The following is a 144,179-nucleotide window of genomic DNA, read 5'->3' as shown; positions in this document are numbered from 1 at the left end:
CTTATACTCCTAAACGGATGCTATATGTGTATTTGCCTCCGAGACCTCCTACGGGAAGGATGGGGCTTCCGCAGCGTAGGTAAACGCTAGGTAAATATAAGCAAAGAAGGCTGTGAAAATTAATCTGCATTGTTAATCCTTTTGATCTTTTATTTACTTTCATTAGATAAAAAATTAAAATGGGGAGAAATATCACTATGAAATAATTTTTTTCTCTAATACACATTGGCCACAATTAATGGCACCCTTTTATTCAATACTTTTTGAAACCGTAATTTGACAGTTTAATAGATCTTCTTAATGTTCTCCTATAATGCCTGATGAGGTTAGAGAACACCTGACAAGAGATCAGAGACCATTCCTTCATCCAGAATCACTCCAGACACTTTAGATTCCCAGCTCCATGTTGGTGCTTCTCCTCTTTAGTTCACCCCACTCATTTACTGTTCAGGTCAGAGAACTGGAATGGCCATAGCAGAAGCTTGGTTTTTTGCCCAGTGACCCATTTTTGTATTGTTTTTGAGGTCAGGATTATTGTATGGTTGGAAGATCTAGACATAAGATTTCTAACAGAGTGAGTCACTTTTTTAATTTTTATCTGTTGGTATTTGATAGAATCAAAGATGCCATTTGTCTGAACAAGACGTTCAAGACCTCCAGTAGAAATATAGGCCCACGACATAAAAAATACAGCTCTATATTTAATTGAACACATGGGGTACTTTTTATCCCTGTGTTCATCAAACCTATCTTGAGTGTTTTCTGCTAAAAAGTTTATTTTTAGTTTCATCTGACCATAGAAACCAGTCCCATTTGAAGTTCCAGTCATGTCTGATAACTGAATATGCTGGAGTTTGTGTTTGGACGAGCTAGAAGAATTTTTCTTGAAATCGTCCCAAACAACATGTGGTGATGTAGGTTCTTTTTGACCATTTTTTTAAGGTTCTCTGACCTCAAGACTTAACTATTTTCTACAGATCTTCAGCTGTGGTCTTTGAGAGTCTTTAGCCACTCAAACTGACCTCCTCGCCATGCATTAGGACGATATAGACATACATCATCTTCCAGGCAGTTTCGTAACATTTTCTGTTGATTGGAAATTCTTAATTATTATCCTGATGGTGGAAATGCAAATGTTCACTGCTGTAACTCTTTTCTTAAAGCCACTTCACTAATTTGTGAAGTTCAATTATATTTTGCTGCACATCAGAAATATATACTTTGGTTTTTCTCATTGTGATTAAGGGAATTTGGCCTTTGTTTTCCCTCCTATTTATATTTCTTTGAAACAGGAAGCCATGGCTGGATAATTTCATGTTCATAATCACCCTGGAGTGCTCAAAATTGTGAGTATGTATGGGAATTTCCTTCAGAAATATTTTACTCAAAAGAATTTCTAGTGGTGTCAATAATTGTGTCAAACGTGTATTTGAGAAAAACATTCATTTCATAATGATATTTCCCCCCATTTTAAATTCTTAATATAATAAAAAATATATATATATATATATCAAAAGGATTATCAGTGCGGATTAACTGAGTCAGAAGCGCCAGACTGTCCTTGCGAAGAGTGAGGAATGGCCTGAGTGAGAGGCAGCCAGTGGCTACAGTGAGGAACTGCTGGCGGATTCGACAAAGGAGCAGCTGGGGGCTTGTGGCAACCACATGTTACAACCCCTGGCTGGACTCCACTTTGTCCACGGTGAAAGCTGATCAGGTGATCCACATCATGAAGTTGATGTATTTCCTCAGCAAACAGCACAGATCAGCTCTAAGCATGATGAAGCAGATATTGTCCTTTTTTTGGAAAGCCAAACCAAGTAATTTTGCTTGCATAATGAAATAAACAGCACCTCCACAACATGGTGGCCACAGCAATATTATACAGCAAGAATAAAGGGAATGCATTATTTCTTTGCGTGGACATTTGGGTGGTGTTATGCAAAGCGTTTGGCGTTTTGGGAGGACATGGACAAGTCCAAACTTTTATAAAGAATATCTCTTTGGATTTGAGACTTAAGTCTTTGCAACTTTACAGATCTTCTTCATGCACCAAGAGCTTGTAACACTACAAAAAGAAAGGAAAAATTTTAATTGCACAATATGACCCCTTTAATGCATAAATGTAGACATGAATTCATACATCTGCTCAACATCTAGGGTGCCGTTCTTTATCCATGTACGTGCTGGTGAAAGTTCCAACATTTATAGTAGAGGAACAATTAATTTTTGGAGAAGATGGTCAGTTGTCCATCTGTGATGAGTCAGAGCAGATTTGAGGCGGCGCCTGCAGTGCAGAGCCCAGTGCTGCCTCTCCCATCAGGCAGAAAAGGGAAGCGAAAAGGGCTGACGGCTGCTGCAGGCCTCTTTTCAGTCTTCCTGTTGGGTTTAATTTAAGGACAAGAGAGAGAATGTCTGTCCTTCTCTCCTCATCTCCAATCTCTCCATCCATCCACATATATCACATGGTCCTAATGCCTCAGCCACTCCGTGACCAACTTCTGTTTTTTTTTTTTTTTTTTTTTTTTTACATTTTGTATGTGTGCACATGTGTTTGTTTCTGTGTGCAGGCAAATACAGGGTTTTGGCTTCCATTTAGCTCAGCATATTTAGGAAAGGAAAAGGTTACTAAGAAAACCTGTTAGACTTTCTCATGCACTAGTTTTATGGTGTAGTTTTACTTCATGTCACTGAAATAAAAAATGGTCCTATTATAGTTACATAGAACAATTATAAATATTTGTAGTGAAATTTGGAAAATAAAGGTGAATTAGCCTTTTTAATGTAAATTTTATTATGATATATTTGATGTAATGCAAAATTTACTTTCAGCCCATGGCCCTCAATCAAGTTCAGTAAACTATAGGTCACTTGATTTTTGGCCCTCCATACTAACTAAGTTTGGATATAGATATGTAATATAATTCAGTGTACCAGAATGATTCTATGAACCCGTTTAAGAGGAATTATGCATCTCCACATTTTTGCTTCCTCAGCAGAAATGTGCTTCTATCTTTAAAACTCAGGATGAACTTCTTTGCAAACATATACCACAGGTTTGTAGAAAACAAACAAACAAACAAACAAACAAAAAACCTATCAGCTCTGCTTTTTATATCTGCTGGGGTACATCGAGATGCAGAATTCCTCAAAAATGGCTTCATAGAATCATTCTTGTACACTTATTCTGGTGTACTACATTCTGAAATCTGACAGCTTCTCTCCCTATGGGAGTTTTGTGCATGTGTAGATGCATGTTTACAAAAATAACATGTGTTTTGATGAGCATTTCTCTGGCAAAATGTCTTCACATGTTGAATCCAGGTCGGCATAAACCTCTTGCAGGACTCATAGGCAATTTTACTGATTGTTTTGGTATTCTTAGTGATGATGAAAGTCATGTCAAAACTTTCTTTCAGTATTTCGTAAGCAAAATTGTGTAGAAACTGAAACATAGTTTGTGTTCATATGATATTACTTTTGCTTTCAGTTAGCATTACAGTAGCCTGAGGAGTCAACTGAGCTGAACCTCTAGAATCTTTGTGAAGTTAGATGTCTGAAACTTTTCACAATTTTGACTCTATGAGTCTATGATTGTGTTCAGACTGGGCAAGCTTAAATGTATTCTCTACAGCAGGCTATTCAGTTAGTTTCATTCCAGGGCCAGATTATCGAATTGAAAATTTGAAGGGGGCCCAATCTCTTTATGAGTGCTCTATAAAATAAGAAATTAAAATTAAATTGCATATTCAGCAGTAAAAATAATTATTATTACCAACAGCAACGTCTATGAAAGGTTAACATTTGTGTTCTGTCAGTCCAAAAAATTACAAATAAATAATCACACATTTTCTGTAATTAGTAGTGACTAATTGATTATAAATCTATTGTCAAAATTTCACATTGTACCTCCAAATGAATGAAGAAACCACATAAAGATTGTATATTTTAAATATGTTTAATTCCATCTTTTTTACCAGGTCTCTTTATTATTAACACATTTTTGATAATACTGCTGATGATGTCTCTATTAAATGCATCTTTCTCTCAATTTTATTAATTATAGCCATTCAACATTACATTATAATTGAAAAGTATTATTTGTAACATTTATCTAGGTTCTGAAAAATATAAAAACTTTTAATTTAAGTGAATGTAAAACAATCTTCACATAAACTATAAATTGTACTGTATATGCATAAACTATATTGATAAATCTTTATTCAAGCTACAAGTTAATCAGCGACTAACTGGAGCGCTGTCTCTTTAAAATCTGACGTGCATGATGCATATCTGACAAAATCTCAGATTTTCTCACAACTTTTCTCCACTCATTTAAGGCCGTGTTTACAAGAAAACTCAGAACCGTGCATTTTTACATAATTGTGTGTGTTTTTGTCATTTGAAGTGCTACTGGTGCACTAGCTAAGCCTGCATGTACATTTAGCAGAATGCACAGATTTTCTAATTATCACCTTCGTCCAGTCTACACTATTTCTTGCCAGACGTTATGACCGATAACACTGTCTTTATACTTATTTAAACTATAGTTGTGGATATCTAAAAACTCCCTCACACAACCGATATTGATGTTGTGGTCTCCGAGAGAGGTTCTGAGAGAACTGAGGATCCAGGAGTGGCATCAAGGTCAAGGCTATAGAGCCTGAAGGTGGACCATCAGGTGGACCATCCCGCAGCATTGGAAAAATTTGCTAATCTGATGAGAAGGCCTTGGAGGCAGCCATACCTCTAGTGGAATGAGCCCTCACCCCCAGTGGTGAGGGAGACGAGAAAAACTCGTATGAAGTAGTGATAGTATCCACTATCTACCTGCTGAGGATCTACTTGTTCACAGGAAGACCCTTCTTATAAGGATCATAGCAGACAAATAATGTAGATTTTCTCCACAGGGCAGCTGTGTGGATGTATGCTTTTTTTCTGGCCAAAGTCATGAAAGGGAGAAGGACAGAATGTCTGTATAATAACTGGACATGGAACAATATAGGGTACCTTTGGGACATACACTGGCCTGGGCTAGAGAAAAGCTCTCACCATACCAGGTGATACATGATTGGGCTACTGAGAAGGCCTGCAGGTCACCAACTCTCTTCAAGGAAGATATGGCTAATAGAAATGCTTAACTGTAAGAAATATTAAAGAAACCTCTTCCTGGGGTTCAAATGGTGCTTTCGAAAGGGCTTCTAAAACCACAGCCAAATCCTAAGAAAGCATACTTGTGTGCAGCTGGAGGCCTCAGCCTCTTGGTACCCTGGAGGAAACGTGTCATTAATGGGTTCCTCCTCAGAGACCGCTTGCCTACATGAGCGTGATGAGCAGCAATAGCAGCCATGTAGACATTCAAAGTGGAGGGAGATATCCACAACTGGAGAGCATGTTGAATATTCTGCCCAAAATGTTGTTTTGTGGTTGTGATTTTACATCATTACATCACTTCCTGTTTGTTGCTGCTGTGTGTTATGAGTTTGAGCTCCATCAAGTTAATTCTTTATTGTCTATTTTTTTATCTTAAAATACATTTTATACACCCTCATTTTAGTTTCTATAACGTGTAAATATATCCTCTATCGTATTCTACAACAAAAGCAATCAGAGTGTCTTGTTATCACAAGTTTTATTTTGATTCCCCGAGTCCTTTATTATCTTATAATCCATTAGCATCACAAGAGTGGTTGCCGCTAATCTTGTGTACATTGCTAATACTCTATTCAGACACATCACAGTTCGTCTTGTGCCATAGAGACAGTTACTGACTTGCTGCTCTATATTATGGTCTTGCTCTGTTACTGTGTTGTAGTTTTTGCTCTTGATTTTCTAGTTTCTGATTTGGGTTTAGTTTTTTAGTAATCTTGTTTATATTTAATTGTAATATCATATTTAGTTATTCATCATCTTGTTTCTACTCCTGAACTATTTTCATTTTATACTTTAGATGACTTTCAGTCTAAACTTGGATATATGTATTTCTTTTTCCCACTTTTTACATAAAGTTGTTTCTCTGTGTGTTGCACTGAGTAGTGTTGTGTGGTCTTGAGTGGTGCCTTGTGTATTTGTTTGTGCTGTGTGTTCCCTCCAGTCCTGCTCTATCAGCCTGAGACTCCTTGCCTATTGCTTCCCCAAGGCGGCCTGCCAACCAAGGCTGATGCTGAGAACCATATTTCTGAAACTGCCTGCTTTGAGCTCTTTCCTACTTGCATGCTCTGCTGTTCTCTGCTCTGGTTTTCTACCCATCCTTCCGCCCAGATTTGATCAACGATTTAGACTGTACTCCAGACTGTCCACCTCTCAGGGCATTTATCTCTCCCTGCTGGTTGGAGCTGTCCCAAGATTGTCCACCCATGTGCTGTGAACTTGTGTGTTTTCAATAAATCTTGTTTCACTCACTCTGCATTAGGGTCCCTTCCTGTTGTCCATAACAGAACGAACCAGCCAAGTTAGGACCCAAGTGAGTCTCAAGATCCTGCACCCTGCAGATGCTCAGGAGAGACTGACCCACCAGCAAGCCCTGGTTGCACTTCGTCAGCAGGGGCGGGAGGTGAGGACTTTTTTGGACTATGTCCAGGGGCCTTGGGTACCAGGATGCAACCTCTCAAAGATGTCTTCATCCTCTGTCTGGACAATCCGCTGCCTCAGTGGGAGATGGAGCAATTGAGGATCTTGGACTTTTGGAACTTTTCCAATTATTTGCAACAGCACAAGGATTGGCAGCCCCTTTCACCTACTGAATCTGTCTGTAGCCACCAACCTGCCCACCCTCCCTCATCGAGTCAAGTCCCTGATCTTCTTCCGACTCCTTGAAACGTAGGTTAAGAAGGAGGAGGGTGGCGCAGAACGTTGCACCTCCAGGTCAGCACCAGTAAACCTAGAGTCAGCGGAGACTGTCCTATTCATCCCAAAACTAGTCAAGATGTGTGAAACTGCCACTGTCTCCACCGCACATGCTTTAATACTTCTTGGTTGCTCCATCCCCACCAGTGATGTCATCCGGTATTCCCCAGGATGGATGTGGATGGGAACACAAGGACATTGCCAAAGTGTTCTCCAATGCAGTGCGAGTTCCTAAAGGGGAACAAAGTATATGTGAAGTGATATGTGAGTCCCTATTGGAATTAAAATAGAGTGATAAGGGGGTTCAAATGGAAATGCAGCAGTATGAATATACATATTAAATTTACTGCATTTTAATATGAATGAATGTAAGAGTTCAAAAGGTTTTCTTTTTTTTGAGCCTGCCTTGTGGATACAGCTTCAGCTATATCTCTCAGTATTGCCTCCTTTATTATTTTTTTATTTTTTTATTTATTCTCAAAATCCTTGGGTTTAATTAAAGATATTTTTTAACATCTTAATTGAGAAAGTTCAAAACAACCCCCTTAAAGGGATAATTCACCCAAAATTGAAAATTCTGTCATTAATTACCCACCTTCATGTCGTTTCAAACCCGTATGACCTTTGTTCATCTTCAGAGCAACAATTTGTCTCTTCCGCATCACCCTGGTGCCATTTTGGAGAATATATGCTGGAACTATTGCTTTTCTATGACACGTGACTCAGCTGATAGAGGAGACAAATTTTTTAATAAAGTTTTTTTTTTTTTCTTTTGCACACAAAAAGTATCCTCGTAGCTTTCTATAATTGCGGATGAACCACTGATGTCACATGAATTCATTCAAAGATCTCCTTGCTATGTTTTTGGACTTTTTTTAACATTTCAGTTGTGTTGCTCTATATGCAGAGTCAGAAAGCTCTCAGTTTCCATCAAAAATATCTTAATTTGTGTTCTGAAGAGGTCTTACAGGTTTGAAACGACATGAGGGTGAGTAATTATTGAAATAATTTACATTTTGGGGTGAACTAACCCTTTAATATTAACAGGAAGGTGAAATGAGCACTTTTACATTTCAAATGAGAATTACCAATCTCAAATAAAGAGTTGCAACAAATGTAAGAAAAATAAAATACATGCAAAAAGAGAACTTCATCTAAAGAAACGGATAAAAGGAACATAATACATAAAAAATAACAGAAAAACAATACTAAAATAATTATGAAAAATTAAAGCAGCATGCATTCATCAGTGCTTCACATATTGTGAATGCATTTATATTTTTAACATTTTAGAAAGATTTTACCAGCATGGTTTTATTTAGCATCCTATTCATAAAAAGGGGAACATGCATGTACTATGGCCCAGACAAGAATACTTTGCTGTAGAATTGTTTGTGCATTATGTATGTGTGCTTATGTGAATAATTGAGGGGAAGGTTTGTAACCTGCTCGGTTATGTTAGATATGTAGCTACTTCACATATGGACTCTCTCTGCCTTTAAGATGTCCTCCTTTCTCACAAACAGCAACATATTCCAGTACCTGTGGAAGAACAAACAGATACTGAATCATGAATTAAACATGAAACTGTGAACACAGATCTGGCTATATACTTCTGGGCCTCATCCATCTATATTGGTGACTTTTCACCTTCTGAGGCTCCTTGTGTAAACTTCAGGGAAAATGCCCTCTCTTTACAACTCTCTTCATTATGAACTTTGGACTGGGTGAGTACTGCAGGTTAGGAGTTGTGTGCTTATGAATGTGTGTGTGTATTTGTATGTGTTTAAGTATACATGTGAAGTGTATTTTTGTCTATACTATTCTTATTAATATAGTGAAACTTGTTGGAGACCAGCTAGTGAGCTGGACCACATTAGTTAAAAAAGTATTACAAATCGACCAAGTCATATTTCCATTTAAAGGTTTTTGCCCAGGTTTATGTGAACATTAGTTTATGGGCTAGGTTAAGACAGAAAATTTCATTAACCTGATTTAAAAACAATCAAAGTCTATGAGATGTCCTCATTATAGTGCAACAAACACTGTATGTGTGTGTGTGTGTGTGTGTGTGTGTGTGAGTGTTTGTTTTGGCAGGTTGTTTAAAACCTAATAAAAACATATCTTCCATCTCTATTTGACCCTCTAACTTCTAGCACTCACTATTCTAATTCTATTCTTTAAAAAAAGAAATCTAACTACCTTTCTAATCTTTTTGTATTCTATTTTCTTTTCATTTATTATACAATAAAAAAGACCTCTAACACTAGCTTGCTCTATTCTTTTTCTATTCTATCTGTTTTCTTTTTATTTAATATATTATTTAAAAGCCCTTGCTACGTGTACTGCATTTAAGCTAACTGAGACTTGTTATAGCACTCATGTATCGTTGCTTTTTTTTTTTTTTTTTTTTTTATTGCTTCCAATGTCCTCATTTGTAAGTTACTTTGGATAAAAATGTCTGCTATATGACTAAATGTAAATGTAAAATGTTTATCTATATATATATATACTGTATATATACGGTCACATACAGGTATACACATACACACACATACTGTATATTGACAAGTATGATGTGCGTGTGTGTGTGTGTGTGTGTGAGAGAGACAGAGAGAAAGAAAGAGAGAGATTGTAGAGCTCACTTTATAATTTGGAAAATTACATAATTATTAACCTGTGTTGGTGATGTCCTTGCGTTGGTGTGAGTCACTGTGTGTGTGTGTGTGTTTGAATGAGATAGTGTGCGAGTGCTCACTATAAATACATACATGCATTGAGTAAGTCAGTGTGTGAGTGTCCATGTGTGTCTTTATGAGTGCAATGCTTTCATGCTGCAGTTCAAATATTCTGGTTTATGGGACATATCTGAAGTAATCAACATTGTAAAGTTGCTTCTTTAGTATTGCTACATTGTAGAAGTATCTTTAATGTCTTTACTCATGAGTGAAATCAGCTCATATGCATCTGCATACTTTTCTATAAGACAAATATAAGCAGTAAAAGAATTTATCAGCAACATGATACCATTTTAACAGTTTCATCTTACCGTAAGAGCGTATTTTGAGCAAACTGACCTGCTGTTTCTATAAATATTGATGGTGACAATAAATATTTTCTGCTTATGACACCAGTGGAGGTTTTGATGATAGCATGAACCTAAATAAATAAGTAAATAATGATCATATATAAAAGAATACAATAAAAGAACATACACAAAACAGAAGTCCTTAATTACTTTTAAACTGTCCGAAAAGTTGAGGCTCAGTGGTGACTCACACCCAGCTCAGTTATGATTTTATGGTTAACTTAATTAAGAAAATGTGTGTAATTATGTAAGTGTTATTTTCCTCCGTCTGTTTATACAGTATAGGGTGAGGTTCATGTCATGTGACTGTAACAGCAGGCCCATTTAGACCTAACCTGGTGCTTAGCCACTCTCTCAGAGAACTTTCTCTGCCCAGCTTTCAGACTGGTGACAGATCAGAACACAAACGACACCCAGTATTAAGTTGCTCAGGCAATGAATACATTTGAAGCGTTTTTCATGAAAAGAAAGAAAAAAGAAGACCAGCTCAACGTTCAGGTTGGCTGAATTATTTTCACTAATGATTTACCAAACTGACTCACCCTGTTCACTAAAAGTAAAAAATGGAAAATACGAGTCTTGACCTTTTCATAGAGGTCACTTCACAAGCGCAGGAGCAAAGGTTAAACTTTGAGTAGCACAAAGAAGCCACCCGTCTTATGGTGAGTTTAAAAGATGACGGATATGACAGGACAGATTAGAGAGAGAGAACTAGAGCAGGGTGGGGATGGGTGGGGGAGAGAGAGTGTGAGTAGACAAAGAAAAGGGGAAAGAGAGACATATGCATTATCACTCAAAGAATTCAGCAAAGATCTTAGCATTATTTGGCAACTGACAGCATGCCAAAAAAACATAAAACACGGAATGCAAGACAGTTCTTATTATATTTAATTGAGTCTTTCATATTGCACACCTGCAGAAAAACATTCAGCGTTATCATCATATCTGTTTTGCACCGTAATGTAGCATATGTTGTTCTATTTACTGATTCTGAAAAAGTAGATAACGTTAGGACCCGTTATTTGTTATTGTGTTGAGTGGGATTGTTGACACACTGTGTTTCTGTAGGTTTGGGAGTGTTCTGCTATCTCATGCTCGGTCATGTTTGTGTGAGAGCTTCTTTCCCTCAGAGATCTGATAGATTAAACTCGTCATTGCCGCAGGCTGCCGTCCTCTGGCTTGAAATTCACTGTCATAACATTTTTAAAGAGATTCTGCAATTAAATGTGCCTCTAATTTACATCTTGGGCACATCAGTTAACTCATATTAGTGAGAATTATGTCAGTTTGTATAATCTAGAATCTGAAATACTGTTTAAGTATATGTTACCTTCTGTTTGTCTTTGTATCATTTCTTGCTACATGTTAATGCTATTTGAACCATGTTATGATATGTGTTTGTTCGGTTGCTTTCAAAAATGTCCATTTTAGTTTGATTTTAAATAAGAATGATGCAATACTGGTAGAGTATTTGTTTCCATTCCTTAAAGGGATATTTCACCCAAAAATGAATATTCTGTCATCATTTACTCATCCTCCTGTTGTTAAAAAAAAAAACCTCTTTGACTTTCTTTCTTCTATGGATATTTAAAAATGTGTTTGTCCATGCAATGAAATTAACTTGAAAGTCAAACATACTTTTACTATATGAAAAAAGTTTTTCAAAATATCTTTGTGTGTGAAAAAATGGCTGAATGGCAGAATTCATATTTAAGGTGAATAATCCCTTAAATTTTTCTAGGTCAAAATGTTTGTATACATTGGTTAAATGTTGTATAAGTTCTTATAGTCTAGCCTCAATAATTAAACTGGCCTGACTGAGTCACCTGTGTGTACTGATGTAATTATTTCAGTATAAGCTAAACAGTTCACAAGCTAACCCTACCTGTTAATTATTGAAGCCTGTGTGTGTGTGTGTGAGTGTGAGTGTGACCTTACCAATCAATATGGGTCTTTATGTGTATGACCCGACTTATCAAAGTGTGTGTGTGCTCTGGGCTTATCAAAATGCCCTCTGTCTGCCAAATAGTATCTCATCTGCATGTTAAGAGCAGGTCTTATCTTACTAAGCTCTACCTTTGCACCTAGTGTCACTGCGTCCTGTTTGTTGAAGCCCATATCTGCCTTCACAGTCATCTCTCTCTCTCTCTCTCTCTCTCCACACACAAACACACTCGCTATCTCTCTCTGTCTTTCTCGATTCTGGATTGAAGTGATACTGGCAGCTTGCTATTGATCTGGAGCTTATTTTTGAATTGATTATGTGGATTGTGAATTGGTTAGTGCACATGCAAGTAAAAAAAAAAAATCAATCTAGAGAATTGCATGTGTTTATTTTTATGTAATTTGTAAAGAATCGCAGATGTATGATTGGCTACCTTGTTGCATTGTTTGCTGCTTACTACAGGGAATTTATACAATGTTATTTATTGACATCATTTTCTTTAAAAATGCAGACTTTAAATGCACAAATATATAGAGCCATTGAGGTGTGCCAGCATTGTGCTTTAGGGGGAGCAAAAGGTCCAATGTGTGGATGTCTGGAACACAGTGATTTCTTTCTAAAAAAGCCTGAGTGTCTGTTGGTATGGGCATGACATAAACACACTGTATTTATGAAAAAGCAGGTTAAAAAACATGGTAGAGAGAATAAAGCTAATAGTGTGTAAACTAAAATAAATGAATAAATAAATAAAATGTTAAAATGTAAAAATTACTTTAAACTTGACAGATTTGTTTATTAGCCATGATCTCCTTTTTCATAAAAAATCATTTAATTAACCAACAAATTATGTGATATTTTAATGCAAACTATATGGCTGGATCACATCTGTTCAAAATGAACATTTATGCACTTATGCTTTGTAAATATGTGTGAGTCTGAGGTGGTGGGCTTTTCCAGCAGTCTCGGTTCCTCAAAGTTCTTCCTTATCTACATCCTCACGTTTTTCCTTGCTACTGTCACATGAAAGAAAAACGCATTGTAAAGCTCTATTCTTGTCTATTGGACTAATATGAATTGAAAGTGCAATATGTATATATATATATATGATTAGGAATATTTTTGGGACTGGATAATCCAAACAGTTTAAATACGGCTCATATTCCGTTCATTTAAAACAGGATATTGCACGAATCTGTTTACATTATAAATACTTGATAATATTGTGTGTTTAGATACAGGGTCATTATAGACTTGAAACTGAATTGTTAAATTTGTCTTTAAGAGGGAATGCTATGTGTTGTTCATTTTGCTGTGAGGAAGACAGAGAGATGTGCAGTACACAGCACCCTGCCAACACCAATATTTAATCTCCCTCTCTCCTCTGTCTTTACCTGTCAGCACAGATCTTTCAGATCTATCTTTAATTTCACACACACACTCAATTCTATCAGTTAAATGTCTAATTTACGTGTAGTATAGCCAGCTGAGCCAACAACCTTCTCCAGGTTTTATTCTGTTTCCACCTGTGGAGACATGCTCAGAATTTAGGACTAGATATCTTTATCATTCGGTTGTAGCAGAGAATGTACTGTTTGATTTTAGTCATTGTATGCTTTGGCAAAATATGATTACAAATATTGAAATATTGGACGAATAAGCATGAAACCTCAAAATGGTAGTTTTATCACTCTATTTTCATTGTGAATAAAATAATAGACCTATACATAACTTACCATCAGTTGTTAAAGAGGGGTACTTTAATTCTTCAATGATAGATTCAAATAATAAAAAATGAGAGTAAAGATATTAATAATGTCACAAAAGATAAATAAATACTGTTATTTAAACATTATGTTAATCCGATAATCCTGACAAAAACGGTTTCCACAAAACTAATAAGCCTTTATAATAATAAGAAAAGTTTCTTTAGCATATTAGATGATTTCTGACACTGTGATCATGTGATACTAAAGAATGAGTAATGGCTGCTGAAAATTTTTATTTTTTCCCCCTAATATTACTCTTTTTAGTTTTTACTGTAATTTTGATCAAACAAAATCTGAGAATAAGAGACTAATAATAAATAAATAAATAAATAAAAATTACAGACCCCAATTTTTGAAACGGTAGTGTATATACTGTTTGTGTATTTTAGTGGTTTTAGTCCATGAACAGTCATTTGCAGCCTAGCAAAACAACTACTTTCAACTGTAACCATTTCTCTTTTTAATGCATTTTTCAGTCTTAAAAACACTTTCCCCTGTTTATTCTTGTGGTAAAGGAGAGCAACAGCTGATTCCAAGACAAATGTTCCTTGAGGAATGTAATGGATAAAATTACACAAGCAGAGATTTTTTTAACATCGTTAAAAAAATACTGTTATTGAGTTTTTTATTTTTTATTTTTAGAAGGATTTATGGAATTTAATGAGTCAGATGATGGATTTAAGTGTGTGATCAGTGATGTAAACTGGTGTGGATGAGTGTGTGGTTTCGTCTGGGAAGTGTTTATCAACTGTGAGTAGAGAGGGTTCAGTGGAACACTAATGGATTATACTAGAGAGGCTATGTAATAGGACAAACAAGTCAGAGCAGCTTTTTTTTTTTTTTTCTTGAAGTCAGAATGGTGAAATAGGAGCCATTACTCTCCTCACTGTTATTCTCCCACCAAAGTGATGACATGAAAACTGAACACCCTCATACACCCCAAACATCTGCCAACCTCCTACATCAATTCATGCTCTTTTCATTCTTAACCAGTCTAACAGGTCTGATGACATCAAACGATGTTGCTAAAAAGAACATTATTTTGTGTATTTGGTGTAATGAAATGTGTTTATGCAGTTTAAGGTTGAAAAAACACATTATTTTCCACATACTGTACATTATTGTTTCTCCTCTATGCCCTGCCTTCTGAAAAGCATCGATTTTTACAAATTTCATCGGTCTGAAAAGCGAGGTGTGCTCTGATTGGTCAGCTATCCAGTGTGTTGTGATTGGCTGAATGCCTCAAGCATGTGATGGAAATGTTATGCCCCTAACATATTACTGTGATGCTGTCTCCCAGCAGCACGAGACTCGGTCCAGCTGCTCTGATCGTGCACATCCCATCATCGTTTTTTTTTTAGCAAATCAGTCAATGTACTGTTAGGAGTAACTGAATAACTCAGGATATTGGTTTATTTCATGTCAGAGGGAGTGTCAGGCACGTTTATAAACCAAATAACTTAAGTAATTTGTGGATAAGTGCATACTGGAGACGCGTACCATTTCAAACAATTCAGTTCGATTTGGTGAACTGGTTCGACCGGTTCATTAAGAAGACCCGGATAAATAGAATGATTCGTTCGCGATTTGGACACCACTAGACGAGACAAAACCAATAAACCCATTTCAAACATTTGTTGCATCCAGTAGGGACATCATTTCTGATTACAATGACTTACTGTCTTTTTATGCATTGCATTGCATATCGCGTCACGTAAACATAAAACCATTTCTGCATTTGTGATTGGAGAAACAACAAACTGCTCAAAACTAGTGTTTGAATCGACAGTGGAAGATTCTTTAAATATATATAAAAAAAACATACTTTAGACTGTGAGTCAGAAGCGTCAGACTGTCCTTAAAGAGCCACACAGATGGGAAATCAAAAATTACCTGTATTACAGTGTATGATGTAGCTGTCCATCTGTGTAAACAATGTGCAAATAATTAAACCAAAAAGTACACGATTTATAAAGTTATTGGCTTCTTAAGTAAGGAGTCGACTCTGAATTGCTGAAACGAGTCGTTATAGATTTCAACTCTTTTGCCCATCTCTATGTACGTCACTAGGAACACTTTGCATAATAATCTCCGCCTACCGTCTTGTGAGAAACGGAACTCTGACCTGCCCCACTCCCACACACAGACGCTCTGTTTGGTGTGAGAGCATCATGTCGAGGAGACCGTTTGTTTTATTTTCACTGCCAAAGAATGAAGATCAGAAGAACCAATGGCTAAAATTCATTTTTACCACAATACCAGAGCAGTACAACAAATCCCTTTTGTTGTGTTCACAACATTTCAGTGATGACTGCTTTTCTAATCTCGTTGAGTACAGCGGGATTTTCAAAGCGTTTGGCCATAAAAGAGGGTTCATTACCAACTTTATTTAGAACAATGAGCATCTCCGAATCACAACGCGAAGTATGATTATGAAGTTATGTGTCTGTTTTCTCCCGAGTGTCTTATCAGTATGTGTGCTGTCTGCAGCCTTTGTTTGTGCTGATCGTCATGTACAAACACGTAATTAAAATGAAGTGTAACTCCGTGAATACTCAACGAAGAGACACGAGAGAGATATCTATAGAAAGCTTGACATGTCTACTTTAATACTAAACAAGTGCTGCCGAAAACAGATATTCTGTGATAAAGTAATCCATATGAAAACAACGCTTTATCTGTTTTTCATGTCTCCCTTCGTGACCACGCCTCCGCGCTGAACGCGCTATTCAGATTCAAACTGAAGCGCGTGGCTTGAATACACACACACAGAAGAAAAAGCAGCGAGACTGTTCAAGTTTTTTATTTTACTGTTTGCTTCGCGATGAGAGGAATAAGACATAATTCACCCCAAACAGATGCTAACGCATAGTTTACCGTGGAGGTGTGTGTGGAACAACCAATCAAACCTGACTATGTTAGTTGACCAATCAGAACACAGTATGCTACCGAAAGGTGGGGTTTAAGGAAACTGAATCTTTTGAACAGCTTCGCGCGAACCGTTTGGGGATCTCTGAGAATTGAGGTAATTTTAAAATGATATTTTGACAAAATGACAATGTTTTTTAACCCTGGATGGATTTAAACCTAATGTACAGGACTTATAAACAGTGATAGGAAGCTTAGAATTTTCATCTTACTGGCTCTTTAAAAAGTTGAAACTGCCTCACTTTACAGAAACAGCCTTTGTGCCACAGATGCATTGTAGGCTACTCTCCCTGGAAACAGTCCTCATCCTCCTGTTCTGGAACAGTGTTTTAAATACAACTTAACCACTGATTTCTAGTTGTGTCCTCTTTTGAAAGACCAAACGAAGTTGTTTTAATTTCACAATGAAACAAAGTGTCTTCACAACATGGCACTGGCAGCAACAGAAGATTAAAAGGTACCCCTTCTTTCTTTGCGTGAACATTTGGCCGGTGTTAAGCAGATTTTCCCGCATAGTGATGTAGACATGTGGGGGCGTGTTTAAACAAGGCGTTTTAGGGGCGTGGACAAGTCTTGACTTTTATAAAGAATATCTCTTTGGATTTGAGAGTTTAGTCTTTGCAACTTTACAGATCTCTTTTATTTACCAAGAGCTTGTAACACTCCAAAGGAAAGGATACATTTTAATTGCCTCATATGACCCCTTTAAAATACAGCATAAACCTAATAAGAAATATTTGAAATAAATTTCAGTTCAGTTCAATTCAATTTAATTTGAGTTCTTTGTTTATTTATTTTTTTACTTTTCACAATAAATGTTTCAGTAGTTGTACGGAATATATGTATGTATGTTTGAATGTATTTATTTTGGCAGTGTATGATAGCTAGATTTAATACAGTAACACAGCTTTAATCTATATTTAAAATTGAAATGGTAAACTTAACTGTATGAGGAGAAGTTTCTAGAAGCCAGCATGTCATACCACATGTGGCAGTGACCCTTTAACAAACTTAGCAATTGATAGCACAGCTTCGCAACTCAAATGCGCGAGTCTTAAAGGTACAGAAGTCAAAAAGCTTGTTTTATTCTAATGGTGTGAAAATTTGTTAAAAAAAACTAATGACTGATGAAAAAAAAATTAAGTAGATGATGATAATAATAATAATAAACATCATTTTCCTCAAGGGGAACTGTGCTTTAGTCTCTATTGCCACAAATTCAGGCCTTTTCACATTTAATCCAACTTATTCCGGCATAAACCTTAACCATAATTGTAACTTATTCATTTTGTCCAAATATGCACATCTATTTTAATCAGACTGGCCTGTTTTTCATATAAAATATTATTTAGTATACAGTATTCTGCATATAGTGGAGATTTCACAAATATTTTTTGTAAGCCCTAAACAAATATACACAGTCCCCGAAGAAAGCTAAACATATGTGTGCATACACACACACACACACTCACACACACACACTCACACACACACACACACACACACACACACGTACACATATACATGGGTCCAGTACTGAACTCACTCAATAAATCTTCTGAAAGAGTCCAGAGAGAAAAGAATGAACTTTTTGCACTATACATCACTGACAGCTGTGAAATCTCTTAATGGGTTGCACTAATTTGATTGCTACCAGCGCATTCCCCAGAGGCACATGGGGAACAGAATAGTCCCTGTGTGATTTGTTGCTTTTCTGCATTCTGGAGCTCAGATAATAATTCTGTCCAAAAAATCATAACTCAAAACTATAAGTTGGGAGGGGGCAGAAAGAGGTAAAGAGAAAGAGGGAGAAAAAGATAGAAGTGGAGTGAAAAATATGTACATAGAGAGAAACAGAAGTGGGGATGTGGATGAGTGTGTTAACCAAAGGGAGTTTTCTTTCAACACTGTTTCTTAATGTTGAGTTTTGAAGAGTTTGAGTTGTCAACAATGAACTTCATTCGGCCCCCAGCAATTCTCTACCAGCACTTTTTTTATTGCACTGTCTTTTAGAAAGCAATAAAACTGAATTCAACATAATTTATTTCATTAATGTCCATAGTTTAGAACCATGAGCACTTTATACATTAGATAACGTAATTTGTATTAGCAAGGCAGAAACTGCATAAAGACTCAAATTATAACTGATTAATTTTTTTTTCTCAAAGATTTTTTAATTTAAAATGGTTATTTAATTATTTGGTTATAGTCACTTTTTCATGTTGTCATTTTGCTTGTCAAGACCATAGTTTGATCAATATTTTAATCAGCTTTAATGTAGAATTAATGAAGAACTTGAAATGGAATGGAAGTGTTCAGTGCAGTTTCACAATCTGTTTATGCTATCATGAGGTGATTTCAATCAGAATTGATTATTTGTGCTTGTAGTTTTAATTGCAACAGCAGATTCTCCAGTTCTTCTTATTCTCTGTGCACTTCAGTCTGCCAATAGCAGCACCTGTCCATTGGTATTCTGGAACCAAGTGACTGCAGGTTCAGCAGATTGCTACATGAGTAATTATTCTTTTGGAGTGACAACATAATTCAATCATCCAAATGATTCAGTATGGCAACAAATTTAGCACATTTGACTTGGGGGATTCAGTTTTCATCCGGTGTACCAATATGTTTATTTGAATAGGCTAAACTGTTTTTGTTTGCACTGAAACAAAGAGTTTAATTTCATGAAACTGTACTTGCAACACAATTTCAATTGTTGTTGTATTGAGAAACAGGGGGTTTGGCACCTGCGAATCCCTCTTGATTTTTAGTCACTGAATTGCCCAACTGAGTTTAAAGATTTAAAGAGTTCCGATCATTTATCAGACCTGTGTCCGAATTTCATTTTATGATGGTCTCTCAAAAGAAAAACTTTAATAACACAATATATGTGTATGTCATACTGCAGAACAGTATGATACAAAAAAAGTTCACAAGCACTGGAGATTTTTTCCCTTTTTTGGACAATTTTAAATGTCATGTCATTTTGAGAAACATTTTTTCCATTTAGTAGAGATATTATCTGTATTATCTCACTTTGAACCATTCATTGTATTGAATGTAAAGTTAGTTTGGAGAATTTGTGTGTGTCACTCTTACTTTCTATGAAAGTAATGAGAAGTAATTTCCTGTTCTGCTGAAATACACTCGTTCTGATCATTTAGCTATAGGGTTAGGGTTAGGGTTAGGGTTAACTATTACACTAATTCAGGCTGAACTCAAGAAGTAATTTTTTGATCAGTTAAGTATTAATTCATCTATTAAAGTGTTCATTCATTTCTATATTGAAATTTAGCAGGCGCAGCTAAACAAAAAGGAGTTTTCATCATTTAAAGTTTTATTGTGCTGACATCATTGCTTTTAGAGCGTTAACACAGTGCATCACAGAGTGACACATCCAGCTGTTTTTTATTGTGTGTAATTTTATAAACATATTGTCTCATAATCAGGGCAGTATGTGGGGGGGTGTTAGAGTAAGCAGTGTGTTCTACTCTGTGTCTGAGATGTAACTGTGTGTGCGTGTGTTCTGATGCCTGCTGTGAGCATGGACAGGCTTTATGTGTTGGGCAATGTTTGTGTACTGTGTGTTGATGCTGAACACTATGAGTGTTTGTAGATTTGTAAGGAATGATTTAGAGCTGTAATCATTGGCTGACATTGCAGGATGTCAGTGAAATGCTGTGAGGAAGGTTGGCATTGAGTATAAAAGCTTTCCATAGTGGTAGTGCATTTGTGTTTAGACACTTTCCTCGACACTATTGTCATACACACACACACACACACACAAACAAATAGTCAAAATTAACCAGCACTTCGCTTTAATCACACCAGCTGTAATTCCACTAGGGCCATTTTCTCTGAGGAGAGGAAGGAAACAAGTCCTCCTTTTAAAAATTGGATGAAAAAATGATCAACAGTGCAAAATACTGCAAAACTAATATTCGGAAATATGAGATTGTATGCTAACCACTAATTTTTCCAAATTAACACTGTCCAGCTGTGGATAGAGGTTCAGAAGGACACTAATGTTTTTCTTGAATGTGAGCTCATTATGTTCTCATTGAGCTTCTAAATTGTGGAGAAAATGTATCTGGCCAACATAGCACTTTATAGATGATACTGTGCAAACAATTCGGTCCTTTAATCCAGGAACTGTGTAAATGTCAAATACAACTGGAATTTACTAGACTGAAATAAACCTCCAGAGTACAGCCTTAGCTTCCTCATTTCAGAGGGCCACTTGTAGACCCCTTATTCATCTGCACGCTGTAAACTAAAGGATATTCCAGCATCTTGTGGAAACCATTTACAGTGCAATCACATTCATCAAGTGATGTCATGTTTTAGAAAATGGGGGCTTCCAATCTGGAGTCCCGAGTGAGTCTGATACCCGAGTTGGGACATGCTGTGTCACACTGGAAACAAACAAAGGATTCACGGCGTGTGGGTATGACCAAACACCATATGGCTAATATGAAGTCATCTGATACCAAAATATCCTCTGACACAGATACTCATGTGGTCATCACACCCCCTCTTCCTTACAGTGTTTGCCCGTAATACAGATGTCAGAGTGAATATGTAGATTCTTAATGTTTGACAGCTCTGGAATTGATTTGGGATCTGGGATTTCACAGCATCGGTGTGATTTCATTATGCTTCAAATATTCAGAAACAAGCTGAAGACAAAATCTCAAAATTCAGTAATGGACATTTCTTCAATTATGCACCTTTGAAAGTAAGACCTTTCACACTTTCACTAGTTCTGTTTCTCCACTAATAGTGTCCATCAGTATATATACCTCCATCACTGATGAATCTTATAGTCATTTTTACAACACCACCAATTTCAGTATGTGTTTTAATAGCATTCTAATGGGAAATAATGTTTAATATTTTTCTATGAAAAATGGCTGACACATTCGTCTTCATGAAGGTGATTAATAGCTAAAATTTATGGACAAAAACATTTAATTTTTCATTTCTTTACACATCACGCATCTCACACAAAGCCCACATTATTATTGTTGAAATTATGTCAAAACTAATTAATAATAACAACAACAACAATAATAATAATATTTATTATTATTATTATTATTATTATTATTATCTATTTATTTTTATTATTATAAATACAAAGGAAATATTAAAAGTTTTTTTTTTTTATTAGGATTTTTATTCATTTAATATATTTAATCACACACTGGGCAACCTATATCCAATTTTATGAATGGATGTACATACAGTAAGTGTTAAGGCTTCAGGTAAGTGTATATTTTTTATTCTAGCCTGAGGATTAGGTTCAGCATAGGATGAGCATATAACACATATGATGACCCCACAATATAATAATAAAATATTGAACTTGAGTATGTGAACAGTGGAGCTTTGGTGAGGAGTGACCTGCTGATGTCATCAGTACAGAATGTGTCATGGTCATGAGGCTGTCATCAACAGCAGAGTTTGTTTTATAGCTGCTTGACTGATGCTTGTTCTACAAATGAACTGTAACTCTTCTTTAATCACTTAATCACATTCTGAGTGAACAAACCTAATCCCCAGCCTTATACATCTTATTTTTCTGTTTCTCTCTGATGAATGTTGCTGGTTAAGATATAGATATCTCTAAACTCCTTCCTTATGGTTCTGGACTTCCTCTTCCATGAAAACATTACAAAGAAAAGAGAGTTATTTACAGCTATTATTAGATAAAGTAGAGAGGAACGATGAAACATGTTTGCAAACACAAAAACATATATTTAGACATATCATAACTTTGTAAAAGAGACACAGGAAAGGAGTAGCAAGAACAGGAGGTCATCGATGGTTGTTTGTTGGACCTGTGAGACATCTAAGAGGAAATCTCGGCGTGAGATCAGCAGTCTTGCACTGCTCAGACTGAATCAGAAACACACACAGGAGCATGGATGGACACCTCTGGCCTACGCACGTGACACAGGCACACAGAGAACGGGCAGAAAACAAAGCATTTATGATTCTAGATTCATATAGAAACACAACGTGCTAAAATATCTATATCTGTGTTCCACAAGAAATAAAGTCTTTTTAAAGGATTTTTTTTTTTAACTATCCCTGTACTTGTTTATGGAACCCTCTGGGGTCTGCACTAAGAAGTATGCACTGTGTGTTTTTGTGTGTCAGCATTTCTGATGAACTGCTCTATAATCAAGTGCTTGTCTGTACAGATGCCACTGCTTTCTAACAAGGACAAAGAAAGCGCTGAAGTGTTTTCTCTGGATATGCTGGCTCAATCATTTTTTTAGTGCTCATTATATGTGCTTCACTTTATTTGAATTAAAGAGTTAATCAAAGTTAGACAAAGGCATGTTAACAATCTGCCTTAATCACGTCTGCATTACTATACACACACACACGCACACACACTTTAGTGGATATATGACTACTATAAAATTAATGGCAGCCGTTTGCTGCCAAGTTTGCCATTGTATCAGCCTGTCAGAACACATTCTCTTTTTCTCATGTCATTTGTCCTCAAGGAAAGCTTGTGAACTTCATTCCATGACAGCGGCTTTTGATCACTGCAAACAATTGGATTTGGATTGCTCTGGATTTTTCCATCGGTTGAGGAGAAAGGGAGGGGAAGGGCAAAGTTCTTTCTTCGGCTGCGCCTCGACCCGCTTACAAGTAAGTGCCGATCCAATCCAGTGCCAGGCATTCCTGTGCCTGCGCATGGCACAAAGTAGGTGTTGTACAGTGGGTACGCACAGATGCTAAGAGTCTTATGGACTTGGTGATACTCTGATGAAGATTTGAAGGGCAGCTCGGTGCACTACAACACTGTGACATAACACACCCTAGTTCACTGGATAGTCTAATTGAACACAATTTGCCATTTGTTCAGGGTTTGAAGTGTACTGGTGTTAGTTGAGACTTTGTTTGAGATATATTTTTAAACAATTTCAACATGGAAAAAAGGCAAGTGTTGGAAGAAAATAAACTTTTTTTTTTTTTATAAAAAGTTACAATTCCAGCTGGTTGCTGGTTTAATTTAGTTAATCTTGAGTTTTAACTAAAATAACAAACTACAACTGAAAGAAGAATTAATCAAAAACTTTCAAATTAAAATGAAAACTGAAATTATTTAAACAAAAACTATAGTATCTTTATGATACAGTAATAACACTGGTTCCTGTTGGTGTTTATGATTTTTGTAAATGATAAATGCCCTAAAACTAATATCGATAATTTAATGACAGTTTCTTCGCTTTCAAAATCACTTTTCACAGGCTGAGTGACAACATGCCAATGTTTCAAAACCCAAGACAGTTGTATATGTTCCTGGACTTAATGTTGCAAGGCGTTATTGCTTAGGTTTGGCAGTTAACCAAGATAATTGCTAACATATATTCCATGCATTTATCACTTTAGAAGAGATCATATTTTTAAGTCAATGAAAGAGTGAATTAAAGTGTAACATAAGGTCCAAAAAAGTTCAGGAAACCATTCAAATACACCTTAAAATAAAAAAATCAAAATACAAAAATCTGAACTTCGTGTGGAATCAAAATAATCCACTTAATTACTTTTAATCGGAAAGCATGTTATGTGCCTGTGTTTTTTGTTCATCTGTCCATAAAAACACAAGCATATGACAACATGCCTAGTGATGCCACAGTTTCTGTAAGAAGGGTTTGCTTTCGTGTAAAGGGTGCATAAACTTTGATACCTCAGTCTGCGTACTCAGACCAAGCTTTTAATTAATACAGCAATGCATCACCCATTAACTACCAATCATCCTTATGTCTTGACAGCGTAATAAGAGGACATGGCCTTTGTGTCTAACATCAGTGTGCCAGAAGTTTCTTTATAAGTGTGGTAGAACATACTCTATGTTCTTATTTTATTGATTATGTCACTCCAAAAGAGATTAAACATTTTGATTGGAGCACTGAGGCGCGCTCTGGAGTTATTTGTTTTCAAACAGACTCAAACAGATAATTATGGTTCGACCAAAGTATTTTTGTTATGCACATCATGTAAACCGAGAGATTATTACAAACCAAACCACAGATCTGTAATGTGATCTGATGGTTTATCCACTGTAACATGTATAGCAGTAGGAAAACATGTTCGCAATGATGTGTGAAGAAAAGACACCAGAGGAATGTTAGGCCTCTATTGACAGCCTTCATATACATTTCAAAGCAAAACCTTTAACATATTTGGGAAGCTGTAATTATTGTCAAAGAGTTACAGCAACAGCTTTTGACGCATGCATACTGTATGCTTCAGGTTGTGAGCACTTTGGGGATTTTACTGTATTTCATGTCAGTCTCACAGCAGAATTGATGCAAAGTACAACACTGGACTCCATCAGGGCCAAGTTGGTGAAATGGTGCTATCAGCTTTTAAACTCATGGGAATACACACAAACTCACTGCCATCCATTAAACTTCTTATCAGAGGTTGAAAACCAGAGGCTAGTCATGATGGCTAACACTAGAAGATTTCACACTGGTTTTGCAATACTGTAAATATCGTCTTTAGCTCGTTTACACCTTGTCGAAAAGTAACACAAGAATTTGCTTGTCGTTTTCGATGTAAAAACAAAACAGTAGAAGCATGAGCTGTACTGCATCAAATCGAGTCATTTCCACACTGTAAGCATCACTAAAGCAAAGTTTCCAGAAGATTCTCTCTGTCTGCCATTGGTTGACAAAATTGTTAATCCTGCCCCCAAACTCAAACCCTTGGTTGACCCAATTCCTGTTTTCAAAATTAAAACAAGCATGTAAAGCATTCATTTACTGTTGGTGACATCTGCCTCTTTATTTAAAGTCATCTTAAAATTACAGTTCACCCTATTTATTTTTTATTTTTTCTAAATATACGTTGTAAGTTTTATTATGAAAGATAATAAGCCCCGCTTCTGCAAGCTTGTGTCCATCTCCACTTTTGAATGCAATGCTCACATTTCAACATCCAATCAACAATCAAAGTCACACATTTTATTATTTTAATTATATTTATATTTATATATTTATATAATTATATATATATATATTTATTATAATTATTTTTTTTTTATTTTTTTTTTTTCACTTATATGTAACTTTGTAATTATGATGACATAATGATAACTGTCCAGTCAAATCAAATCAGTATTATCATTCTGGGAAGACAATTATACTACCTTTTATTTAATGGGAGCAGTACAGGACCTGGATATACAGTATAGGGAGGCGGAGAACTTCTGTTGTACACTAACATATATTATTCACAGTGTTTGTTTTTTTTGTTTGTTTGTTTTTTTAAACGCTTTGTTTTTTTATTTGAATAATTTGGATGTGTCGTCACAGTTTGTGGATGGAAAGTTTTTGGTTGCTTAGTGGACTCGTGAATCAGCACAACCCTGCATGCTACACTGGGAAGTGGTCTGCACTTCCTCTTTCAGTCAGAGAAAGACAGGAGAGAACGAAAGAGACAGACAGCACAGCTAGTCTCATGATTCGGGGGTAGGGGGACTGTCTCCATTATTGTACAGACATACACATAAACACAAGACTTATTCCACACGCCACTGAACATTATGTGGATGTGTTTATTCGTCTTTACAGGAAGTAGATCCTCTTATGGAGCATGTGCTCCTGCATCATCACAGCGGTGTGTGCACCATTTGGTGCTGATCTTATTACAGTCACAGTTATATAAACCCTGAGAGAACAGCTCCATATAGCCTAATCACTTCTTTGGTCTGAGTGTGGCATTTCTGCTGATTCTGTCTGGGTGCATGGGGCAGCTGCTCATCAGGGTGAAAGGTGACATGAGAAACATTAAGAATGCTGTGCAAAGGTTAGCTCACTCATATTTATAAACCACTGTAGACTTGATTCAAAACTGCTTTAAATGGCTTTCAGTTCTCTGAGACAAAATAATCCTTACTGCATTTTACAGCTGGTACAAGACGATTAAAACATTTTACTGTTAATGCAAGTGTTCAAAAGCCTGATTTTCAATGACATATTCATTTTACATTCAAATTTACGAATGGAAACATTCAAATGTAATTTCCAAAATGCACATATAAATATTTGTTTTGACATTAGATACTTATTTTTTTGCATATATTATTTCTGCATTAATTTTTTTATTGTTATTATATATTTAAATGTAATTATATACATATGATTTTAAAATGTAAAAATAATTACTAATATAGCATTTTATTACAAATGATATTTTATATAATTTTTTTTATTTATAAATATGTTTATATTAGTTAAAACTTTAATTACAAATTCATCCCATTTATCCCAAATCCACTCCATCCCATTCCTCAGCAGGCAGCTGTGACCGCTGCTACTACCACAGCAATGAAAGGAGGATGCCATATCCCTGACCCCTCTTCACAGTCCTGCATCGGAGAAGAGATAAGATCCATTAGGGACTTATGATGGGATCCTCCTACAATAGCGAGCTCTGTGTGGGACGTGCAGAATGGCCTTATGAACCAGAGCATGTGAGAACCAGGCTCTGCTTTTGACAGGGGACGTTAACACACAGAGCGCTGATTCAGCGAACATGCCATGCACTCAAGCTCATTACATATAGCTGCACGCATTTATTGATAATAAGTACATTCTGGACTGGACCCTTACTGATCTACAGGAAGCTCTGTTCTACTTGATTTATTTGAGTAACCTTTATGATCAGCTCTGTGAACAACAGAGAATTTTTTGGATTTGTGACATTCTTTTTTGTGTTTTAAATTTTGGAATGACGATGTCATCGACTTGTTTATCCCCTCAGAATACTAAAACCAGAGCTTGAAATGTTTTGTATCTGTTCAGTGTTAAGTTTTTTTTTGTCGATTTAAAAAAGGAGAAAATAATTATTGATGAAAGTACTTCAAAAGTCTCTGGCCATGATGTTGGTTTATCTCCTCACCACATATCCAAAATAGCCATCAGGGCCAATACGGGTCATCTGGCTTTGTTTGCTCATGTTAATATTTATCCTTTGAAGTTCATTGAAGGATCAGTCCAGAGAACATCAGTAATTATTGTAATGAATTCCCTACATCCCCACTTTAAAGAACAAAAAGACAAATGAATTGTAACAACATCCTTCAAAATAATAATTAATGACAAATGGATATGTTTAATAACAATGTGTTCTCACAAGACTTTCCATGAGATGTTAGCACTAATGCTAGTAACCTGATTTTGCCCTCCAGAAGACGTGAAGATTTTTGCCTTAATTCAGCAGGGGTCAGTGAACTCTCATGTTTCTTTGCTGCAGTAAGAGGAAATAAATCAGTGTCATCTGCAGACTGATTTTGGATAGCAGCGTTTGGAATATTCCGCTAACAACCCAAACTGGCGCTCAGAAAACAAAGGGGCCTGTAAAAATGTCTCCCTCTGAATTACTGCGTGTTTTAGTTGTTCAAGAGAGTGAAGCATTGAGGGTTTAGGAATCCTAATAAAAATCATTGAGACCATAATGTGTATAGATGCAGACTTTTATAAGTGATAATATTTAGAATGATGCTTTGAATACTGCCAATAGCTTAAGCTGTAAGAAACTGGACGCGGTCAGAAAGTGCTTTAATGAATATATGATGAAATCTGATTCAGATCAGATCTGGTCCAAAGTACTGTACTCTGTTGGCACTAACTAAGGAAAAATGTGCTTCATGTGGTAACATTTAAATGAACTGATTTAATTCAAATCCAAAATATTCTATTAGCATCACTGAATTCTGAACCTGAATAGGCTTTTCCCAAACAAAAGTAAATTTAGAATTTGGATCAGGTAGAAATAGCATCCTAGGGATACAGAGTGTCATTTACAGTGCATTTATTCATATCCCACCAAGGATTTACATTATAAGGACCAACAGCTATAACATTGTGCTCAGGTCTAAGTCCTGTGCACCAACTCTGAGAGTTTAAAGTCCAGCTGAGCTTCTGCCAGAGAATGTCAAGCCCACACCCTCTGGACCAAACACTGGAGAACCGCCCGGAGAGCTCACATGATAGGCTAGATGACTGCCGCCCTTTCAGCCAATCATTACACTTGTGAGGCTGACACCCCACCCTCTCTTAACCCCCCACTCACTGGGCACCCGGGAAGAGATCAGGAGGTCTCTGGGTTGCAAGGTCTAGCTGCTGTGGCATTGACGTTCACTCTGACACATCATTGTTCTGCATCGGGGAAAGTGATTAATAGTAGGACATAGATGTATCTTTTGGGAGTTAAATATGGGACAACACTTTTTGCCCTGGTGGGATTAATGCCTCATGTTACAGCCTTTCACCCAATCAGTTTCAACTCTCTATGTGCAGGAGTATTCATTAACATGGGCCTACTCATAACCCAAAAAAAATACAGAGACCAAAATGCGATATTCCACATACTTGTGTGCAAATACAGTATCTTGGATGTGACATCAAAGGCACAGTGTGGGTAATTCACGGCACATAAATATTCGCTAGGGTGCCACTGACTGAAATTCAATACACTGATTTGATTTCAGTCATGTTACACTTCCGCTCATTATTCATAATTATGACTATAATCGGAGGAAAATGTATGGTAGTGAATACAAAAACATATCATTCGTAAGCAACATGATTTCCGTGTGAAGTCATTGGAGTAGTTATTGTCATAGTTCAAGCTGGCAGAACCCGAGAGCAACATGAACAAGACATTGCATTAAATATGTTGCCATTCTCAGGTGTGGGTTCAACAGGTTCATTGGGTGGTACAAGAACAAATAGTTTTCCCCTTTTTTCTCTTCATATATATATATATATATATATATATATATATATATATATATATATATATATATATATATATATATATATATATATATATATATATATATATATGAAGAGTTCAGATGCAAAAGCCATCTAAAATTTTCATGTAAAATTAGGATTTTTATCAAGCTTCTATGCTTAAGTTGAGTCATTTTACTTTAATTGCAATGAGCAGGTCCTTTTCCAGGCTATTAAAGTGCAATAACTGAACATAAATATAGGAGCCTGATAAAAATCCTAATTTTAGATGAAAATGTCAGATGGCACTTAGAGGCTTTTGCATCTGAACTCTTCATATATATATATATCAATATATATTTTCTACACATAACTTTATTGCACATCATTAAATGATAATTCTTGATATAATATTAAGCATAAGCAATAAGAAGCCCAGCAGCACAATTGTCATTATAGAGGGATTAGCACTTCCTAGTGATCATTCTACTGACTGATCCCAGGATTTGGTACAAAGCCAGCATTATGTGTCTGTCATCAGAGTGTTACTGTTGGAGCAGCATGCAAGTGTTTCATATCTCATGCTCACTGAAGCATATGCTCTCAGACCGTGACTCACTACACCTCTGCTGCAAGTTATATTAAAGATTTGTTTTGATTCTAAAGCTGCAAGAACGTAAATACATTTTAGATGCTGTCAAGTCCTTGTTGTAAGTTTCAGCTTCCAGTATCGTTAGAAAATATGTATATTTGAACACACAACGAGATGAGTTTTGAGTCTGTTATAGTGGTCATGTGGGCTTAATGGTGAAGATGTCAGAACATTAAGCAGTTCAAAGTTATGAATGTAAGAAATATGGTTGCATGAAATCAGCTGAACTAGTTTTAGCCAGCTGAAATGTGTCAACTGGACTCAGACCACAGAAAAAGACGTCAGGATTAGCTAACCAGAAACTGAGTTCCATGTTCTCTTGATTCAATGACTTAAAACTTTCTCAGCGATGCATACAAACGTGAAATTACTGCAGTCACTAAACTTCCCTTTCTCAGACACACTGCACTGCACGCTGTTGTACATCTTTGTAAACTATTGGGTGTAGGTCAAAAGTGTAACAGATTTCAAAAGGCTACGGCATACTACACATACAAACACAAATTCATTGTGAATTTACATAACACCATTCCTTAGGGGCTTATCATGCTCTCCACATGTGAAATTACTTTATGAAGCTGCCTGTAATGTACAGGTCTCACTCTTAGTGCTAATGCTAACACCTTTGGCACATTTAGGACTTTAGGTTTTTTTAAATCGCCTTACAATGAAAAACACAGCTAATGCTAATCTGGTTGAAGGTGTTGCTATCATGTGGCCAGAGTCAGAAATCCTCTCAATCATGCACTGACGGGTTCAGTAATGTCTTCTCACAGAGACACATAGAGACCAATCCTTGATAAAAGTTCTTGATAGCAATGCTACATGTTTATATTCATTACAATTAAATTTAGTTATATATATATATATGTTAAGGTTCATGCAGCATTACTATCAGGCCTCTGATACAAGCACAGACACTTCTCAAGAATCATTTGTGTCCAGATGTGTCACACAGCTGTAGGTGTTTTGCTAATGGCTGGAATCTAGTTGAATAACAATGTATTTACACTCAAGCACTTCATTTACGTAAATAATGGAGAACTGGGTGTTTACATAAAGGCAAAGTACCTTACAATTAGGAGAGGTTTTTATTAACTCTATCTGGGAAATATTGTTTCCTTCTAGTAATACTCTATTTTACAATTAGTTCAGCAAAATGATTCACTTAATCATGCCGAGATTTTATTGGCTCCTTTTATTGAATGCTTTTTCTCTGGAAAGCCACATATGAATCAAGGCAGTCATTTTCCGTAAACCACGAGTTGACCTGTCTGATCAAGTTGTTCTTGCATGCATGAGTGATCCACATTTTAGCATGACATCACAGTTCCCTCCTACACTGAGGGCCATGATCAGGCCTGATTCAGAGAGAAGAGAGGTGAAGAAAAGTATTTGGACCCGCTGCCTCTGTCCAGATTTGTGCTGTAGTTATTCTTCTCTCATTGTTTCTGCAGCTGGAGTGTGTGTGTGTTTTTTGCTTTGCTTATGAGGTCAGATTGAAGCCTTCAGGGCAACAGATGGATAAAGATCACACGAAAAATTATAACAATTAAACCTCATCTGCTCATATGGACGCTCTTTCTCCTTCTCATTATTCCCTGGAAAATAAATGCACTTATTCTCTTTTACATGCGTTTGCTAAATGAGTTTGTCTGTAGTAAGAAAATGGTTGGTGTTCCTGTTGTTCCTCAGTCTCACCCAGCGGAGAAGGGCTGCGGGGGGCAGATACTGTAATTAAATTTCATTATGTGGTTTTCCTGACATCAGGGCCAAATTCACCCACTTATTTTGACCTAAAGAGCTTCCTTCCCCCATTTTACATAACGCCAGTCACTTCATTCATCCTTCTGCCTTTCTCATTCTCTATCTTGGATCGAAATGCTCTATTGTAGCTCTTTATGGCAGCATGGGACTAATTCTGTGTTCTGACTCTGTTTGAGAGCTTATGTGGGTGAAGATGTGGCTTTAGAGAGGTTACTGTCTCAAGGCCGTGAGCTGATAAGTTTGTCATGAGGTATAAACATGCAGACACGTCCAGAAGAGAACTCAGAACAGAGGCATTGAGGATAGATAAATATTTAAACAAACCATGAATACATAATAATAAAAAGCGAAACATGGCAGTAAAAATATGAAAATTATAAACATATGATTCGGATGATCTTGTATACAGAAAGCAAAGAGATTTTCTTGGATATATTGAACTGAATTACTGAACTGCTATATACTGAACTGAAATCAGTTGAAAGGGACTCCTTGACCAGAACCAGTAAACAAGAAATCACATGAAGTCAAGAGTTTTTTATAGGGTTCCTCACTTCGTTTTGCTCTGTGAGATTGTGAACATCCGTTAGAAAAAGCAGAAATAATCTTCTGCTGTCTTGTGTTTGCTATTCTCACATGGTGAGGATGTGTAGATACCATCTAACACAACAACAAACAAAGCTCTGCGATAGATTCAGATGTCTTCTGGCATTCATATTCTGAAATTAAAATAAATGTAAAAACGTTTGCAATGCTTGAATCTAACATTAAAGAGTGAGTTTAACTTCCTGCTGAAATGGCTTGTGTTTTAAGGCTGGGTGAACAATGGTAAACCATATAACAATGTGTGCTTGCTGAAGGAATGTGTGTTCTATTTGTTTTACTCTAAAGAAAAACTATGCTAATAGATCATTCACTTCAAAATGGCAATGCCTACAGCCTCTCACTACGGTCCAGCTCTCCTCTGGCCCAGGCGCTGATGGATATTTCACCCAGCAGATGTATTTCATCATTATGCTGCACTGTTTATTCAAACAAACATGATGTGAAAAAGTGTGAAATTGCTGTGGAGAGATTTGAGACGAGGCTGGCGTAGAAACATAGAACAACACTTCCATCTAGAGGTGGAGCCCAGGAGCTTGCGTCCATCTGGATCTTCTTTGAGGAGTTCCTGAGGTTCTTCAGCACTGCAATGAGACTGAGTGTGAATGTATGGTCTGTGTTTTGGTCGAATAAAAGAAATATATTTTGGTTGAATAATTAAAAAAAAGCATTTTAGAACATATAAAACCTTTGGATGTGTATGTGTGGTAGATAAAGAGTTTATGAGTTCCTTAGTTCTTTGTAGATAGGAGCCGCTATCTGTGAAATGATACAAGGACAGCAGATGCTGTGCTAGAGGAAAACTGTTGGAACAGGAATTAACCTTTACACATTTGATTCATTGTAATTGTAGACAGAAAGATAAATGTGTGTGTGTGTTTTTTTTTTTTTTACTTGTACTTGTTTCAGGCCCATAATGTTGAAATCCTCTCTGATCTGCTAGCTGTGTGTGATTTTGAAACATGCTGAATTGGGATGAATTATGTGCTCTCGGGACAGTTGTTGGGGAGGGTTGCCACGCGCTGACTTGCAGTAGGGATTTGGAAAGGAAGACCCAGGGTCTCTAGCTTTCATTCGACACATGCACTGCACAGGGTTAGGGCAGGTCAAAGAAGCTCAACAGCCAAACGCTTACTCTATTGAGAAAGAAAGAAAGAAAGAAAGAAAGAAAGAAAGAAAGAAAGAAAGAAAGAAAGAAAGAAAGTGTTCAAACTGACAGCTTCTAAAGGCTTTTAAAAATGTCTGTACAGATTCATTTTCTATTTTTCTTAACCTAAACTACTTTGCTAACACTACAGTTATAAAGTATTAGGTCCTTCGGTTTTATCTCAGATAAAATGAATAACCTTTTATGCAGTGTGTAACACAGCTCTATGTGAATGAAAACACCCTGCAAAGTTTTAAATCAGAAAGTGCACCGTGTATAAAGTTATTGCCTCACAATATAAAGAGTCGAGTCTGAATCATTGAAACGAGTCGTTTTTAAAACGAATCCCAAGCCGTTTCATGTTGACGTCAAGATGAAACATTAGCATATTGCCCGCCCACTTGTGGGTCTTGTTCTGAATGAAAATGCAAACTCATTCTTTGTCACTAGGTGCCGCTTCTGGAGCGGTAAAATTGCTGTTTCCCCGGTAACTCTCATTGCGCTGCTGGCAAAATGGGTGCCCTAAGCAGGATTGTATTGATGTGCACCCATCCCTCAAATATAATAATAATAATAATAATAATAATAATATAATGTAATAATAATAATAATAATAATAATAATAATAATAATAATAATAATAATAATAATAATAATATAGGGGTGAAATAGAACTAAAGGAAATTAATGAATAAATTGTATTATTTACAAATTCCAAATGTAGCTGTCGACATTTACCTAAGGCTATAACTTTATTATGACTCAAATTTATTTTATAGTTTCAAGCATTCAGAAATCTTGAAAAAGAAAATTAAGTCGTTTTACTATGATGCTTTATTTTTGTAAGGGTTGTGATAGGCCTATATACATGTTTTTTTTTTTTTTTTTTTTTTTTTTTTTTTGTGTATGTTTTTTTGTTGTTGTTGTTGTTTTTTGTTGAAGAAATTATAAAGGCTGTGTCATTTATAACAGAAAGCTGGCCAATAATGCAAGATTAAGTGAATATTTTAATTAAATATTTGGCCAATAACCTAAACAAGGATTTGATACTCCTGTACGTGTTACAGCAACAATTACCAGGCCTTTGGCTCCTTTTGCAGGCATTTGTAATAACATTTTATGTACATAAATTGTTTATTTTGTATTAGCCTATGTATTTTAACAGTGTTAATAACCAATCATTATTGGCTCATTTTTTATGTAATGAATTTTAAGTCATTTTAAAGGCTATTGATGGCTTAGGTCTGTTCTTATCGCAACAATGACAACTATGACAACAAATATTACAGTATATTAAAACTTCTTTGTAAATTATTATTTGAATTAACAAAACCATGGTTAATTTGCAATTACCATGGCTACAAGAACGATTCTTTTTGGTGTTGTTGTTAAAACCATGGCTAATTTTCGTAAAGGAACCTGGAAAGTCAGAGAAAATATTAGATGCGTTGGTGGTGGTGAAATATTTCTGACATTAAATCTCATTATTAACATTAGCGAAAAAAAAAAAGAAAAAAAAGATTGCACAGGATTGTCTGAAAGTGATACACAGACCTCGTTTTTACCAAAATGTTTTACAATTTATTTGAATGAATATAAAAAATTTATAAGGTGTGCATTGTAGTGGACATCTAAATGAAAACATTACAGTTGTTTGTTATGACTGTAAGTCTTTCTCCTCAAATGCTACTGAGCTTCAAATTTGCGTTTGAGCCCATTCGGTTGTGAAAAAGTAGCATAATGTACATATGATTTACAGTTTATTTGAATAAATATAAAAAATCTAAAAGGTGTACATTAGTTGACACCTATATGAACAATTTACAGGTGTTTGTATAACTGTAAAAAAAAAAGAGAAGAAACACATTGAGTGTTACTGATGTTTTAAAGTATTGCTGCTGGTCTTCTTCACCATGCACGTGCCAACATCTGAATCACAATAATGTGCATGCACCTACCTCCAAACCAAGCCAATTTGCATTCGCAAATCTAGTAAACAATTTAAGCCAAGTTGGTCCAACAATTTTTAAACCAATTTATTTGCAATAGTTAAGTGAGCTTTTTAATGTTTGACTGTCCAGTTGACAAACAATTACAGGGTGATTAATTAAATGGCCTCTATTTTAGGTTCTGCATAGGCAGTAAATGAGAAAATGATGCCAAAAAAAAAAAGATGAAACCCCCTCCTCCATTCCCAGGATCCCGAGAGAAGATGCAGAAGAGGGAGTACAGACTGATCTCAAACACCATATGGGAAGATTCACTCTTAATACTATTAAAGATTAGACATGGGCTCCCCTGAAGGAGTTTATCTGTAACAAGATCAAATACGCTTGGTTTTGATTTATGGCTTATTTTATGGTGGAACTTCAGATAGAGAAAACAGATGACTGGATGCTGACCATTTGGCATCCCATATCTCCCGTGCAGAGTAATGGGATTTCTATCAGACCAGCTTTTCAAATGCAGTGCGTTTTTGGACCCACAGGGTGGCACCATAGACAGTCAAAGAAACTCCCATCTTTTCGACGGCACTTTAATCACGGCTGTCTGTTACGCTTTACGGCAGTGGCTAAGACATCCACATGGTCGCTCTTGTTGTGAGTCTACTGGAGTTTTAAAACAGCTCGGAATTGGTATTTAACTTCAAGTGCAGTCCAAACACATTAAAACATGGGAAAGACTAAAAACAACAAGTTCAAACGGCCATCGTTTTCTCCCGATGGTCTTTCAGCTACCCCTGTTAAACAGACTGTTGAAGAATCAGAAGATGAAGACTCTCCGGCGGCGGAGCTGCTCGAGAAAGTAAGCGCCCCTTTCTCTGACAACTCCGTGGACTTGTAGTAAATTTTCTTTATGAACCTGAGTATCTGAAAATACTGACATAAAACCGATATTTGCGAAACCGCTAGATATGTAGTGTGGAAAACCTGTGTCAGCCCTTTCACTGATGGCGTGTTGAATAAATGAAGCGAGGCAGCAGCAGACCTTTACGGCTGAACAGACTGGTGCAGCTGTCAAGCAAGTGGGATTCGGAAGAACAAGCCAGTTTTCAAATTTTCAAATCCATGTCCATTAACACTTGACTCTCTCTCTCTCTCTCTCTCTTTCTCTTTCTCTCTCTCTCTGTGTGTGTGTGTGTGTGTGTGTGTGTGTGTGTGTGTGTGTTTAGCTGCAGAGTCCCTCAGCTGATGTGCGCGAGTATGCGTGTGCCAGTATCTCTCGTGTTGTGCAGCAGACTCAGACGATCCCAGGATTCCTCCAGAGAGATGCAGTCAGGAAAATAGGACCTTTACTGCTGGACCGCAGCCTGGCCGTGAGAGAGACTGCTGCTGGAGCACTCAGGTACACACACACACACACACACACACACACACACACACACTTCCAGGTGAGTCTGACATGGTAAACCTGAGCTGTAGTAGATATCCAGCTAACTTACCAAGGCAATGACAGACACACAAAAACTCTGTCACACAGACTTCGCATTTATTCCATAGATAAGACAAGCAGTAATTCTATATATTTCAGTTTCATTATTTCCCTCTGGAGTAGTTTGGCTTTTTAACAGCTTAATGTTTTACATTATTGCTGTCATTATTTTGCTGACACAGCTCTCTGATATAACACTCCTCTGCTTTGGGGTTTGTTTGGTAAAATTACCCTTCATTTTGATCTCTGTGTGTGCTACAGGAATCTTAGTGCCTGTGGAGGTCCTGAAGTGTGTGAGGACATGGTGAGAGAGGATGTGCTGACGCCTCTGTCTGCTCTCCTGAGGGAGGTACGGATGCTGGATCAGTTCATTTAAAAAGCTTTATTACCATGAATGTCTTTAACTAGATTTTTCAACATGATGTTTAAAATGTTTAAAGGGGAGGTCACGCTAGACATTGATTGAACACAACATTTCTTGTCATGTTCTTGTCATTTTTTTGAAACATAAATTCAACTTATAACTAGTTATAATAAATCCAAAATGTACAAATATACAATCCACTTTTCTGTAACGCTGCAAACCTGTTGCTTTAAAGTTTGTGTTTTTAATTTCATCTCGTGCTGTGATGCATCAATCTTTTATTGGTCTTAATTGGTATTCATTGATATGAATTTGCAGGGTAGAGTTCTGTTTGGAATGAAGTGAAATGTGAAACAGTTTGCACCTCTGGACTCCTCCAGTACTTAAATGCATATTAATGGAAGTCAGTGGAATGAGTGTAGTGTGACCACCCTTTACAACAGATATTATTGCATTGATGGAGATTTTAGCCAGTCCAATTAAATGATGATGGTTGTACTTCTTCTCATTCACTTTCAAAGAGTCTTAAAAAAACAAAAGGAACAGGATTGTGTATCATGATCCTGCCTGGAAAAAAAAATCCTATGTGATCTGGTATTTTTGCCATATCGCCCACCCAAGTCTCTTGTGTGTTTTTGTGGAGAGCAGTGCTGTGCTGGTTTTGACGTGAGCTCCTCTTCTACTGTGAAAGGACATAAACACACGGTGGAAGACGTCGCTAATGAGGCTGTGAACTTGCTTTGGAACCTCTGGTAAGATTGAACTCAAACTGACTTCATGGTCACTGGGAAAACCGATTATCGTAGCCAAATTGATCAAATTAACACATTTACGTTTAGGGGTGGTTAATCTGTCTGATTTCCCGATTCAATTCGATTACGATTATTGAAGTCCCGATTCGATTACAGTCGATTTTCGATTATTAACTATTCTCGATTAGCGATTATTGATTTTCCATTTCACAACAGTAAACGAAAATACACTACAAAGTGATTGCAGTATTTTAAAAAAAAAGTCAGCTACTGAATTACTTTACTCTTTTATTGAGTAACAACAACTCAAAGCAATTTCTGTGTAATGTAGTTATAACTTCAGAATTATTTGTATGCAGCTTATGTTCTGTAGAACACAAAAATGAATACATTACTATTCCACCTTGTTGGAGTATCTGTCTTAAGTTTGTGTTTAAGCAGTTCTGGTAAAATTAAAAAAAGAAGAAAAGCTAATTACTAGTAGCCTATATAAGGAATTATATTTTTAAATAACCTACTAGTAATTTAGAAACTGATAAAAAGCTTGCTATGAATGCAATCGTTAAAATAGATTCACTTCTATTACAAAGGTAAATATTTTAAATTAATTTTAAATTGCTAGTGGTACTCTCCACCTTGCCTCCTAACTGTCGTATGAATACTTCCACCTTGTCTAACATACCCTGAGGCATTAGACAAAGTCTCCACTACTGTCCCCGCGATTGCGTAGAGGTGCGGTCAGAAGACAATATACATGTCTAGCGCGGAAAAAAATCTCCCGCCTCGTCCCCGCAACAATAACACGCCTGCTAATTTCGCAATGAACACTCCGACGCAAGCAAACATTGTTCACACCTCTGACATTTGGCAAAGGACCATTTACAATGGGCAAAGGATTCCTCGTTTGTGCTTGGTGTAGGGCTATACTTTCACTTTCAGTATCACCGTCATCTTCTGAATACAGATATTCCCCTTCAGAATCAGTGTCCGCGAATAGAAGTCCCAACACTTCATTGCGGGTTTATTGAAGCTTTATTGATTCCATTAGATAATAATAATAATAATGATGATAATCATAATAATAATGACAATACTTGCTGACGTTGACAATATTGGTCAGATAAAATGGCTCACTCTCACACTAGCTCTGCTTTTTTTCGCACTGATTCAATGCGCTCTAGCTCGAAGATTTTGTGTAGGAGCATGACGTTTTTTTGAGTCAGAGATGAACTATTACATGTCTGCTATCTGGTGCAGGGGAGGTCGCGTGAAATTTGACACCCTATTTGACAAAATCTGCCGTTTTATTCAGTGCCGCATCTTGTCGAGTAAACTCGACCATGGCGCCAAGAGGGTTAGAGCTCCTGCCATGAAAACCAAAATGAATCCACATGCTTGCTTTGAGCCCAGATGGAACTGGGTGGATCGGTTGGTTGCTCGTTCCTGGTTTTTCCATTTTACACACCTGCTCTGGCTGCTTGCTAACTGGAACTGGGCGCGTTCGTGACGTTCAACTCCCGGTGTAAATTTTTTTACAAAATAAAATGCAAAAAAAAAATATATATATATCTATTTTTGAACATTTAATAATCGATTCATACTCGTCCATAACATACTCGCGATTAATCAATAATCGATTTTTTCACCACCCCTATTTACGTTTACACTTAAGTGTATTTACAAATGTCCCAAATGCCTGTAAGTGTCTTAAGTGTTTCCCGTGAAGCCTTGATAGCACATCATCATGCTTTATATATAGTCACCAGTTTGCAGGCTGAAGTTTAGGCCAAAATATGAGACTAATCTCATTAAAAGTCATTAAGCACAACATTTAGTGATGCAATTTTTAAATACCACATGTAATATACTTACAATTTACATTTATGCATTTAGAAGATCTATCCAATGCGACTTACAGTGCATTCAGGCTATAATTTTATTTATTTTTTTACCAGTATGTGTGTTCCCTGGGAATCGAACCCACAACCTTTTTGCGCTGCTAACACAATGCTCTAAAAATAAGGGTTGAAGAGTTGCGTCTTAAACAGTCAAAATGTGTTGAATCAGATGAAACAGTTGTTTGTCGTGTATGATCTGTTTTTCTGTGGTTGTGTAGTGAGAGCAGCAGCAGAGCTGTGTCAGTGTTTAACAAGACTGGACTTCTAGATGTTCTTCTACACTGTCTGCAGAGACACTCTCAGAACATGGAGCTGGCAATATCAGCAGGTGCCACGCGTTCTAGATCAACACACACACACACACACACACACACACACACACACACACACACACACACACATATATATATATATATATATATATATATATATATATATATATATATATATATATATATACACACACAAACACACACACACACACACACACATGAAGACATTCGCACATTTGTAATGTTACAAAAGTTTCTGTTTGAAATAAATATTATTTGAACGTTCCATTCATCAAAGTATCCTTGATCATATTATAACTGTTTTCAACATCAACAATAATCAGAAATGTTTCAGAAATCAGAAACGCACCAAGAAGTGACTCTGAAGACTGGAGTAATGATGCTGAAAATTCAGCTTTATCTTCACTGGAATAAATTGCATTTGAAGTTTTTTTTATTTTTTTTTTATTGTTATGATATTTTGCATCATTATTTTTTTTTTAATCCAATAAATGAATGTAAAAGAATGCAAGAGTATACTTGCTTCAAAAACTAAAAAAAAAAAAACACATTATATTCCCAAGCTTTCAAAGAGTAGTGTGTATACTGTATATACACTACTTTTTTTTTTTATTCCTCCGAAATAGACACATGGATATTTCTTTACAGATTTCCATACTCCATATTTTTTATTCGCACACTCCTTTATTTGGGTAATTGTTGTTGTTTTCTGTGTAGCCCACTGCTTGCACACAGTAACAGAAGAGAATGCAGAGCTCATGCGCAGTGTGAATGCAGCGGTGTTTGGGGTCTTGGAAAACATTCTGTTCTCCACACACACCAGTCTGGAATACACTCTCCTGCGAACGCTGGCTGCAGGTAAAAGAACGCATGACACTGATCATGTAGTAAAAACATTGACTAAAGGCCCTGGTAAAAAAAACATCATGATCATAAATCAACATATTGGAATGATTTCTGAAGGATTATGTGACACTGAAGACTGGCGGAAAGGGTGATGAAAAATAAAATGTATATATACTCACACATACATTACATAAATCTTATCTATATATCTAAATAAAAATAGACTATAGATATACAGTATGTGATCCAAAGCAACTAGTAACTAACTACTTGAGTACTTTTTCTTTTTTTATTTTTACTATTCAGAGTATTACTTTTAGTTTTACTTGAGTAAATATTACTATAAGTACTTTTACTTGAGTACAGTTTTTGGGTACTCTACCCACCTCTGTTTATGATATTGCTGTCATTGCTGGTGTGATATGCTTATCATATGATAAAAATAAAAGACAAAAATGTCTTTTGCCCCAGTGTCTTGAATTTTAGGGCATTACTGCATTTATAGAGTGGTTGCAATGCATCATATTTGTCAACAGTCAACTGTATGAATTGTAAGAGGGCATTACTGCATTTATAGAGTTGTTGCAATGCATCATATTTGTCAACAGTCAACTGTATGAATTGTAAGAAGGCATTACTGCATTTATAGAGTTGTTGCAATGCATCATATTTGTTAACAGTCAACTGTATGAATTGTAAGAGGGCATTACTGCATTTATAGAGTTGTTGCAATGCATCATATTTGTCAACAGTCAACTGTATGAATTGTAAGAGGACATACATGTTTGGGGGCAGGGCCAGTGTGTTAACTGAATTAACATATTTTAATTGCGTTATTGTGTGTAACTGACAGTCCTAACTTATATATTTATATATGTGTGTGTGTTTCGTCATATGTGTTTGGTTTTCCTCCATCTTTCAGGCTCTTTATGGAATCTGAAGAGCAGTCTGTCTCCAGCCCAGCAGTCTCAGACGTTGACCGCGCTGGCCACCACTCTCTCACACAGCCTCAGTCTGGACGCGGGACAGCTCATCCCAGAGCTGTGGCGTGCAGAGTCTGCCCATCTGACCAAAGAGACCACATCTGCAGCAGAGTCCGGTCGTACAGACGAACGGCTCGCAGGTCCCGAGGTCGAAGAGATGGAGGAGGATGTGAGAGATGAGAAGATGAATGGAAGAAAGCCTAATGGACGAATATCAAAAACAAGAAATGACATCTCCGATCTGTTGCCTGTAAGTTTAAAGCTATTGTTTTAAGTGGAATTTTTTTTTTAAACATTTAGTGAAAATTAGTTTTAAAACTGAATATTCTGTGACCATTTACTCACTCTTGTGTGATTCCAGAACAAAGTGATGGTGATTAAACTTTTTTTTGGGTGCTTTATCTAAAAACATTAACAACTAAACAAATGAGCCACTTATATTATTATGATAGGTTAGTGTGTGTGTGAATGGAGATCACAGATGCATCTTAAAGACTGTCTCCACTATGCTACTTGATGTGAAGGCTATTCCCCTTCAACCCATGTCCACACAAGTGATGGCACATCTGTCCCTCAGAGCCTCCCTCTAAACACAGAGTGACTCCCCACTTACACTTGAGTGTAAAGCCCCTGTCCAACCAACCCATAGGGTGTCCTGAACATTGTCCTCTTTGAGAGTTCAGGGTCAAATTTGATCCAGAGCCTCAGATTTGTGGCCCAGTTAACATCTGGAACCAAAGCAAACCATGTTTCAAATCTGTGTTGTGAATGCTCTTAATTATTTCAATGTTTCCTATTCAAGTCTGTTATTGGTACTCAGTTAAAGTATCAGTTTAACCATCACTTTATGTGCACAAATGACCCAAACAATTACTTCTGTGGTTTTGCTGTGTGTCTCTGGGTTTTAAGAGAGACAGACTGGAGTTGAGAGAGGCCAAAGCACTACTGTCAGCACAGCAGACATCGCTGGAAATCATCGTCAACATGTACTGTTCTGATGGTCAGTGTGTGTGTGTGTGTGTTTATAGGCCAGCAGGGAAGACGAGACTGGTTTTCCTTCTAATGTGCGAAATTAGAGGAATGATTTCTGTGTTTGTGTCAGAGAAGACAAGACAGAGGTAATGTGACAAGATATCGACTGTGTGTGTGTTTGTCTGTAGAGCCCTCAGATGATGAGTGGGAGGAGATGTCCAGCAGCGATGAGAGCGAGATGTGTGCTGATGGGAGGTCAGACACTAATTCCAGTTTGTTCTCTCCTCTCTGTCTGTCTGCTGAACTTCACACAATCCTGCTCAACCACAACATACCTCAACAGGTAACACACATTATTACACTGTCAGCAAAACATACAGTGCCACAGATATTCATTTTATTCTCTTCTGGTTCACTGGGGAGAACACAATTCTCACATGCTGTACTTCAGGTCATGTAGGGATCTGGGTAAAACCGTCTAAAATGAGAGTGTTCTGGGCATATTTTGGCAGTTAAACGAGGACACTGGCTAGGCCTTGTGAAGGATTTGTCTCGTGTTTGCAGATTGAGAGCGGGCACTGAAGTAGTCCATGACAAAAATGTGCTTGCTGATGTAATAATCTTGAGTTAGTAGACTACCGTTCTGGATTCTGGGGTCAGTTTTTTCCTAAAGGATCTCATACTTTCATTTAGCAAGGGCACATCAGATTCATCAAAAGTGACAGTCAAAATGTAAAAATGTTCCAGTTACGTTGATAGAGTTTACGTTATAAAATATTCTTATTTCAAATAAATGTTGTTGTTTTGAACTTTTGATTAATCAAAGAATTCTGCAAATTGTGCAGAAGTGCATCATGGTTTCCACAAAAATATTAACCTGCACAAGTGTGTGTGTGTTTTAAAAGCATGATTTTACCAAAGGAAAGCACATGTGTTGTGATATAATGACAGCGTTAACATGATCAAGGAATCAAGTGGATTATTATGAAATGGTCATAAATAATGGTGGAGTCTTTAGAATAAGTAGGAAAAACAGGCAATTTAGTTCTTAGAGTAAAAGACAAGATGAAAAATTGTCATACACGACTGAATTACATTATGAATGCTTTCGCTGAAAAAGATAGTGGACCTCTGAGAAACTTCTTAAGAAATGTATCCTATGACCCCTTGAAATTCACAAATTTGTGTCAAAGGCACACTATTGGCATGATATACTATATATTTGTAATAGATACTTTACACCTGTGTCATAGTGAAGTGTGTGTACTGAATTCACTTCACTGATTGATTTCTTACAGGTCTTGAAGAAGGCAGAGTTCCCCAGCGCTGCTGCCCTTGAGATCTGTAGCAAGGACCTTACCTGGAAATACCTCTTGAAAAAGTATTCATGACCTTCGTAGTGTTTCTACAGAGCAGTGAAAACCCAAATCTTATAGTCTTTGATTCTTCTAGGATGCAGCGGGTGCAGTGTCGGGCATTGACGTGTCTCCATAATATCCTTTCCTCTATGGATACAGAATTTCTTGGTGGTGCTTCAGGGCTGCAGGCAGTTGCTCAGCACCTCTCTTCATTGGTCTTTAGTTCAGCAGGTAGATGTTTTGCTATTGCATAGGGCTGAATGATTTAATAGAATTTATTTTCACTTAAGATAATCAAGATAAATTGCTTATTGTGCCAGTTTCATTTTTGCTGTGATACTTCCACTTCATTTTCTCTCTTTCTTATATCAGCAGGCATTTTCCCATGTTAATTAAATATAGAAAAATATTACCACAATAAACTAAATACCAATATAAAAAATTAATACCAAAATAAGCTAGATCAAATATGTTGTAGTGCACTGTGAAAGAGCAATACTATATAATTGATCTTAATTATTTTAATTTATATATTTCTTCTGTGTATGTATATATTAGGGCTGGGCAAGTTAACGCATTATTATCCCATTAACACATTAATTGATATATACACACACGCACACCAAATGTTGATTTAATTAAGTTAATTCATAAAATGGCATTATTTTTGACTGCTTCCTCACTTTACAGCATTTTTACACAAGTGCCTAAAACTTTGCACAGTGCTGTAGCTTTGCAGGTTTCTTGAAGCATTTTGGAGACGTTGCCACAGTTCTTCTGGATTGAGTCTGTCTCAGTTTGTTATCTATCTTCGTGTTATTCCAGACAGACTGATGATGATGAGATCAGATCTCTGTGTGGCGCACTGGCTGTTATCAGACTCCTTGTGCATACAGTACAAAAGCTCACTGGATTATTACAATGGCAAAAATAACGTTTGGAAATGTAAATTGATATTTCCTACTGACACACTACAGCAAGATTGTCATAACTGACTTAAAACCATTTTATATATATTTTTCGTTTCAAATAAAATTACATTTAAGTAAATCCATTGATTAAAAAAAAAACATTTCTTTATCTTTGATTTGTTTTTTCATCTTTAAAGACAGTGAGTAATGTTTTTTTTTTTTTTTTTTTTTTTATGTTAGGTACATCTTGTATTTTTTTTGTGGTTTTTCCACTTCCATTGTGTCAAAAATGTAATCTCTTCTATGATTGTTCATTAATTTCTAGAGGCATTAAAGGATGAGGAGTTCCTGGAGGCTGTGACCAGCGCTCTTCGTTCTTTACTACAGATCATGGCTAGCAAAAACATCCCTCAGGTAAGAACCACATTCATTCATTGTTTTTATGCTTTAGCGTCACATTATTTCAAGCTCTACTTGGTATTTTTAACTGTATGTGTTTTATGGGTTTTATCCTGCAGTGTATGACTCCACACCAGCTTATGAGTTTTTGTGAGACTGCCTCCAGCTGTGAGCTGCTCAGTGTGAGAGTTAATGCTCTGGCCATTCTCGGTATCACAGGAAGCTCTCTTGCCAAAGAGAAAAACACTACAGACTCTCTACAAGTAATACTGACTGTGGCACAATTGTTAGAATAATGTTCATAGTGCCTTTTCTTTATGCCCACAAAAAATATAACATTCAAAAATTACTGTATTTTGTTATAGAAAAGGGATAAAAAAAATATTTGATGTTATGTTAGACCCTATTAAATCTTTCTATTCTTAAGAATTATTAGATTATTCTTAGAATATATCTTTATTTTACTTAATTATAAGTGGCAATATTTATATTTATCAAATGCTGTAGTATTTTATGACTTAGTACTTTAAAACAAATATTTGGATTTACAAATTAATTGTATAATAAATAATATATTTACTTTTATTATTAGCTTTGTTTTTACGGTATATTTGTCATTGCATAGCTTTGGTCAGTTGTTCAGCTAACTTTATTCTCTTTTTGCAGTTGATTGGAAATGCATTACTGAATATCGCAATGAAGGACTCAAACCTGGTAGTGTGCGGGGAAGTGCTGGATGCCCTCTTCGATGTGTTTGCAGATGGCGATGAAGCAGAGAGCGCTGGAAAACATATTAACCTGCTTTCGTCTCTTAAAGCACTTCAGCCAGGGTTTAGGGCTAAGGTTTGTTTAAATCCAACAAGAGAGATCACCACAGATACAAACACACTCATGCATCACATTCACACACCCGAACAGTAATATTACATTAGACACTCAAATGCAACATCTCACACCTCCAAATGCATGTTCAGGCTTGAGCTCAAGGTTCAAGCAAAAAAAAAAAAGTTGACTTCTGAGACTGAGATCTGTTGCTTAAGGCTGGTTCACACGGCAGGATAATTGGGCCGATTTTAGCCCCGATTCAGCCCTTCCGACAATCTTAGGATGCTCCGATTATCGTAAAATAATCTGATCAAATATTCCTGCCGTGTGTGGTGTGTTAAGACTAATCTCCTCTGCTCGGAAGAATGTCGGGACCGCTCCGATCTCAAATCGGGGATATCCAACATGTTGGATTTATTTTGCCCGATTTCTTCTCGTGTGTGGTGTCCCCCGAGGACAAACAATCACGCAGCCTGTGGACTGTGGCGTGTAGCCAATCAGAAAGCGAGGTGACGAGGCAGTGATAGTACCGGGAAACAAAATCAAAACAGCCGGCGTATATAATATGACAAATACAAATAAAGTCGATGGGCATAACTACATCCACAACTGCAGTCCACCAGAGTACATGGAAACTAATATATGAACGTTTATTTCAACGGTTATTAATCTGTGTAGTACGTAACAACATTTCTATGAGATAAAACAACAACTTATCTCCATATCATGATATAGCAAGTATAGTCCATGCTCGCGTCGTCTCCACCTCTTTGACCATCGCCTTTTCTTATTTTTCTTATGTTTTTTTCCCCGTTAAAAACAAAGCACAAACAATGGCCACTGCATCCTCTTTGTCCGCCATGATTGTTTACTCTAAAGTCACGTTTGATCTCGAGGGATTTTGCGAGATTTCCCGTCTGACCTGGGAATGCTCGGGAGTCAAATCGGTTCGTGTGTGATGTGTTGATATTGCCGTGTGGCTGCACACCACACACGGAGCGACCAAAACTGTTAGACCCGTGATTTTTTATCGCCGTGTGTGGGGTCTCTCAGGTTTGGAAAATCTGCCGACAATTTTAAAATCGTCCCGTGTGAACCAGGCCTTAAGCACCGTCTCAGTCTCGCACAAAGACCGTCTACAGAAAAGCACCCTCAAATCCAGCTGAACAGATCTGTCCTGGCTGATCTAAAATGTTCCACTTTAAAACTGTGAAGTACTTTTTCAACTGCTTTTATAAGTTCACAGTCTGAACATTCGCAGCACAGCCATTGCCAGATCTCTGTATTCTAGTATGTTCCTAGGCCTTTAGATGGCAGGCTTTTCACAGTTTGGCCTTTTGTTCCCTCACAGCTGCGAAAAGAAGGCAAAGGAAAATACAGCCCTGATCAGCTTTGTGTTCTGGACAACATGAGGATCAACCTGAAGAGATTCATCAGCTACTTGGAAAACCTGCAGAGAAAATGAGATTTCAGAGATCAGTAGCACATGTTCTTTTTAAACATCTCCCCTTGTTTTGTTTAGCATTTTCTATCCATACTCCACTCTGGTTTTATGGTTTTATTGTAATGTGAGAGTGTGGAAATTAAGATTTAAAAAAAAGTTTGTTAAACCAAACATTATATAAGTGCTTTAATTAAAGCATAAACTATCGTAATGGTCTCTTGTTGTTGTTAAGTATTAGGATAATCAGTAGTGTCTGTGTTTTTATGTATCCATCAGAGTGAAACAATATCATCCAGTCTCATAACAGATTGCCCTTTACCCCTCTGAATATTCTGTTCTTTGGGTTTCTGGTAAGAATCGTCCTTGTCCTCAGTGAGATCATCTGTAAAATGATGATGGATCAGTGCACAGGGATTACTTAATAAACACTGTTATGTTGCTATGTTTTCCCTCTCATCCAGTCCATAATAATGCAACAACAACAAAACCCTTTTATGGCCCACAGCAACAGTAGATTATCAGATGTGTATGAGTTGCATTAGATCCTTCATAAACCTGTCTTGTAGATCTTACATTATCTTTAACTTTTTGATAACTTAATGTCATAGGCATTTTTAGATTAAAATTTTCCCCAACTGAATAAAAGAAAAAGCATATAAGATTAAATATATCTTGAGGATTAGATCAAATTAACCTAAAAGAGCTGTTCACCATAAAATAATACAAATCATTTAGTCATCACTTACCAATAATCACATCGTTAGATTTTTTGTGGAACACTATAGAATACATTTTCAGTCACCATTCACATGCATTGTAATAAATAAAGATACAAAGAAAATGAATAGTGAATGAGGCTGTCAGTTGCTAATATATATACATATTTTTTTTTAATATTAGGATATTTTTAATCTTATTCCTAACATCTTTTGAGTTTCATTAAAGAAAAAAGTAATTCAGATTTGAAATGGCATAAATTATGACAATTGTAATTTATTTTCTCTTTTAAGTGGTAAAAAAGAAATCGAAATTTAGTTTTTTTTAAAAAGACGTTTCTTTCATCAAGGCTGAAAAAATTAAACAATTGATCAAAAATAAATATGGCATTTTGTGAAATATTATTGCAATTTAAAATAATTTAAAATATTCCTGTGAAACAAAGCTGAATTTTCAGCATTATTTGTCCTGTCTTCCTTCAGAAATCAATCTAATATGCTGATTTATAATCAGTGTTGGAAACATTTTTGCTTCTTCATATTATATTTTATTTTTTGGGACCTATGGTACTTTTTCAGCGTTCAGTGAAATAAAAAGTGTTTCATCTAAACCATTAGATGGCACAAAAACGTGGCCTAGCACTTTCCAAAACATTCGCTTATCAAGATGCACGTGTATATTTATCTGATCGCGCACAGTAGTGCAAAGATGCCTTTTGCCCCGTGTGTAAAGTAAAAGGCCCCCCCTTGCCACGTCATATAAGTTTTTTAAAACAAAATAAACAACTTGAATGAGTTATTTTCACACAAAATCTGTTGCTCCATTAATGTTCATTACAACGTATATATTTTTTTCTGCAATTATACATTTTAGGAGCAGTGGATAGCACATTTTCCTTTAAGGTGGGCCTTTAGCCAAGTTGTACTATTTTGAATAAATGCTATTATTTTAATCCTTTTATTCATCAAAGAATAAAAAGAAGAATTATCAAAGCCCCCCCCCCCCCCCCCCCCCCCAAAAAAAAAAAAAACAGAATAATTTCTGAAGGAGCACGTGACACTGAAGACTGGAGTAATGATGCTGCGCCACAGAAATTAATTATATTTACTATATTAAAATAGGAAACCAATATTTAACATTAAAAAAGCTTTGATACTGGATCGCTGAATTATATAACTCAGCAATGAGGAAGTAACTAATCTCACAGCTTCATTTTTGTAGAAAGAGAACAAATGCAACTTTCATCTCTCTTTCTCCCTCTCTCTCAAAATTGCCATATTTCTAATGTGAAAAAAAAACGTAAAAAGTTGACTCATATTAAATGATTCTTTTACTTGTCCCCCTCAATGTCTATGGTGGTCGCGGCCCTGACTGTCTCACATTAATAATACTGTTGTTTATATTCTATTCGCGGACTCCTGCTCTCGGTAATCTAATTTTTGTCGCTACATTACAAAATAATTAGAAGATAACACTGAGACCCCATAAACTAGATATACGACTCATTGGATTAGCGCCACCATTTACAGGGTATGTCTGAAACATAACAAACGAGAGAGGTTCATATTACTACAATGTTTCAAACACACTGTTGTTGTTACGTAACGGTCACTGTAACGTGCGCTCTTGCGTAACACTCGCGCATGCGCAGTCGCGCTGTGCTATGTCCGCCATTGAGTAACACGATCTCGGATAGAAACGGGTCAGAGGCAGTGACACAGACGACTCTCATGTTTCTCCATTCCTCGTGCTCTGAAGTTTGACGGTTACCGTTTTTTAACAACGTATTTTTACAGTCCGTTTACACTGCTGTTTTCTTTTTTTGTCCCGAGATACGTTTGATGGACTCGCACGGGATATTTTAGCAGCGTTTAGTGTTCCCGTTAGCGGGTTAAGCGAACCGAGCCTGGCTCTGCTTTGGGGGCAAGTGCGCCTGCAGCAGCTCAGCGGTTGATGGATCCTAGAATTGCCTGGTTTCAGCCAGAACAGCGGGGACCTGCCAACAACCTGTGGATGCACATCTGGGATACGACGCAGACGCTGGGAAACCTCTACTTCAACAGCAACTGCAACACAGCCAGCGCCAAACTGACGAGCGGCGGAGGCGACGGTGCGTCGAGCAACGCTGTCGCCAGCAGCGGAAAGCCCAGAGACCACCAAGGGATGTCTAGATCCAAACCTGACAGTGAAGTCTCCGAACAGCTAGACTTCATCCCTCTGGAAGCCAATAACAACAATAACAGCAGCAGGACAGGCAGGGGTGTCGGCGGAGGAGGGCAGGTGGGTGGCAGCAGGGTCGCGGGAGTGGGAACCGAGTTGCCAAGCAAGAGGAAAAGAGACAACAAGGCGAGCACCTTTGGCTTTAACAGGAGTCTGCTGCTGACGGATGGGGCGGAGGACATTTACACGGGCACACCGTGGAAAAGCAGAAACTACTCGGAAGGCGTTGTGGGGTGAGTGCAGAGACCAAGTCTGTATGTGTGGGTGTATGATGATAACCTCGGCGCAGGGCCCGGTGTGTTTGCTCGGATTCAGGAGCTGGCCTACGCGTAGACACTAAACTAAGGGTGCTTCAGTACATATTAAACATGTCGTGACCTGAATAGGCAGCACGGTGTTGGACCTGCGACCGTCCATTCACTAAAATAACTATTAGGTTCTCGAGGTGTAACATTCTAGACGTTTCTTCACCATATTTGGCATGTCTACAGGATCCGCGCAATCCTTCCATTTAAATGACCTGTCAGCTGTTCCCCTGACATCTCTAGTTCAAGAATCCTTCAGATCACAAGTAACAAGAACTCTCTCGAAGTCCGTTTAGTCTTAAAGGGATAGCTCACGCCAAAATGAAATTCCGTCTTCATTTACTGAAGCCTCTTGTCGTTTCAAACCTGTGCAGCGTTCTTCTTCTTTGGAACTGGTAATAAATTATTCTGAAGAATGTTGGTTACTTTTGACTTTGTGTGGACGTAAAGTAACTTTTGCTTTTTTGTTCTGTAAAAGAAAGTAATACAGGTTTGAAATGACATGAGGAATAGTAAATTATGACAATTTTAATTTGAGGTAAGTTATCTTTAGATGCTGCTACTATTGCAAAATAATGGATGGTTTCTGTCATAATGCCATACAGTGGTTAGTACTACAAGACTTCTTCTGGGATGAAATGTTGTTACTCTGTATCAGTTTAACACACAGTTTGATAAAGAGCTTCTGCTTAGTTATGTTTTACAGTAGAAACTGACTGAACAGTTGGGGGGAAATTGAACACTTCGAAATGATTAATTAATAATCTAAAAGTTGAAGGTTTATTAATTGCCCATTATGATTACATATCTCAGTGGATCTTTTCCCTTGTGTGCATTGATTTATTCAATGAGACCAATCCCAGATACTACTGTATGAATTACTGTAAGGGTAATGCATAACACGGAGTTGCTCTACTGTAGTTACCGCCTCTATTAATCATTATCTTCCATCCAGTCAGTAATCTACACCTTGCACTTCAAACTCAGGTTACTTAATGATCATAAGTCATGATGACATTGAATTCTTTCCTGACTTTCAGTTTTATTGCTATTCTGATCTGAATAAATCTGCTTGAAAGTGATTGTTCACTCAGAAATGAAAGTTGTCATCATTTACTTACCCCAAAGTCGCTCTGAAGTTATAAGACTGAGTGGATTTTTGTTCTAAAGCTCGACAAAATTAACTGACAGAAATCTCTTTATTTGCTGATCTCTTTCGGTGTGTAATGTGTGAAATGAAAACAAAGCAGCAACTTACTTTCAAAGTCAAACCACAAATTTCCTTTACCAAGAAAGGTTCAATTAGATTTTAATGGCTGTACTTTATTAAGGGCATTAAATGTCTATAAGCACATCTTTCAGTGTGGAACAGAGGTCGATTGTGAAAGTAGTGCTGGATTTGTGTAGTGGGGTGATTTTAGAATTAGGTGTAATTGTTGTGGTGGTGGTTGTGTGTTAGGTTTGTGAAGGTTCAGATTGCTCTACTTTGTGCAGCAGCTTGTGGAGCCCAGAGCAAAGTACAGCTAGCAAGCCTTGTCCTCATTTTGTAGTAATGTTAGCAGAGGGTTTGCATAAGAGCATTCCTCTAGTCCTCACCTTACTGACCTTCTTACCTGACCACCCTTTCTGTTTGTCCTGTTTGTGGAACGAATGACTCCTGTCAGCTTCATCTTGTAGACATATGGCGAAATGAATATAGATTAAGCGCAGACTGGCTCACCTTTAGCTTTGAATTCAGAGCACATGTCTGAGATGCCTTAGAGATTTTAATCTGGTTCTGGGATCATTTGCTGTGGATTTTAGTCTTTGTCATGCCTGCAAGCCTAAAACCAGGATGTGAAATGTGCTGGCTTCCCACAGAACTAAATATTTCCAACCTACATTACAGAAATGTTTTGTGGATTTGTTAGTTGGCGGCTAATTTCACTCTATAATCATTTTTGCTATTCTGTTTGGAGGCGTGAGAAAAGGTACAGATGGTTTTATGTGTTTGCCTGAGTGTGTAGAGATTTTTCTGTTTATATTCTCCGTGTGTTGAGTAAGTTTCTTCCCTGTTCTACCCAAAACAAATGCTTCCCTTCCAAGCTGACATACGATCCATGTCTCTCTGATGTCACGGTGCTTCCAGCCAATCAGAGTGAGTTTAGATCCTTTCGTCTCCCCTGACAACTATGCTGCAGTGAGAGGAGAGGGGAAATCCTCTCCACGCTTTGTTTACTGCTCTTGAATTTTTTATGTTAGGTCTTCTCAATGTTTTTTTAAGTGTAGGATGAGATGAGTTCAGTGCACTCGTCCTCTTTTTGAAAATGCACTGAATCGATTCGAAGGCTATATTTTTGGGCACAAGGAAGCTTTCATTCATTTGTATTCAGAAATCATTGCTGAACAGATGGTGTCCTGAGTTAATGTCTTTGAATAGTCTGTGGTCTTGCTGAAATTTTAAAGAATTGTAAATTAGTGTGTCTTCACCTAAAGATGATCAACGCATGCAGCTCTTTGTTATAGTAGTTTTATATTATTACAAAACATTAAGCAAGGTTCCTTGTGGCTGCTGTTTTTCCCATTATAGCTCTGCTTTCTGCAATTGAGTTCAGCTTATATTCATCAATCACTGACATTAGGTTAACAAGTTGCTATGAGACATGAGGGAGGCATTGCAAGTTGGTGGAAAGGGTTTAATTCTAATAGAAAAGCAGCCTTCGGTGCAAGCACATGGGGTTTCCCTGAGAGGCTCCCAGAAGCTACAAGAGAAATGGGGTTTCAAATTGAATTTTACTGATTCTGTCACTAGCAGCAGGATTTGGAGATGTGAGAGTATGCTCTGAGACACGTATGAGAGCTCTGGGTCTGTCTCAGACACCCCCATGCACATTACAGCACTCAGCAAGAGCTCATTCTCATCACATGGACACTTTCCCAGGGTGGTCGCGATGAACAGGATGATGTCAGAATGTGTTACTCATGTTGCTCTTGTTTTTAGACCAGTGGCAGAATGTTTGTGATCTGCATTGACGTTTGAAACCAAGAAACGGTTGGCTGTTGGTGGACGGTTATTTATTTTAATTATGTTAGATCAAATGCTGTCATGCTTCAGTGGTCTTAAAGGGACAGTTCACCTAACAATGAAATGTTTGTTGTCATATACTTCGCCTTATTTTTTCTTATTTAGATATTTAAAGAGAAGTGTTTTCTGTCCATGCAAATGAAACCAAAACTGTTTGGTCGCCAGCATTTGTCATACAATCATCTTCTGTGTTCTGCAGAAGAAAAAAATTGATGCGAGTTGTGAATGCATGATGACAGAATTTATATTTATGAATAACTAAACTTCTGCTGCGTGGCAAGACATGATCAATGAATATGTCAGTTTGTACACAACAAATAATTTACAAGCCATTGACTAACATAAATTATGTAAAATTTTGTTAGAAACCGAAGAACAGCTACAATGAAATGTGCCTTACAGCGCTCAGTATCTTTAAATCTGTAATAAAAAATAAAAAAATGGATTGTACTAGGCAAACTTTCTGTTCTGGCCTAATTTGATTTAATATGGCAGCACATATAGAACACATAACTCTGAGTTTAAAGCAGATACAAGGTTTTTATGGAAGGTTGTAGAAACCATGTTCATAATAAAAGCTGTCCACGCCACATGTTCATACTTCTGCATCTTTCCCTTATAAGAAAGCTGTTATACACCGTTATAAAGCCATTATATTGTACATGGCATTTTTTTTGCTGGAAAGTGGCCTTTGTGTTTAATGCTGTAGTCTAAAAGATTCCACTTTATCTCTTTCACAATATTTATGTGTACTAATTTGTTAAAACCTTTTGTCACTGAGTGAAGACTCTAATCAACATTGTCTCCTTTTGATTACATATGTGGTCTGTTTATACCAGATGTAGACCAGGAGAATGTGAGATGGACTGAGCTATTAGCACATATCAAATGACTGATTGTGTTTAGCCGGTGTGATAGGATAGTTTGAATGTGGTTTGTCATGGTCTTTTGAGTATTGAGGCTGAAAAGCAACAGACTGACTCCACATGCTCAGCTGACAGCAGATCATGCTGTGCCTAGCAACATGAAATGGTCATTTGTTTATGCTTTGCCTCATTGAATGTACCATGGAGCTTTTGGTCAGACTTGACTGAGTCAGAGTTGGGTGGGTGCACTTTGAACTTATGTAATAGCTTGAATGTTAGTGATTCATCACAGAAGATTGTCCAATATACATATAGATGAGAGTTCAACATGGACCTTCAGTCAACACAAGAGAATGTTTTGGCATATGCACCATTAGAAAACCCATTGCCCATCTGTAAGTTTCGTACACAAGTCAGCACTGTTTGTTTGGCTCTTAAATCCAAATCGTTCAAGTTAACATGGCATTGACATGAAATGTGAAATAACTTATTTTTGTGAGGTGTTTTCCAGTGTAATACTAATGCACGATATTGACTTGTGGGGTTATTTCAGGGCCATACGAACAGTCTGGAATGGAGAGAAGACTTTATAAATCTCATTAGCTTCTCTTTATAAGCTTGAGTTTGTAATGCCTAGGCCTATAGCTAGCATTGAAATACTTATGGGATGCTTTGCTCTCAGTGGCTCAGTTCACAAACTCTGCCATTGATATTAATTATGTAAAGTAATTTTGGCCCTGAATGATTGACATTTGGTAGGTGAGCACAGCTGGCTGCTTCAACGTTTGTTTAGTGACAAAGCTCTCGTTGGCAAAGGATTCTACTTGCTATTACATGACAAGTACAATTTTCCGTCGTAGAACAATACAGCAAAATAAAACTGTTCAAAGGTTAATTTAAATGGTGGGTGAATTCAGTCATTTCTAAAAGTAGCTCAGGTATGTCATGAGTGCTACCTTAAACGTTTGCTGAACTTCTGTTAAAGACGGACTGCTAAATGAAAAATAAACTTGTTGGTAAAAATATCTCCTTGGTTCAAAATAATGAGCAGGTCTTTTGGTCTAGTTTGCAAAATGTACAGTAGTCTGTATTTAACCACTAAGGGTTCAAATTGTGTCTATTCTGTTAAAGCTAGAATGCTTTCTTAAGGGTCACAAACATGGGAAGTTGCTTATTAGCACCGATTGGACTGACACGTGGATTTGTGCAGCTTGTCAGTTAACAATGGCTCCGTGTCGTGTAGTAACCGTTGCCCTGTTAAATCACGCACCTGATGGTATTTACTGCTGATTAGAGAACCGGCTTTACTGACAAGATGCACATTAATCATCGGCCTATATATATTATGCACCCCTAGTTTAAATATTTCTTTTTTTGTGTATATTCGAACAAATTATAAATGTATAATCTATTATGGTTAAATTGTACAATTAATCTGCGGATCAGATGCGTGCCGAACCCTACGGCTTGGTCCGTATGTATCAAGGATCAACTAAAATCCATTTAACCACTAAAATTTTCTGTCTTCTGTCAGTTTTGATCAATTTAATGCTAAATAAGGGTTAAACTGCTTTCCCAATCTTTTGAACCGTAATATATCTGAAAACCTGTGCCCTTAACTAGGCTATCTGATTAAGTAATTGTAAAATGTCAGTTTTGTGATAGTTTTTGCTAAAAGTAATAGTATTGCATCTGATTGTCATCCATAAATGTGCATTTGTATCTTGAGTACTACCACCCACCCTAAAGGAGGAATTCCCCCTATTATCAGACTTCAATTTCAGGCCCTATGAGCTGCTGCTGTATGTGACGTCTAAAAAGGAAAGACTAGTAACAGCAGTCCTGATCTCAGCCAACAGATGACCAAACTAGTGATTACACTCATAACCAACATGATACTGACAAGTCATACTAATGTAGCACAGAGGCTCATTGTCAGAGAGGCTTACAGGTACAACTTCCTGTCCCACTGAAATATGTGTGAATTAACACTGTGCATTGTTTAAGTCACAATGAAACGGAAGTAGAGACAGATTTTCTCTTAAGGGATGAAGATCAGTATTGTAACATATCAGTGTGTAACGTATTAATGGAAAATGGTATAGAATGGGGACTTGATTCTATATATCAGTTGATGGTTAGATGTTGAGATGTGAGGGATGTACCCAAAACTGCAGGCAGATGAACGTGAGGTTTAAATCAATTGTTCATAATAAAAGATCTATAGCATTCATTTAGAAAATAGATGCCTTTCATGTCAACTTTAAACCGATGTAATTAAAAACAACAAAGTGGGCTTTATACATCTAAATCAGGATGATTGTGTGATGTCAGTGTTAAGGGTAACTCTGTGTGTGCGCGGGGGGTGGGGGTTTTTGGTTGAGTCAGTCATTCCACAGCAGTAGCAGTGAAAATTGTGTTGGCCCTCATGGTGAAGGGTTTCCTAGCAACATAGTCTGCTCTCTGATTGGCTGACACTGGGAGTAAACTGCACGCTGCTCCTGCTTGATTGGAGGACACAACAGGCTGTTCTGGAGAATTGAAACTGATCTCAATGGCTTATTCTGTGAAACGAAACTCAGCCTCTCTGTGTGTAATCATTTTCCCACAGCCAGGCTGGACACAACTGGGGAAATGTGCTCTTCAAACTGTGAGCTAGCCTGCTGGGATTGAATTAACTCTAGTTAGATTAAGTGTATTATTAAGGGTTGATAATAATCTCAGAAAATATCCCTGTTTCACAGTTTTCACGATAAATCAAAACTTTTTTATAAGTAACAATGACGACAATGAACAAATCCTTTATTACAACAAACTTAACCATTTCAATGAAAGTATTGAAAGTCTCCCTTCTGGAAAAAAATAAGTAAACAAGTAAAAATAAATAAATAAAACTTTACATTTTATGTATTTATATCACACTTTAACATTTTTAACATGTTTAACTTTTAACATTTTAATTTTTAAATGTTATCAAATTTTGCTTAAATTTTATTTTGCTTTGTAGGTATAATATCTGCTAGAATATTTAAACAAATGTTCAGTGTTAAGTAAATATTTTAAAATTGTAGTTTTGTATTTGTTTTTTTATTTATTAAATTTTTTATTTGAAAAGCAGAACAAAACGGTAAAAAGCACATTAAATTATAATTAATCATAATCTATGACAAAAAAATACTATTATAAACTAGGTTAGTAGATAATTCAGCAGCAAAAGATACTCTAGATTTTAAAAAAATCACGGGTGCACAATAATTGTATGAAATCTAGTGAAATAGATTTTAAATCTAGTGAAATCCAATACACTGGTATTGGTACCGAATACTGAACACTGTCATATCGGTATATTGTTACTTATTATTATTATTATTATTATTATTTTATTTTTTTGTGTGTGTGTTTGTTCATTTCTTGTTTTAGATTTGATTAGTCTAGTTTGTCTGCTTCTGCTCTCTCTTGTCCATTTGCATGTTTCGTGACAGTGTTCCTAAAGCAGATATGGAGAGATCAAGAGGCCATTCAGGCTTTGTGTTTCCACTTTTGCTCTCTTTCAGTTCCGTTTCTTGGACTAAACTTACTTTCTTAGGTTCCCAGAAGTGAAACACACACTTCTATGTAATCTTGATGAAACGCCACACACCTTGCAAATACACACCCAAATGCAAACATACTTTGAATAAACCTTTGAATAAACCTTGTACCTGTTTAATAGAAAAATCTATTTTTTTCTATCAAACATATTAAAAGTATATTTATATATTTGGGCCAATAAAAAAACAATATTTACTGCCAATACTTTAGTTCCATAGGACATTGTCAGTATTGGCAGAGGTGCTCCATAAATAAGTTATGTTTTGGTTGCATAAAAAATGATTTAACTGGCTTGTTGGTGTGTATTGATGATTTGTGTCTTGGTAATGTGAAACATCCTCTGTCCCTGAACACACAAACCCAGTGACCTGTGTCTGTGGAATCGGGAGCATGCATCTGCAGTAGGTGTGTTCACGTTGCAGTGGTGGTCAGCTCTGATGAATGCTGTCAGACTGCCTCTACAGAACACCATGCCCAATTGCCCATGGCAGAAATTTCTCCCATTCTATATAATTTTATCAACCGACAAATAAATGTTCTTAGACATTGATCAGATCCCCAGAAGAGATTTGTGCATTCGTGTGTCTGTGTTGGTATTTATGCTCAGAGCTTTGCATGACTTGTTTGTTTGTTGAACCTGAGTGACCGGCGGTACTGAGACCTTCCTTGAAATAGAAAATATGAGTTTCCATTCAGAGTTTCCACTCGGATAACCAAATGCCAGTTAAGTGGACCTTGAACTTTATGTAACCAATTCTTTCTCACTGCATTAAGGTGGATAAGGTGGATTTTAAATAATTCTGAGCATTTTTAGGAAGTGAGTCTCATTCTTAAGTAATAAGATGCTTAGAATTCCCAGAGTGCAAATTGTTCTTCAGGGTGTGATTGTTACTCACCTGTCCAAAATTACTAAAATGTCTCTACAGGTGATGTAGGAAACCGTTTTATTTCTCACACTCTTATTTTTACTTTTAGGTTAGTTGAAGTTAAAATGAGAACTTCAGTTTGTCTGTTCTGGTCAGATGCTGGGAGGGAACACGTTGTTCTGCACAAGTTAAAGATCCACTTGCTGTCAAATGTGGAGGAGGGACCAGATTGTGAAAGAACAGTAAATTTTATGTTAGGCCGCTCTAGCAATTTGCAAATATAGAAATAACTAAAGAAGAATGTTCATTTGGTGTAGGCGTAATTGCAGTGTCCATGCAGATTTTGTGTTCAACCTCAGGACAAAAGAGCAAGCCAATCCACTCTGAGATCTTAACGGTCTTGTTGGTTAACTCCTACATGCTACTTTTTGTTAAAATCTGGTAAACACCAAAATCTACAAAATCACCTTTCCTACTAGCATATCAAATCAGCAGTTAAATCTGACAATATGTGGCATCATAAATAAATTGAATCATCATGAAAATGTATTTTGTTCAGACTGGTTCAGCTAATGTGCATGTACGTTTTAGACTAAGAAAGGTGATTGTCTCTTTTAATTGGAAGTTGAGATTATCTGAAATTCATAACATTGAGATTTTCGTTGTTCCAAAACGGGTTTAAATGGTCACAGTGTTCCATTTTTTACAACATTGTTTAGTGAATCTTTTATTGTGGAGTTGATTTAAGCATGATTGCCGAGTTTACTTTAAGGGATAAAATGCACCAGGTTCAAAAAACAAATGCTCCAATATATATATATTTTGCCACACTTTTATCCAAAGCACCTTACATTGCATTTATTGTGTACGTTATATTAGTTCTTGCAATCAATCAAACCCATGACCTTGCCATTGTTAATGCCATGTTTGAGCTACAGGAAATCTATTGGAGTCATTACCTAAGTCATGGGCCAACTCAGCACAATTACAGAATGATGGAACCACCTGCAGCAGCAGCTATATGTGCATGAGTAATGACGGCGGCCAGTTTGGCAGGCATGTGCGGATACAACCCTAGACATGGGATTGGCACCTGGCACCAGAATACTAGTGTTAGTAAAAGCTGGAAGAGAATGGGAGGTGATACTAGGTCCCCTGTCATAGTCGTCTACTGAACATACTGAACTTTCATGACACTAAGAGATTATTTCAATAAATTAATTCCTCTCTAAGCAGCTTGCATGTATAGTATTTCTGCAGGTTTGCCCCATGCAGTGTTTGATACTGCTACCATTGCTTGAACTTAGTGTTCAGGTAACAGGTTGGAATAGACTGCTGGGTCGGGTTGGGTTGGGTTGAGTTAAATGGTGTGCTGCTTTCTAGGGTCAAATTATTAGAGATGTGTAATAATGAGGTGTCACCTAGCTGCACTTTCCCTATCCTGACTCAGACGCATCTCTAGCTCTCCCAGCTGTAGTAACCTGCCTTTTGAATGGTTACTTTCCTGTAAGTAGGGTGTGAATTTGTTTCTTTTTTCTTCTCTTACCCTGAGTCATGTTAATCAGTGTTCACATCACCTACATGTAGTGTTGTTTTTGGCAGCCTGTTTTACTTTTAGTTTTAGTCTAGTCTTTGCATGAAGACATTTTAGTTTTTATTAGTTTGTCACATTCATACTCTTTTAAGTCTAGTCTAGTTTTAGTCGAAGAAAACTGATGACATTTAGTCATGAAAATGGTATTTTAGTCTTTTTAGCAAAGCCATTCTATTTAATCTTGTCAATATAGTACAAGTACCTAGTAGTATAGATGAAACCAAAATTTTATTTTAGCCAAACCCATTTCAAACAAGGTTATATTATTGTTACCCTATAGACTCAAGAATACATCCATTCCAGACACAAAGACTCTCTGATAAGGGCTGTGATGGTGGCAGATATTTACTACCACGTATGAAAAAAAATTGTGTGTGTGTATACCATTATTACAAACACAAATAATAATCAATGAGGCTCAATCATCTATTAAGAACCATGCGTTTATTTTAGCACATCCTGCAAAACACTAATAAATATCAAATAAATAATGGTTAAACAAGAAAGTAGACTAAATAAGAAGGTTAAATACACCATTTCTCCAGGACACGAGTCGCACGGAGCAACAATGGGCGCAACATTGCAAAATACTATAGAATTCATTATAATCAATTGGTGATGCTACACTGGATGCAGCATGACAAATCTCTGACAGTAAACTGCCTCGTCCTATTTATGAGGTACTGAGGCAGTGTTCAAATGTCCTGGGTAGACACTAGACAACCCTGTTGCAACGTGGTGTCGTGTCCAGTGTAGACACAGGAAAAAAGCCTTGTCCGTTTGGGAAGGTCTTCACTCACCCAGTTTGAAATAGGAATCATTGCCACATTTATTGTCAACATCTTTCATTTTATCACCGTCTCGTTTGTATTTGACCAGTTTGGAGAAACTATGCCTCACCAAACCTGACCAACCAAGACAATTGTACAAACGTGGATGGGTGACATAAATGGAGAATGGAGATGGCACCAGATCGGCGATGTAGTATTTGGATTCCAAACAAGGTCCATTGCCCAACACAAAATCTATTTGCTGAATACATAAACTGTATTTTCCTACACTCAAACCTGCCAATCTAAAGGAAATGCTGTGTATGGCGTTTGAGGTAATTTGTAAATTACTATAGACTTAAAGTCTAAATAAAGCAATTTGCAACTGTTATTAAATTACTTTTAAATTACTGTTATTTCACTTGTATACAAAACAAGTGTGCATAGAGTGCATGACGTCACGTGCACTACTGCCAGCGGCAGTAGACCAATGGTTCCTAGCCTCGCTCCTGGAGGCCCCCCAACACTGCACACTTTGCATCTGTCCTTTGTCTGACTCACCCATTTCAGGTCTTGGAGTCTCTAATAATGAGCTGATGATCTGAATCAGGTGTGTTTCATTAAGTAGACATGGAAAACCTGTCATGTTGGGGGGCCTCCAGGAACGTGTTTGAGAACCACTGCTGAGTAGACAACCGCGGACTCTTTTTTTGTCCCAAAGGCGAACCCCGGCTGGCCGGCTATTGGGCCCCTTACATCCACAAGTTCACTTGGGTGAGCGTGGAAAATATGTCGCATTGCGTCAAGTATAAAAGCCCTATCCGTTTGGGAAGGTGTGCTCGCAGTGAGCTGAAGCTCACGAAGCAGAGCCAGGCCAAAGTATAAATCCCGCTTTGTTTGTTATCATCTGCGCAGTGCGACCTGATGCCAACCCTGAAGTGAGACACAGGAAACAGAAATACTACAAAATAATAATAACTTGACAAAATAATGTTATAATATTTAGTTTGGTATTTTTTTGGTCAACAAAAATGAAGAGACGTTTTAGCATAGTTTTTATTTTGTAAACCACATTTAGTCTTGTTTTTATTCATCAACAGAATTGCATTATACATTAAATTATAGTCGTCATCACACGACTAGCATTTAAAGTTGCATCTCATCTCGTTTTCTTCACGTAATAAAGGTTTGTTGACAACGATATTTTATCTTAATTTTCGTTGACAAAAGCAACACTACTTACATGACAGCAATGTCATTCAATAGTTTGGTTTAGATTTTTTTAAAAGAAATGTATATTTTTATTTCCTAGGGGAGTATTGAATTAATAAAAAGTGGTTCTCCCTTAAAGTCCCGATGACTTTAGCTTTTAGTATTAATATGTTATGCCTTTAATATGTAACACCATATGCCTTAAGATTATGAATAAGCTGATGTGTTCCAAAACAATGCAAAAATTCTTATTTAAATAAAAAAAAATTAATGTATGCATTTAGCAGACGCTTTTATCCAAAGCGACTTAAAGTGCATTCAGGCTATCAATTTTTACCAATGATGTGTTCCCGGGGATTTAGGAGATATAAGCATTCAAAACTTAGTCCCTCACTTCCACTAAAATGGATCATGGATTTTCATGACATCACATCACACTTCATCTTCTCATCAAATCTTCTGTCCAATCAAATGCTCTCTAGAATCCAAAGTGCCTGCTCTCTTCACTATAAATAGATGTAATCGGTCACTTGTTTACATGATTAATATTTTCTGTGTGGTGAATGGCACGTAATGCGCTATATAGGGGACAGGGAACGATTCAGACTGTGTAAATATGCTTTCCATTGAAGAAAAAGAAGTCAGGTTTCGCACTGTGTCACGCTAACCACTGCAACGCACACACTAAGCTCCAGTCAAGAGACACGATAGCACATAGCAGATTACATGCGCCTGTCGGCGCAGACAACAAAACGTATCGGACCTATTTGAATTCTACAAAGAATGCTATATTTTACACTATGGATGTGATTATGGCTGACACACCCTGCCAAATGCGGCTTTACGGAGCTCAACGGCTCTGAACTTTCAAGCCAAGCTGAGGTAAAAATTAACACTATTGGCTATTAAAAAAAGGGGAGGGGCTGCATGATATGTGCCGTCCTGTCTTTCCATTTCAGTTAAAATGATATTAACACACAGAATAACACTGCGTGTTTCAAAGCATTTCAGGGGACCTTTAAGGATCGGTGGCACTGTGCCACCATATCACTTTGTAGTATTTGTGTTAAATATTAAGGAGCTTTATTACCAATAATGTGGCCACTCTTTGATTATGTATTACTTAATTTTTCTCTGTTTCTCTATCCAGCCTGCATGAGGAGATAAAGGACTTTTATGAGTATATTTCTCCTCGTCCAGAGGAGGAGCAGATGAGGCTAGAGGTGGTGGCCAGGATCCAAGGAGTCATCAAGGACTTGTGGCCCAATGCCAAGGTTAGATACTCACACACACCATTTCAATTAAATTGATTGTTTTCTTGAGGTTTATGTCATTTTGTATTCTTGAATATTTGGATGATCGGGAACAATCAATAAGGTACCTGCCAAAGATGAATAAATGCAGACATGCATTGGTCTAAATACAGAGCCCTGAGGAACCCCATTTCTAAGTTGTCACTGGAACCCATTAGAAATGAAATAAACACTCTTCTCAATTCACCTTTACATCTAAAAGGATATGTTTATTGATTTAAAAATTAACTTAATATTTATTTATTTATTCAGTTTGCATTGCTCAGTCCAGCTATTTTGTAATTGTTAATCTAGGGTTGGGTTGATAGACATCACGATGTTGGGCCTTTTTTGAATGCACATTTGCTTTTTATTTTTTCTATCACTTTTGAGATTCGCAATCAAACATACTCTGTTTTTACTATGGAGCGGCAGTACTTACCACACATTTACAAGATTATATGTTTGTCAATGGTACTGAGGATCACCAAATCATTTGCCATCATCCTCAGTAATCTCTCCTTACACATTGACTACTAGTGCTGGTCTGAATACCATTTTTTGAGCTTAGAAGCTTGTAGTAGTAGTATGTAGTTAGTAGATATTTATGATATACTAACACAAATTTCAAATGCTTTTCAACGGTGTCGCGTCCAGTGTAGACAGAATTTGGCTGTTGCTAGGCATACTGCTTACAGAACTCTCACTTGCTCACAACTTTTCAAACTTGATGTGGTGTTGTGGTAGGCCGTTTCAAATCGCATATTTGGCACACTGCCTTTGTCTTGTCCTCACTCAAATTAAAGTGCTCCCACACAGCTGAGGTCTTTGGCATTTTTGTCTTCTCTTCCAGATGAGCTGAATCATGACGTTCACTCATGGGCAATTCATATTCAAGGACAAATGAGAACTGTTTCATGGGAGATACCAGGTGTATGAAAAAATGAATAAATAGAAAGGAATATTTGAATCTCAAAATTGAAAATTTAATGGCAACCCACCGATATTTGAATAATCGAATATTCTCGTCCAGCCCTAGTGTATACACCAGACGGGACAGTTGTCGTGTCGCTGAAGACTGTCTACACTGGATGCCACAAAGAGACCTTTGAAAATCATTAGAAATATGTGTCAGCTCATCATAAATAGAACGCGGCAGCGGTTTACTGTCAGGGATTAGTGATGTGCCACGTCACATCCAGTGTAGACAGCATCACGGATTATACCGAGTTCTGTCGACTGATCTATATGTAATGAATCTTTATTATAGATCAGTGGTTCTATAGTATTTTGTCGCGCTGCTCACATCCGATGTAGACACGTGTTCGGAATCGTTAGTTGTTTTCCCTTATATGGATTTTACGCTTCGGGGCACACCTCCCCCAATACCAGACTGAGTATGTAACTGTGCAAAGAGAGGCTTTACTCTACTGTTTAGGAATTTAGAATGAATACTTCCTGTATACTACTTGTTTTGAATTATTTATATATGCTTAGCTCAGATGTATATTTATTTTTTATTTAAATTTATTTTGCACTTTTTAAATGATGGAGTACATTGCCCCATAAGCTTGCATAGCATGTAAAAATCACCATATGTTATGTTAGATGTGATATTATGTGATGTTGGGGTGTTGTATTATTTTGCGTGTTAACTGACAGAGTAATATACTTTAATTTACAGCTCTGTTTCCAGAAATGTTCATGTGTCTTATGAGGTCACATCTTTCTCACCAGTTTCAGTCCAAGTGTGTTTTTGCAAGTAATTACACTCATGTACTCAAACATCAGAGTGGCTCGTGGGAATACCTGTGTCTGATTTGCATGTTACAGATCTTTCCTGTTTTAAATATGAACACAGGATGGGAGTTTGGACTAATGGTTTCATGGGTAGATTCTTATAAGGGCAGATTTAATGTTTTTCTGTTTTCTGTTTCAGGTTGAAGTGTTTGGCAGCTTTAGCACAGGCTTGTATTTACCTACAAGGTAATATGTTTTTGATTTTTATTTTTCTTGCTGCATTTTCTCCATTCAGCACAAAATTCATATGTTCTACAATGGTCTTTTTGTAATTGTGTAATGAAAGTATTATGACATGTAGACGTGTTTGTGTGTGTATGTGTACTTTTTGTGTGCTTGCAAAGAGGGGATTAAGATTTGTAATTTTAGCTCTTTAGCGTATCCTGTGATCCCGAGTGTGTGCTATTTATTTATTTATTATTTATTTTTTTTACTCCAGTCTCACGTCACTCACACCAGTCGTACTGTGTGTATACACCACCTGGATTACTGAAGTGTGGCTTAGTGGAATACATCTGTCTGTGCCAGTACACAACTATGCCAGTTGTTGAAACAGTTTAGTTTAATACTCCATATATTAAGTAACGTCCATAAATTAATGTGTCCCATACTCTTTCATAATTTTTTGGTTTATTCAAAGTCATCAAACTTGTTCCAAAACATAATACACATTCAGTGTATTGCTCATTCATTAAAGGGTTAGTTCACCCAAAAATGAAAATTGTCATCATTTATTCACCCCCAAGACATTCCAAACCTGTATGAGTTTCTCTCTTATGTTGAACATAAAAGAAGTTATTTTGAAGATTGCTGGTAATCAAACAGTTGGTGGTTGCCATTGACTTCCATAGTATTTATTTTACTACTATGGAAGTCAATGGCAACCACCAACTGTGTTGTTTGCTTACATTTACCACTTTCTCTTCTCCCTCTTTATTTCAGTGATATAGACTTGGTGGTATTTGGTCACTGGGAGACTTTACCTCTCTGGACTCTGGAAGAGGCGCTGCGCAAGAGAAAAATTGCAGATGAGAACTCTGTCAAAGTCCTGGACAAAGCAACGGTACGAGTAGTGCTGTGTCATAAACATGCGTTGGCTGTTTTTGTTGTCTGCCAGACATCCCTGCTTGTGCATTAACACGCTGTGTGTTTGTAGGTTCCCATCATTAAACTGACAGACTTGCACACAGAGGTAAAAGTGGACATCAGCTTTAACGTACAGAATGGTGTTAAAGCCGCGAAACTTATCAGGGACTTCAAACAGGTGAGTGTGGAGGTTTTCCTTCAAGTCCTCTTTTTAACTCCAGCGATAAATTAAGAGGGAAATAGATATGCTGATGTCAGATGAAGCTGTTTAGGTTTTAGAAACTCATTTGAACTTGATTTTCAACATGAAAAGCACCTCAGCATATAAAATGAATTTGTGTGAGAAAGTTTTCCAGGAATGTAGGTTTTAAGTCTTGTTGCAGATTTATTTTCTGACTTGTGTGTTTCAGCAATTTCCTGTATTACCGTACCTGGTGCTGGTTTTGAAGCAGTTTTTACTGCAGAGAGACCTGAATGAGGTGTTTACGGGAGGAATCGGATCATACAGTCTGTTCCTCATGGTTGTCAGCTTCTTACAGGTAACACACTTCTTTCTACACATTCCATCGAATCCACACACTGTCTCACAGTACCCAAAGATAAATCCTACTGAAAACTGGTGACAGTAAAGAGTTTTACATTGTTACAAAAGATTTCTATTTCAATAGCTTTAATTTCTACTCATCATAGATTAGGATTACAGTTCATATTCAATTATTAATCTGCACAGCTGCACAACATTGACAATAATAAATGGTTTTTGAGCACCAAATCAGCATATTTGAATGATTTCTGTTGGTGATGTGACACTGTACTGTAAGCCTCGATTTGACTAGATCTGCCTCAAGAGTGAAAATCACCCATTTAATGATAATTGCTCAAAGGATTTTTATTAATACAACAGTTTAATTACAATTATAATTGCGGTTTTATTTCCCAGCTGCACTATAGAGAAGACGCGTGTAGTTCAAACCCAAACCTGGGTGTACTGTTGATTGAGTTTTTCGAGCTATACGGACGGCATTTTAACTACCTGAAGACGGGGATCAGGATCAAAGATGGTGGCTCATACTTGGCCAAGGATGAAGTGCAGAAAGGCATGCTGGATGGGTACAGACCCTCTATGCTTTACATTGAGGATCCTTTGCAGCCAGGTACAAACACAAACCCTAATGCACACACTGACACTTTTTAAACCGCTCAACTGACCCAAACATGTCACCAAAGATGGTATGGAAGATGTTTTGTTTTTGTCATTTGTTTTTGTCCTAGGAAATGATGTAGGGCGAAGTTCATATGGGGCGATGCAGGTGAAAGAGGCTTTTGATTATGCTTACGTTGTCTTAAATCACGCTGTGTCCCCAATTGCCAAGCACTACCCCAACAACAAGTCAGAGAGGTGAGACAAAGACAACTGTAATAGACACGTGTGTTTTCAATTTTCAGAATTGTAATTTCTTAAGTAAAAAATAAAAACCCTGCAAACTGACAGACAAGTCAGCTGAAAGAAGTCAAAAGTGAAAAAAATCAGTAAATACCGATTGAACTCTAGACCTACTCAGGATGGGATTCATGATAGGTGTTATCTTTTCCCCACAGTATTCTCGGTCGAATAATCCGTGTCACACAGGAAGTAGCAGAGTACCGTGACTGGATCAGTGTGCAGTGGGGCCAGCGGAGCAACAATGAGCCGATCCTCAGTTGTAATGGTAAGACATTATCCCTGAGCTAATTTTGATATGTCTTCAACTTTAGATGAAAATGAAAATGAATTAGCTGAAAATCCCTTGTTTTATTTCTCCATAGTAAATGATGTCACGCGGAGAGTTGAGTCTGAGGAGCTTGATGAGTGTAATAATAACTTCCCAGAAGATAGTGCAGTGCTTCCTGCTGTTCCCCGGAGCAAAGTGTCATCAAACTCTTCCTCTCCTTCCCCCTCTTCCCCTTCATCGCCATCATTATCATCGCCATCTTCAGCAGCCTCTAGCTCAAGTGAAGCGGTAAGTTTATATATATAAATTGGTTTTTACCATGAACATTTTCTTACACTAAAAATAGCATTAGAGGTTGTTTTAGCATAAACTGAATACATTTTATATACATTTGGTAAAATATTATTTTCATTTCAAAAATTAAAAAATAGATATTTTTGTATTTTTATTTTTGACTGGCTTTCCACAGGACTCTGATGGAACGCCCTGTAAGACTTCAAAAGCTTTGGGTCGGGCCTCTAACACTTACAATGAGAATACAGAAAGGAATCTGTCCAATCACAGATCACAAAATCATTCAACAACAGTGCCCACCCCCACTAATAAGGGCAACAAGGTAAGAACCTGATGGAAGTCACTATGATTCCATTTATGATGGAGACAGACAAATTGGTTCAAATATCTCTGTTATACATAACACTTTACTATAACATTCAGTTTGTTAGCATTAGTTAACAAATTGACTTGGTATTAGTCAACAAATTTAGGGTATCATGAATTAATCTGTGCTAATACAGAATGTATTAATGTTGTTTATTGTTACTGTCTGCTAATACATTTTAAGCATTTTAAGTACATTTTTTACTATTTAGTTTTATTCATTTAATTTGGTTGTTTAACGTTGTTAGAGTTTTATACAAATCATCTATGTTTTTTTAATTCAGAGCCGACAGCTTGCTAACAAAAGTGCTCAAGGGCCACACAACAACCCCAACAAGATCCAGCAAAACAGCAAGTCCCAAAAACCTAGCATGAAGAAGAGGAAACCTCAGCGTGAGGTAGCGCGTGAGGACTTGTGCAGATAGGGGGAGCTGTTCTTGCAGACTCACACCTGCTCTTAATGTGTCTGACCACAGAAGGGTGCTGCTGGTATCATTAATCTCTCCTGTCCCACTGTTAAAGGGATGCGTGTGACTTTGTAGCTGGAAAAGGAAAAGAGGAAAAAAAAAAAGATTTATTAAAGTGGGGCGTAGGCCATGGGATTTAAATCATGTGGGAGAGGCTAGGCCTGATCTGTATTGGCTTCTGTACAATTTGGGAGCTGCACTGCTCTCCTGGAGATGTGGAGGACCAGAGAATGTAGGAGAGAGAATTCAACTCGAGCAATACCTGAAACCCTGGACTTTTGCCTCACTGAGGACAGCTGAAGGAAAATAAAAAGGACTCGAATTACAAAAAAAAAAAAGGGTTATATTGAAAGTGTAAAGATTTTTAAATGTTTAAAAAAAATTGTAAAATGTAATTAGTACAAGAGAAATTATGCATGTTTTTTCTTTTCTTTCTTTTTTTTTTCTTTTTTTTGAAGAGTGGTTCTTTTTTGTCATGAATGCAGATTATACAACTATTTGTACAAGAAAAAAAAAAGACACAAAAAAAAACACCAAATATCCCAAAAATATTATCCAACATGGAAATGGTTTCATAATAGTTTTATAGTATTGTTTATTTTTTGCCATGCTGCAGACATACACACATTAACCAGAAAAGAGCTCTTCATGGCTATGTACGGGTTTAGGTTCAATTGCCAACACTTATCATCAGCCTCTTCTGCTGTTCTTGTAATGATGTGGTTGGGCTGTGTGAGAGGGGTGTTAGTAGTTGACTGCACATCCGAAAACACACAACTCTGCACACTGTATGAATGTGTGTGTGTGTGTGTGTTTTGAGTGTATGTGTGAACAGTCTGTCAGCAAGAGGCGTAAAGTGTGTAGATCTGGAAATTTGAAGAACACTACAGCTGTGGTTTTCAGTCTGCTTCTCAGAATGATCAGCCCATTGCAAAATAAATTGTATTTGTTAATGTATTTATTTTTATCAAAGACAGTTGATTTCTATATGCTGACCGCAGAGGCCAGACATGTTCTGTGTTCTGTCTTATGGCTGAGTGGCAAAACATTGTTGCTTTTCATGTAGTGTGTTATATATATATATTATTTTTTTTATTTTATTTTTTTTCTGAATGTCAAATACCCTTTTTCCGATAACAGTTGAGTGACCAAGTTTATTTCTGAAAGTACATTTTAACAGATATAAGAAAAAAAATGGTTTAAACATTTTAATTTGTGGCTGGTCTACTTAAAAGGAGATGAGGTGGATTATTTTGTGTGATTTTTATTTTTTGTTTAATTAATTTTCTCCTCCATTCCACTGGATCTTGATGTATTTGTAAGAATGCCCGTTCTCTCCAAATTAATATTAATGCATTTCTTCAGATAAACAGTAGGTGGTGGTGTAACATAAGGTTATTTCATACACTGTAATTCCCCAGTGACTTTGTTTTAAGATTTGCTTAATAGTTTTCACAGATCTCTGTAAATGTAAGATATGATGGCTTTTGATGAGGTAATATTAGTTACTCCACCTGTGTTGAGTGTATGGAGTATCAAAGCCAGTAGTATGTCTAAAACCGAATCGATGCCACTGAAATAGAGCTGAGAGAAATGCAGCAATAGAACAATTGGAGGATCATTAGTGCCATAGCCAGTGCTCCAGACAGGTTTACTTCACATGTATCCATGATCATCCATGCAATAAAAGTTACAGCACAACTATCCAACATCAAGCTGGTACATTTCCTATTCCACAAAGTCTCTGTTAAATGCCTTTTCTTTGTTTTGAAAAGTTGCTATAAATTTTGTACTTTCCTAATGTTAAGTGTACTAAATGTTGTTTGGACATGTTTTTTTTTTATATATATATGCTTTAATGTCTTGGTATAGTGCATTTAACTTAACGCCAGTGACTGAGCCGAGCAAATGAATGATGTTCTATAGTCAGCTGGTACAGCAGAACGAAACTTAATGAACACCATTATTAAACCGGAAATTATTTACTCCAAGACCAAGGGATGCTTTGTGAAAAAAGTTCCAATAATAATAATAATACTGGCGTAATACTGTTACTTTGTATTTTTGGATTTAGGACGATTGGAGGATTTTTGACAGATATTTTGTTGGTTGCAGCTGCATTCTACACACTACAGAACATCTGATCATTTTGCAAGTGTTCCTGGTTTAACTTGACCCTGAAAGAGTTAATAATCTTAAACCTGCAACTGTACTCTTTGACCTTGAGAGACGCATCAGGCAGAAGAACTGAGCTGATTGTGACATTTACCTGATCCTCATCTCTATTGTCTTTGACATGCCAATATAATACTTTGCTATTTATATGGTCTGTGATTTATTTGTATGTATGTGTGTGTGTGAATACACACTTTCCAAAACCGGTCACCTAAATGGACACCCCCGCCCCCAAAAGAGAGAGAGAGAGAGAGAGAGAAGGCAGAGTTGCTGTTTAATTATAGTTTTTGTATATTGTTTGTAGTGGCTGTCTGTGAAGTGTAGGTTACTGCAGCTGCTTCACTGATATGCACCAAGCACAGAACTGCAGCTTTTTACAATGTTTCAATCGTGTTCTCAATAGTCACGTCTGTTAAAACTGGTAGTCCCAAGACTGAGCAAATATTGAATATGCATAAACAATTATATATTTGTATTATTTTTTTATATATATAATATTTAATGGTTGGTCTTTATTTAAAAAAAAAAAGGTTTTGAGGCTGTGTCACTCGTATTTTAGCTCTTAAAGGCTAGGCTACTAAAACATATGTTTTGAATATTTTTGTGAGAATTGAAAGGGGATAAAGCTCAACTTTGGACTCAATCATAAGGGCGATCTATATTCTAAAAATAATAAAATGCACTTTAAAATCGGCAGTATAGCTGTGGTATATCTACAGTTTACATTATTATTATTTTATTTTATTTTTGATCTTGCAGACGCCTTCCCATGCTTTTAACGCAAAAAAAAAAAAAAAACGGAATTGTTCATAGTTCCCTTTTATTTAAAAGAAAATGGATATTTCCATTGTGTGGACACATCTGTTTTTAAAATATAACTTTGTTACAGAATGAACTGAAGGGATGCACTGTTTCTGTGGCGTCTGAACAGTTCTGACAGAAACGGCGCATCCCTTCAGTGTTGTTGCTGCACACGGGGAGGCGCGCGCAGAGCAGAACTGATCCGCGCGCTACTTACCGTTTGTGATCGAGTCGCTTGAGCTCGGGTCTCTGGGAGAGAAACAGTTAGTCAAGATTTTATACAACCAAACACGGAACTGAGGACCTAAATAAAAAGATATCTTACCGCTGTGGATTTCGGCAGCAAATAACATTTAGCAGCCAGGTGAGTTGAAGTTTCTCACTTCAGCGGATTTAATACCTACAGAGTTCAGTTACCGACTGTCGAAGGAAACTGAGCCAACAGTGATGTTCTTGGTCTTTCGTATAATATTGTAATATAAAGAAAGTTGTGTAGTGTTTCTGTTGTCTGGGTTCATCTACAGGGCTCTGTCGTGTCTGTAGCGCATCAGTTGTGCTCAGAGAGAAAACATTCCTGACTGTAAATCTGTATTATTCTTGTATTATTGATAGGCTACATGAGGAAGGATTGTGGTCCGGTTTTATAAAAAGAGTTGAAAATGTCCTGGAAAAGACATAATCTGTTTTTGTCTCGTTTGTTTGAAGAATCATATGTAGCTCAAAGCATCTTCATGAGCCCTGTCCTGCGAAACTGGGGTTACAGTTTCTAACACGCGTTACTGTCAATTGTGTCCAAAATCTTTTTAAACACAGGTAATATGGTGTACTGTTAGTTCATAATGATTTATTTCAAATACAATCAGTACAACTGACGCAGCAATCATCAGGCTATGACTGCTAGATGTGGAAGTTACTGGGTTTCTTCTTGATATAAATGGTCTCTGTACAGGAAATGAATATGTCAGCGTGTATGAATCTAAGTGCACTGGAGGCTTATCATATGCAGTGTACTCTGAGCAAACAAAACCACTGGGCTTACCATCTGAAAGTGAACAAGAGGAGAGGGACAGGGTAAAACAGATGCCCTCAAGGCAATCGATTCAACTCGTATGGATTAACCAAAAAGTATAGTAGAATTCAGTGGAGATTTTTACTAGTAGCCTACTTCTAGAATGATGTAGAGACTGAAGAGCAGAGTGAGACCTGTAGAAGCTTACTGGAGCAATGTCTGGATTTATGACTTTTGTTTTTGGGTAAACGTTATCAGGCGTTGTCTCTTTACCGTTGTTGCTGTACCTTTCACATGATGTTAAATGCAAAGCCTTCCAAGAAATGCTTACTAGTTACAAAGGTTTAACTGATGTATGCTGAACAATGGGGTGCTTTGTTTTGTAATGTTGTTGTCATTGATTTCAAGAGTAGAGTATAGAGTATATAGGAAGCAGGTTCCTCCTTTGTCATTGAAGACATGGACATATCAGGTAATTCTAGAATTGGTTTTGCTTGAAAAAATATGGAATAGTGAATTTAAATGTTCGTGGTCATGATCAGCTCCGAAATACATAGAGAGCGAATTTCTACAGCGAGCGAATACATTTGCGCGGATATTTATTTATTTTTGGATACTTTTGTACATTTGTTGAGATCCACTCCAAGTCAGCAAAATAGTAAAGGGATAGTTCACCCAAAAAATTAAATTTGATGTTTATCTGCTTAACCCCAGGGCATCCAAGATGAAGGTGACTTTGTTTCTTCAGCAGAACACAAACTGAGATTTTTAAAAACTGACACCATTGAAGTTTATCAGCCTTATAATGTAAGTGGATGGGAATCATGGCTAAAACATGCAATAAAGCTAAAAAAAAAAAAAAACACAAACAAAAACAGTTGATCAGTCTGTGCAAAAAACTGAACATTATTTATATTGTTTTTTTTTACATCTGATTCACACAATGTCTTAACTGTTTGAACTCTTCTGAGTGTGTCCTCTTGAGTGTGTTCTCAGAAGCAGGCACACGAGGCATCTTCTTCTTCTTGCTTTACAGCAGATGCAGACTTACAAGTGCATTAAAATAAATTAAAAGAGGCTTAGAGATAGAGGAATTTGCCTCGATCATTTTTTTGTAATCGATTTACTCGAGGAATCATTTCAGCCCTAATGCGTAATGAGTTCTGATTGTGCCAGCAGTTCCTATGTTGTGATACGACAGCAGCTTAGCGCAGGCTGTCCTCTTGGAAATGTGATTGGGCTTATATTGTGGCTCCAGTTTTTCACAGTCAACTTTACACAACCAGTTAGTATAAAAGAAGAGTTTAAATTAGTCATTGCTTAATTTATGCAGAAACAGGTTGTAAACTAAACATGTTGGATGTTTATTAGGGATGTAATGATATAAAAATTTCTTATCACGATTATAGTGACCACTATTATCACGCTCTTCAGTGTTATTACGGTATTGTTAAAATAAGCTGGAGATGTTAAAAAAGTACAGACACATAAAGAGTCTAGATAACTTATCTCAATTGTTTAAATGTGTAGAATAGCTTGTTTTCTGCACACAGGCTGAATGTAAATATAAGTCTCTGTAAATCCACTCGCTGGCAACAGGTGGCTATGGGAAGCCAAACAACCCAAAAGTGGGACGAAACAGCATGGTATTTAAGTGTTGTAACTAATCAGTTACAACAGCGCAGCCCGAACATTACTCTTCTTCTTATTCTAATAATGTTTTATGGCGGATGGCAAACCAACTTTTGGTGCATTTACAGCTAACTGGACTGAAGTGAGAAGTAACTAATAAGCAAATATATATTTGGTTTGCCATCTGCCATATAATGTTATTAGAAGAAGAAGAGTAATGTTTGCGCTCTTTTAAAACCTCCCAGCTTTTCCGCCCTGTTTTCACCTATAACGTATTGGACAGTATTTATTAATTGGAAATATAATATGGTTTTAATTTAATTAAAAGATGAAACGGTAATTCTAGCCATGGGGTATTTTATCACGATTTATCATCAAAGCGGTAATCGTTACATCCCTAATGTTTATGTATCTTTGATGATGAATGATGTTTTATAGGTCACACATCTGCTTTTACCTAACCTTGTCATTGTGGTACAGAGTCTGGCTTGGCTGCCATTGTCAGCACTGTATACAGATGAACTCTTCCACTCATAACAGTTCATGGTCGATGAAAGGGTTTAGGCAACAGGAAGTGATTCTGAAAGTTTGCTATGACAAAAATCTTTGACAGTCACCTAGAACAGAACATTAATGTTGTCAACTGCTTACCAGTGTTTAAAAATAATATTTTTGCATTGGAACAAGTCAAAACAGTTTGTTTCTTTGGTTGATCCCTATCGACAAAAGTAAAGTACATTTTGAAAACTAAACTTGAAAACTCACAATTGTTTCATACTATGTTGTGTTCTGTCAACACTTCAACTGTCTGTTGAATGGGTTTTTTTGGGCTTCTTGACAGCAGCCTCATATTTTTGCAAGAAATATGCTAGGATGTGCTAAATTAGCTGCTAATGTCAATTTATATGGACTAATGAAATAATTGTCCTGGTGGATGACAGACTGGAGGGTGCTATCATTTTGAGAGTGAGTGATCTATAAAAATCTTTGAGAGTGAGATATATAGGTTTCAGTTTGACATGAGATGCTTGATGCAGGATACTTTCATAAGCTGTCACTTCTGAGAAATGCCCATTATGAGCCTTAAAATGTTCATCTTTCTTAATCTCTTTTTACCTCTTATGTAGCATAATTGAGTTTAGATAATTTTTTCTACAATGCAATGTTTTAAGTATAATTTATTTGTTTGATTTTGTAGCTTGTGTTTTTGTTATGTTTGAAATTGTAGGTCCTGTTTATGAGCAGAGAAATGCACAGGTGTACGTCATGGCACTCTCGTGTCGAAGACTAACATGAAATAGAAAAAAAAATGTTAAAATTGTCATTTTTGTTTTCTTTGTGCACAAAAACTATTCTCATAGCTTCATAAAATTCTGGTTAAACCACTGATGTCACATTGCTACCTTCCCCTTGCTGTCTATGCAGTGTCAGAAAGCTCTCAGATTTAATAAAAAATGTCTTAATTTGTGTTCTGAAGACGAATTAAGGTATTTAAGGGTTTGGAATGACGTGAGTCATTTTTTTTTTTGTTTAGGGTGACGTTTAACATTCTGTTACAGTACCCATACTGTATGTAGCATTTACACGATGCAAGTAGATTTTTACACTACCCAAAGGACTGTTGTGTTGTTTTTCACTGCAGGAGTTGTTTGTTCTGGTCATCTGTGCGGTGTTGAACAAAGAGTTTGCTGAGTTCACTGAGAGCAGTGTCAGACTCTTGCCTGAACGTGGTGGCAAGCATTTCTTACAGACAGACATGAGGTTAAATTCTCTCGCTCTCTCTCTCTCTCTGTCTGTCTATCTGCATGCCTTCCTTGCCTGTCTGTCTTTCTGTTTGCCTGTCTCACTCTCTCTGTCTGTCTGTCTGTCTTACTGTCTGTCTTTCTGTTTGCCTGCCTGTCTCACCCTCTGTCTGTCTGTCTGTCTGTCTCTATCTCTCTGTCTGTCTCTCTCTGTCTGTCTCTCTCTCTGTCTGTCTGTCTGTCTGTCTGTCTGTCTCTCTCTGTCTGTCTCTCTCTCTGCCTGCCTGTCTCTCTCTCTCTCTCTGTCTGTCTGTCTGTCTCTCTCTCTCTCTCTCTCTGTCTGTCTGTCTGTCTGTCTGTCTGTCTGTCTGTCTGTCTGTCTGTCTATCTATCTATCTATCTTTCTTTCTTTCTTTCTTTCTTTCTAACTATTTAACTTTGGACACTGATGACAGCCAAGATTACTTTCTTCTCTCTTACTTTAAAAGACATACACAATCACTCTCCAAGACAATGGAGATTTCTTATCTTTAATTTGAGAAGCACATGGACCCCCTCTGACCTTTGACGAGTTCTCCACCCTTCTCTCTTGCTATCTATAAATGGTAGAGAGGTTAAACATTCAAGTGTGTGTGTGTGTGTGTCTTGGATGTTCTTTTTCTGATATCCCCTGAGTTTGTTCCACCCCTGCTCCATGTGTAGTACACACTCCCTTCCTCCTGTGGAGATTTTCTGGAGTTGACCATCCACATATCCAATCAGGCGATGTCTCTTCCACTGAATGGAATGCGTTGTTTTATAAGGGAGTGACTTCCTCAACTTACTTTGTGTTATTTTCTTTTGCATATGCAAAAATGCCTGCAAATTTTATCTAATTGATACGAAATTAATAAGTTAATAAAAAATGTTTACTATTAAGGGAATTCTACAGTTTTCTTTTCATAATGTGTTCTACATGTTAAAAGTTATGGCTGGGCCAAATGGCAAAAAAATTATATATATATATATATATATATATATATATATATATATATATATATATATATATATATATATATATATATATATAGGTCCTTCTAAAAAAATTAGCATATTGTGATAAAGTTCATTATTTTCCATAATGTAATGATAAAAATTAAACTTTCATATATTTTAGATTCATTGCACACCAACTGAAATATTTCAGGTCTTTTATTGTTTTAATAATGATGATTTTGGCATACAGCTCATGAAAACCCAAAATTCCTATCTAAAAGAATTAGCATATTTCATCCGACCAATAAAAGAAAAGAGTTTTTAATACAAAAAAAGTAAACCTTCAAATAATTATGTTCAGTTATGCACTCAATACTTGGTCGGGAATCCTTTTGCAGAAATGACTGCTTCAATGCGGCGTGGCATGGAGGCAATCAGCCTGTGGCACTGCTGAGGTGTTATGGAGGCCCAGGATGCTTCGATAGCGGCCTTAAGCTCATCCAGAGTGTGGGGTCTTGCATCTCTCAACTTTCTCATCACAATATCCCACAGATTCTCTATGGGGTTCAGGTCAGGAGAGTTGGCAGGCCAATTGAGCACAGTAATACCATGGTCAGTAAACCATTTACCAGTGGTTTTGGCACTGTGAGCAGGTGCCAGGTCGTGCTGAAAAACGAAATCTTCATCTCCATAAAGCTTTTCAGCAGATGGAAGCATGAAGTGCTCCAAAATCTCCTTATAGCTAGCTGCATTGACCCTGACCTTGATAAAACACAGTGGACCAACACCAGCAGCTGACATGGCACCCCAGACCATCACTGACTGTGGGTACTTGACACTGGACTTCAGGCATTTTGGTATTTCCTTCTCCCCAGTCTTCCTCCAGACTCTGGCACCTTGATTTCCGAATGACATGCAAAATTTGCTTTCATCCGAAAAAAGTACTTTGGACCACTGAGCAACAGTCCAGTGCTGCTTCTCTGTAGCCCATTTCCTGCACACGCACAGTGGCTCTGGATGTTTCTACTACAGACTCAGTCCACTGCTTCCGCAGGTCCCCCAAGGTCTGGAGTCGGTCCTTCTCCACAATCTTCCTCAAGGTCCGGTCACCTCTTCTCGTTGTGCAGCGTTTTTTGCCACACTTTTTCCTTCCCACAGACTTCCAATTGAGGTGCCTTGATACAGCACTCTGGGAACAGCCTATTTGTTCAGAAATTTCTTTCTGTGTCTTACCCTCTCGCTTGAGGGTGTCAATGATGGCCTTCTGGACAGCAGTCAGGTCGGCAGTCTTACCCTTGATTGGGGTTTTGAGTAATGAACCAGGCTGGGAGTTTTTAAAAGCCTCAGGAATCTTTTGCAGGTGTTTAGAGTTAATTAGTTGATACAGATGATTAGGTTAAGGGGGGGGGGTGAAACAGGAAATCTCCTGTTAATCTTGAGTACCTATAGAGTAGTACTGCATCCTTCATATCTCCAAAAAGTCTTTAGTTTTATTATATTTATAGGAGAAAAATAGTCTGTGCCAATTTTTTTTCGGAAAAACACGAGCGTATGGAGGCGTGACGTGTGGGCAGAGCTAAAGAATCACGAGCGCGAGTAGGCTTTTGCGTTGAGAGCGTTTGGAAGTTGTGACATTATCATGAGAATAAAAAAAACATCATCCAAAACAAACCATGGCTAACAGTCAGATTCAGCCGTTTATTTATGATCCAGAATCAGATCCCGAGGCTGAAACTGAACGAGAGCAGCAGCAGCAACAATGACTACAGCAGGACGTCTCTATGTGGTATGTTTTGAAACTGTATATATTTGCTTAGCGGTTTTGGAAAATGACTAAGTTCCACTTTATGTCATCTTTTTTTTTCTTTAAAGGTGTACAAGGTTTACCTGATGTGCTTATGAGCCGATAGCTAAGTTAACAACACAGAGATATTTGAAGCAATTTTACTCACCGCCTGCGGTTCCAACACACGATCGTGACCCTTTTTCGTTAGGACTGCATCATCCTTAAGAAATAAACGATACGCAAATCTGGCGTCAAACTGGGACTTGTTTGTAAAACAAGCATCTTCGAAATGCAGGGAACAAACAAAAACACTTGCACAACTCCGTTGAAGCTCTGTAAAAATAAACTCCATCCACTGGTCCCTTAATGTTTTTTTTTTTTGGTAATCTGTGCAGGGTTGTCTTGCCCTGGCAACCAAAAACACACTTCTTTTGTGACATTTCGGTCTCTCGCTCTGATCAGTGAATGTCTGTTGTGCTCTCAGTGCTCTGCTACACGGGAGCGCGCGCTCTTCCGGGAGAAGTGCCCTCATGACCCATATAAGGAAATTCCGCTCCATCTAACGTCACACAGAGCCATACTCGAAAAAAAAAAATTCCGAAACTTGTGACAAACCGGAAGGAGTATTTTTGGAATAGAAATACTCCTTCAAACGTACAACTTAATTTTTTAAACTTTGTCCATGTTTAGCATGGGAATCCAACTCTTTAACAGTGTAAAAAACTCAGTATGCATGAAATAGCATTTCACCCCCCCTTTAATAGCTCGTTTAGAGAACCTTTTCATAGGCTAATATGCTAATTTTTTGAGATAGGAATTTTGGGTTTTCATGAGCTGTATGCCAAAATCATCATTATTAAAACAATAAAAGACCTGAAATATTTCAGTTGGTGTGCAATCAATCTAAAATATATGAAAGTTTAATTTTTATCATTACATTATGGAAAATAATGAACTTTATCACAATATGCTAATTTTTTGAGAAGGACCTGTGTGTGTGTGTGTATATATATATATATATATATATATATATATATATATATATATATACAGTATTGTTCAAAATAATAGCAGTACAATGTGACTAACCAGAATAATCAAGGTTTTTAGTATATTTTTTATTGCTACGTGGCAAACAAGTTACCAGTAGGTTCAGTAGATTGTCAGAAAACAAACAAGACCCAGCATTCATGATATGCACGCTCTTAAGGCTGTGCAATTGGGCAATTAGTTGAAAGGGGTGTGTTCAAAAAAATAGCAGTGTCTACCTTTGACTGTACAAACTCAAAACTATTTTGTACAAACATTTTTTTTTTCTGGGATTTAGCAATCCTGTGAATCACTAAACTAATATTTAGTTGTATGACCACAGTTTTTTAAAACTGCTTGACATCTGTGTGGCATGGAGTCAACCAACTTGTGGCACCTCTCAGCTGTTATTCCACTCCATGATTCTTTAACAACATTCCACAATTCATTCACATTTCTTGGTTTTGCTTCAGAAACTGCATTTTTGATATCACCCCACAAGTTCTCAATTGGATTAAGGTCTGGAGATTGGGCTGGCCACTCCATAACATTAATTTTGTTGGTTTGGAACCAAGACTTTGCCCGTTTACTAGTGTGTTTTGGGTCATTGTCTTGTTGAAACAACCATTTCAAGGGCATGTCCTCTTCAGCATAGGGCAACATGACCTCTTCAAGTATTTTAACATATGCAAACTGATCCATGATCCCTGGTATGCGATAAATAGGCCCAACACCACAGTAGGAGAAACATGCCCATATCATGATGCTTGCACCTCCATGCTTCACTGTCTTCACTGTGTACTGTGGCTTGAATTCAGAGTTTGGGGGTCGTCTCACAAACTGCCTGTGGCCCTTGGACCCAAAAAGAACAATTTTACTCTCATCAGTCCACAAAATGTTCCTCCATTTCTCTTTAGGCCAGTTGATGTGTTCTTTGGCAAATTGTAACCTCTTCTGCACATGCCTTTTTTTTAACAGAGGGACTTTGCGGGGGATTCTTGAAAATAGATTAGCTTCACACAGACGTCTTCTAACTGTCACAGTACTTACAGGTAACTCCAGACTGTCTTTGATCATCCTGGAGGTGATCATTGGCTGAGCCTTTGCCATTCTGGTTATTCTTCTATCCATTTTGATGGTTGTCTTCCGTTTTCTTCCACGTCTCTCTGGTTTTGCTCTCCATTTTAAGGCATTGGAGATCATTTTAGCTGAACAGCCTATCATTTTTTGCACCTCTTTATAGGTTTTCCCCTCTCTAATCAACTTTTTAATCAAAGTACGCTGTTCTTCTGAACAATGTCTTGAACGACCCATTTTCCTCAGCTTTCAAATGCATGTTCAACAAGTGTTGGCTTCATCCTTAAATAGGGGCCACCTGATTCACACCTGTTTCTTTACAAAATTGATGACCTCAGTGATTGAATGCCACACTGCTATTTTTTTGAACACACCCCTTTCAACTAATTCAACTAATTGCCCAATTGCACAGCCTTAAGAGCGTGCATATCATGAATGCTGGGTCTCATTTGTTTTCTGAGAATCTACTGAACCTACTGGTAACTTGTTTGCCACGTAGCAATAAAAAATATACTAAAAACCTTGATTATTCTGGTTAGTCACATTGTACTGCTATTATTTTGAACAATACTGTATATATATATATATATATATATATATATATATATATATATATATATATATATAGATATATATATAATTATTTTCAAGGAAAACAACTACAGAACTACCTCTGCTATGAAGATGTTTTATACATTATGAGTTGATGACCACTGAATCCCTTTATTTCATCCCTTTAGCCAATTACACAAAATCAATCCATCCAGTAATGTAATCACCTAACCAATAACAGACGGAGTGGTGCCGAGCTGCTCTTTATAGGCTTTGGTGAGATATTTGATATGGCAGTTCATTATTGTGTTTTGGTTTTTGAGTGCTGTGGTTTGCTGTGCTGTTTGACTGACAGGCTGATCCATCTGCAGCAATCCACCCTTACCACACATAGGACAAACACAGAGCACATAGAGTACGAGAGGGAGCGATCGGTCAACTGAGATATAGTGACAGCATCACAGACATATGTTGAATTAAATCTTAAGCAAACAGTTCATGTAGTGTGATTACAGCTACCACAAAAGGTTACTGACTGTCACTCAGTAGGTCAAATCTGCTCCCCCTCAGTTCAGTCTGTTGCTGAACTGGCTTTGTGGGCAGTGAAGTATGTGCTGGATGATCTATTTTAGATTTGGTCTATTTGAGTTACTTCACAGCTCTGTGTTAAAACAAGATCTCACACCTGTGTGCTCAAAATATGAGGAGGAGATGTAGCGTTAGCAGCCATCTCTTGAAAAGGCGTTCAGCTTAGCAAAAGTCAAAATTCTAAACACTTCAGTCAGTGTCATCAGATGACTCATAGGGTCTCCTGTGTGTGTTCTTGTGTGTCTGTTGCCACTAGAATCTTTCTCCAAATTTAGCGAACCTCCTTGTGGACACATATTCAAAAATTAAATATATATCATATTTTGTACACACATTTTTGTACTATAAAACTATAAAATAAATTCTTAAAAATATGAATTGTTACACAGTAGTATTTTTAATTGGACAAAAATGCATACTTTTAGGGGTTGTTTTAGATTACGTTTAGTCTGCAGTAATTATAATTGGCATTATTTAAAGTAGAAGTCTTGATAGCTTAAGACACATATATACTACCATTGAAATATATATTTTAAATGTTTTCAAAAGTCTCTTGCTCACCAATTCTTCATTAATTTGATTAAAAAAAGTAATATAGTGAAATAGGCTTCAGTTGTTTTTTGGCAGTAATAATAACTTTTTACTATTTGAATATGCTAAAATGCATTTTTTTTTTTGTGATGGCAAAGCCAAATTTTCAGCAGCCATTACAGTCTTTAGAAACCATTCTAATATGCTGATTTAGTGCTCACAAAATATTAATTATTATCAGTCACAGTGTTAAAAATAGTTGTACTGCTTCATATTTTAAACTGTGGAAACCAAGATACTTTTTTTCCAAGATTTTTTGACGGTTAAAAGAACGCAAAAGAACGCCATTTATTTGAAATAGATTTTCTTAGTCTTTTTTCCTACTACTTTTGATAAATTTGATTTACCTTGCTGAATAAGAGCATTATTTTTTATTTTATTATTATTTTATTTATTTATTTATTAAAATCTTACTGATCCTAAACTTTTGAATGGTATTTTATGTGTCTGTGTTGTTTTGATGTCTTCTGCGCATTTTAGGATAACCTTCAGAAATGTTTGACGAAGAAAGAGGACTGGAGAGGAGAGAAAGGGTTGGATCATGTATCAATCTCCCGTTTGTTCATCTGTACTTCAAACAAGTGTGCTGTGTTAGATTTACCAAACCAGAATTGTCATTGTGGAATTCGTGTTGTTTTGATAAACCTTCTCTAGAAGAGACAATGCAAGATGTGTTGCATACTACTCTGTTGTCTCAAACGTAATGGCCACATGTAAGTGCAGTTTTTTTCCTAGAAGCCTGAAAATCTCTGTAGCCGTTTACCATGTAAAAGGTCTATGGCATTTACGTAATACTATCCTCTTGAAAATCCACATCTGAGGTCATGATGCACTCTGTAAGAGACTTTATTATGAAGCCGAATACTTCAAAGAGTTCATCAGTTTTTGAGATCATACAAGTCATGTCAGATCTTTGGCCTGTGAGAGATGAAGAGGTGATTTCATTTGCCACGTCTTACCATCTGATCCTCTCATATAAAGCACACTTGAGTTGACAGAAAAAAGCATATCTGTTGTCTTTGTCATGGTGTCTTTCCTGTAATCCCTCTCTTATTCTCTCATTTTGTTTTTCTTCCCTCCCTCTTTACCCTCATCTACTGGACCGCACCGGTCTGTTTAATTGATGCATATCCTCTGCCCATCCCTTCCTGCAACCCCTCTTTTTCTCCCACAGGCACAAAGGCTTGCATATAAACAAACAGTACATGATAATGTCAAAAATATTATGATTATAGTATATAGTGGAGGAGTGGTATCTGTGTTTCATATGCATTCTGAACATTCTTTCACGAAGTGTGTTTGCTCGTAGCACTGATGTAATGTTTTGTCTAGCCTTGTCTTCTCAGTTTTTCACTGTCTCTCCTTCACATGCGCTCTCGTTCTGAGACGCAGAGGTGTGGACGTTATCCCTGTGCACTGTGGACTGCGTGGAAGTTCTCCCGCTCTTGACCCTTTTGACGCTCTTTTCTCTTTGTCCTAAAAGTGGATGTGACACTTGAAGCTCTTTCTGAAGATCATTTGCCATTGAAAGGTATTTCAGGTGCTTATATGAAGCATTGTATAGAGGGTGTGTCGCCGCGGTGGTGTTTTTATCGATTGCGGTTTTCTTCAGTCCACGTTGAACACCAATTGTTGCATGCTCTTGCGATGTTTTTCATTTGTTATTATGCATATGTAATATTGGGGTTGGCAGATTTGGGTGTATTTGTAACAGTGAGTATTTGTGAATGGGGGATTCTCTTTCCTGAATGGTGTGGATTATGAAGAGACATTGAAAAACCTATCCTGCTGTCCACAATGCGTTTTTACACATTTTTATTAATGTAAGGAGATTTTTGTTCACTCGAAAATGAAAATAGTTTCATTATTTATTTACTTCTTGTTTTGGAAAACAATTGACGTGCATTGTATGGACAAAATGGTTCAAACGTCCTTCAGATATCATCTTGTGCGCCACAGAAGAAAGAAAATTAGATACTTCTGGGATTGACATCAGATTGCGTAATTAATTAAATATATGCTAAGTGGCTCCTACATATTGTGACTCTTGATGTGAGGGATAGAAATAAAGTGCGTTTAATGGATTGTACCTTTGTTTAACAACATACCGATTGTTGGGCCGACAAAACATCTTTCCAAAAACTTTCAGTTGACAAAAACCATATAAAACAGTTTTGAAAATGATGCAATCTAGTACCTTTAAAACGTATATGCATTTAGCAGACGCTTTTATCCAAACTAACATTGCATTCAGGCTAAAAATTTTTTCCTAAAATGTGTTCCCTGGGATTCGAACCCCCAACCTTGCGCTTACTAACACAATGCTCTGCCATTTGAGCTGCAGGAACAATAAGAACACATTTTAAACAGTACGTACCATCGTAAAGTCAACACAACAGCAGCGTTTTAATCCATATAAGCCTCAATATAGTGTCTGCCATGTCCGTTTTCAGTTTTTGGGTGAATAATCCCTTTAAATCATCCTTTTTCAAGTTTGTCGTGTTTATTCTGTTGATGTTTTTCTATTTAAAAGAAGGTTTCTGGAACCATAGGAAGCCTATTTATGTGTGAACGCACCTGACGGCCAGAAGAAGTGATATAGTCTGTGTGTTTGTGCTCTGTAGGAGTCCAGGTGGCTCCAGTATTTTGTCACATGACACGTCTGAGACACACTTATCTTTGCACTGTGACAAGTGACTTGCAGAGCCTGAGAAAACAACAGTCCTTCTCCAGTGAAATCTCTCAGAAAAGGTTCATTGTTGTTCGAAGCGATGTACCTCACTGATCTGACGCCTGTACTGCACTGCCTTCAGCCCTGTAGTTAGGGAAATGGTTCACGGTTGCTAAGGAAATGGGTTGGTGTGTGGTTAGATTGAGTCGACATCTAAGGTTGTCCTTGATGAGTTTCTCAGCTCAGAAAATGGTGGATTCTGTCTTCTGCATTTGCGCGTGATGTGTATTTCATCGACTTATTATTCTTGTGCCCACTCACTCCGACATCCTTTATCAGCACAACAATACAAAAATCTGCTTCATGTTGACGCCACGTCGTTCACATCATCACCTAGCATGCACGTGTGTGGCTAATGGTTAAAACGTTGAAGTGGATTTGTTTGCGAAAGCATGAGGTCTGAACACGTCTTGTTCGTTTTTTGTAACGTGAGCTTGGAGATGATGTCATGCTCTCACTTTTCTGCGGTTTTACAGCAATTGTCATTAAGGATTCTTTGCCTTTAAGGGAAGAAATTGTATTTTTAATTTGTAAAACGTATGTTTTAGTGCATTTATCTGTTTGTGTGGGAATTAGAGAGTGACCAGAAAAAGGGTGTTAAAGGAGGTGATTAATGTACAAGATTGCCATTTTTACTTAGCTAATAATCAACCTTTCAGCCCCCCCCCCTCTCTCTCTCTCTCTCACACACACACACACACACATAACTGGCTAAACTGATACAGCAAGTTAGTGAATAAACTACTTATTCCTAGTTATAATCTTACTTTTGTGTGGGTTGTAGTATCTATCCACCACAGAAAAAGGGAGTGAATCATGATATTGTGCAGGGGAAACACACAGACATACACTTTCTGCTTGAATGTTCCTGCATAGCTCCACACAGTTGCACACACCTGCAAAAACACTGTTGATTTTGCGCACGCACATGCACACTTATTTGAAACAGCGTAATGCAACACCGGGGCACCACTTTCTGACACAACGGCTGCTTTCATTGACTGGAAGAGAAAAGGGAGAGAATGAAAACAGTTGATGCATGGAGTATATCAGAGAATGAGCTTCATTCTGAACAGACTTGAGTTCATGCTAAAACAGAATATCCTGTCATTTCTTTTCTACAGAACAGTCAGTATTAAGTAGGGAGAAGTCACAATAGTAAACTAATGGGTTAGCTGACCAACAGCCAGGATGCATTTATTTGATACAATGTTATGCTTCAAAATGTTTTTAAAAGCATTTTAAGTTAAAAGTGTCCAACTTTTAAAAATGAGTTTTGAGACCCCTGAATTCGACTTTAAAAGAAATAATGTATTTTAAACCAAATAAATTATATTAATTGACCAGTCATTCAGGCAACCCACTGACTGCTTGATTTGAATAATAATATTTTTGCACATCCCTAGTATTATGAACCCTGTTATCAAAGAAAAACATTAGGCTCAGACCTTGAGAAACTATCTGGGGATACTTAGGAGACAGAAATGAAAATCAGTGAACACGCAGAAAGACAGACAGTGAGATGAGTCAGCCATTTAGTCCTGATGGTGGCTCCTAATGAAAGAGAAAGACCAGATCGCCGGTAGTTACATCACATATAATTACACGCACAGTAATCAGATATTGGAGGTGTGGAATGGCTGGGTGCCCTGACTCTAACCTCAGATGGAGGATAATAATGCCCTCCTGTGCAACACTTACCTGAACTACACATCACATCGCCCCAGCTAATGATATTCTGCAGAGAGTGTGAATGTTTATTTGTAATTTACTAGTCTGACCCGGTTGGGTGTGCAGATACTTTCAGCAGTCTGTCATAATGGTGCCTTTCATTGTGCGTTCATTATTATAACATGTCATGCATTCAGAGTCGGAGACATAACATGGAAGTAGTCTAAACAAAACAAAATAATTATATTCTGAGCAGTAAACCAAAATAACTACAGCTGAATTCACAATTATAAATATATATATATATATATATATATATATATATATATATATATATATATATATATATATATATATATATATATATATTTATTTATTTATTTAACTTATTTGTAAATGGTATCACAACTAAATGTTAAGCAAACGGCAAAAATTTGCTACAGACTTGCTTTCTGCTCTGATCTCTACATAGATTAGATGATATGAGATTAACTTGTATAACAGTGTTTCCGCCATGTTTCACATTGACACAGCCCTTCCAATGTCACAGCTTGGCGAATTGTGTATTATTATAAAATGGAATGATAAAAATAGATAGTTTTAAATGCAATAAGTAAATTTAGGCATTACAGCACTGTAATGCGCATCATGAAAAAAAGATATAAGCACCATTTATATGTACATCAGTTACAAAGATGTATCTTTTAGCTTTGCACCTTACAGGATAACAGCTTTGTACCCTTTTTCTGATAGTGTAAATGTAGAAATAGGGGAAATGAGCAGCACAAATAAATATATAATATTTACCAATATATATATATATTTTTAAGAAAGACGATATATGTTGTGTGGCACAGGATTAATCTGGCTAAGAGCAGATTTGTGTGAATCCTACAGCAGAATGGACAGGTTTGCTTTAGGAAGCTGTTTTGGGTGGAGCCATATGAGGTCATTATAATCGTTACAGTCTGTTTCCCTTTTATGTTCAATTACATATGTTTCTATGGTTATAGTGTTTATGGCTGCACTACTGTGTCTGTATTGCAAAACTAATTTAACTCGTGGGATGAAATGTGATGCTGTGAACAGATTGGCAACACTTAATGTGAGAGTTATAACACTCCATCCTGATAAGGCAATATGCTGAAATCGACTGCGTGCCACCCACTGCAAAATCAAACATTGTACTCATCCTAGTGCGCTTCCAGGAAATGCAGTCGTACCGCTGGAGATGGATTAGGTAGAAATTCAAGTTTAAAACAAGATGGGACTAATTTGCTTTTCTATGCTCTAAGGTAGTAGTTCTCAAACTTTTTTACTCCAAGACCCTCCTCCTCTCTGAATTAATATCGTCTTTTCTATTTTAAAAAATAGAAATAGAAAAATACAAAAAAAAATAGAAAAAATACATGCTCTAAACAAGCATGTATTTTTTACTGTACAAAAAACTTTTGGGATTTTAACGACGGAAAAAACGTTTGGCGCACCCGGGCGCATGGTCTAAACGGGTTGTTCCTATTCTCTTTATGAGTAATGGGTGTTTTTTTGGGCGTAACATGCAATAAACCAGCCAGAGTCCATGTCCATGTGGCATCAGAGGGTCAGTTAGAATTTTTTGAAGCATCGAAAATACATTTTGGTCCAAAAATAGCAAAAACTACGACTTTATTCAGCATTGTCTTCTCTTCCGTGTCTTTTATGAGAGAGAGTTCAAAACGAGGCAGTTTGTGATATCCGGTTCATGAACGAATCATTCGATGTAACTGGATCTTTTTGAACCAGTTCACCAAATCGAACTGAATCGTTTTAAACGGTTCGCGTCTCCAATACGCATTAATCCACAAATGACTTAAGCTGTTAACTTTTTTAATGTGGCTGACACTCCCTCGGAGTTAAAACAAACCAATATCCCGGAGTAATTCATTTACTCAAACAGTACACTGACTGAACTGCTGTGAAGAGAGAACTGAAGATGAACACCGAGCCGAGCCAGATAATGACTCATTCATGAGTCAAGAACCGGTTGCATCGGTTTTCAGATCACCAGTAGTTCTTTCGGACAGTTCGATTCAATAAATCGGTTGAAGAAAACGGTTCACCGGTTCTTTTGCGCTTGACGTAATGGCGTCATTGGCGTGAATAAGTACATGAATAAACATACAGTATAACCATTAATTTCTTCTCAATACACATTAAACTAATATATGAATCTCCCATATATATATATATATATATATATATATATATATATATATATATATATATATATATATATATATATATATAGTGTACCTCTATCGCCTTGTAGTCCCCTGTAACAGCATCCAGAATAGATTATTTTTTTATATAAATAATACAATTGCTATATAGGCTCATTTCAGGAGTTTGGGAGAATTGTCACATTTACTGTATTACATGGATCAGTCCATTATTTCCTGTGGAAAGATCTTAATATAAAAGTGTGACAACACAGTTCTTTTGCATTATTTCCCCAATGTAGGCCTATTTTGCCATTTCTTTTTCACCATTGCATAAGTTTAAGTTGCCAAAATTAGCTTTTTACTGTCTTGTCCTCCTTTTCAAAAAAAAAAAAAAATTATAATTACAAAACAACAATTTAAAAATATTAACTTATAATATAATATTATTTTTACATTCTAGATGACATTATTCCAACAAAGCATTATTTTACTTTAAAATAAAAAGTTAGTAAAATGTTATTTTTGGGCCATTTTTGAGACTTGAAACAAGCATGTATTTTTTACTGTACAAATTAAGGCAGCCTTTTTGAGCAGAAGAGACTTTAAAAACATTAGTATATTACAGATCCCAATTGGAACACTATGTGGGAATGTTATAATACATGTATTAATAGTGCTGTTGTAGGGTAATTATTATTATCATTATTATTGTCTTACTTTTCATTCTATTTTACAGAAAAACAGTACAATTACAATACTATAATTTCTGAATGTTGATGGAGTTGTTGATTTTTCTCTGCTTTTATTTTGGCAGAAACTCGCAGGAAGATCTCATGCTTATTTTTGTTAACAACTCTCATTACAAATTTGGGAAGATTTTTGTTGCACATATCACATTGTCACATGTATTTAAAAAAAAATCACCAAGAAATGTTACTGAGGAACCGACGAATAAAAGTTTCAGCGCAGATTTTCCTTGTGCTTTGGACTGTAAGCCCTGGCACCGTGATCTTGTGCAGCGCTGTCAGAATACATGCAATTTGTGCATGCATTACAACATATAACATTCTGCAGTTTATTTACTAATTGTTTTTAATTTGTGATTTCAATCATCATATAGTATCCTAACTACCAGCATCAGTGCACTAAACAGTCTCTCGCTGTCGGTGCTTAGTTTTAAATACTTTCACACTGCCGACGTTTTAATGCATTAGTGCGTAGCTCTATTTGATCGCACAGATCGCTATTACATCTTATTTCTGCTTGAACAGAGTTTGGTATATTCATAGTAAAAAAAATATTAATGTACAGCAAGTATTTTGTAGTGGATGCTAGCCAAATAAGTCTGTTTTGGAGGAGTTTCTAAGGATCAATTTGCTTATTCTTACAGAGGAACTATTCACTGATGACACTGATCGGCCTTATGATCACTGATTCTACACACATTCTGAATGGTTTAATTTTTCTTTTGTACTTTGTTGTGTTTAGTTATTCTGCATGGATCTGTGAATGCAGTCCTTTGGTGTCCTTCTGTGGTCTTGTTTGGTATGAAAGATTGACTTTTGCAAATTTTTTAAAATTACATACTTTTAGGTACTGACTTAGACAAATGTTTCTAAGTATAAAAACCATAAATGTTTAAGAATCACTTAGGCTACCTCTGGATGATTCATGATCATGTAGATTTTTAACCCCACGCTCACGCCGGAAAACTACTAATTGGCTAAAATGCTTAATTTGTCTTTTCAGAGATCATCTATTCTTCCCTGTGGATTACCTCTGACCTACTTTCTGTACGATCTTAATTTCTGCGTTTGGAATTTTAGAATATTGTATTTGATGTTCCGAATTTCCTTTCAACTTGAAAACTTGAAGCTGTATTTAAAAAAACTGGATATTTGCAGTCTGAGATAAAAAAAATAAAATAAAAAAAAATAGCTGTTTAAAAATACATGTCTATAAAACTCATAAAAATTGAAAACATAAAAATGTTCAGTTATTGCACTTTTGCTCAATGATACTTGTCAGTAATTCAAATTTACATTTACATAAATTAAATTAGTTCTGTCATATTATAAGCTCATACAGCACTGCACTCTTGACCGGCCATTGCATTCCAGACATCAACATTGTTCAAACGCAGCAAACACGTGTTATAGACAGTTTCAACGGCAACAACATAAACAAACGTTACTGTGCATGCTCGCTTTTGTGGACCTAACTTAACATCCGGTAGACTTCCAAATAGAATCAATAACAACAGCCAAGTCCCTCTAGAGTAGATATTTTTTGCTAAAAAAAAAATTGTTTGCTGTGTAAATCAGGTGGACTTAAAGAAAATGCTAATTATTTGACAGCAGGAGATGCTTTTAAGAGCGAGAAATAGCAGTTTTAAACAAAGCAGAGCTACCCTCACAAATGCTGCATTATCAGGCATATAACACGCAAGTCTTCCTTCAGAAATAGTGATATAAAACGCCTGTGTCTCGTTTTGATATTTAAACATATAAATGTAAGGAATAATTATTTTTTGTTTATTCAACGAAGCCTTTTTGAAAATCAATCAGTTTTAAAATCGTGGCGAGTCTCCACAAATAAATAAATGTATGGGAAACACATCCCACAGCACACCCGCCTGAGCCCAACTTCAGTCTACTCATTACCTTGACTTTAACTGCGTTTGTAGATGGCACCGCAGCCAGACCGATATACAGAACACAGACCGGAAGTTAACTTAGGGCCAGGCGCGTGCGCCCGATGAAACCGCCTATAGTCTAAATAGAAACTCTGCCTACGCTTGGCCGTGTTAATCATTTTTATTTTATATTAGTTCAATGTGCAATAGATGAATAACAATTTACTTGTTTAAGATATTTTAATATGTTACGCGGCAATAGCATATAGAGACCTCGTCTTGTAACTATACTCTAATTACTATTTTGAACGCATTAAATTACTCCATTTCTAATAAAAGTAATCAAATTACTGTAACACGTTACTAAGTAATGCGTTACTGCCCAACACTGGTCTACATTCTGTGAAGTCACCATAAAATTACGTAGGCCCATCTGCTCTTCGTGTGGTTAATGTGACGCACTTTTGTTATTGTGTAAACAGTAATAAAAGAACCTGAAGTACAGTGTTACTTTCCAGAATATGCTCTACATATTTCACAGAGCGTTTATGTTTTTATAATGTTTATGTGTCAGACCAGTGCATTTATGTGAGTTAGGACTGTCATAAGCTGAATATTGCTTGGCATTCGCGATGTTATAGACAGACACAGTCTGCTGAAACAAATAAAACATAAACAATGGTACATTTTCATGTCTTTATTGAACACACTGTGTAAACATTCACATTTTAGGGTGGAAAAATTGTGTGAATGCTTGAATGTAATAACTAGCTGACCGTCTGGTTATATAACCCCCACCAGACATTCACTTTGACTGAAGTCAAGAGGAATACTGGCTTTAGTTTTGAAAGTGTTGGTATAGCAAAATCCATACTGATTTTTTTTTGTTTGTTTTTTGTTTTTTCGTATTGTCACACAGTGAATATAGCCATACCTGGTCCTGGTATGACTTTTTTAGTAAGTCAAATGATTGTTTCAGTAATCCTGGGAATTAACTAGTCTGCATGCAATTAGTTCATTCTTAACATATGCACAGAGAAATTTAAACTGAATATCTTATCCTGAATCTCATTTGAAACTATATCTTACAAAGTTGATGCCATTCAGCCCTTCATTGTAGCAGAAGACTTTCAACAACAGATTAGGACAGGATTAATTTACTGTTCCCAAGTCGGGCATGTGCCTTTGACAGTCTCCACTTCCTGTGTAAACTGCAAACAGCAGCGCTGATTAGCCAAACCAGCCTCGGATAGCATCTGATATAATCTAATCAGTCTTGTCATCCTAGTCTTCTTCATCAGTGCTAATTTAATATCCTTCATATGGGGGATTTATTCACTTTCAGGGGTAGTAGTACCTGTCACACAAAGACACAGTTGTTTGTGTTTAATGATTTACATTTCCCAATATAAAACTCAATACTTTTTTATTATATGCTATACTCTTATTGTCCTCGTTTTAGCCAGTTTGACTGATAGTCTGACCTACATTTATATTGTTGTTCTTAGCATTTATTTACTTACAAAATAGATTAAATAATGACTTTAGCAGGTAGTAAAAGATAAAGGTCAGTAGTTCCACAGCTATGACAATTAGATTGCCATTGTAAACATGAAATCCTGAGGGAGGTGTCTGGCTGCTAAATCAGTTATCATGTGTAATCATGGCAGGGTATAATCTATGAGGATATAGTCAAAATAATATGCTGCAAATAGTAGACACAGTGTTTGATTTCTCACATCAACACTAGACTGTTCAGATTGGCAGCCTTGTTGATTACTAGAATGAGAGTGATCTAGTAAGCATTCTATGATTACTCTTCTGTTTATACACATACAAATGTACAAAATTCAGCTTTGGCTTCACAGGAGTAAAATACCTGTCAAAAATATTTTAAATAGAAAACAGATATTTTTTTAACAGGAAACCTTTTTTTATGTATTTAAATTCATGACACATCCAGTACCTTTCTCACTCCAGTTATTCATAGTGAACATTTCTTTTATTTTAGTGAATAAAACTGTATTTTCCCGAATCAATGGAAATCAAATGGAAATTTAAACAGGGACCTTGTCTCGCTTGCTTGCTTATCTTATGCGTATGATGTCATTAGTGCACATACCCTACCGGAAGATATATGTGCACGTCTGTGGTCTCTGCATTGCTATAAACTTCACAGATGAATGAATAAAATCATATCACAATCATATCAAAACCTTAATGATTAGCCTGTAATTCAGCATTTTTAAAACTTCAATGGATTGTGCAGCTCTGAATGATGGAATGGACAACAAAAGAGAGATGAAAAGCAGATAGATAACGAGTGTAAATCATTCGTTTTCTAATAGTTTTTTGCTGGCTTAAAGCAGAGAATGGGGCTTTTATGTGATGAAAGGCCACTGTCCTGGGTTTGACCAATGGCAATACCAGCTCTCACATCACATGCAGCTCTTGAAAATTCACATTCAGACTTCTGAGATTTGGACACGCATGCACTTCCATCCTCTCTTTTCTCCATCACATGTTTTTCCACAGAAGTGCAGATGAAAGATGAGTGTGAGAGAGGGGCATTTCGTATTTTATGATGTTTTGGAATAAGAAAGTGGGAAATAATATCAATTGAAAAATGTGTTGTTACTGTTTCTAAGATAATCAAAAAATAGAGGGCTTAAAGGGATAGTTTACCCTAGAGTAAAAATTCTCATATCATTCCTATCATTCCCAACTTTTTTCTGTTGGACACAAATATATAAACACAACATTTGACCCATCAACTTTTATTATATGAACAAAATAAAAACATAATTCAAAATATATTTTTGTGCATATGTTACAGAAAAAAGCAATGTCATTGGAACAACATGAGGAGGGAGTATGATGACGTGAGAGAACACAGTATTATAATGTTGATTTTTGCTTTAAAACTTTGGATTCAGAAGTTTGAAAGGTGAAGTCACCTTTATTTCTATAATGCTTCGTACAGTTGATAATGCAGGAGAACAATAGTAAACATAAGTGATTCTCAGTACACTATAGGTTACTAATGCCACATTTGAGTAACAATATAAGCATTTCTATTGTATTTATTAGTATTTTTATATAAATTGTAATCTATTTATGACATAATGGACATGTACAAAATGTATATTATGCATAATGGGTTAAAGATGTAAAAATTATTGCTTCCTTGAAAAGCAAATTCCTCTATTGTTAGTGTGGAGCCTTAGTGATGTGTGGCACTCCCTGGTCTGTGCTGCAGTCTGCTGTGCTGTTTATGTGCAGCTGCATAGAGTTGGACCCTGAGGAGGCGGCCTGATTATAGTGCTGTGCTTGTTTCATGTTAAGCGTCAGATCATCGTGTAGGTTCAGAGCTTCAGCACTCTTCTGCAGTGCACTTCCAGGAACTCCAGCAGCAGCCAGGAGGATTTTACCCTCCCTGTTTCCGCATGGATAGACTATTCACTCTCAGTCTTTCTTTCCCTCCCAGCCTTGTCTCTTTCTTTCTTTCGGTTATTGCCCTGTTGGATTGTTCCTTTGCCATGGTAACTTTAGTTTGGGAATATAAAGGCCGCTTGTTGACTTGGGTGCATTTGTCTGGGAGAGTGAGAGAGTGACACGGTGCTGTCATTCAGTCTTTAATGACCCTCAACAAAGAGAAAATCACGGAGCATCACTTCACCCCCTCTCTCTCTCTCTCTCTCTCTCTCTCTCTCTCTACTGTTTTCTATGCTTCTTTTTAGGGGCACTTCAGTGGAGCTTTGGAGCTTATTTCTCTCCATGTTGTAGTTTGCAGTCCTTCACTGTCTCTGTTCCTTTCTGTCTTTCACCTTAAATCGTGTCCTTTAGCATTAAGCTTTTGTAATCATATTAGAGGATATTTCTAATACTTATTTAGTAATTCAATGAGTTTACAGGAAATGAAAACACAGTCAAAATGTTATTATAATATTTACTTTTGAGTTCGAGTCATGTTGTCAGCAATGCGTCAGCAGCATAGCCAGGTTTAGCATCACTTGAATACTCTGGATGGTTACTCATACAGTAGGTGCGTTTCATGGTGTGTGTGCATTCAGATATGAAGCTGGTCCTTACGCTTCCACGATCATCTGGTTGCGCTCCTCAAACATTAATAACCTTGAGAAATCATGACCTTTGGACACAGCTTATTTACAGAGACTCTTCTGCTCTTTTTCCTCTGTGGACTGCTTCCTCCAGCAGAGAATGTGTTTGTAGCACATTTCGATCAGGAACAGGTCATGATGATGAAAATGACGATGAACTGATCAATTTGTTAAAAAAGGAGGTCAACTAGTATATTTAAATTTTTAGATTTAGTCTTTGAAAGTATGTTCACCAAGGCTGCATTTATTTGATCAAAAATACATTAAAGGGGTCATGAACTTTGATCTTTTGACATATAAGAGGTCATTGTACTATAAAAAATAGTAGTCTAAGATTTCTGTGCATTCTTGTGTTCCCCATGAAGAGAAGATGTATTGACACTCAAACCCACGATCAGCATTGCAGCAATTGGCTGGCAGCAAAACAGCAACATAATGACATCATATAATTAAAAAAAGACACCTGACGAAAAGCTTAACAAATTAGCCATAATAGCTGTCAGCACTCAATTTAATTTAATTGAATCAAATTAATTGAATGCATGATTTAGATTAACTGTGCAGCATGTGTGTAAGACTCTAATACTATTTTTAAGTTATTATTTTATCACAAATAAATCTTTCAATGAGTAAAACTGGCTGTCTATAGTATTATATGTAGATTACACAACATCATAATATTAGGTAAGACACAAGTCCAGTCTATGCTGAAACGCTGCTGTCAATCAAACAGTCTGTGGGAGGGGCCTCCGACCGTGTGACGTCACACGGTCAGACAGCTCGATTTGAGAAAGGGGAAAACATTTAAAGAGATTAAAGAAAAAAACACTTGGTGGATTTTTATCAGTATAGGCTGGTTGTGTACACACACTGTCAACACACATTTCAGTTCAAACAACTTGTAAAAGTGCATGTAGCATTATATGACCCCTTTAATGCCTCCGTGCTGAAGTGAATAATAATTTCTTTAAAAATCTAACACACCCCAACTTTTTAAACTGTTTTCCTTTCCTGTACAGTCTGCATGTTTGCAGTGTGACTACATCAAGCACAGTAATACCATTAAGCACTCTCTGCATCGAGGTCTCTATGTGTCCAGCCAGGCAGAGTTCACATACTCTGTGTCCAGTGTTCACTCAGGTTTTTCTTTGGAGAGCTCTGCTGGTCTCTGTGTGAGTTGTAGTTGAGGTTTGGCTGAAGATGCCATGGACAGCAGCCATCAGCATTAGGCTCTGTAATGAAGAGAGGACTGAATCCACACAAATCTTGAACTCTGCCCAAAAGCCTTTTTACAGACACAGAGAGCTTCCAGTGTGGGAATGACTGAACAGAGCAGTGTTTATAGAGATCAAGGAGTTGACCTGAAAATATGCTCTCTAAATGTGCATGATTCAACAGGTTTTGAATCAAACCGAGTTCGTTTCTAAATGAAAAGTTCCTGGTTGTAGTTACTTGGCTCTTCAGTGGGTCAGAATGAATATAGAGGTGTTGGATTAGTCTAATCATTATATCATATCTAATAATTAACTCTCTCTATTTTTTTTGTGTGACAGGAATTTTTGGATGGTGGAAGAATCAGTAATAACAGTGCATTCCCTCTATGTGGTATCCTGAAGCCCTCTCCAACAGGACCAGGAGGCACCAGACTGACGACGAAAAGTGCTGAAAGAGTGAATACAGAAAGAAGAAGGATCGTAAAGGACATGCACAGAATGGTGCTCTGGAGGGGAGAGCAGAAGTGTTCTACACTGGAATGACCTCCCACACACACTCTCACGTGGTTTCTATGGGGATTTCAGCATAGCTGCACTCTGCTGGATGGGAGGTGCTGTGTTTCCGTGCCATCTGATCGCTCTGCTCTGATTGGCCAGTATTATTCAGTCGCCGCACTGCCGTTGGTCAGGATGCCAGCAAAAGGGAAGTACTTGCTGAATGAGCAGATGTTAAAACAGGAAGCACTGTACAGGAAATTTTCTGGCATTAGCCAATACCAGCCATTCGTTCTGTTGCTGGGACTGAGCATGCTCACCTGTGCCACACTGCTAGTGCTCTTCTTCAGTCTGAAACTGGTGAGATGCCACACTCATACAAATACACTACATGCTTACACATGCCCACAATCCAAAGCCAGCCCAAGGTCAGACACCCACCCAGAGCAAGTGTGCACTGTTGAACAAGTCATTAAAAATTAGGAGAGACGTTAATTGCCACAGCAAAGACGGTATACAACATGTACTGGATCAGTTTTGTCTTTTGCCGTTCACATGGTTTCTGATGACTGAAACAGCCTTTCTTACGTAATCCTGCGGTGACTGAGGTGCTGATCCTCTGCAGTTGCCTAATCTGACTGAAGTCTGATGATCACAATGCTCATGTGAACTGGCTTTATCCATGTCAGGGAATTGAGTGTTTTAATTGTAATAATTGGCAGTTTATGCCAGGTCCATCAGATAGTTTTTTTCCTCACTCTCCCGGTCACATTTTCACATAAACTCACACATAAACGTTCTCTGGAGTTCGCTGGATGTGAAGAGGGAGCTGGGAACGCTCCTTCCATACCACTGTTGTTCATCTCTTTAGCAGATAAGCACTATACCATCTGTGCGAACTTCTGTAACCTCCTCTTCTCGGCACCAACCGGCCGTGGGAGGAACAGAATTACAATCAGTGTGCCTCTCTTTGTGTGGGCATGTGTGTGTGTTTTACTATTTATTTGATCTTTCACAAAGCCCATAGGGTGATGGGAGTATGTAGGTGTGTGTGTGTGTGTGTGTGCCTGTGGATTGAGGGATGTATTTGAAAGTTAAGTCAGTGATATAGCTCAGTGGTAATTAAGAGTGGCTGACATAACATGAGTGGAGGACTCACTGTGGTGAGTGTGTATATTGGTGCGTGGGTGAGTGGTGGGGTCGACCTAGTGCTATGATTTGCCAACATAGTTAGGGGCTTGTAGTCTGATCGTCATTTAATCGTTTTGCTTTGTCCTTTATTAACTCTGACTTTTTATAGATTATCTATGACTAGTGTAGAGATTGTGCTACTGTTCAAAAGTTTGAGGTTAGTAAGATGCATGTAATATTTATGTTTTTGAAAGTCTCTTTCGTTCACCAAAGCTTAATTTTTCATTGACCAAGATATAGTAATACATTTAAATATTATTCAAATAAAATAAAATTTTTGACATATTGTTAGTCTTTTAGAACTATTCTGCATATGAAAATGATGATTGGTGTTTCTGAATGTATCTGCTAACATGAATAAATATATATATATATATATATATATATATATATATATATATATATATATATATATATATATATATATATATTTATTCATGTTAGCAGATACATATATATATATATATATATATATATATATATATATATATATACACAATATCAGACTACAAGCCCCTAACTATGTTGGCAAATCACAGCACTAGGTCGACCCCACCACTCACCCACGCACCAATATACACACTCACCACAGTTGTTATCACTCATGTTATGTCAGCCACTCTTAATTAACTTAATATTCAAATACCTCCCTCAGTCCGCAGGCACACAAGAACACACAAGAAACATACACACCTTCACACACACACACACACACACACACACACCTATATATATATATATATATATATATATATATATATATATATATATATATATATATATATATATATATATATAAACAAAAAAAAGCTCACTCAGATGGTGTGTAGTTTTCTTTGTGACAGATGGAATCAAGTGATCTCTGGAGCCTTTTAACGATTTTTGGCTTCTGTTTTTTATGTTTGTGTTTTTCTGCTTTAAGCGGGAAAATTGAAGAAATAGTGTGGGAAGCAAAGTCCCTTAATGGCTCTATGACAACTAATGTGCAAAACTAATGTTTCCATGCTTACACAAACATGTAGACACACGAACATTCAGTGTTTTTCCAGAGTGAGCATTAACAAATTTCTTTTGAACAGGTTTCTTTTTTTTCCCTCGAAGCTTATGCACTCTAGCAAATACACCCGCTTCCACACACACTGCTTTTTCCAAACCCCTTGAATGAGCTGGCTTATATGTGATATGCATGTTTGTCCCTAACACCTTGCTCTCTCCATGTGTGTGTGTGTTTTTCAGGATGCAAAGATCCATGGCGTATTTGTGGGAGTTGTGGGAGGAGCGTTGTGTTTGTTTCTGGCTGTGTTTATACTAATGTGTACAGAGACCCTCTCTCAGAGATGGAGAACTTTACTTGGCCTTGCCGTGTGGGCCACACACCTCACAATGGGATTCACCTTTATTTTCAGCACAGGATCCGAAATACCAATACAACCATGGGACCAGGTAACACACACTACTTATAATATTTTATTAATTTAAATATGTTATGATTTCACATGACAAGGTAGTTTTTACTTAAGCAGCATTATTATGTGTTCTCTGTCATGCATTGAAACATGCAATATTTGCAGCAGTAATTGATAGTATGGGTGGGTGATATGAGCTAAAATTCATATCACAATATTTTACAGTCCTGACGATATCGATATTATATTACGATATAAGATTTTTTTTAACCTTACATAACTAGAAAAAGTGCGGGATTGGACATAGACCTGAAAAGTTTTTATTTTTATTTTTATTGTGCCATTGTTTTTTTTTTTCAACTGTTTGTGTGTTTGAGTTGGCCAGTGGTTCCCAAATTTTTCTGCCGGGCCCCCTTTTTGTAGAGAAAAATATTATTGGAGAAAAATAATGTTATAAACAGCATGTTATAAACATTTGTGCTGCTTGATATTCTTGAGGAAACAATTTTTTCACAATTCTCTTATGAATATTTGAAATGGTCCTTTGTGTCAGAGCGCTGGGGTACATCAGAAATAGAACGTGGCATCAGTTTCCTGTCATGGATTTGTCGTACCACATCCACAGCAGGAGAACATCACTGGCTTCTATCTGCTTTTGTCAAATCGCGCTGCTCGCATCTGGTGTAGACACGTTGTTTTGGTATTTGTGAATCTTACGTTTATTCATTATCTGCTTTTACGTTTACCTGGCACTGGAAGACCATTCACAAAGTTGTAACTTTTATGCGTAGAGCAGAACCACACCGGTTCATTTATTTTTCTACATGGCTCCCTGCAATACAACGCTCATTCTTCAATCGTGGTATCTAGTGGTCTGTTATTGATACAACCACAAGTGCTACAACTAATAACAAAGAGCTCAAGCAGGTACTGCGAGTCATGTTGAGGTACCGTATTTTTCGGACTATAAGTCGCACCTGAATATAAGTCGCGTCAGTCCAAAAATACATCATGATGAGGAAAAAAACATATATAAGTCCCACTGGACTATAAGTCGCATTTATTTAGAACCAAGAACCGAGAAAAAACATTACCGTCAACACCCGTGAGAGGGCGCTCTACGCTGCTCAGTTTAGACTACAGGAGCCACGAGCAGCAGCGCCCTCTCGCGGCTGGAGACGGTAATATTTTCTCTTGGTTCTAAATAAATGCGACTTCTCTTGGTTCATGTCAAATTAATTTTGATAAATAAGTCGCACCTGACTGTAAGTCACAGGACCAGCCAAACTATGAAAAAAAGTGTGACTTATAGTCCAGAAAATATGATAATTATAATGTCAAATTAATATTTTGCTTCCAGTTAATTACTTACCAGTCAATTAACCGCATGATAAGCAGGAAAATTACGCAGTGTAGTCTTTATCACTACGCAGAGGTTTCTTTTACTAAATAATCTGCTGACTGTACAATTTCCCTCAGCCTTGCCGTACCCCACTAGTTTGGGAACCACTGGAGTAGGCAATTTGTGCTGTATTAATTTGGTCTGTTACGAAGATCTATGTGTTTGATTACTAATGCCTGTGTAGTACAGCGTGGCACACAGAGGACAAAAACTTTCAACCTCTACTCTATATATTCCATTTGACATCAGAGGGTCAGTTAGAATTTGTTGAAGCATCGAAAATACATTTTGGTCCAAACTTTATTCAGCATTGTCTTCCCTTCCGGGTCTGTTGTGAGCGCGTTCACGGCGCTGTTGACGTATGATGCTGCTCACGTGTTTCAGGCGCGGTCATAACAAAAATTACACGTCAGCAGCATCGTACGTCAGCAGTCACAGCAGTCGCACTCACAGCAGTCCCAGAAGAGAAGACATTGCTGAATAAAGTCGTCTTTTTTTTCCTTTTTTTTTACATGAGGGTCATTAATGAGTCATTAATGACATAATTTTAATATTTGGGTGAACTAACCTTTTAAGGGTTGTAAAATTAATCACATGCTTTAACACGTTAACGGTGACAGCCCTATCTTAAATAAATGTTAATGTTGCACTCTTCGTCTTACTCTCTCCAGGTGCCCTTCTTCCTCTTCATCATCATTACAGTCTACACAATGCTGCCATTCCAGATGAGCTATGCTGTGGCCCTGAGTATCATCTCCTCTCTGTCTCACATCATTGTTCTTTCAGTGTACATCAAAGTGGGTGGGATACCCCGCAATCTCACCAGTCACCACATCACCAATCAGGTAAAAGAAAATATGCTTTCTGATTGGTTGAAAAGAAAGCAGGTTTTCAGCTTCAGCAAACCTGTATGTAAAGAAGCTGAAAAGGATATAACACCTGAGTGTTGATGTTAAAAGCCATTTTCCCTCTCCCCCATCTCTCTCTAGTTGCTGTCAAATGCTGTGGTGTTTGTTTGTGGAAGTATGGTTGGTGCATTTCATAAGGTTCTGATGGAGAAAGCGCTCATGCAGACATTTCAGGATACTCTTCGCTGCCTTGGCATTCGCATGAAACTGGAGATTGAGAAGAGACAGCAGGTGCTCATACAACTTCACTCCAACACAGAAAACATATAGGACGAAACTAATGCAAATAATCCTCCGTGTAAATATATATGCTCAATTAGTTTTATCTTGACTGTCATGCAAGAGTATTAAACTGTTAAAATTTCTATTAAAATTTTCCTGATTACAAATTTGTTATTGTACAAACATGGGTTAAGTTTTTTCTTTTCAAAATTGAGAGCACATTATTCAGTTGTAACCCTACAAAAGCCCAAGTGTGAATATTTGACCTGAATGTCTAACACATAGCATTTTAAAATTTCCTCCTTTTGATAGTGTGTGGTAACCAGAGGTGTAAAAAGTACTCGACATTTTTACTCAAGTGAAAGTAGAAGTACTCAGTGAAAATTTTACTCAAATTAAAAAAACAAGTGTCTGGTCAAAATCACACTTGAGTAAAAAAGTACATCTTTAAATTGTACAGGGAAAGGGATTAAAAGGAAACTCCATCATTTCCACTCTCATGCCATCATATGTGACTTTCATTTATTAGATGAGCACAAACTAAAAAGAAAAAAAATATCTTTATGTAATGCAAGTGTATGTGACTTCCAAAAATGAAACTTCAAAAACTATACACAAAGAGAATATGACAGTAACTCATGCAACCCTTGTTAATGAATCACTGTATTCTTCAGTGAAATAATAGGCAGACATAAGAAAACCACTTTGTGTGGTTTCTGAAGTGGTCCTGTCCCCTTGCATTATTTGGACTAAAAATCTTTGCTTGTGTTCATGTGAAGAAAGAAAGTCATAAACATCTGGGATGATTGAGGTTCAGTAAATAATGAGAGAATTTAAACTTTTGGGTGAACTATCCCTTTGAAGAGCAAGATGTGATGGAGAGGCTAGAAATATATTCCAGACAGATTACAAGAATGTGCTGAATTAATGAGGAGAGTCATAGAATTAAAACATAAAACGGTAACGTTTTTAAAGGCCACTTTATTTGTGTTGTCTATTTTTATAAGTATATAAGTTTATAAGTATAAGTATATTTTTTTCTTAAGAAATGTAATCAAGTAAAAGTATAAGTAGTCAGTTTAAATTGTAGTTGAGTAAAGTTCAACCCCCCCAAAATAATACTTAAGTACAGTAATCAAGTAAAACGACTCAAGTATTTTAGCACTAGATAGTTTAATCTTTGTTGTGTGTCTGCGCTGTTTCTCTCCAGAAGTTCTGACTGAACTTTTACTTTTACTTTTACTTTTACTTTTACTTTTACTTTTACCATACTTTTTTTTGTACTTTTTTAAACTAGAGGTGCTTGTTAACATATGGTTGCTGTCATGTCCAGGAATTGTTTGTTTTCCATCTCATGTTTATTTTTCGAGTGTGAAACAGTGTCCCGGGCCAGTGTCTTCACCTTTGGACACAATAATTAGTGAAAAAATATTAAAGGCGCATATGTGAGCTAAACATGTACACATGGTTAGAAAAATGTAAAAAAAAATTAAAGTTTGTACATACTATGCACTAATTGAAATTTGTTTGTTACAATTACCTTATGCTTTTAAACTTTAGTAAACTTTAGTCTTAAGTCCATATAACTTTGCACAGTCCTACAGCCTTTTCTTTTATATGTTTTTGATTGACTGGACTGACAAACACTTTAGCACACCTCTAGCAGCCACATAGCTTTCAATCAAATCTCTCTTCAAACAAAAGACTGAGATCCTTCAAACTTTGAATTTCTCTCCATTTACTGAGGTATTCAAACTACATAAGGCTTACACAACGTTTACTTCAAATTAACTTTGAATATTGGCTTTTTTATGGTTTTGTATAATAGCTCATTTATCTTCAGATCTGTCAGCTGATGGCTATAGTAGACGCTGAAAAGTGAATCTAAGATGGTTTCTACTGAAATGAGCTAAACTTCTTGTGTTCTTTTTAAACTTTTGTTTCTCGGTTTGTGTTGAGTGTTGTTGAGGAAGTGAAATCATGAAGGGAGAACAGTGAAAAGCAGAGTAAAGTTTAATGACTGGTTGTTAACCTCCCTGACGGTATATGTTCAGTAAAGTATATCTCAGAAACAGAGTGATAATGTTGAACGTTAGAGACAAACATTTTCACACACAGGCCAAAAGTGTTCTTACAAGACACAGCGAACACATTCTTTTCTTCTGAATAATATAGTATAATCTGTAAGTTTTCCATTACCCTCTCATAGTCCAGATCTCTTAGCCTGTTGACACTTAAGCTGTTACAGTCAAACAATAACTGGATATATGATATCACGGGTATTATCTTTAAATATGTGCATGTGTGTGTGTGTTGTAGGAAAACCTTTTACAGTCAGTGCTTCCTGTGTACATCTCCATGAAGATGAAGTTGGCCATAATGGAGCGCTGCAAGTGTAAAGATAGAGAGGAACAGCAGCGTATGGTCCGTGACAACAACTTCCACAGTCTTTATGTGAAGAGACATGAGAACGTCAGGTAAGACGTCATGTGCAAACACACATGTACACCGTCATACATATCTGGAGCTGTTTGTGTGCTGTTCCATGCTCTAATTATTTCCTCATTAATCAAGTCCTGATCGTTAATGAATGGTCAGTCTGTTAGTCCTGACTCTCAGAGTGCTCATCATGAGGCCTCTCATTTAATTTGTTTTATTTCCCATCAACCCCAGAGTTGCAATGGGGGGTGGGATGCATCTGTTAATATTCTTTGTCCCATACTCGGTTCTCAGGCAGCTGTTTATATTTAGATAGACCCACAGCTTGTTTGCCTCTCTTTACAGCTGCTCAGATAGATCACAGATTCACTCACCTGTATGTGTGAGCAAACAATACAGAGCTGTTCACCTGCCGAAATTCATGGGATCTGCTCTCTTTGAGAGCTCGTTCATTAGGAGTGTGATGACATGGAGTGTGTGTGTGTGTGTGTGTGTGTGTGTCTGGTCCTGTAGTCAGCATTGAGAACAGCTGGGTCTTAAAGGTTAACCTCTATGAGCCGTGTTTATGAAGTTTTTATTCGTTCCTGGGCGTTTAGACAGCTGACACTGATCTGCTGCTGTTCTCTTCATTAAGAACGACTCAGCAAAGTCATATCAACTCACTGCTATGGTTTCTGGGCCCCCTGGACAGCATACCCCTGCATTCTGGGGGGTGTCCCCGTCTGTAGGCTCCCCTTCATGAACGGGTCCTAACCGCCACTCCCTCCACCAACTGTCCTCCTAAATGTCTCCTCTTCCTATTTGACCTGACCTGAGATTCAAACTTGCTTGCAGGCATGCTTTTCACATTTGTTTTACTTCTAAAATTTCCTACAGAAACACATAACAGTGTCTCTATTTGTCTGCTTTCTGCTAGCATCCTATATGCTGACATCGTGGGTTTCACACGTTTGGCCAGTGACTGTTCTCCTAAGGAGCTTGTGATTATGCTGAATGAACTTTTTGGGAAATTTGACCAGATTGCAAAAGTAAGTGTAATTATTGATTAGAAATGTGTTCACAAAATTATGAAATGTATTTCTGTGATGCAAAACTGAATTTTCACCAGTCATTACTCCAGCCTTTTGTGTCACATGATCCTACAGAAATCATTCTAATATGCTGGATCTGATTTGGTGCTCAAGAAACATTTCTGATTTTTATCAATGATGAAAACAGTTGTGCTGCTTAATATGGTTGTGAAACTGTTGTACAGTATGTTCATGATTTCTTGATGAACAGATGGTCTAAAATAACAGCATTTATTTGAAATCTTTTGTAACATTAGAATAATCTTCACACTAACTTTCTACACACTAATGTAATGCATCCTTGCTGAATCAAAGTATTTCTTTAAAAAAGAAGACTCCAAACTTTTGAATGGCACAGTGTGTGATTAAATGATTATTATAAAGTATAATTCAGTTTGTTATAATTCAATCTTATCATCAGTCAGTTTGGTTCTTAAACAAAAATATCATTGATGAGTTTGAAGATGACTAGTGTTTATTGTGTGTTGTGTGTGTTCCCCTGTAGGAGAATGAGTGTATGCGGATCAAAATTCTTGGTGACTGTTATTACTGTGTGTCTGGCCTCCCTGTTTCCCTGCCAAATCATGCCAAAAACTGTGTTAAGATGGGCCTGGATATGTGCGAAGCCATCAAGTAAGTCTATATATGTTTCTAAAACATGTAAATCATTATTAGCGCAGCATTTGTCCATATAGAGTTTTTTTTTTTCTAGCTCTGGCCAAGATATGAGGCAGATGACAGGCTGAATATTTTTCTAATCATCACTTGCAGGCAGGTGCGTGAGGCCACGGGTGTGGATATAAACATGCGAGTAGGTGTGCACTCTGGAAACGTCCTCTGTGGTGTGATTGGCCTACGGAAATGGCAGTTTGATGTGTGGTCACATGATGTCACCCTAGCCAATCATATGGAGTCAGGTGGATTACCAGGGTATGAACAATAAATTAAACTGCTTAAGTTTCACATAGAAAACTGTTTGTATGTTGAGATGCTAAATTTAAGTTTTCTCCATTAGACGAGTTCACATCACAGAGGCGACTCTGAAGCACTTGAACAGAGCGTATGAGGTGGAGGAGGGGAATGGTCACCTGAGAGACCCCTACCTTAAAGAGCTTAACGTCAAGACGTACCTGGTCATAGACCCGCGGGTAGAACATTTTAATCATGCATTAGCAGTGTGTGCCTGCCACACACAGTATATATTTATGTCACTGTATGTGAATCTGATCATGTTGATGTGTTGTTTATATTTGTGTGTTTAGTCAAAAGACTCATCACTGATGGCTCCCAATGTCACCAAGCCTCGTGATGGTTTGAAGATGCGAGCATCTGTGCGTATGACACGCTTCCTGGAGTCGTGGGGGGCTGTCAAACCTTTTGCCCATCTGCAGAGCCGCGAGGAATTCAGCACAGATGCGATGGTCAATGGAAAGGGTCGCTGCAAGGTCAGAGTCACACACATTAAAGGAATAAACACTCAGAATCAGACCTCATGACAGACCGCACAAATAGTCAATACAATTTCCTTATCAAGTTATGTCTGACATACAAAGCTCCTGTTTTGGCTAATTAGGCAAATGATAGTAAAAAAAAGGTTTCTGAAACCATCCAGTAATTGTGAAAAATGCGGATCAGACTTTGTGGTAGACCGTGTGAACAACTTCAAAACCAAAATTATACAATATATAGTATTTTTTTTATTGTGACCATGAATGTCAAGCTTCATAAAGAGACCAAAAGCATGAAAGCAGTCCATTTGGTTTGTTTGCAATATTCAAAGTCTTATGAAATACCCTTTGTGTGATGGATTGAACAGTTCAAAATGCTAGTTTTATTTAGTCTATTTATTTTGTTCTTCACACAAATCTGTCAAATGTTATCAAAAGACGTAATTGTTTGGACTGTTCATATGCCTTGTATGATCTCATCAATAAGATGATCTTTGTATGCAGAACATGTTTTTATGATGAAAGCAACTCTGTGCCAATTCTCATGTTTGTCTCTGTCTTTAGGATATCCCTCTTAGACCAGTACAGACCAAAATTACTGAAAGGTGAGTTGTGTTTGTATCATCAATCTGTCTGTTTTGTCTGTGTCTCAGTGGAACAAAAACAACAACAAAAACAAACACGGTGTATGGCCTCTGGATCTGTCTTGCTGACTAAAGCAGTGATGCTGAAGATGTCTTTCTCACTGTTGCTCTCTGACAGCTTTGATGAGTCTCTTGAGGAGCCCTTCAGTTTACCCGCTCCTTCCTTGAGCACATATAAGTGAGTGTAGCCATACTGGCTCAGCCAGCTCTATGGGGCCTGTAGTTTCCACACTAACTATGCAAACGCTTAGTGAGACACTGCTAACCGGTCATACGGTTAGCATGACCATAGCTGCACTCCCGCAGTACACCTGTGATGTGTTTCCAGATTACAGCATACTTTTGGCTTAGACAAGCGTATGGGTTTCTGCTTGCAGAGAGAGAGAGAGAGAGAGAGAGAGAGAGAGAGAGAGAGAAAGGAAACTGCATTTTCCTTCCTGAGCCATGTTGAGGCACATTGCAAGGGGACTCTTGCAATCTCTCTCAGGGGTTTAAACTAACACACGGCATCCTGCCTGCCACAATCCAAATACACATTCTCAATTCTCAAAAAAAAAAAAAAATACATTTACATTTTCTGTCTTATGGTCTATTTAGATCCCTTAACTACACAAAGCATTAACAACAAAATTAGTCAAGTCATGTATAACTACAAACTTCACACATATACACCCAAGCTTCCCCTCTACTGGCTGCAGTCAAATATAACTCAATAACAGCATGACAACAGCTATGAACATCTTTCCTATCCCACAGTGCTCATATATAGATGTGCATTGTGTGTGTGTGTGTGTGTGTGTGTGCGTGTGTGTGTGTGTGTGTGTCTGTGTGTTACGTAATGAGTAAAAAGTGTGTTTCTGTGTCTATGATCTGTGTCTGCTGTCTCTGTAGGAATAAATCACAGAAGACTAAGTTTGACGAGGAACTTCATGACAAGATGACCACCACCATCAATGATTTGAGCTCCAGCAAGTTAGTCTTAACAAGCATGCTAAATCATTTAGGATGGAATTAAGTCAAGCTTGGTTAAAGTTGCACATTAAGTATGCATAAAACCCATGAAGAGAGTTTTTGTGTGTGTCTTTGTGTGTGCAGGCACTGGGTGAAGTCTGAAGAGACCTCCGGCCTCACAATGTGGTTTACTAAAAGAGACCTGGAAAAGCAGGTAGGGAATTTAATGTGCCATTAACTTAATATGGCAGTAACACTTTTGTTGTTCTGTTGGATGTTTACTGTATGTTTCATACACTGTGTTTTCCACATGTAAAAAAAAATAAAGAAATAAATAGCATGTGTGTGTGATTCTCTCAGTACAGGACTATAGAGATGCCAAGTTTTAAATACTACATTGGCTGTGCCACCTTAATCTTTTTATGCATCTTCATCATCCAGATGTTTGTTACCCAGCAGTAAGTGTCAAGAATAAAGTTGAACACCATTGGCAGACTTGTTTTAATACTGAATGTGTATTTATATGTCACAACCATTTGCCCTGAGAGTGTATGACTTTTTCTTTGTCTCTCTCTCTTTCTCTCACAGGCGTAAAAATCTGGGGCTGGCGTTTGCGGTGTTGGCGTGTGTTCTGCTTTTGATTCTGTGCATCTGTTTTGCAGGTCATATACAGGTTAGACCACCACTGCCTTCCTTTGCCTTAGCACAGACATTTATGCCGCATTTCCACCGAAATTACCCGGAACATTTGTACCAGGAACTTTTCTCAATACAAAGTATGTGACGACGCAAGACCGGTAAATCTGCAAACAGCAGCGTACTTGATAACTTCAGTCAGCCGACCATGGCTACTTTATTTACAATAAAACAAAAAAGGATATCAAATACAACTGCCTCCTTTCGTTTTAATTTAAACATAATAACAGCTGCAGAAATGTTAGTTCAGGGATATGTGTATATATACAGCCATTACAGTGAAACGAAATATTATATAAATTAGCTTTTTTATTTTCATTTTAACATAAATTGAATACAGACCAAAGATAACCTGTTAGATTTACCCTGCAGCTGAATTATATTTTATGTTTAACCACTAAAGAGACATCAGAGCCAGCGGAACATATCAGAAGGTCTATCCGAGGAGAGGCTGCTTCTCGTCAGATAGATGATCACTGAGCTCTCGCTGATTGCGTGGAGCTGACCGTCTCTCAGATCGGCAAAACACATTTTTAAATAGGCGCCGTCTTTATAAACAAACCACAGATTTGTGTTTTAAACAACTACATTCTCGCCTGAAATACTTTTAAAATGACATTTCATGACACAATAAAAGTAATATTTTGAAAATGTTGATCCGAATAAATGGTGGTTGAACTCAACCAATGCAGCATGAACTCAACCAATCAGGATGTTTAGCGCCAAAGTCCCGACCCCGTAAGTTCCGGAACTTTGAAAAAGTACCACCTCGCCAGCAGGGACTTTCTGAGGGGCATTTTTTTTACCCGGAACTTTATTTAGTTCCTGGTTCCTGCGATGGAAACACACCGAGTACCAGGCCAAAGTCCCTAGGTCCTGGGTAAAGTTCGGTGGAATGTGGTGGAAAGGCGGCATTAGTTGGTCTAACGGGTTCTGGGGTAGTTTTGTGTGCCTAACACAATAAAGGTTCACCCCCCTGTGGTTTTATAGATGTTGGAGCATGTAGAGCCTCTGTGTTGCTGTGTACAGTGCTGTAATGTGGAGAATGTCATATGCTGTGTCCATTGTTGGCACTGACTTATACTGGAATGTGAAATAACTAAAAACAGACTGACATTTGTTACAGTGTCACAAACATAAATACATATACATACTGCGACATACACACAGTGTCCCTCCCAGTGTCCTCTCTGCCCCACTGTTGCTTTTTCCAACACATTCTGGCTTCCGTAACCTTGAGCTTTTGCTCAGGTCAAATCCAGCTCTGCCTTTTTTTTAACAGCTGTTTTTTCTTTCTTTCTCTATTTTTCAGAGGATGTTTCCAGAGAAGTTAAAATCATGTACGTGGCTCTCGGCTCTTTCAGAAGCAGTGGTTAAGAGACCTTTTATGCGCCTCCCATTGGCAACCGTGGCCACCGCAGTCATAGTCATCATCGCCATGTTCAACTTTGTAATGCTTTTTTTAATGCTAAGACAATATTGTTGATATATGTTGTAGGTTGGCCTCTTAACATCTTTGCCCATCAAACTTTCTTTTTTTTTCTTTCTCCACAGTATTTTAAAAACACAGAGAATGTATGCCACACTCTGCAACAAAATATCAGCATCAATCCTAATTCTACTGTACATGACCTTTCATATTTGCCTGTGAGTAGCAACCACATAAATAACACACATGCTAAATTGGATAGCTACATGGAGACATACTTATATATATATATATAGCTAATTATGAATACTATAAATCCACATTACAAAGCCTAACATTATTTAATTATTCAATTATTTATTATATTATTTATATATATATATTCATATATATATCTGTGTAAATGAGGATGAGACATATCCCTGATTTGAGATTGTGTGAGTATTATAGCTATCTTGTTGAGGGGGGGGGGGACTGTACAAAAATGACTCATTTGGACCCTGTATGATTTTATCTTTCCAGTATTCTGTATATAATTGTATATTGGCATTGATTGCCTGTGGCGTGTTCTTGAGGGTGAGTTTTGAGCTGAAGGTGGCCTACCTCTTCATCGTCTCTACCATTTCCTACATCATCATCTTCTACTCTCGGGAAAATCTCTTCAGCAGCTACAACTGGCTGCTGTACAGTAACCACAGCTGGTAAACTCTCATAAGCACACATGCAGTCGATTGTCATATCATTTTTATTATTGCATATTTAATAGTAGATGTTTATGTAGATCAGCCATTATTTAACACTTACTTAAAATTAATCTATTAACATTTGAATAACACTCTTAAAGGCAATCTTTAGAAAATGTTTCATATTGGACTTCTAAAACAGTTGATTTCAGTGTTTTTTTTAAACATTTATTTAGACTTAATAGAATGTGAATACCATCAATGTATTGGCCCTAACATGGAAATAATGATCAGTATTAGCCAGAATTGTAATATTGGTGCATCTCTAGTATAATCATTCCCAGCGTTTGTCTGTTGTAGTGTGGATGTCAGTTTGATGCTGGGCAATGCAGGACTTATGAAGCACCCACAGCTCATGAGCTGCATCTACATCACACTGTTCTTCTTTACCATGCTGCTCATATCCCGCCAGGTACACACCTCATACCACACACACATACAGTGCCATACTGTCAGGACAGAGAATTACACCACTCTTTGCTCTGTCCTCTCTCTCTTCCTCTCAGAATGAGTACTGCTGTCGTCAGGACTTCCTGTTGAAGAACAAGAACCTGGCCGATAAGGAAGAAGTCGAGCTGTGCGAAAACCTGAACCGTCTCCTTCTGGAGAATGTTCTCCCTGCACACGTGGCCGCTCTCTTCGTGGGCGAGAACAAAAAGAATGAGGTGGGGCTGCTGTCCACTATCTCTTTACTAAACCGGAAATACAAGGTAGGAACCGGCTTCAAATGAGTGGGATGAGCCTGTATATCACGTCTCATGTCATAATCTCATGCCTCCCATACAAGACTAGACATATACCAGTGATTCCCAACCAGGGGTACCTAAGCCGGTTCCAGAGGGCACTTGGGCAAATGTTAATTCTTTCCAATTAGTAACTTTGAATAATTTCATGGTTCTGCAGATCTTTTCATAATATGCATAAGATGAATGTTTGTAAGAGGGCTGTGGCAGTGCATTAGATTAAAAAGGTTGGGAAACATTGCCATAAACCACACAAAATAATATCATGCAATACCATTCCAAGATCATACTGTACACTATACTGAAAATACCAGACCTCCCACACTGTGTTTTATAGTAACCCTCTCAACCATTTTCTACCACAGTCCATACTGAACCAAACCATAATAAAGAAAGATTTTTAAAAATGAGGTTAGAAAATAGGCCTGAAGTAATAATTGTGATTTGTGAGTTTTTATTCACAAAGATTTTTGTTCCTCCCTGATCTGCATTTTTCAAGAAATGTTAGTATACAGGTGCTGGTCATATAATTGGAATATCATCAAAAAGTTAATTTATTTCATTAATTCCATTCAAAAAGTGAAACTTGTATATTATATCCACTCATTACACACAGACTGATATATTTCAAATGTTTATTTCTTTTAATTTTGATGATTATAATGGACAACTAAGGAAAATCCCAAATTCAGTATCTCAGAAAATTAGAATATAAATTAAGACCAATACAAAGAAAGGATTTTTAGAAGTCTTGGCCATCTAAAAAGTATAAAAATGAAAAGTATGTACATGTACAGTATGTATGTACAGCACTCAATACTTGGATGGGGCTCCTTTTGCCTGAATTACTGCAGCAATGCGGCATGGCAGATCAGTCTGTGGCACTGCTCAAGTGTTATGAGAGCCCAGGTTGCTCTTATAGTGGCCTTCAGCTCTTCTGCATTGTTGGGTCTGGCATATTGCATCTTCCTCTTCGCAAAACCCCATCGATTTTCTATGGGGTTAAGGTCAGGCGAGTTTGCTGGCCAATTAAGAACAGGTATACCATGGTCCTTAAACCAGGGACTGGAAGCTTTGTCATTGTGTGCAGATGCCAAGTCCTGTTAGAAAATAAAATCTGCATCTCCATAAAGTTGGTCAGCAGCAGGAAGCATGAAGTGCTCTAAAACTTCCTAGTATATGGCTGCGTTGACCTTGGACCTCAGAAAACACAGTGGACCAACACCAGCAGATGACATGGCACCCCAAACCATCACTGACTGTAGAAACTTTACACTGGATCTCAAGAAACATGGATTGTGTGCCTCTCCTCTCATCCTCCAGACGCTGGGACTCTGATATCCAAAGGAAATGCAAAATTTACTTTCATCAGAGCACATAACTTTGGACCATCAGAAGCAGTCAAGTCCTTTTTGAAGCGAGACGCTTCTGACGATGTCTGTTGTTCAAGACTGACTTCACACAAGGAATGTGACAGCTGAAACCCATGTCTTGCATACGTCTTTGTGTAGTGGTTCTTGAAGCACTGACTCCAGCTGCAGTCCACTCTTTGTGAATCTCCCCCACATTTTTGAATGGGTTTTGTTTCACAATCCTCTGCTGGGTGCGGTTATAACTATTGCTTGTACACTTTTTTTTTTATCACATCTTTTCCTTCCCTTCTCCTCTCTATTAATATGCTTGGACACAGAGCTCTGTGAACAGCCAGCATCTTTTGCAGTGACCTTTTGTGTCTTGCCCTCCTTGTGCAAGGTGTCAGTGGTGGTCTTTTGGACAACTGTCAAGTCAGCAGTCTTTCCCATGATTGTGTAGCCTACAGAACAAGACTGAGAGCCCATTTAAAGGCTTTGCATGTGTTTTGAGTTAAATAACTGATTATAGTGTGGCACCAGGTGTCTTCAATATTGAACCTTTTCACAATATTCTAATTCTCTGAGATACTGGATTTGGGATTCTCCTTAGTTGTCAGTTATAAACATCAAAATTAAAAGAAATAAACATTGGAAATATATAAGTATGTGTGTAATGAATAAATATAATATACAAGTTTCACGTTTTGAATGGAATTAGTGAAATAAATCAACTTGTTGATTATATTCTAATTATATGACCAGCACCTGTAGTATTATCTAGAAGAGCAATGGTTTTGTCTTATTTCCTTTTTTTCATGCTCTAGAAATAATTGTATGTTAATTTAACACACTGCTGGTTCCATTTGCCAGGGTATTTTTGTCAATAATTATTCTATTATGCAGATTTGGTGCCCCCCCCCCCCCCCCCCCCCCAAAAAAAACAGATCATTTATTTTTAGAATTTGTATTTTTTTTTTTAAGAATACAAGTCTTTACTGTCAGCTTTGATATAAATTTAATGTCCTTCTTTTAATTTCTTTAAAAAATATTACTGACCCTTTAAACAATAGCCCAATATGTATAGAATTTGATTATTATTTCCCTTTCTTACTGTTATAATATGCAGATTTTATTTGTGAAACAACTCATCAGGTGTCTCGGTACATTCAGTCTTGTGCCTCTCTGATTTCTGAGTTTTGTCCTGTTACTCAAAACACCCATGTCATGTATCTGTGGTTCCTCATACCTATACACATATACTCAAATAGTCTGTGAATGTCCTGTCATAAACCATTTTTTGTTGTTTCTGTTGTATCATGTGAATTATTGAGACACAGAAGCACTGACCTCTTGCTGCATGTGTCTCTCTGATCCTCTTCTCCAGGACCTGTACTATAAGTCATATGACTGTGTATGTGTGATGTTTGCCTCGGTGCCAGACTTCAAAGAGTTCTACACTGAGTGTGACATAAATAAAGAAGGACTGGAGTGTTTGAGGCTCCTCAATGAGATCATCGCCGACTTTGATGAGGTCAGAGTGATGTCATGTCTCATGTCTCCAAGTACATGCATCTGTGCCGCTTTTTCGCAGATTTCCTTATTCCACTGTCTTTATTCTCCTGTCATTCCCTGAATGAATGATTCATTGTATATGAATAGACTCTAAGGGCGTCACCTCAGCTATCACTGGGGTAGTTTAATGAAATAATGCAGCTGTTGTGTAAATGCACACTCATATCACTTCAACTGCTTCTTTGTGTGAGCTGATTTTGGATTGAGGAGTCAGCAGGGAAAGGGCCAGGACTTCACCCTTTGTTATTGTGATCACCACAACAACAAGGCCCTGGGTTGACTGACTATAAAAATGTTTAGGCCAACAGTTCCGGCAGCCACTTGTTTCACCCAGTGGGATCTAAATACAGGCTTCACATATTGCTAGTACTGAGATTCAGTGTGGTATGGCTGCTTTCCCCCTTTCTTTCACTCCTTATTATTCTCTCATTCTATCTCTGTCTTTTAATGTAAGAAGATAACACCATGGCATGTATTTCTACTGCTCAGAAACACTGATATCCACTTGGCCGTTCCCTCCTCTCTTTACCTGCAGTTGCTGTCTAAGCCCAAGTTCAGTGGTGTGGAGAAGATTAAAACCATCGGGAGCACGTACATGTCTGCTGCAGGACTGAGTGGACCTCCAGAACAAAGCAGCCAGGTTCTGCACTACCACATACCACTATGTAAACATGCAGAGCAAAGGGAATTTAAACTCAAGAATCCGTAAAATTAATAAACAATTACACTGCATTCATTTCTCAACTATCTTCACCTCTCATGTATTTAATATTCAAGAAAAACTGAAAGGGTATGCTCTCTCATGCTAATTGTAGTTTTAGAAACCAGTTCATTTTGTTAAATGGTAAGCTTTTGCTGTCATAGTTCTGACATTTGGTAGCTATTAAAATGGAAAGCAGGCAGTTTGAGTATGCTGTCTGTCATTGTACACCAATCAGTGACAGTATTTGCATATCCTGAGACTTAGCTCAAGGATTACTAAAACAGAAGGTTTACTTAATGAATGGCAAAAACTTTTGTGAATAAAATACATAAATTCATTCAATCCACAATAAATGTAAATGTAAAGCATGCTGGAAATCTCCAATCAAATTACAGTTAAGTAGCTGATTAGAATGGTTACTTATTAATTAAAAAAATATATATATTTTATACTTTATTAATAAATGTATTGCATCATGATTGCTGACTGGTACATAGCAACAATTATTAAAATATTTAAACCTCAAAATAAGTAGCAAAAAAATCTTATATGACTGTGCATTTCAAAAGCTTGATATTAACCAATCTACCACAATTTAACGCAAAATAGACAGATTCATTTCTTCTTATTTCACTCTAAGTATACACTTCTGCATCTAATTACAATGCCACGTTCTTGATTTAACAGAAATTATAGTGAATTTCTTTTTTTTTTATATTATTTACATAAGAGCATGTGAAGCAAACATAGCTGAGAAGTTAACATGCTGAAATAATTTATGAATTTAAATAACACATTTGTGCTTTAAGATTTGAATTCACCTTGACTGTATTGTTATGAAAAATGAAAAGAGTGAACAGCTCTTGTGACTTAGTCACCCAGCATTTTTCAAAAGTTTCCTTCAACCTACATAATTTACATAGTTTTGGTTGACTGAGCTTTGTTGATTCCTCAGGACCGTGAGAGGCAAAATGCTCAGATAGGAAACATGGTGGAATTCGCCATTGCTCTGATCGGCAAGCTGGACGGCATCAACAGACACTCCTTCAACACGTTCAGGCTTCGTGTTGGTAAGTCTGATCATAGAAACCTCAATACCACTTTATTGTTAATTGCTCAGTTATTGCTTGGAGTCTGAATAAGGAGCCAATAACCAAAAGTGCTTTGGCACATATTGTATACGTTAGTTGTCTTCTTCTTCTTCTCTTTCATTGTCTTCTCCGTCTTCACCTCCTCCTTTTCCACTCTGGAAGTCTATGGCAGCCCATAAAACCGTTTGTGGGAAAGTTATGAAATTTGCCACACAGACAGAAGACACTCTCATTATTAACCACAGCAAATTTTGAAAGAGTATGCAAATAGTTGAATGCATACTTAAACTTAAATTAATGTTAAGATTTTTCGCAATTTGGAATTTTTAGAAAAATCTAGTTTTCATTCTTATTCTAGACAGTGTGATCATTTTCAGACAATTCTGGCAAAAAGTTATCAAAATATTTCCAATAGACCAAACTGTTCTAGCAAAGTGCGTTAACAAATTTGACGAAATTCATGCAAAAACAGAAATGACACTATAGCAATGCAATAAATCGGCGGATTTTGACGAAACTTAGTACATGTTATACCAAGTATGACCTGAGAGCACATGAGTAGTTTTGGCACAGTGCCACCAACTGTTGTTACAGTTTGACCAAAAATCACAAGATTGATTTTGTTAGATTCAGAGTGGCATACCCAATCAAACAATATTCTATGTCAGCCATTTTGAGCATGGACCATTTAGAATTTTGTAGTAAAATGCTGTAGGCTATTTTACAAACAAATTAACGAATTGTTATGAATCTTATCTTATAGAACTGCATACAGTAAACTTCTGAAATTTGGTACACAGATGGAGGACAGTCTCATAATTAACCACATAAAATTTGAGATTCTAACAAACTCTTGCACCATCAACAGGACACATTTACACTCATGTTTCAGCTAATAACTTTTGAACCGTACGGTCTAAAAGCAAAATCTCTTGTTTGGAATGCATAACAAAATGTACATTTCTACGAGTAAAACTTTTTCGCAGTTTAGAATATAGAACCATCCTGGATGGTTTGTCCAATTTTTCACCAAATTCAGATCAACTTCAGATCATCAAAAGCTTTTTGATATACCACACAATTTTCATAAAGCCTGTTAACCAATTTGACAAAAGTTTGCGCAAAAATGGATATGCGACTATACCTTTGGAACACTTCAGCAGATTCTGACCAAACTTGGTATGTGTTATAACAAGCATGACCTGAGGGCACATGAGTAGGTTTGGCACAGTGCTACATACTGGTCAAAAGATATTAAAAAATTACCTTTTTGCTTATAACTTCTGACTGGTTTGGCCAAAAATACAATTGGTTTAGTTAGATCTTCAACGGCATTCTGAATCGAATTATACCTAATTTTCCTATGTCCTATAGGCCTTTTTCTTTGTTGGTCAAAAGTTTTTTAGTAAAATGCAAAAATCTCTTTAACAGGGTCTCCAACCCCCGCTCCTGGAGAGCTACCATACTGCATAGTTCAGCTTCAACCCTGAACAAACACACCTGAACCAGCTAATTAAGGTGTTCAGGATTACTTAATTAGAGACAGTTGTGTTGAAGCAAGGTTGGACGTGATGTCTGCAGTAAAGTAGCTCTCGGAGAACCCTGGTCTTTACTGCTTAATTAAAGACCGTTCATGAGCTCTTCATTTTACCTCTGTTGTGTGCTTGGCACTTTAATTGCTGCTTTAATTAATACTTGCATTTAGTCAGACTCAAGATGAAAAACACTTTACCTCCAGGTATTGCGTAGATATTTCTATTTTTACTTCTGCATTAAGGGTCAAAAATGAAACCAGTATGTACAGGATGTAGCTAAAAATCTCACTGAAAACAGAGGCAGCTCATAAGAGAGATCTTGGGCATCTTGAGCAGGGTAACAGATGCACTCGGGAACTGGCATGAAATACTTCATAAACGCTCCATTTAAGAGTCTGAGTGCATATCGCCCATCTGTGGCAGAGATCTGATACAAATTATAATAACAGACATAAATCCCATCTAAAAGACTTTATTTGAAAAAGGGAAATGCACATTCCAGCAGCCGCTTGTGGATCAAACTCACTGCCTCACTAGATCTACTGGTAACACTAGTTTAGGCTCTTTCAACTAGTTGCTTATTAGCATGAGTATTAGCCATTTACTAGTACTAATTAAGCACATATTAATACCTTTCTCTACATCCCTAATCTTACCCAATACCTAAACTTAACAAATACCTTACTAACTATTAATAAGCAACAAAATATGAATTTATTGAGGGAAAAGTTGTAGTAAATAGTGAATGTGTTCCCTTTTCTTTAGCTTCAAGTTAGTGGATCTATGCAAATTATGTCTGTGAGCCACAATTTTGATGTTTTAAGAGTGGTGTCACTGACACTAAACACAGAACCGTCTAGGGCTAACTGGAATAAAACCAAAATGTTTTAGTGAGATTTATCAAGTAAACTGAAATGAATAAAGACTGCAGAAAATGCTGAACTCAGTTTGGCTCATTCGTGAAGTGCAAGTGGGAACGCAATATTCTGCACGAGTAGTACTATTTTTAAACATCATATAAATGTCATGTTTGCAGAGATTGTTCACTGATCTGTGCATGTTTGTTTGTGCAGGTATAAACCATGGCCCAGTGATTGCAGGGGTGATTGGAGCCAGGAAACCACAGTATGATATCTGGGGAAACACTGTGAATGTTGCCAGCCGGATGGAAAGCACCGGAGAGCTGGGTAAAATACAGGTATGCACTGAATCACTTTTACAGTACTCACCTCATGATCATGATTCTCTTCTCATTTTAAATAAATCATTAAAACAAAATAAAAAGGTGATCATGTTTGTGTTGCAGGTGACAGAGGAGACGTCTGATGTCCTGCAGAAGCTGGGCTATTCATGTGAGTGTCGTGGCCTGATCAATGTGAAGGGCAAAGGAGAGCTCAAAACCTTCTTTGTGTGCACAGATTCCAGCAAACAGCAGGGCATCGGTCTGAGCTGAGACTGAAGCCTCTGCCGCTGACAGCTTCAAACACACACGCGCACATACACACAGACTCCGGAACCTATATGTGATCTCTTTGTTTTCATTTAAGAATGTTTTATTGCTACTGGATTTGTTTCTTTAGAGCATGTCTAAAGAACTGCACATTCTTTCAAACTCGAACATGTTGGAGTTTGTTTTGGCAGCATTTGGAGAACTGAAACCCTCCGACATACAGCAGCATATGCATACACACATCTCACATGAACACAAGCTGAACTTTGCGATACTCTTATGGGAAACTGAGCTCGGTGAAGGAAAATACTGGTTCTCGGTATTGCTCTCAGACTTTCTGGGTACTGCTGTCATAGTGGCCTTGATCCTGTTGGATTTAGACTGATTTGGGATGACTGAGCTGGTCGGACGGTTTTGGCTTGCAGGTAGAGGGAACACGTGACTCACACAAACTCATCACCGCAGACGTTAAGATATCTAGAATTTCTTTACTCATTTAAAATAGTATGCATCTTAATATAAATCTTTCTGTCAACTTTTGGACCAACAAAATGGTGGATGATTTGATTTTTTTGGTTTGTTTTCTTAAAAAAAAAAAAAAAAAACATCTGCCAAGTGTTCTGAATGTCAAATCTTGACAAGCAGTGTTGATTTGCTGTTGCCTTTGAGTTGAGATTGTGAATGTTGGAGATGAGCCTTCCTTAGCTTCATAACGTGCTACAAACGAAAACTATTAAGAGATGTTTACATATACCGGGAAAAAATATCAATAATGGAAATTCAGTTTACTTTAAGTGAATGTGTGCTTTCATCTTTTTTAGTCTTAGACCTTGACCAAATGGCTCTGTGGCTTCCCTCATCTGAAGTTGGATGTATTCATGCATCTACGCTTACATTGCAGTAGACGGTCTCTGCTTCTGTTCTGTGAGAATGCTTGGTGAAAGTGGGAAGTGTCTGTCTGATGAAGCCATAGGCATACATGTTCAATTGAGATTGAAAATCTTATGCGCCTCTCTGGGTTTTCAGAGTGTTACAGTGACTGAATTTACATGATTTGGTGATTCTCCGCTGCCTTTCTGTACCGCAGTGTTTGTGAGGAATGCTCTGTTTTGTATGCATTGCTACAGAATAAATCATTTTACACTTTATATGTTTATAGCAAGTTAATTTTTCATAGATTTAGGATTTGTTGCTTTACCACAGTAGCAAATCTCCAGAGGTCATTGTGAAATACGAATCAGCGTGATTTCCCAGTGCTGCGAGGATAAGAACCTTACTGAAGATCTCAGACTTGGAATATTACTTTTAATTTAAAATGTGTAATTGCAAAAGTTTCTCATTTGAGGTTATATAAATCTGGCATTGCCAAACATGAAGGCGATTAAAATTACCCATGATTCCTTATAAACAACAACAAAAAACCTTTAGTTTGGCTTTAAATCAAAGCATCGGGGCCGACATGTAACAACATTCAGAGGTCTTGGTTTCATTTCCTTTAAGGTTTACACATAATTCTCCCAAAGCATGATAGGATTTGTGAATCTAGACGAGAGAACAAGCCGCTGTCAACTGCTCTCATGTTAAATCAAGAATCTTCAAACCATTTCGTATTTTATTCTAAAGTTTACAAACACTACCCGTGCTGCTACGGTTCATTTACTCACCCTCATCTCATTACAAGCCCGTAAGACCGACATTAGTCTTCAAAAACAAAGTACAAACATTGATAATCGCACATACATACAGCACATCAAATATGGTTTATGTAAACTCTAAACGTGTTGACGTACGAGAACGAATGAGGTTTGTGCTCGCAAGCACATGTGAGCTTCCATCTGCTAGATTTGAAAAGCTTTATGATGTGCTCCTTCAAATCCTTAACTAAATGTGCTCTTGTGAAGTCTTGAGTGAATTCAGTGAATTCAGAAGTGGTTAAGTTTTGGTTGTGTGGACTTTCAGTGGAAAGACAAAAATGATGAGAAAAAAAAACTTAATTTGTGTGCCAAAACATGAGGATTAGTAAATTATTTACATTTTCAGTTTTGAGTGAACTATCCCTTTAAATTAACTGTTTATTGCTATATTACTCACTTTTTAAACTTAAGAATAAAACACAAAATGCTCAAAAAAAGATGCTTATTTAATGAAACAGAAAAGTAAATTAGAAACAGCACCATTGAGGGATGACATAGAAGAAGCAGAACTGATCGACTGCAGCGATGGAGGATCTCAACACACTCCCTCCATGGGTTCAGTCATATCTCCCACTGAAACGCAAAACACACATTCCTTTAGATAAATATTTCCTAAGCACCGTCATAACAGTTATTTCACCAACAAAACTCATAAAAAACCATGCCGAATGTCCAAAATATTTCTTGTGCTTAGTGTTACCTGTGGTCAGGTGTATGAACGAGTCCTGTGCAGTATGGTTAGGTAGCGAGATCCCCATGGCCTTTCTGATACCGTACACACTGCACACATCACCAGGGGTCACCTGACTGGTCAGCTGCGCCAGGTTACCTGTAACTTTCTCCGCTGCAAGAAGGATGGTGGGAGTTAGAAGCTATTGAAAGTGTACAAAATCTGCTTTTAAACCGCTGCTGAAACCCTGATGTGTTAATGTGCCACAATACTGACTCACTAAAACTTCTTGAGTAAGGATAAAATACAAACTCATGAGGCAGGAAAAAAACATCACTTCCAATAAGTGTTTGTCTGGTCTCTGAAAGCGTGAGAGCAGCGGACCAGTCATCACAGGTCATCTTTTGTGTGTGTGTGTGTGTGTGTACGTACCAAGCTGCAGCTCTTTAGCAGTAGGCGCCAGTAGGCAGATGATGTTTGGTGGCTGTTTAGCACTCAGTCTTTCTTTCTGAACCTTCTGCAGCTCCCTCAGCAACACTGTCGTCTCATCCAGCTTCTGCTGGAAATGCTCTGGTCCTAATGGAGGAAGAGGAATTTTCACTGTGATAAATCAGTCTGTTTAATAGGTGGGAAAGGGGTTCATATGTGTTATTGATGTGCCGTGTTCCACTCCACTGCTGAGAGAGGAGGATCATTATGAATTCATTCAGCATAATACACATGAAAGATGTGTCTCCAGAAAAGAGTTCATTAATAAATTGAAGGAAAAAAAAACTTTGGGCCTTGATTTCAAGAGTTTGATCGCATATAAAAATGTCTAAAAGAATTATGATCCATATTTCAAACAACAAAAAATGTAATAATGGGATTTTACCTTCCGAGTCGGAGTTCTCAGGAAGCAGGTCAGGATTCAAACCCAAAGAACCAAGAGCTGTCACACTGTCACCACTGCTGGGCTCTGACACAACAACCTACACACACAAGCGTGAAGAGGTGGGCATGGATTGAACATCAGAAATACTATTAGTGTCTTTTCCACCAAAGTTCCAGTTTCTTTTCTTTTGAACTTTTGAATGTTATTGTATCTATATTTTAACTACTGCACAGAGAAGTCCAAGTGCATGGAAGCTGTTTTTACTATTGTGGGTTAGATCACAGTGAATTTGCATTCAGTTCACTGTTCGCACCGGTTACACACAGGATTTATTATTGTTCATTTGACAAATACAAAGTAAATAAAATGGCTATATTCACAAATCGTTATTTTAATATTCTGTCTGCCATATTATTTTTAATTTCCATTCTGTAGATTTTACGAAGCACAATAATATTTTGAAACTGAGATGTATACATCTGAATGAAAAAAGCTTTCCATTGATGTATGGTTTGTTAGAATCGGACAATATTTATCCAAGATATAACTATTTGAATATCTGGAATCTGAGGGGTGCAAAAATAATAATCAAAATATTGAAGAAATTGCCTTTTAATGTTGTCCAAATGAAGTCCTTAGCTTCATATTATTAATCAAAAATTAAGTTTTGATATATTTACAGTAGGACATTTACAAAATATCTTCATGTAACATGATCTTTACTTTATATCCTAATGATTTTTGACCCACACAATGAATTGTTGGCTACTGCTACAAATATACCCCAGCGACTTAAGCCTGGTTTTGTGCTCCAGGGTCACATATAGAACGTAAAATCCCCTCTTGTTCTTTCTTTAACCCAGCTGTCTTGGCTCGTGTATAATACATAGTTTTAACCTATGCTATTTGTGAAGTTTGGACGGCTAAAAACAGTGTTGAACGGTAGCACCACCCTGCTAAGGTATGCTAGCAGAACCGCTGTCAAAGACGGCCTTCCACACACAGACTAATGCTACAGTATGTTCATAGACGACTCATGATTACCTTTCCCTCTACGTCCACGGCACCCTCACACACACAGATTAGTGTGAGTGAAGGAGGAAGTCAAAACCGACAGGGGAGTGTGTTTGTGTGCGTCTAGGCAAATATTCTTTCCATTAGTGTGAAAGTTGGTTGGTGTTGTTGACACAGCTGCTGCAGAGCAGAGTGGTTCTGACGCTGCTTTTAAATAGCAGGTTTGTGCCTTTACTTCCACTCATGTGAGCTATACACTAGTATGTACTTCTAGACATCTGAAATATTACTTTCTGAGGACATGAGAGCGTTTTACCTCAGCATCATCTGTTGCGTCTACTTTCTCTGCAGTCTCCTCCGTGGGCACATTATCCTGCGGAGAACAAAAATCATCCTATCAAGACCAGAATTGATCCAGAGTAAGCCGTCCAGTTGAAAGGATAGATATTACACAGTATATAATTTAAGTGGTATATCGTGTGTTCTTTTCGCCGTGCAGATGAATGAGTGTGTAGTGAGGTTTCTTACGGTTTCTGTCTCTTTCAGCTGTCTTGAGTGCTCTCCACTGGTCAAAGCGTCCAATACATTATCTGCCAACCTGCTCATGTGTTCCTCCGATTTAGCCAGGTAATCTGCAATGCTACACATAAACACATCCAAACTACATTTGTGGAACACAAGGGGAACCGTGGAAGAGTGTGAATCAGGGCTTCATTGTTTGAGAGGTTCACAAAATAACCCAAACGCATGTGGCTTAGTCATCTAAAAACCGACCGATGGATATATTTCATTATCTGGCTGATTCTATACACACACACCTTTCAGATTCTGGCTGACTGCTGTCCTCTCCATAGAAGGAGTAAATGAGATCAGAGTCCTCTTTGCTGATATTGGCAAAACTGGAGTCATATGTAGGAGCATATGAGCTGAATGGGCAGTAATTCATATAGGCAACTGCAAAGACAGAGAGAGAGATGGGCATGTGGGGACTTTTACAGATTCAGTGAACTTCAGTAGCGTGGTGTGGAACAAATGGCACTCAGAAGTCTAATACTCAGGGTAAAAATATGTAAAAAAAAATTAGAAGCACCACAGATAGCTAACAGATAAAAATACATATGAGTAAGAACTTAAGTCCACTGATTCAGCAGTGATTTTTTCCTATTGAAAGCAGGAACAATTAGATTTTTCTGGCACACAATATTACATTCCTCTGGCAGTTGAGCTATGGGTTTTCAAACAGAGATTATAAGGCAGCGCTCCCATGATCTTCTCCACATGACTGAAGGTAAGGCCACAGAAGAGAGAGACACTTTTTCCATGAAGTTGTTTTTCCAGGAAAATGAATATGAGTACTGAGCGCTGAGACTGATACACAGAAGTGAGAAAATGAACGGAGAGTTATTATATATTACCTGGAGTGACCATGTTTCTCTTGTCCTCTTTGAAACCCTGAAGGGTGTTGATTCCAGTCTGCAGTCTCCCTCCCATCATGCCCAATTTGACTGGGCAGTATCCTGGATCTAACATGGAGACATGATGAACTGTACACTTGTATTGAACGTACGTCAAACTTGTTTTCTTGAACTCTCATTGTGACAAACCTCCAGCGCTCAGGTCGGCGGGGTTCACAATGCCCAGAGTGGTTGAACCATCAGACTTCCTCCTCTCAAACTCCAGCTGCTCATAAAAAAATAAGATAAATACAAAAAAAAAACAACCCCAAAGAAAAGTGACCCTTCATCAACGGCTATCTGACATCCTCAGTGAATGAGCTCACATTTGAGGGATGTACAATAACACATGCTTCATCTGATCTGGTCTTGTACTCTTACCTCACACTGCAGGCTTCTGTTTGAGAGTTTCCCTTCAGAATCCTCAACCATCTTCTTGATCTCCTCCAGCTCTTTCTCTGCTTGGCTCTTAGCATCATCTTTACTGTCCCTGCTACACAAACAATTCAAACACTGATGCAATTCTGGATATATATATATACCCCTTCAAAGTGAATAAACCCCGCACATATGAGCCACATCATTTCTTCAATGAATTATAAGTCTATAATTAGCTCTGCAGTCAGAGCGGCGATTGGATAAATTATAAAAAGTGATGTCATAATAGATCAATGTGTGGTCTGTTGTCAAGCTGCTACCCGGCCCGGTGGAGTAGTGTGCAGGAAGAGGAGTCATCCTCCCTGAAAAGCTACAGAGTGTGTGTGTTTAAAGAGCGTGCAGCTCGTGCGCTACAGATGGCCTACAAGTCACAACATGTTTAAGCATTCCAAGACTCTTGGTCACTGCAGCAGCCAAGCCGATTTACGTAGGCACTGGCAAGCAACAAAAAGAGAGAGTAAAACAGAGAACGCCAACAAACACCCCGGCAACATCCTGGAATGTCTCACTGGCTTCAATACAGCAGCAGAAGCCCTGAATGCAGATCCAAAGCCATTGTGAATTGCTGCACAGTTAGAAAACAAAACAACAAAAGCTGAAAGGAAGCATTTTACTGACTGTATCACTCATGTATGTACAGTCATGCTCCTTGTTCCAGGCAGGCTACCATGATAAATAACCACTGGAATCAATTCTCTGTCATGGCAGCCATTTAATATCCAAGATAAGGGTCCGAAATTAACTTTAACATTATCTTCTTTTTTTTTTTTCTTTATTTTAATTTTTTTGTAATTTGTTAAACAATCTCATATTTTTCACCACTGCCGAATTTAATTGGTTAAAACATAATAAAATAGTAATATTGTGAAATAATGTAATAACTTTTCTGTTTGAATATATTTGTTTTGATGTCCATATGCAGGGAATATTTCAGATATACGTTTCCACGTGGAGAAAATGTAACCTCATTTTACCTAGGTTTATCTAGAATGCCTCCGAGGGAGGTGGTGTCACAAGAAACACACTTTGAGACAGACATAAAAGACAAAATTAATTTTCTCCAAACTCTCAACCTTTGATGATAAGGCAGGATTAAGGCCTGTTTACACCAGTTATGAAATAAAACTATTAATGTGAAATGGCCTGGAAGTTTCTAGAGAATCAGAATGTCTTGATTAGCTGGTTCAGGTGTGTTCAACTAGGCTTGGAGCTGAACTTTCCAGGTCAGAGGCCCTCAATGAACAAGTTTGGCCACCACGGTTCTAGACAAACTAGTCCTAGATAATAAGCAGAAAAAAACGGAAGCACACTATTCATACCTTGGCCTATCTTTGTTCCCGACACGGGGTGATTGGGAGTTGTCACTTGTGTCCATAACAGAGGAGTTCTCTTTGGCAGCGTCTGATGTCCCGCCCTCATCCTCTCCATCTTCTGCTGAATGCCTGCTGGATGTCTGCAGGCCAGCCATGAACTCGATGCTCTGTTTCAAACTGCCCAGTCTCTCCTAAGAGCACACACACAGTTCACTTCCATATGTGCAAGATTTCCAACTTTGTCAGTTTGATGGATTTGAATATGTATAACTGAAGAGGTACAACTTTCTTCCAACCACACTAGCGATAAGATCATACTGTACGCAGCACACCAGTGCCCTCTGCTGTGAAAACACGTCTGGTTTCACAAACCATACCAACTCAATACTTTCTAAATCCAATACAAGTTCCGACACAATTGTTCAGGTTTTTTCCAACTCACTGTGCTCAAGATCTTCATTCCAGAGTGAAGGAGTTTCTTTGCAGCTTTGTAGTAAATGGTCTCTGGTTTGTTGTAGATCATAGCATTCTCACACATCACTTTGAAATCCAGCTGTGGGAGGAACAGTACAGAATAGTCAACTATTTTGTCAAAATGAACAAGATATATTTTCCTCTAAATGACCTTCATCCATATTCAAATGTTCTATGACTGATTCAAATCTTCTAGTCTCTGCAAATGAAAGCAGCTGGCATATTCAATCATCTGTGTCCTGGTAACAGCTGCGATCATCATATTACCTTGAGCTCCTCAAGTGACTGGTATTGCTCCTTCTTCACTTTCTCCTTCATAGTGCTGAAGTCCATGGGTCTCTTTATAATGAGAGAGTACGCTGGAGCGATCAGGTCTGTCACAGGAAACGAGAAGAACGCACTTGGGTCCTTCCTGCAGTAAACAGCAGCCAACAGCTTTCATAATTATAGACAGGATTATGATCATAAGCCGCAGTATAAGACCCACAACACATGTCCGATAAGGTACTCAGATAAAGACTAATTTTGCAGGTAATTTGTGTTAGAGAACGATTTCAAAGTTGTAGGATATAGACTGCCTTTCAAAGGTTTGGATCAATAACTTACTGTATGTTGTTTTGTTTTTTTAATAATACTTCTATTCATCAAGGATCAATTGATCAAAAGTAACAGTAAATGTGTGTATAATGTTACAAATGATTTATATTTTAAATAAAAATGCTGTTCTTTTAAACTTTTTATTCACCAAAGAATTAAAAAAAAATTATTTATGTTTTCCACAAAAGAATATTAAGCAGAATAACAGTTTCCCACACTGACAATACTAATAAATGTTTTATAAACAGCAAATTAGATTCATTTCTGAAGGATCGTGTGACACTGGAGACTGGAGTAATGGCTGCTGAAGATTTAGCTTTGCCATCACAAAAATAAATTATATTTAAAAATATATTCATATAGAAGAGTTCCTTTTTTTTTTTTTTTTTTACAATATTACTGTTTTTACAGTGTTCTTGATATAAGAGACAAAAAAAAATCCTACTAAATTCAAAATCTTTGAATATCAGTGCACTTTAGTAACATATGAATCTACACCCAGTCTAAATAGATTGTGGACGGGTTATCCAGGTTCAGTCCTACCTCTGGAGCTGTCGAATGAGCTGACTCAGAGCTTCCTGTAGAGGCGTCTGCTCTTTTTCTGAGGAATTACAAAAAGCCATAATAACCACAGATAATCAGCACAAGCACACAGACCTTCAAAACAACATCATTAGAACAGATCAGCTCTAAACCATGAAAGGGTGCACAGCTCTACCTTCCATTCTGGCAAGTGAGGGAGTGAGGGGCTTGTCCTGGGACACGTCGGAGCGAGCTGGAGTTCTGCTCTGCTCATCCCAGTCTGGATGCACAGAGTCTGGGCCCTTCCTTTTTTTGGTCATCTATAAAACATAACACATCACACAGATGAGGATGTTGTTAGCAAGTAAACAAAACAAGTAAAGCACTAAAACACAGTATTCATTCATATCTGACCTTTTTCTTTTTGTCAGCCGGTGACACTGGAGGACTGGCTCTGTCCTTCTCGTCCTTCTTTTTCTTCTTCTTTTTCTTGTCTTTGTGTTTGTCGTAATCTACAGAGTCGTCGTAAACGCTCTCGAGGCTAGGGCTGCCGGTGGTGACCTCATTCCCAGCCACTTTCAACACCAGCTTCAGAGGACGCTCTGAAAGACCAGACACACAAGTGAGTTGCCTAATGTTAATATTGTTATTTAATACAACAATATTGTAATGCTGTCCCATTCATTATCAAAATGTATAAACTGAATCTGATTTGAAGTCCTGGTATGTCCTGTGTCTCTTTAACTGGCTTCTGTTACAAAACCCAACTAGGGAAACCTTTTATCATATTAAGATATATTATTTTGTTGCCGATTTTAGCATTAACAAATAATTGTCTCTTTTGAGAGGAGCTTGAAATATACTATCTTTTAAACACACATAACAAATCAAAATAATTGTTTGATTATTATTGTTCATTACAACGCGTGATGCTCAATGTATTTTCAACTGGTTCTAGTTGGAATTACATTTAAGACATTTATGGAAAACAGTCTAAAACTGATTCTGGTGCTGACTTTACTAATCTTATGTTTTTAGCAAAAGCTGCTGTTTTCCGGAGCAAAACAAATGTTAGCCAGTGTGTTAGCCTTTAAATAAATCTAATGAGAAATCACACATTACATTAGTCTTTATAAACCGTCTCAAATCGGTACATTTACTGTATTAATATCACGTTGTAAACATGTAATATCAGACTGTTACTTATTCCCTGACAGCATCAGTCCGATAAGTGCTTCACAAGCTCATCTGAGGTTATAATGTACCTTACAGCAGGCTTTCAGTCTATAACGCTAGTCAAATATTCTCCAGCTTGGTGAATGAATCTTGAGTGACCTACCATCGTGTGTGTGCTTCTCTGATTTGTGTTTCTTGTGCTTTTTGCCCATCATTTAAAGTAAAGCTGGCGGTTCAGTCAGGTCAGTGCTTGAGCAGTCTGCTTCTTTGTTTCGTGTCGGAGCGCCTTCTACGGAGCTCCAGGATTCAAACAGCGGCGCCTAGCGCTCGGCGGCGTGAACTACAGGCTACAGGCCATTCAATTTGTTTGTCTTCGTTTGTCTCCGACTGCAGCTCAATAAATAGTTAAATATAGTACGACAACGACAGAGTTAAAATATAAATGTTTAACTACTCGGACTGATGCTGTCAATGAATGAGTAGCAGACTGGTAGCCTATTACATGTAATGTTAATACAGTAAATGTATATAAAGCATACATATAAACAAAGGAAAATATCTACTAAAATACTACTTAATACCACTAAGAGGCACCATGGTACAACTAATACAGTGACATTTTGATATCCATGACATGTGAGTCACTATGTGTGTTTGCTGTCTTTTTGTGGCAGATTATGCATGGATTTCTGGAATACCAAAACAATAAGACTCAAATAACTAAATCTTACTCAATTCTTTTCATCTGAACTGCATGCAGGAAATGCGGAGAACAAATGTAAATAAACTGCACTTCCCTATTTTACCAATTATAACACAATGTTTCAGCTTCTATTGTCGTACATTCATTGTGTGCATTCCTTGCATTTCCAAGCCAGTACTGGGTGCCGAAGTTTGAATTAAGTTTGTAGTTATAAGTAAGCAAAAAAGCATACAGGACAGCAAAATATAGCCTGCCTATTATGGTCTTTGTTAAGTACAAGTTTATGATAAAGTTTAGGCCTGTGTATTAAACTGAACAGTGCACACTGCAGAGTATGTATCTGGATTACTATGACATCATATATGATTAAAGAAATGCTCCATTTTTAATGGACTTAATGTAGCCATTTATATTCACTTGTAGCTGACATATTTGAACACTAACTTTATTCAGATCTGCATATTATGTATAAAATGACCCATGACCCTTCAATCTGTCCTTCTCTGCTATGGCATAGGCTTTCCAAAAGCTGCCATTATCTCTAAACTGGAACACCCTCAGGCTGTTCTTCAGGCAGTCTGTGATGTGATTTAACTCATCTCAAACCGTCTCATATACTTTGGTCTTATCTCTCATATAAAGCCACACACTCTCACTGACACACACACTGACTTAATGGCCATATAAGCTGTGCTGTATCTATTTGCAACAGGCCTTAAACCTGAGGAAAGCTATTCCTGTTTGAATAGACATGTTGGACTTTATCTTCTTTTCCATCACATACTTTTTTTAATGCCATTTCACACTGGCTCCATACTTGCTTTGCACCATTTAAATAACTATTAAGTAATATTACAGCAATCACTGTTAGAAGTAAATCCTGCCATGTAATCGGACCTAAGCCATGGCAAGTTTGATTCATTCGCTTGTCTTATAAAGTGTGCATTGTGTAACTAAAACAAAAGACTGTAAATATGCTTGTGAAGAAATTATCATTCTCTCCTTCCAGTGTTGTTATTGTAAATTAAAACTATAAAAAATTGTTTCAGTAAAAGTCGTCTTCATAAAATTTAAATATACATTATTTCCTGAAAAAAAGAATTAACATACAAAAATGTTGCATTGCCAGCTTACTGAAATAAATTAAGTTGAATTGCTATAATTAGTAACAATAAAACTGAAATCTAAATACAAATCATTCCTTCATATCTATAGATTGTTCTATAGAAACAGAAATGGTCTTAATTCCTTGAATTATATTCCAGGATTTATGAACATGTAGTGATACCATGGAGCCCTACTCTCTTGTGCTACATTTATGGCTCAAAAACAAATGGACTCTGGCCACCATATTGGCCCTACTCTGAAGAGTTCCAAAAGATCCAAAAGCAAAGGAGCATAATGAGGTTGATCAGTTTCATTTACTTCAAAAAGCCAAAGTCTTTTGAAAACCGTCCCTTGAATGCAGCCACAAGCCCATGGGGACAATCATCACATTTGTTCTGGTGATTCATTTGACCATTAATATCTAACACAGAGCTGGTCTTGATTTCCACTCAACTCTGGATAAGAAAGGGACCCAGAAGGATGACATGGCACAAATTATGTATCATTTACACTCACGCACCAGAATATATGCAATCATCTCTCAAAAATCCCTAAACTGTGAAACCCATTTGCTCTGTTTACTCAGCTGGTTTCTTTAGAACTGGTTCTGTGATCCATTTGACTTATTCAAATATATTTGCATGATTCAGCATTTGCTTTCTATTTTCCATGTATCTGTGTATTTTCCAAATATCTGCTAAAAGTTTTCTGGGGGGGAATGACTCCTAATTTTGTATGTTGGACATGTTCCATAAGTGAACGGAATAAAATCTGGATTTGCCTCAGACGGATTTCTAGGATTGTTGGCCAGGTGTTCTTTGAAGTCTTGAAGTCCAGCCTGAGGTAATGTGGGTCTGCTCGCCTTGGCTTTAGATTTAGAGTGATTTGTTTTAGCGTGGCAGGTTAAAGCTAGGGTTCTGGTTCTGCTTAGGACGGTAACTGTCTGTGTCTGGTACTCTTAAGCCCGCAGAGAGACAGACTCCTTCATCAGGTGCACCCATTATCTGTCTCTGCTGACCTGAAATCTTATAGCTCTGCTTGGTGAAGACTTAGTTTACCTTGACTCTGCTCCAGCAGAAGCTATCTTTAACTTGTTCCCAATCAAATGATAGTGGATTAAACTTACAGAGAGATTCATTACAGCAACACTATGCGGTACCCAAGCTGTGAACAAAAATGTGATTTCCTCCCCTGCATCAGGCTTAGTGTTAATACAATATTAATATATTGCAATGCACTATAACATGACAATTGCCTACATATTTCTACTAAAATATGCTTTGCAGGCTTCCATACAGTATTCTCCCATAGCAAACGTTTTCATTTTTTGAATGAAACTGTTGACCACTACAGATTTTTTTTTATTATTATTTTTTTTTGTTCTGTGGAACACAAAATGAGAATTTTTGCAGCAAAAAAGGCATATTTTCCATTAAATGAAAGTAAATGTAACTTCAGTTAGTTTGACACATTTGGCATCATGAGTTAATCCATTAACTGGAAATCGAACCCATGACTTTGGCGTTGTTAGCACCAAGTTATATTGTTGGAGCTATAGGAAAGCCTTTTCAAGACACATGTGCTATAGTCTTCTTAAGCCAAACAATAATGTGTTACATTATTTAACGGCAAATGTCATTGGTTGTCATTGGCTTCAATTCTAATAAAGTGCTTCTTTACCAAGACCCACTAGGTGGCCTCAGCAAACCTCCAAGGGGACTTCAAGATGACTTGAGCATATTTAAAATAAGAAAAAAAAAGCATTAAAATAAGTGTTTTTATTTCCCAGGTTCCCAATGGTTCAGTCTCCTTTTAAAAAGTGTGATTTCTAGAACTGGAAAAATATCTTAAAACATTTTTCTAATGATTATATACTTCTCTAGTTATTCCAGACTCTGAAATAATGTAATCGGCAAAAACTGTGATCCATGAAATAACAAACACCCTTTTCAATATTGTAGGCAGTGGAATTCTGCAATTCATGTAATCAAACAGGTTGAGAGCCACTGGTCCGATGCATGCCATGCATCTACAGGAGTTTATTTGAGAGCTAGTGTGGGATAAAGTCAAAATGTTCATTGATTCAGTGAACATCACTCCGTTCTTCACATCATATGCAATCATATGACTTCAGAAGAGATAAAACACAAGTCAGTTTTTCAGAGCTTGACAGCCTCTGCCCACAATCACTTTAATCCAATTCACACTTCCATAAGAAAGAAAATCATACAGATTTGAAACAACAATTTGGTAACTGCTGCATTAAAGGGCTGGATTGAAATATTTGGTCTCATCCCTTTCCCTGCTCAAAGGAAACGATTATCTTTCTATCTGGCCAGCACACAGTGAACTAAACCAGAGCGCCGAGGGTGGGTTCAAAGACTTGCTGCTGTAGCTGTGAAGGACAGTTGGACATGGCTGCCATGAAATACTATACTAGACTTTTCTCCTATTCATTTGTCAACTTGGAAACTGCAAGGAAACTTGAAAATAAATCTATACTATCTGCATAATGTTTTAATGACAACCAAATCATTAGGGATGAAGGAGGCCACCTGACATTTTTTCGGTGTAAATGTTTGGGGACTCCCTCTCCCTGAATAATTTATTTTTACATTTTCCTCCACAGGAGACACAGTGACGTGGTATGGTATTAAAACGTGTCTGGATCTGTATAAGTTCTGTGTTTGTAGTTATGATATATGTGATTGCCGAATGGTTCTTTGTTAAACATAAAGATTTTTTTATGACTTCTAATCATATACGAGTTCATCTCATATATGATATGACCCCCCCGCCCCCCACACACACACCACTTATAAAAACAGTCAACGTAAATAGTAATCGAAACTGTGTAATGCATGTGTGTTCTTTTTAGTTTTACATTTTTATTTAAAATGATTGGTTTCACTTTATTTCCCTTTAACACATTGTCTTGACTATAAGAAATTTTGCACCTACATATTTACATAACTCTCATTGGTGTTAGCAGAGTATTAGTAGACTGGTAGGGTTAGGGTTCGAATAAGTTGACATGTACTTGCAAAATTACTTATTGTTAACAGAATGCTCAAAAGGGAGCGTCAAAATAAAGTGTTACCAATTTACTTTAAGGACGACTTTATTTTAAGATGTCCTTGTTACAGTGTAATTATTTGAGTAATATTAATCAACTACATATACTTACTATATAGTTAGGGTTAGTGTTTGGCTTGGTTACATGCATGTAACTGTTCATAATTTATTGTTATTCTAATAGTAAGTACATGTAAAGTAACAATGACACATAAAATAAAGTTTTTGGACACAATTATTATTTTTCCACAATTAAGTAAAGATCACAACCTCAAAGCTTTAGTCTTCAATCTCAAATTTTATACTCCAGTAACAGTTTGCAGACTGGTGTAAATTGTTAGATCAGTGACGACCATAAACGCCTATAACTATCGCGTGTCCTCTGAAATTCCAGTGAAGTTTCCCCCCCCCCTTTGAGCAGTAAACAGGCTTCGGCAGTCCAGGCATTAGACATGGAGGAAAAATGGAGGATGAAAGCTGAAATCAAATAGACTTCTAGGTTTGACTTGTCACATGGATCTGATACACTGTCATCGTCAACATCATCCATTTCCAGTAACTCTCTCACATGCCGCCGCTCTCTGATCCAATTACTCTAATGAATATTTCATTTGGCTTACTTATTGTTTTTGTAGCAGGCTATATCTGATGTTTAAGTTTCTTTCATGAATTATTCTGTTTTTTATAAATCTGTCTTTATAATGGAAGTAGTAGGCTTTTTAACAGCCTGTTCTGATGAGAGACACTGTGGGGGATGCACACTGGTTGTGTGTGTGTGTGAGTGTGTGTGTGTGATGAAGAAAAGGAGGGTGGGGGGTACTGATAGCTGTCGCTCGAGGCCTTTCTTCTCTGTGAGCCTCTGAAGGCAGAGGCCCTTTGGAGAGGAGAATTCACAGGAGAATAACCGTTCAAAGCCAAGGAGCGCCATGATGGTCTTCCACCAGATTCAGAGACGTTTGAAAAGTTCACACAAACTGTGATGCTGCCACTGGGAAACGTTTTTTAACACACACAACGCTCTGGTGTGCTTCAGTATGCGAATCGCTGTGTTTATCGTAAAGAGGAGGGCAGGAGAGCTGGAAAAAGTGGCAAAGAGGTAGATTGCATCAGGGGGAGATGGACAGAAAGTAAGAAAGAGAACGGAAAAAGACAGATTAGAAGAAAAAGCAAGCTGTGATCCCAGCAGCTCTTACTATAAAGGCCGCTCGCTGTCATTCTGTTTGAAATCTCTTTTAACTCAGATAATCAGTACCCTTAAAGGGAAAAGTTGCAAACCACGTGATTCAACATCCAAGTCTCTCTGCCTAGACATATGTCCTTATTGGTACAAAATATGCCCCCCAAAAATTGTGCCTTGCATACACATGAATCATCCCAAAATAAACTCAGATAAGCCTGAGGAAGGTTATCGTTTGAATCGTTGCTAATAAAATTTCATAATAATGCAAGTTTGATTAGTGTGTGGGATTTACATTTTTTTTTTTTACAAAATATTAACTTTTATGAATTTGTAGATTTCAGGAAAAAACTGTTTAGATCCCCCATCTTTGTTTTCTTTTGACCACAATATGTAACTAAATCTCATCTCAACATTTATAGTTTTATAGGAACACTCCACTCCACTTTCATTTTCAAACTGTTTTACCATTTTCGAATATATTCTGTAGCTTAGCATAGATCATTGAATCTGATTAGACCGTTAAACTCTTTATTCATTTTTGAGCTAGATGCTAACAGTCTTATCAGATTCAATGATCTATGCTAAGCTAAAAGTGTGGTAAAACTCAACAGTTTACTCTAGGGGAGTCGGAAAATGAGCCTATTGTTTAAAAAAGTGGAATGTTCCTTTAAGGTTTAATTGTTTTTCTGTTTTGAATTTGTATTTATTTTTAATGGGTTTTTTTTTTTAATGAGGTACCCTTTAGACATCTGTTGATTCGTAATTCTGCAACGACATATCAACAAGCGGTCATTAGAGTATTATGTCTGCTAAATATATGCTAACACTTTAATATGATGGTCAACAAACAGACAAACTGACTTGTGTTTTTGCAAGTACGTCAGCTTATTCTACCATACTAGATTCGACCATTCTTGAGCATATTAATACTCTAATAAGAGTTAGTTGGCTTGTAGCTGCAAAGTTGCTTATAGTCGATTGATTGATTTATACATACATAATAAATATACAAAGTACAAATATATATATTATGTAAACAAAAACTTATATTTTGGATGCGATTAATGGTTTGACACCACTAATTTATTTGAATATCTATGATTGGAATTCTGTTATTTGATTATTCTACCATTATTCAGTTGGTCAACTAATATGTAAAAATAGATTTAGACTGCATGTTGTTGGATTTAGTATTTTTACATTCGTGACACTTCGAGATATCAGATGCATTTTATGTATGCAACAAAAACAGATGGCAGTTGGGATTGGTTTACCCCGGGGGACTTCTTGCTCCAAGTCATCTTACCCCAGTAGTGAAGTAAATACCTTTGCATGAAATAAGACACAAGAAGGCTTGCTTCATGAATTTTTTTAAATTGGGGATAGATCTGTTTGTCTGTGAGCTGTTATCATCACTTTTCAGACTGACATTTTCCAGTTCTTGTAGCTCATAGCACCGCTTTATTCCCAGGGGACAGATGATCAAACCCTTGATTATCAAATACCATCTTATAGTCCAGGTCTGAGTTGGCCTACTGAGTCTCTTTGTCATTCTTTCTTTCTTTCAAGTTTCTTGGTGAGCCCTACACCATGCAACAAGGTGGAAGATTCTGATAAATGTCTACACCAAAGTCTGGATGGCTGCAGTTAAGGCCGATTACTGACCAGCCATTATTTCCTCTTTAGCTCCGCTGGACATCCCACATTATGCATGTAATTTCCCTCTCTTTAAAGCCCCTGGATTGAGATTGGATAGGTGTGGCTTTATTGTTCACGGGAGCTAAAGGAACATATAAAGCAGATGAGAAGCTTAGGTTCAGCGTGGGGCCTTTCGTCTGTTTGCCGCTCGGTTCTGTGTACGGCAGCAGAAGGCAGGGGTCTGTTCGTTCTGTCACCAGAAACATGAGGAGCCAAAGCTTCAAAGCATCTCTGTAATCTGCCTGAACATCACAGACACCAGGAAGTGACTGTCTAACCGACGCGCCGTCCCAGCCAAGAGCAGTGCACGCACACATACACACTAATGAAACTGAGATAAAGGGATCATTCACACAGCAAGCGCTGGCTGTTCTGATAAAAAACAGAGAGGAAATGGAAAATCAGTGGGGTTGTGCTTTTCTATCATTATTTCATGTTTTGTAGGATGTTTCTTCAAGAATTCGCTAGCAGATAAACAAAGTATCCAGGATTTCATTTGTGTGTGCAGTGCAAGATGTTGTTTCATGCTTAGACATGAACGTGGTTTAGTTCAGTGAGTTGATTCAAGTCGAGTTGATGTGAGTCTCATTCTTTAAACCTGTGTGAACATATTTATGTGTAAACTAATATTGTGACGAAGAGTCTGTTACATTGGGGTCCATGTGCAACTTTATTAATACACAATAGGAGTCAGACAGTCAGAGTTCAATCAGCAGTGTTTAATACATTGTAGGCAAGGCAGAATCATAAACCAAGTTCAAGCAAAGGGTCGAGGCGGGCAGCAGACAGAGAATAGAATAAATCCACTAGGCAGGCAGGGGTAGCAAACAATCAGAAGAGAATAAACAATCCAGGTAGGTAACAGGAGATCAAACAGGGAACAAACGCTCAGAAATTGTAGCAGTAGCTAAACAAGACTTTGCAAAGAGGGTAGGGAAGGCACAGTTTAAAGGCATGCTCCACCCCCATATGAAAATTTTGTCATTAATCACTTACCCCCGTGTCGTTCCAAACCTGTAAAAGCTTTGTTTGTCTTTAGAACACAATTTAAGATATTTTGATTCTATTATGCTGATTTATTAATATCAATGTTGGAAACAGTTATGCTACCTAATTTAATTTATTATTGTTATTATTATTTTTTTGGAACCTGTGATACTTTTTTTCAAGGTTCTTTTGGTAAATAAAAAGCTAAAAAGTAGATCATTTATTTAAAACACTTTTATATTTAAAAGCTTGCTAGAACTGTACTGCTTGTCATGGAATGTCTGTAATCTGATGATTGGCGATGTTGATCGAATGAGATTAAACTGTTCTATTTGTCCATTAAGATACAAATGGAAGTTTATAAAGACATCTAATCTTATTTTTAAAATAAAAGCTTAAACCACTCTTTTTTTAATTAATTATTTCATCACATTTTAATAAGTATACATCCAATATCCATTGTCTCTGATTCCTGTTCAGATGGAGCATTAGTGAGCAATACTCAGTAGAGCATAGACTTGTGTGCCTTTACTAAACCTTTCCTTGTGGCTGCCTGTCAACTGGAGTCAAGGGACTTGTTAACGGCAAGTAGACCACATTCTACAGGAAGCATACAGGGGGGCTGATTTCCCCTGAGCATCTGACAGATGAATGGACCCACAGCAGCCTGTCAAACACCTTCATTTCTTCTGCTTTCATGGTTTGGGATTTTGAGCATTGCTACGTTTTAAAAGCCAGCTCCGTTAAAAGAGAACATGTAGGCCTACTTGTTTAAATAAGTGAACACCACACATCGCCAGGTGCCTGGAGAACCTCTAAAATTGTTACTGCATATCAAAAATAAAAAAGGTATATCACTAAACTAGATATCACATTAGGTATCAGTAAAATGAAAAGTTCTTGTCCTGAACGTAGCATGAGAAGACTGTCACAAACTCGAAAACAGATATTCCAGACTCCTTAATCAATGCCCACAACTAATAAGTTCAAGCAAAGCAGTGGACCACAATGACATGCTGCTCCCGTTACATGCACATCTCATTCAACTGCCTTTCATTTACGACAGCAGTCAAATCTGAACTTTGAAATAGGGGAAAAACCTGTATACTTGATCAAATAAAGTCTCTGTAACAAGTTTTAGAGCTTATGAGCATTTGAAATGTACAGTTTAACAGATTATTACTTTACAACCACAAAAAAGTTATTTATGTTTAAACCAAGAGCAGATTAAAAGACAAACTTAAGATCTATCAACAGTGTTTGTGACATGCTTTGGATTAACACTGCAAATATGTTATTATGTAAGAAAATATGAATAATTAAATAATTATTGTGACTAAATTTGCATAATGAAAGGGAAAACCTATACAGTCTGTATGTAAGTATGTAGTCTATTGAGCAAATAAACTGGGTTTAAAATAAAAGATGTTGAAGTTTGTGCTTCTGTAAAATCTCGTCAAAATATTTATTCAAATAATGAAATTTGTATGTGCAGGCAAAGTTGACAAGTGATCACAGCAGTTAAATGTTAGATTAGGATAGTTTAGTTTTGCTTTTTGACCTACTTGTGTGTTTTTATTAATTTTTTGTTATTTAAGTGCTTCTTATGCTCTCTTACAACTATGTAAATAACTGTTTTATGCGGTTAGCTTTAATAATAAAAGCCTTTCTTTCTTTCTTTCTTTCTTTCTTTCTTTCTTTCTTAGTGATCTTAAATTCAATCTCGAAACTATGAGACAGTCTTTATCCTCATCTGACTTTACCTCAGTTTTAAATTAGAATTGAAGATGAAAGCATCCAAAAGTGTTCAGGCCTTTACTAGTTTGCAGACTGTGTGTGTGTTTTATGTTAATTACACAGTAATTGACTCCCTACAGCAAATTCATCTAACATAATTACAGTCGGGTGAATTCACTTGGCTCCTGTAGATCTAAATCTGTGTGTTACTGGCCACTAGCCAGTCACTGGCTGTAATGCAGAGAAAGCAGTGAATCTCTGGGTGTCAGCTGACATTCAGTTTTAGAAACAGCGGCTCTTGGAACTCCCCTCATTCCTGGGGAGCAGTAACAGCCATTCCAGAGTTGTGTAATTAGCTGGAGTTTAATTAAAGAGTGATTTGAGGCAAGAGGCTGAGAGGCACAATAAAGCTGCTTATAAAACAGAAATTAAATGCTTTACAAGCTCTGTGTTGTCCTTCAAGGCTGTATTGAAATTGCAGAAACTTTACACAAAGATTTCATGTTTAATGTTCTGCGGCCTTCACGTCTCTCCAGTATTTGCTATTAAAAAAGAAAATAGGTTTTTATCAAAAACACACAACAGATGTAATATATTACCATACGAAGCCACTAAATTTGATATCGAAGTTAAATAAACAATTAAGCCAGACTCACTACTGCTAATTAAACAAGTGATTTAATCGTTTAAAATGTTTGTCATTATATTAAAACAATTTGAGCAAGGCAATTAATATTTTATTAAGCACAGTAGCGTTTGAATTCACTTGCACATGAGCTTTGCAATATTTATTTATTGAATAATAGGATCTGTGGTTTCTTTCTAACTGGCTTTCCGTGCAGCGTCGCTCCATGGCTCCATGAACAGAGGGAATATTTACTGTGTAAACGCACTCCCACGTGCACGTTGTCATGCGTGTGTGAAAATTTCATTAATCCATCATACACAATCTATATTACTGAGAATTATTAGAACAACTTCTAATACACACAATCCTGCATTTCCCATGATGCTTAAATCGAAAAAAGGGGCTGAAAACCAGTGCAAGTGGGACTTTTCACATATTGAGTCAACCATTGCATTAGTTGGCTGCAGTCTGTCTGTTTCCTGTCAGATGAAGTGCTCATGTCATCGCTGTGTCCACAGCACATCACACAACTCACAGAAACACTGGGGTTAGGCTGTATTTTAAGGGCCGTCTCACTCCAGTGCCAACAAGTTTACTTATTTTGGAA

At 37.2% G+C, this 144,179-nt stretch overlaps 4 protein-coding genes across 7 annotated transcripts; 3 read left to right on the top strand and 1 right to left on the bottom strand.

Moving 5' to 3' along the window:
- Positions 1-23,101: 23,101 nt before the first annotated feature.
- heatr3 (HEAT repeat containing 3) lies at positions 23,102-48,431 on the top strand. Of its 2 annotated transcripts, none has more exons than XM_052562213.1 (15): positions 23,102-23,242; positions 36,685-36,857; positions 37,206-37,293; positions 37,957-38,060; positions 40,177-40,286; positions 40,969-41,109; positions 42,020-42,330; positions 42,990-43,080; positions 43,241-43,395; positions 44,351-44,433; positions 44,505-44,641; positions 45,647-45,735; positions 45,840-45,983; positions 46,387-46,563; positions 47,897-48,431. In XM_052562213.1, the coding sequence occupies exons 1-15, from the start codon at positions 23,117-23,119 to the stop codon at positions 48,008-48,010; spliced, it is 2,043 nt and encodes a 680-aa protein (XP_052418173.1). In that variant the 5' UTR covers positions 23,102-23,116; the 3' UTR covers positions 48,011-48,431. The 2 variants fall into 2 exon arrangements, with proteins under 2 accessions (XP_052418173.1, XP_052418174.1); XM_052562214.1 differs by lacking the exon at positions 23,102-23,242 and adding an exon at positions 36,045-36,317.
- Positions 48,432-50,370: 1,939 nt separating this feature from the next.
- Positions 50,371-72,533, top strand: tent4b (terminal nucleotidyltransferase 4B). Its single transcript, XM_052561204.1, has 12 exons — positions 50,371-51,159; positions 64,345-64,468; positions 66,426-66,472; positions 67,229-67,349; positions 67,443-67,550; positions 67,783-67,911; positions 68,313-68,526; positions 68,645-68,771; positions 68,972-69,081; positions 69,179-69,372; positions 69,554-69,700; positions 70,029-72,533. Exons 1-12 carry the CDS (start codon positions 50,660-50,662, stop codon positions 70,167-70,169), a joined length of 1,962 nt encoding a protein of 653 aa, XP_052417164.1. The 5' UTR covers positions 50,371-50,659; the 3' UTR covers positions 70,170-72,533.
- Positions 72,534-73,361: 828 nt separating this feature from the next.
- Positions 73,362-123,379, top strand: adcy7 (adenylate cyclase 7). Of its 3 annotated transcripts, none has more exons than XM_052560756.1 (26): positions 73,362-73,551; positions 99,081-99,596; positions 101,664-101,870; positions 103,907-104,080; positions 104,225-104,374; positions 106,685-106,842; positions 107,721-107,832; positions 108,380-108,507; positions 108,646-108,804; positions 108,890-109,022; positions 109,137-109,319; positions 109,887-109,927; positions 110,858-110,938; positions 111,062-111,131; positions 111,278-111,375; positions 111,506-111,590; positions 112,926-113,063; positions 113,168-113,260; positions 113,565-113,743; positions 114,086-114,197; positions 114,292-114,450; positions 117,265-117,411; positions 117,988-118,092; positions 119,111-119,225; positions 121,855-121,979; positions 122,088-123,379. In XM_052560756.1, exons 2-26 carry the CDS (start codon positions 99,432-99,434, stop codon positions 122,232-122,234), a joined length of 3,264 nt encoding a protein of 1,087 aa, XP_052416716.1. In that variant the 5' UTR covers positions 73,362-73,551; positions 99,081-99,431; the 3' UTR covers positions 122,235-123,379. The 3 variants fall into 3 exon arrangements, with proteins under 3 accessions (XP_052416716.1, XP_052416714.1, XP_052416715.1); XM_052560754.1 differs by having other exon boundaries at positions 73,370-73,551; positions 114,292-114,495; XM_052560755.1 differs by lacking the exon at positions 73,362-73,551 and adding an exon at positions 85,563-85,699 and having other exon boundaries at positions 114,292-114,495.
- Positions 123,380-124,353: 974 nt separating this feature from the next.
- On the bottom strand, positions 124,354-132,780 carry LOC127961584 (bromodomain-containing protein 7). Its single transcript, XM_052560757.1, has 17 exons — positions 132,621-132,780; positions 131,696-131,883; positions 131,478-131,601; positions 131,303-131,360; positions 130,430-130,574; positions 130,131-130,241; positions 129,695-129,879; positions 128,319-128,430; positions 128,088-128,163; positions 127,899-128,006; positions 127,302-127,437; positions 127,012-127,123; positions 126,800-126,856; positions 125,470-125,566; positions 125,028-125,171; positions 124,626-124,769; positions 124,354-124,498 (listed from the first exon to the last, which is right to left on the bottom strand). The coding sequence occupies exons 1-17, from the start codon at positions 132,670-132,672 to the stop codon at positions 124,461-124,463; spliced, it is 1,887 nt and encodes a 628-aa protein (XP_052416717.1). The 5' UTR covers positions 132,673-132,780; the 3' UTR covers positions 124,354-124,460.
- Positions 132,781-144,179: the final 11,399 nt, after the last annotated feature.

The sequence above is a fragment of the Carassius gibelio genome, chromosome B7, assembly GCF_023724105.1.
Source record: "Carassius gibelio isolate Cgi1373 ecotype wild population from Czech Republic chromosome B7, carGib1.2-hapl.c, whole genome shotgun sequence".
Lineage (NCBI taxonomy): Eukaryota > Metazoa > Chordata > Actinopteri > Cypriniformes > Cyprinidae > Carassius > Carassius gibelio.
This window is presented reverse-complemented; position numbering and strand designations above follow the sequence as displayed.

Excerpts from the sequence above, each read along its gene's own strand:
- heatr3 (XM_052562214.1), top strand. The coding sequence starts at position 36,186 with ATGGGAAAGACTAAAAACAACAAGTTCAAACGGCCATCGTTTTCTCCC. Across the intron at positions 37,294-37,956 it reads TGTCTGCTCTCCTGAGGGAG|TGCTGTGCTGGTTTTGACGT; the intron begins GTACGGATGCTG and ends TGTGGAGAGCAG. Across the intron at positions 43,396-44,350 it reads ACCACAACATACCTCAACAG|GTCTTGAAGAAGGCAGAGTT; the intron begins GTAACACACATT and ends GATTTCTTACAG.
- tent4b (XM_052561204.1), top strand. The coding sequence starts at position 50,660 with ATGGATCCTAGAATTGCCTGGTTTCAGCCAGAACAGCGGGGACCTGCC. Across the intron at positions 67,912-68,312 it reads TGGTTGTCAGCTTCTTACAG|CTGCACTATAGAGAAGACGC; the intron begins GTAACACACTTC and ends TTTATTTCCCAG. Across the intron at positions 68,527-68,644 it reads TGAGGATCCTTTGCAGCCAG|GAAATGATGTAGGGCGAAGT; the intron begins GTACAAACACAA and ends TTTTTGTCCTAG.
- adcy7 (XM_052560754.1), top strand. The coding sequence starts at position 99,432 with ATGCCAGCAAAAGGGAAGTACTTGCTGAATGAGCAGATGTTAAAACAG. Across the intron at positions 110,939-111,061 it reads AATGATTTGAGCTCCAGCAA|GCACTGGGTGAAGTCTGAAG; the intron begins GTTAGTCTTAAC and ends TTGTGTGTGCAG. Across the intron at positions 113,261-113,564 it reads ATGACCTTTCATATTTGCCT|TATTCTGTATATAATTGTAT; the intron begins GTGAGTAGCAAC and ends TTATCTTTCCAG.
- LOC127961584 (XM_052560757.1), bottom strand. The coding sequence starts at position 132,672 with ATGATGGGCAAAAAGCACAAGAAACACAAATCAGAGAAGCACACACAC. Across the intron at positions 128,431-129,694 it reads GGGAACAAAGATAGGCCAAG|CAGGGACAGTAAAGATGATG; the intron begins GTATGAATAGTG and ends TTGTTTGTGTAG. Across the intron at positions 128,007-128,087 it reads CGCCGACCTGAGCGCTGGAG|ATCCAGGATACTGCCCAGTC; the intron begins GTTTGTCACAAT and ends TCTCCATGTTAG.